Source organism: Acanthaster planci, linkage group LG01 (genome assembly GCF_054643075.1).
Source record: "Acanthaster planci isolate LZ-2023a linkage group LG01, COTS_SCS, whole genome shotgun sequence".
In the NCBI taxonomy this organism is placed as follows: Eukaryota; Metazoa; Echinodermata; class Asteroidea; order Valvatida; family Acanthasteridae; genus Acanthaster; species Acanthaster planci.
In genome coordinates, this window is record NC_141777.1 from 18,367,875 (window position 1) to 18,489,770 (window position 121,896).

The 121,896-nt window shown below is 40.4% G+C and overlaps 6 protein-coding genes across 13 annotated transcripts; 4 read left to right on the forward strand and 2 right to left on the reverse strand.

Moving 5' to 3' along the window:
- Positions 1-7,559: 7,559 nt before the first annotated feature.
- LOC110978208 (uncharacterized) lies at positions 7,560-40,537 on the forward strand. The gene is made up of 10 exons (XM_022233013.2): positions 7,560-8,582; positions 27,247-29,295; positions 31,195-31,263; positions 31,790-32,014; positions 32,365-32,610; positions 32,772-32,917; positions 33,402-33,569; positions 33,901-34,036; positions 34,197-34,383; positions 35,781-40,537. The coding sequence occupies exons 1-10, from the start codon at positions 7,817-7,819 to the stop codon at positions 36,046-36,048; spliced, it is 4,260 nt and encodes a 1,419-aa protein (XP_022088705.2). The 5' UTR covers positions 7,560-7,816; the 3' UTR covers positions 36,049-40,537.
- A 696-nt stretch (positions 40,538-41,233) lies between these two features.
- On the reverse strand, positions 41,234-52,932 carry LOC110978209 (uncharacterized). Its single transcript, XM_022233014.2, has 5 exons — positions 52,129-52,932; positions 50,937-51,071; positions 47,782-49,068; positions 44,061-44,318; positions 41,234-43,832 (listed from the first exon to the last, which is right to left on the reverse strand). The coding sequence occupies exons 1-5, from the start codon at positions 52,748-52,750 to the stop codon at positions 43,480-43,482; spliced, it is 2,655 nt and encodes an 884-aa protein (XP_022088706.2). The 5' UTR covers positions 52,751-52,932; the 3' UTR covers positions 41,234-43,479.
- Positions 46,482-95,026, forward strand: LOC110978206 (uncharacterized). Of its 5 annotated transcripts, none has more exons than XM_087138247.1 (47): positions 46,482-46,541; positions 66,476-66,533; positions 67,653-67,737; positions 69,561-69,625; positions 69,799-69,954; positions 70,307-70,444; positions 70,908-71,021; positions 71,411-71,596; positions 72,381-72,551; positions 72,951-73,139; positions 73,794-73,952; positions 74,558-74,698; positions 75,112-75,261; positions 75,944-76,090; positions 76,303-76,443; positions 76,626-76,766; positions 76,922-77,065; positions 77,726-77,911; positions 78,472-78,642; positions 79,048-79,236; positions 79,868-80,026; positions 80,663-80,818; positions 81,284-81,436; positions 81,972-82,112; positions 82,729-82,878; positions 83,562-83,708; positions 83,921-84,061; positions 84,244-84,384; positions 84,540-84,683; positions 85,343-85,528; positions 86,089-86,259; positions 86,665-86,853; positions 87,485-87,643; positions 88,259-88,414; positions 88,880-89,032; positions 89,568-89,708; positions 90,325-90,474; positions 91,158-91,304; positions 91,515-91,655; positions 91,838-91,978; positions 92,134-92,277; positions 92,723-92,857; positions 93,162-93,302; positions 93,468-93,608; positions 93,818-93,973; positions 94,542-94,629; positions 94,807-95,026. In XM_087138247.1, exons 2-47 carry the CDS (start codon positions 66,500-66,502, stop codon positions 94,877-94,879), a joined length of 6,651 nt encoding a protein of 2,216 aa, XP_086994373.1. In that variant the 5' UTR covers positions 46,482-46,541; positions 66,476-66,499; the 3' UTR covers positions 94,880-95,026. The 5 variants fall into 5 exon arrangements, with proteins under 5 accessions (XP_086994373.1, XP_086994369.1, XP_086994366.1 ...); XM_087138243.1 differs by having other exon boundaries at positions 46,524-46,541; positions 66,472-66,533; XM_087138240.1 differs by lacking the exon at positions 46,482-46,541 and adding an exon at positions 59,111-59,270 and having other exon boundaries at positions 66,472-66,533.
- A 69-nt stretch (positions 95,027-95,095) lies between these two features.
- LOC110978210 (uncharacterized) lies at positions 95,096-99,536 on the forward strand. The gene is made up of 7 exons (XM_022233016.2): positions 95,096-95,145; positions 95,437-95,511; positions 95,966-96,029; positions 96,687-96,776; positions 96,954-97,145; positions 97,587-97,619; positions 97,803-99,536. The coding sequence occupies exons 1-7, from the start codon at positions 95,111-95,113 to the stop codon at positions 97,872-97,874; spliced, it is 561 nt and encodes a 186-aa protein (XP_022088708.1). The 5' UTR covers positions 95,096-95,110; the 3' UTR covers positions 97,875-99,536.
- A 4,448-nt stretch (positions 99,537-103,984) lies between these two features.
- On the forward strand, positions 103,985-107,104 carry LOC110978187 (uncharacterized). Its single transcript, XM_022232967.2, has 2 exons — positions 103,985-104,156; positions 104,776-107,104. The coding sequence occupies exons 1-2, from the start codon at positions 104,118-104,120 to the stop codon at positions 106,783-106,785; spliced, it is 2,049 nt and encodes a 682-aa protein (XP_022088659.2). The 5' UTR covers positions 103,985-104,117; the 3' UTR covers positions 106,786-107,104.
- A 1,506-nt stretch (positions 107,105-108,610) lies between these two features.
- On the reverse strand, positions 108,611-119,730 carry LOC110978188 (uncharacterized). 4 transcript variants are annotated; one of them, XM_022232968.2, is made up of 8 exons: positions 119,436-119,730; positions 116,449-116,455; positions 115,641-115,709; positions 114,165-114,228; positions 111,603-111,704; positions 110,748-110,927; positions 110,479-110,610; positions 108,611-109,915 (listed from the first exon to the last, which is right to left on the reverse strand). In XM_022232968.2, exons 1-8 carry the CDS (start codon positions 119,509-119,511, stop codon positions 109,793-109,795), a joined length of 753 nt encoding a protein of 250 aa, XP_022088660.2. In that variant the 5' UTR covers positions 119,512-119,730; the 3' UTR covers positions 108,611-109,792. The 4 variants fall into 4 exon arrangements, with proteins under 4 accessions (XP_022088660.2, XP_086994428.1, XP_086994435.1 ...); XM_087138302.1 differs by having other exon boundaries at positions 116,399-116,455; XM_087138309.1 differs by lacking the exons at positions 116,449-116,455; positions 119,436-119,730 and adding an exon at positions 116,395-116,444.
- Between the last annotated feature and the right edge of the window lie 2,166 nt (positions 119,731-121,896).

The window sequence follows — 121,896 nt, forward strand, 5'->3', positions numbered from 1 at the left end:
ACCCGGTGACCAAACAGACAACCCCGCAAACAATGGATTGGAAAGAGAGATTTGAGAGACACTGTGGGATGAGTTGCGTTTTGCCGTGATTCTGAGGGAATATTAATCGCCAGGAAACAGTTTTGTTCGTGCAGCTCCAGGTACGTAAAATGTTTTACTTTATCGAAGAGAACACATACATTGAGGGAACAATTTCTGTCCTCTCCTTGTTAAGCACTTTTTTCATTTGATCGTTGCGAATGCGTTGGGCATTCTTTCCAATTATGAATTTAGAACTCAGTCTTGGAAAGCACATTTTTCTGCGCATGTGCTACACATAATTATAAGCTTAATGTAGGTTTTCTCGGTCAAATTTCGCATTCATACGATATTCTTTCGATTGCACCAGAATTCGGCTCTTGATACTCAGTTTGTTTTCGTTATAAGGCCGTATGATCACTCAGGGAGTAATACCATATTTAGACGGGCCACTGCATCACTCAGAACTCATTCTGATACATGGTTCTGGCTCTATATTTTGGTCTGGCAGCAATTGAGCTTCATGTTTTTTTCAAAACTCCATGCTTGTGCTGTGTTTTTTGCGTGCTCACAAATCTTAAAATGGGCAAAGTCAGTCAAGCCTGGTATGAAGTAGGGCAAAATACCACAATATTTCGTCAACTTGAATGAATTTCTTATCGCACTGGTAGAAGTGCAGATTAGAACATAAAAATGATGCCGGTACTGCCAGTTTCTCTTCAATGAAACTGGTAACTAGTCACTTCGGCACCTTGCCAAATTGGCACCTGCAAATTCGGCACCTTGCCGACTCGGTACCAACTAATTCGGCACCTTGCCAACTCGGTTCCCACCAACTCGGCACCTGTGCAAAAACCAACTTGGCACCTTTCCAACTCGGCAGCTGTACGAGATATTTAGGCAAGGTTTCTAGCTGACTATCGTACTCGCACTGTGACTCTTTCGGGCAGCTAGCAAAAATCACGGAAGGCCATGAATCGATGGAAAATATTCGGGGCAGTGCTTTTACAGCTTCACTCACAACATGATAACATTGCAAATTGAAATATGCTTTTCATACTCTACAGTCATCAAGATTCTTGAATCAAATGACCATCGAATCAAACCAAATTTAAGAGTCTCCATTAGTTACAAATTCGTTAAGGACTAAACGTACATTTTCCTCGTTTATGTACTTCTGGCCGGGATCGCGCGTGTAAACTACACACCCTGTCACTAACTACTTCTACAGTACTTATCACACTCGTGATTCGGAAACTTTGGAAATTTGTCACACTGACTGAATTTCTATAAATTATGTTTCATTGGAAAATCTGCTTGTTTTGGTGGGTTTGGCTGAAACAAACATGATTTTCTCGCGTGAGTATCAAATTTGTTTTATGCGCAAAGTTTTTGACCCCATCTGAAATTGGAGGAAGCAATCTGGAACTAGGAAATGTTTCGTCGGAGCTTGGTAGCCGCTCGACTTGTGGGTCGACATTCATGAAATTTTTGCTACGGAACATTTCAGTTAGTGTTCTTTTGTTTCATGTACTCCACCCCTTAAGAAAAGCACACCATGCCATAGAAACACACACAATCCATTGCAGGATGCTAGAAGAGTCAGAATGTGATACGTGCATGATGTAATGGCCTGCCTAAATATGGTAATACTCGTGACTTGATTCCGTATTCTTTAAGGGTGGGATGGATCATTTGCCGCTTTGTATGATTTTTGTTGAAATCGATAAATACGCTCAAAATCATATTTTGAATTGCAACCATCCAACAGCAACTTAGAGTGCAAATGCCTTTTTAACCTGCCTGCACCTGCCTACATTTCCAATTATCTTATTTTACAGGCCGGATCGGACACCAATTTGTGCAAAAAATGTGCGAACAAAATTCTGACTAAAAGAACCAAAAAACTCATGCTCCATACGGATGTGAGGGTAAGAGGAGTTGTGCATTGTAACATATGAATGCAGACCTTAATAATGTAGTCATGCGTCCCATTTCAATTCCCATTCCTTGTCTGTACGCATTACGAGATTGATAGTGGTCTTAGGAGTCGTGATCCGGCCGGGGTGAAACATCAACGCGGAGTACAAGCGCAATGGAAGTTCAAGATAGGCCTAGTTGATGACCGCTACTCTAAACATGCCGCAGACGACCAGATGCATGCATCCATGCTAGGTATGGTTGTGTAAAATTAAACCGTGGAGTAACTATATGTAAATAACCTGGGGCTAATCTGTCTGTCATATCGCTGTCGTCACACCCACGTAGACTTTACTTGTGACCCTTGACATGTTGCTCCATGATCTTTTTATATCCATGGTGATACCTGACCTAGGATTTTATCAACAGTCGTCAGGGAATATTTGGTCAGGGATCCAGACTAAGGAAGAAAAACAACTGTGGGTAGATAATTTCAAGACAATGGACAAGAGAGGGCGGAAACACGCAAACAGTGCCGTGGTCGATTTTCAATTGTTATGAAGTTGGTCCAGTCGAGTCCACCCGAGTACGCTTTTGGTTTTTTCACAAGCCTTCTGGGGCAAGCACTGAGTATACAGTGTTGTAATACACGTCGAGCAGGGCAAAAATCCAAAATTAATTAACATCTCCCCGGCAAAAAAATCCATCCTTGGAAATAATTAATCCGGTCGATGCAGGAAGTTTACCGGGCTAGATTTCTTAAGCGATGCATCCTTTGAGCTGACCAATGTTTCCTTGTCCCATACGGTTTTACAAATTTAAGTAAAGCAGAGCGTCACTGTGAGCGTATTGATCCTTACATGGTTAGAGATTAATATTGAAACTTAAATGATCACGTTAATTACGGAGCAAATGTTAATATGGATCGTCAACTTAAAAAGAAGACTATATCTTTACTGATTGCCATACCTCTGTTTTGGATACTCTCCGTTTATTGGCCAAGAGCTATCACATGACAGGGTGACATATCCACCTCATAAATATTCATGAGTAAATCGGAGGGCGTCATTGGCCGATTCCACCTCGCGTCTGGGAATTAAGTAGAAATAATACGCTACTAGGTGACGTCATAGCGGTGAGTATCCAACCACCTCGCTGGCGTGCGTTAGTTTACGTCTGTTACGTTAATTGTACAGTTTTACAGTAGGCCCATCGTCTTCTGAAATACAGAGCTTGTTTCTTTGGACAAATTCCTCAAGACAGAGGTATGACAAAACAATTGTTGACCGCTGTGGTGTGGGATATGACGTCGTCGAGGGCGCTATGCGTGGCCAAGGGTATTCAAAGCGTCATATCCCACACCACAACGGTCAACAAAGTTTTGTCATACCTCCGTCTTGGATACTGTCCGTTTATTGACCCAGAACGATCACACGACAGGGCGATATATCCGCATATCACACTCACCGTGAGATATCCGTTTCTGCCGATAGTGCGAGCACGCGCACGCGCGCGAGACAGAAGAGCTTCGGGAAGCTCGAGTGCGAACATTACCGCACCTTTAGCCACTTTTGCGTGGTACCCATGATAGTTTTGTGCTTATGCTACCAGGAAATTCGATCAATGATCGCGCTCTTGTAACAGACTCGTTCCACGTCCACGCAGCGTATATACGGTAATACGGGAACCGCTAATGTACTCATTGGTACCTGCACTAGTTTCACATTAAAGTTTACGCAATTAAAGGAAGTGAGGGAACAATGAATTTGCAGACGATCATCGTTTACTTCTGTTTAATTTAACAAAGCACTTGGGCATGGCTCTATTCAAGGCTTTGTCTACTTTATTTAGGCCTAGCGTTTCCTCGGGATTGTCCATATCTTCCTGCCAGTTTCATTATCCCCCAGATGTAGGTATCTTGTTTGTCTTATCCCAGGTTTCATCTTCACCATACCCTCGTTGGTGTACTTGTCATATTTCTCTAGTCTTACCTAAATAATCTTGGTAGGTCACATGGACGTAAATCCCAGGGGATGGGGGTATATCCCCCACCTTTTTTTGGGGGGGTGGGGTCTTGAATCCTCCCCACCTTTTGTTGTTGAGCAAAAAATTAAAGCTGAATGTGGAGAATTGACGGACTTCCCAACGACTAAAATGCATTCAATATCACTCGAAAAGGTCAGCTACTAAAACGCTATAAAAATGTCGTTCTGATATAAGATTCTGCATGAATGTAACTCAACTTAAAGATGTACATCTGTTTCATGAACATCGCCCCTGTAGTGTCATATAGCGCTAAACTCCCTTTACAAATTAGATTCCACTTTTCACCATTTACCTTGCTCTCATGCCTCTGCAGATTAAATTTCCGTTCAAAAAGCTGCACTTGTGACAAGCGTGATGTTTGACTGCAAAATATTATTCGTGATCTTTGAAGGTTCTCTGAATGAGCAGGATTGGACAGGTCAAATAATAAAATAGCAAACAGGAGCACCGGAACAACAAAAAGAGCCAAGAGGGGCCTCACTCTCTCATTAAGGCCGTAAAAGGTTAGGTGAAGAATTTCCACGTGTTTGCCCCCTCCCCCAAGCCAACTTTGGCCTGTAGGCCCACAGCGTCAAAATTTAATACCATTTCATTCTTTTTCTTGGGGCTGTAATTTTCATCACTTCGCAATTTTAATCACTTTGCCTGCCGGCATCAGCTCACCTTGAAACACATTTAGCATGTATTTAATAATAATAATAATAATAATAATAAAGCATTTATAAGGCGCACTATATCTGCAAAGCATTCAGAGGCGCCGGTCTAGGTGGAAAATGAAAAACTCAATTGTGCATTCATAGTGAAAAAGCTTGTGAGAAGAAGAATGTTTTGAGATGATGCTGAAATTGCTTGATGTCATGTTCTTGTCTTAGATGATCCGGGAGTGAGTTCCATAAGCGTGGTGCAATTGTAGAAAAAGCCCTGTCTCCGGCACTGGCCAGCCGAGTCCGGGGAACAACTAGGGTATTACTTGTTGACCTCAGACCCGGCCTGACAGAGCGGAGTTGCAGCACTTTAACACTTCTGTGGTTAAAAGCCTTTTGGTAAAATTGTAATTTTGTTGAAAAGGGTTAAAAAGCAAAAATTGCTTTACAAGGGCAAGTTGCAAACAAACCGGTTGGTTGGACATTACTAGTTATAGATCCTAAAAGTTGACCCAGGTTGGCGCGTTCCGGGACCCTTGGACGGGAAAAATAGCGTGAAAAGTTTTAGAAAGTGGAATTTTTTTTTGCTCGTTTACTTCTTAAAAACTCCTCAGACAAGACCTGGTTAAGATATTTTCCGGCATATTAATTCATGCATAGAAACTAAAAGTTCACCTGACTTAAAAGAGAAACATCCCACCAAAATGACCTAGCCCTTCCCAAAAGTCTAACATGCACGAAGGCAAGTGTAATCCGGCTTTCCCGTAGGAAGATGATCAATTTTCATCATGAAATTGTATTCTCTGGTATAGTCTTATGCTAAAACCTTCAAGTCAAAACAGATTAAAATATTTTAAGCATTTTAAAATTATATGGAAATAAACTTCAAGGAATAATTTGCAAACTGACAGGAACTGCAGCGTCAGATCAACTCGACTGAATCTAGAACCAATGGACTACCGGAAGGTAAATCTTTGCTGCATTGTCCATTGTAGAATCTTGTTTTCACGTAAGTGAAAACAAACGTTCATGAACAGGTAGATCTAGGAACGATAATGCTGACAGTGAAAGATCTTTAATATAATTCGGTTTTTTACCCATCTCCGGGTAACTTTTCCAACAAGTACTTCAGAATTACATTTAATTGTATCTTATTCTCAATATCAATGTTCTTATATATTTATCAAGATTTTTCTGTGTTCAGAATGAGCATAGACCATTTCACATCTTTCTGCGATTATTGTTATTATTCATTATTATTTTCTTTTTCCTGGGATGGATCTAGGTGATTGTATGTGGGGCTTGGGCCTGTTGTTTCAGATGTAGGGTTTTTTCGATTCTCTGTAAAGATGTGACGTGGTGTGTGGCCATTGTTGTTTTTACTCTATTTTTCTGGTTGTACACATTTTAATAGATCCTGTATTTTAACCGTTTTTGTAGCATGGTAACATTTGGAGAGCTAGTCGATTGTGATTAAGTTCGTATTTGGCAATCCATCAAGGCTGTTGCCATTGCAGTTGTGTATTGTTCTCTCGTACGTTTTGTATTTGTTTATGCCTTGAGAAATAATAAATGAAATGAAATTAAATACAATGGTAAAATTCCAATATGAATGTCTCTTGGGTTGGTTTCCGTTAGGAAATTATTGAATGTGTTATAGCACAACCCCATGTAAAATCCCCATAGCGGACTGCGCAAGGGTTCCGGAAGCTTCCTGAAGGAACCGGAAGGAACCAATAACTTGGCTTAGAAATTTCATGCATTAAAAATAGATGCATCTTTCTTTGTCAATTTCAATTTATATTTTGGATATTTTGGCTTACCAACCATTCACTCTAAATCCATGGCTAGACAAACTTCTTGTATGCCCAAACAATCCTAATCGTCTACTCCAGATTGTAAATAAATAAGAAAATATTATTGTCTTTCTCTTTTACTTTCATCCCTTTTCCAACTTTTTCAGTACACGTATAATACAATGCTATATTATTAAGACGAGGGTGCTGTTGTTGTGTGTCACTCTAAGCCTCCGGGCACTTCAAAGTTTGCAGATTGTTTCTTCAATTCGGAACCCGCTCTAATTGTGGCAGTGTTAGTTTACCAACTGGCTGTCATTTAGGCTACCATGCTATAAAGGGAACAACAAAAACATTAAATTTAACGCAATTAACGACAATTCAAGTTGAACGTTTTGTCGTTATCGAAACTTGGAACAAAATTTTAAAAAAAATATTCCAATTATTTTATTCCATAAATGTGAACATGTACAAATAATTCTGGGAAGCTAGGTGCCACAACTCATGAATTGTGTAATCTGCAATCCTTCTGGTCCTTGAAGCATACCAGATACACAACTGTGATCATCCGTCAAAAGGGTAGAAAGATTCGCTGATAGATTTCCAACAAAACGCTTCGTATGCGTTCCCGTGAGATTGGGAACTGTATGGTATCTGCTAACCAAATCGTCTGCTGCTTTGCGAAAAACAAAGACTTTAGCTTCTACGAAATGTTGCAATCACGTCTAAAAAGGGAATGTACTCAGTTTTCTGCAATAGAATTTTACAAGTTCCTAACCTAGGAAAAGGGTATTTTAAGACGAAACAGCTTGAAGAATTACTCCTTTAAGTCAATCAAGCTATCAAACAGAGGTGGGGTTATTGGTTTGCCTCTCTTGAAGCTGGTTTGAAGCGAATGTCTTTCGTCTGTTTTCATTACTCACATCATGAAAAAGGAAACAAGACGAGATGGCCCCTGACTAAGCAATATGTCACAAAACAAAAACTCCATCGTGAATCTGACTATGCACCGCAAATGCCATCTGCACCCGAGACCTCGCCTGCTCGTCGTGTCAACATTGCTCGCCTCCGTGTCATTGGTGGCTAAATATAGCTCAAGCAGGGGGAGTATACCATACCACGCATTGCATTGGTTGCATTCAGTTCACTTGCTTACGTACTGAGGATCGGATCACTCTGAACCTTTTGATTTTTTGTGCACATCCCCCATCAATTAACAGGGACGTCGGGCGGCTTTGGAGGTAAACCGGGGCAGAAGGAGAGTAGCATATCGAGGCACTGTGCGTTCACGCTTTAGAGACTATATCGCGGCGTCTTTCACGCACCAGTGCGATATGCTGTTCGCAACTTCATCTTGACAACACTTTGGACAATTCCGCGCCCTCCACCAAGATGGTTGTATCCATATTTCTTTACCCTGTACTGTACGGCTTGGAGCTGTTCCTTGCTTCGGCACTGATAACGCAGATTGCAGTGTCTCTTGCTGCTGTGGTCGTCTCCACCGTGACGATTTATTTCTGTAAGAAGCAACTGGTCTACTGGCACCAGGAGAGAGTTTTAAAGAGACGAGGTAGATGGCAGAGCGATGTCACTGTCAAGTCATATAAGAGGCAGCGGCATGCAGACAACTCAGAATCCTCTGAAGGTGAATTGAGCGACTCTTCTCTGCTGCGCAGATTACGAGCCGGTCTCCGGAGCAGATCCCATGAGCGTGTCAAAACGAAAGGTGGCCGTGAAAGCAGCGACAAGAGGAGCTCGAAGCTATCTCCGCAGGTACCGGAAGAAGCCAAAAAGGACACTGCGGACTCTGGTAGTGTCCGACCAAAGCTGACTAAGCAGGTGGGAGCAATGCATCGCTCTCACTGGGTTGCCAAACCACAACAAAGCCTCCCGACCGTCCACCAAAGGAGCTCTGAGAGTGACACTGAGCTACGGGGAGGGGGCTGTGCACCTTCACCAGATTGCAGCATACAGGAAGAGCCGATCATCTCCGTAGCCACTGCACTAATGATGGGTCAGACGGGAAGTAAGACACAGAAGAGGTCTCGAGCCACAGCCCACATGACCCTTAAGAAACATCCTCGATTTTCTTCCTCGGACTCGTCCTCTTCAGCATCACCAGCTTCATCTTCGGCCGAATCTGATGACCTCGTGCATGGTACGTTAGACCTTTCTTAATTATACCGTACCCATTTTTGCAACATCAATTTTAGCTTTTTTGGCTTTTTAAATTTGATTTCATGGGTAGCAAACTCTTGCTGTGCTAAAGGTATCCACAGCTTCTGAATGAGTACAGATTCGACTCCCTCCATGGATGCCACCTGCACAGAATAATTATTGTATAGCAATAAAGGAAGGATAATTTTCGTTCTTAAGGTTTCCATAATTGGTCTTTTATACATGTTAAAATGTTCCAACGAAAATCTCGCCAGTGGGAATTTGGTTGGAAGGAAGCATGGTAAATATAACGAATTAATAACTAAGTGAATTTCTTTTAGCTTCTTTGGTTGCCACGGGTAAATCGTCTAGCGGCTTTACTGTTTACCTTTATAATGATGAAATATTATTTACGAAAATGAATAGACCAAGATGGTAACTTAATGTGTCAGGAATACACCGAATACAGCCAATCCCAGTAACGCGTGGGTGCCCAGTAGTAATCGGTAGTGCTGTTTGAAATCCTGTGTTCAATGCTAGCATTCTGCCTTGTCCCCTACAATTGTTTTGTCGGAAAATCTGAACAAAACAATAGGTAAAAAGGAAAAAGTTCTCTTGCATCATTGCCAAGTTGTTTCACAGAAATGATGACAGTTCAGCTGGCCGGTTTGACAGGACTTCTTAGTGTGTGCTTCTTAACATGCGTATTTTCTCACGGATATTGTATTGATTTTCTTACTTGGAAAAGACGACAAGCAAAGGCCGGTTCATACTTCGTGCGAAAGCGAACGTGAATTTGTGAGGGCAGATCAAATATTCACGTTGCGAATTCGTAAAAGTTGAACACATTTCAACTCAAGCGAAAGTCCGCCGCAAAATTGTCGTGACGTCAAATTTGTTTCGCTTTCGAACGGTATTCGCCTGCAGTATGAACCAGCCTTAAGGCCGTATTTTTGAGTTATTTTTCCTAAAAATGTCCTTTAACACGTAAAAAAGAAACATTGACGTAAAGTTTGGACTGATGCTGGCTTATTAGCTATTGTATTCAAAGTTAAAGCAAAACCAATTCAGGTGTGGGGAACAGATTCCACAGCAGGTACCAAAAGTGGCCATGTTTCATACAAGACCAAATTTCACCTGAAATTAGCAGTGACAATGCTTGCATCGATTCCTGTAAGTTATTTGCTTTAATTAGTCTTTCCCTTCACATAAAATATGCGTTAGTATAGAAATTAAAACAGCATTGCCTTTAATTCCTTCAAACGAAGCTGTATTTGGAAAATGAAAAAAGTCTCCCCCTCAGCTAATTCGTATGTACCAATTATGACTACGTACGAGTTATACTCGCACATAAATAAGAGTGATATGCCAATGTCTTATCAATCATGTCCGTACATGTGAGATGAACGCCGAAAGACGTAGGCTACGTATACGAGTTGTGGTTTATAAAGTCAGAGGTATAAGTCGTACACGTACGTATTAATCATACATACGACATATTATGACATATAACTCTTACGCACGAGATATACGTCGCTCGTACGTCTTATAAGATAATACGTACGAGTTAGCTCAAGGAGGAGAAAAATTTTTTAAAAACCATTTCCGTAATTACAGCTGTGAACCTCTATTTGTATAGTATGCGGCACCCTTTAAACATGCTTTGGCAAATTTGCCCAATAATTTATGGGGCTGGGATACACAGGTGTAATCACTGCCCCGTCTTCGCTGTAAAACCGAGGTTAGTGAATAGTGTACACACCCCCCGACGCACCGCGGGCATCTTGGCCAGCATTGTGGGGGATCCCGGCATTGCAATGCTGTGCCTACGTCAATTGTAACCGATCTCCTGTCTGCGCTGGATGTGGTACCCTCTAGGGGTTACTACTATGTCACTTCGGGTAGCTGGCGATAGCTGATGGCATGCAGGCCAGCCAGACAGCTAATGAAGTATTTTGAATAGGCACGCGCGGCCGAGTTAGACACGTGCCGTACTGTATTGTATTACTATGAGGTGAGAGGATTACAGGACTTCCCGTTCCCATTTTATGTAAACACAGACTAGTCAGTATACCTGGGTGCATGATCGCTTGTGCTAGTCTTTATTTTTCCATTGCTTTACAAAGAATTTGCAATCATGTCAAGCTTTGTGAGTCACTGAAACGGAGAAAGTACAAATTCATTAAATACATGTACTTTTATCCCGTGCTAATGTACCTCTTAGATCGTCATACATTTTCCTTCCACGTCAAAGAAACTAACAGGAATGTGAAGTGACTGCTGCAGGTCAAAGCGAAGTTTTCACATTTCTACCGTCATCTTGTGCTTCTTACAATAAACTCATGCATAAGATATACTGTAACTCGCTCTGTGAGAGTTTATCATTTCATCGATCAGAAAAATACGGTTGATTGCCGCTGCTAATCGAAGCCAAAACGGCAATAGTCGCTCTTTGGATGGACTGTTTGACGTGGTTAAAAGACTCATTAATATGAAAAAAAAATGTGCGCTACGCTTCACTTGTCCCATAAATCAATTTTAATTCACACGACTCAGGAAAGACTTTTTGTTTACATAAAAGATGAACATACAACTTGCATAATAAAACGATGGCCGTAACTAACTAAATTGTCTTGGCTTGTATGGCAGGTATACCGAATGCTATATGCATTGTTTATTATTTTCATGTATCATGGATGACTCAAAAGAAGTGGTGCAAACCTAGAAAAACCGCCCGGTTCTTTTGCGTTGATCCATATCACACATTAAACACGGTGTGTGTGTTTTGTTTGCTTCTTCGTGTGTTTTGTGTTTTACGCTTTTGTGGTTTGTTTTATTTTTTGTTGTTCATGTCTTTTTGTCTGAACGAGTGACTTACTTTTCAGTTGCAATTGAGTAGATACGTACAGTCCAGGGTTTGATTTTACGCTCAGCAGGAACGGCATATGAGATGTGCAAAAAGAGACGAGGTAAAAAAATCTAAAGCAGCTCTGGAGGAAAATGATGTTATCAAACTACAGCTGTTTTATCATTTACCCGTGACGTGTTTCAGGCAGATGCACGCGTGACGTCTGCGTTGATCTTTCTGCAGTGATCGTCCGTTAATTTTGTGGCCTTGCTCTTTCCAGCAACATCAGAAGTTTAGCATATCGGCCGGGAGGTGATGCCAAAAACTTGTCAGTTGGGAAATCCGAGCAAGGCGACTCAGCGTCTGGGTCCTTCAGGCACAAGTCCTCTGTATCGGGCAAATTGTTTCTTTGAAAACATTGAACTCGCAATCACGTCAGTGAGGTTATCTGGAAGCTTAACATCTGCTTTCTTTCTTTTTTTTATTTGGTTTGCATTTTCTTTGTGAGTGTTCTGTGGCATGAACGCCTGGCCTAGAGTTCAATAATGTCTTCATACTCAAACACGATCTTACCACGTTTTCAAAAACTCGGGATAGCGTGACCAATCGTGGTGAGAACATCTTATTGAAAATTGATAGCAACGCGGTAGGGTCTTCATGGGCAGGAAGATTGTGCCAAATTATTTGGGCATGCTCAAAATTTACGTAGCAGTGTCGTATGACTTCACATCGCAGTGACAGCGTATGAACAACCGAGTAAAGACGGCATACGTAGTCTTGGCTTATCAGCATCGCAGCAGGATCTTTCTAGACGGGTTGCAAGCGCAGCTCGATAGGGAAGAATTTTATGCCGTTCCAACAGAACTGATGGAGTGCAGCGTTTCAGCCAATATATATTGGAAATGCTTGGGTACGTGACGGCCGCGCTTGCTACAAGCGTACTGCACCTGCTGTACTCACAGCAATCAACATATTACCATCGTACCGTGATCTTTCAGGTCGTAGTACAATCGAATTTATGTCAAGGCTTTTATATCGTGGAACGATTTGATTGCATCTTAGCAGAGTTGACGCTCACGCTAGCTCAGTTTAATTGTGTCAAGAACGTAATGCGAACTTCATACACGTGCCGGCAACGTAGTAACAACCAAGTACAATTTTCAAAGAACATTTTTTGGCCCAATTTTTCTTGTTTCATCCAGTTCTAGCCAAGTTTTAATGAAATTATACTACGAAGGGGGCCTATGGGGTCTTTCTGGTCGTCGTCAGAGTGTGTGCCCCCATACAATCTGATTTACTCAATTGAAATGAAGTGGCACATCGACACTAGAAGTATGATTCAGATGGATTTCACTTTGGGAAAGCGGTACATAGCATTTAAGCTACTACTGAGTAAATATCAAACTATTGGGAGTATAAGCTGCTTCATGGGGGGTGGCGTCATTTTTAGACTCTGCTTATATCATATAAGCACCGTAAGATGAAAAGGGGGACGTTTAATCCTAACAGTCCTTAATCCTCCTATTTTAATATGATTTTACATACACCATAATATGGGGACGTTGATAGAGACTTCCACCTCAAGGAGCGAAAACCTTGTGGTATCTCTCCCTAACGCGCTCACTTTGCCATGCGTTTATAGAGACTTCCACCTCAAGGAGCGAAAACCTTGTGGTATCTCTCCCTAACGCGCTCACTTTGCCATGCGTTTATAGAGACTTCCACCTCAAGGAGCGAAAACCTTGTGGTATCTCTCCCTAACGCGCTCACTTTGCCATGCGCAAAGAAGCGATGGATTGCTTCTTGTTTAGGATCTCGTTGCGCTACTTTGTTGTTTTGTATATTTAACATGTACTCTGCACAGAAACACAGGGAACAATGCCAGCGCACATTCAAACTTTATAACCCCAAGTCTCGTAGATTCGTGCCTCCAACACTAATTACTGGGTTACAAATAAACAAAAACCAACACTGTTAAGCTAATTCAAATTTCCCAAATTGTATATCATTATGAGTTCATGTTATGATGTGAGTAAACAAACTAAACAGGGGTTAAATTCTACACCATTTCTACAAGGGAAATGATGTGCTGATCAAAAAGAGATAAAAAGAATAGATGAAAGATTTAAAAACTCTGCAATAAACTGTAAAGTTTTGTGACAATAGGCTCCACCCCCCGGGCGTGCATGAAACCGGCGTCTTGCTAGCTGCGACCACAGACCGACGATTTTACGAACGTATAGTTGTGTATGCTTCCAAAAGGTCTGGTCTACTTTGAATCTGGTATAAAAGTGCTCCAATTCGACCCCAAAAAGACCCCTCGAACAGACTAAGAGCTAAAACCAGATTGCAAACTGGGTTAATTTCCAGAACACCTCTCTCTCTCTCTCTCTCTCTCTCTCTTAAAAACTTAACTCAATTAGCATTGAGAAATATTCTCTGAAAATTCAAGAGGACTAAGTCATGACTTTTCAAAGTGTCCTTGTAAACCCTCTGATCATATAACTTTTTGTTTGGAGCATTTTGAGATTGAGACTAGGAGTTAAGCTCAACGATGTTCGGGGACTAAATTCAAGCATCTTTCTGGGGAATTCTTATGATGTAGGAGGTTGAAATGAATAGGGAAACCTAGTAGCAATGTTGTAGTCGAGAACGTTTAGAGTACCAAGCTTCTCTGCCAAATATTAAACTGGGTAAGATGGAATTAAGATGGAGTACACAGACATTTGATAGTAAATGCACAAAAGTAAGATTACAAACTAAATTTAAGACACTCCAGTTTTATAAAGCTTAGGCTTAAGAAGAAAAGTACTCGGAAAGTACGCGGCTGAGTTCTCTTCGAGTACTTTTGTTACATAGACTTGATGGTGTGAAGTCATCATTTTAGTTTGTAATCTTACCTTTGTGCATGTACCATCAAATGCCTGTGTTGAACAGCTTTAGTCCTTCCAAACTAGGTCCATATTTGGCAGAGAACTCGGTACTCAAAAAGTACTGGACCACAACACTGCCTAGTAGTAACAGCTGGTCTGATCATTCCTCAAATGCAAAAGCAATGTTTGTGCTATTGTATTCACTTGTAAAAAATGCAAAAATCCCACTTAGCACGAATGACAACATATGCCATCAACTGACAAAGGCACTAATGAATTCATTGCGTTTGGGTTTCTTGCGGTCCGTTCCGGATGCATCCGTTTACCACCTTTCTATATGCTGTTTCCAGTACGTCTCGAGTCCACATGCGTAAGTTGCAAAGATTGAAATTGTACAGGAGTGAAACGTGTTAAAATGGAAAATGTGGATGCAGATACGGAATAGGTCAAAAAAATGTTGTGGAAGGCGGCCAAAATGAACACCGTCCCCAGCTTACAAGAATTTTAATGCGTATAAAATAAAAATCCATCTTTATTTTAAAACAGTATATATAACCTGGGACTAAATACTGGTTGGTTTAAATAAAAACCGCATGATAAAATAAAAGTAAAAACAGCTACGCGAACGATTCAGACGATGTTTACCAATAGCATCGGCCCATACCTTAACAGCCGTCCAGCTGGATCCTGTGGTTTCTCCCCATTCTGTAGTTTAGTTTTGTTTAATTCACTGAATGCAGGCCATAAACGTCCCATATTTTCTCGTGATTTTACAGCCTAGTCCCTTTTGAAAACGTTGTTTTGAAAACATTTATACTTAAGTATTTTGTGGACATGCATGTAGTATTTTGTAGGTAGTAATATATCTATGTTTGAACGCGTGAGAAAATGACCAAACCAGTCTTCGCTTTACGGTCGGCGGAAGTTCGACTAGAGCTCGTTGTATGATCCACCATGGCCGGAACGCTGACTCTACGACAGAAGTGGGCAAACTTTGTTGGAAGGGGAAGTACACAGATGGTGCAGATAAAGAAGAGAGAGCTCTTCATAAATGAAAATAACCCTTTTCGATGTCTGAGTTTGAGGAGTGAATGTATTCTGCATGAGGGACACAATATCAGAATTCCCAAGCGCCCTCTGTTTGAGACAATGTCAAGTTGGATTGATAGCCAGCGGATAGTTACTTAGCGATCATCCTATATTCATGCAAATTTCCGGAAGCTACATGTTTATTGTCCCCATGTTAGTGTTTATAATGGAAGCATAACGTGAATAGTAAGACTAGTGCTCTGACAATAGTATAGTAAAACGAGTTGGACACGTCACATCCCTTTCATAAAGTCATAACACACCAGTCGTGAAATGTTATTGGAATCTACGTCGGTCTATACCTACATTCCTTCCGAAGATGTTTTGTCCATACATGTCGGCTAGCCTGTCACTCCTTTGTCAGCTGTTTTCACGGAATCGTCCGCAGATCTGTAAACAAACTACTGCTGGTAAGCCTGGACGGGATGTATTTTTAGCGGTGACCGCCAAGCTATCTCTCCCTTCCGACTCACTGTCATGGTCGATGCAAAGTCTGACGGGGGAATCCATTAACGAACGGGACAAGTGCAGCCGATCCAGCCCGCGTTGATGCGCTGACCGGGCTCAGGGAACACATGTGTCCGTCAGCAGCCCCAATGTCGAGGGGATGGCACTTTATTTATAGCTCCCAAATCTAAATCGGTCCATCTGGGAACTATGGTCCCAATGCACAAGCATAAAGAAAGGATGACCCCTACACGATGCAGTGATGAGAAATTCTGAGGATACCAGCGGTGGTACGGAGACACGATCTCATATGTTTTAAAATCACTTGAGATAAATTTGGACAACCATGTCCCAAACGGGAATGAATTTTTTGATGCCAACGTTAATGCCCAGAAGTCGTTAAGTACCCTATGATCTATGGGTAGTTATATCTCTTGGGTTGTGATGCTACGTTTGGATAGAAAGATGTATCTAGGGATGTAAAAAAAAGTAAGGCCTGCAGTTATTGAAATTTTTTTACTGCTTGGTCTGCACTAAGCCAATGGCCGTTATTGCATACAACAGCATGCAAAAGGATTTTATACTAAAAACCACGAGGTTTAATTTCTTTGTCTTTACCTGATGGTGCCAATAGAACTGAAGAATGTGTCTTACCATCATTTAATTTCTTTCATAGCTCTGCAGTCATTAAAATGTTATATACACATTTGTACACTTATGTGTCCTTTTCCAATAGTCGAAATTTATGTAGTAACTCCGGTATGCAGGCATAGTAGTTTACTATGCAATCAGCCTTTTTGTCACAGTTTTTCATAAAAGGGGACAAAATTTGATCTGTTTTAAGCTAACGCTTTTAGCATATGTACACAATGAAAGATAACGATACTCATCGAAAACTGAACATTGGAATTCCTTTTATTTATTAGACCATTTTGACCAATCTCCCAAAGAAAAAAAAAAAACTAATTCAGTCTGACCTCCAGCTTGATTTTGAATCTTTGAACCTGTCAGTCGTCAAAACTCCCTTGATTACCCTCATCAGCGAGCGATTCCTACTCTTCAAACGTGCTGGGGGTCAGCTGGCCTTGTGGACCGGAGCTTGGACCGATATTAGATCAGCCGTCATTTGTTAAGAATGCCAGTCAAGTCCATCGGCATTCCTGGTGTCTCTGACCTAAAGAGTTCAAGAGCAAGCAAGGCAAGAATTACTGTGTGAAAAGAAATACTATCATTTATGATACTGGGGACCGAAAAGGTTATGATTTTCCTAATACAATTGGCATTTATGTAGTTTCACCTGCTACCGTTTTTCTTTTCTGAAATTTGTGAAATCACTCCAATACGGGAGGATTTATCGTGCGTGATGCTTGTTGAGCTGGTGGGAAACCAGTTGAGACAACATTTGGGGCCAACCTTAGACGTTGGAGTGTAGGTCTACTTGTTGAAAGAAATAAAAAGAGGAAAAAGAAAAAAAGAATTGTTTAAAAATTGTCCACTAGGAGATCTTTGGAAAATTGGTGCAGTGGAGCTGTTCATTGTGCATGATCACAACTTTTATGCATTTTTTACGTCCACAGAAAAGAGTACAAAAAGCGCAGAGAGTGCATCCTTGCAATGAATGCTCACAGTAGTTGAAATGGACGGAAAAATCTCGTGCCAAATTAGAGTGACAATATTTCAGGAACGTGGAAACGACAGCAACTTATCAACAGAGGCAGATGTCAAGGAGTTCAAACCCCAGAAAAGAAGCAAACAGAAATAATCATGGAGGACAAGGACAAACCAGAGACACGTTCACACATGTGCATGGCAGCTGTATAGGCTTAGAACACATGGCTCTCTAATTTGGCAATCTACAGCGCCACTCCATTGCTATACGAGCCGCCTCTCTTGTAGGATTTTGTGACTTTTTTAAGCACAAATTTTCTGCCTAAAATCAACCATCCTGAGCTGTCTCTCCCTAGAGCCAAAAAGAAGAATCAACCTTTTCATGCTGAAGACAAGGGAATAACAGTCAAGTAAACTAATGAAATTAAAATCACCTATGGAAACCGAAATCAATCCAGTTCGCCGTGACAAAATATACACCATGCTAGACTTTTCTTGAAATTCTGGCCTCTAGGAATGCCAAGGGATGGTTCCCGTGCTTTTATGATGTACTCTTGCTCTCCTGTCTGGTTTGAGGCATGATTATATGATACTCGTATCATCAGCATACCGCTTGTCATGCACAAATTCTTGGTGTCGCTCCATGCGCATGAGTCATGCACTAAGTTATCGTCAAGCCATCAGCATAAAGGTCTCAGATCTGTGGTAGTCAGTTGTTGGACAATACGCCGCAATGTGGGACTTTAAAGGTACAGCTACGCTAAGGTCATAGTCAATTAGACAGCTGCATTTAAAAACCGTTGCCTAATTTGGTTAGTTTCCCCCTTACAAAGGTTCGGCTTTACGTTACAAGCGTATGATGAGTTCCTTACCTCCAGTTGATAGAATAAAGAACTGTGAAGTATATGGATCTACAGTAATCTTTAGAGCCTTAACAACGTATTACGTTTTTACGTTTGCAAAGTGTTGGCGTTTATGTAAACGGTTGTACATTTCCAGTTTTCGAGAGAAAATTGCTTCCATGTAGGCCTACTAAGGCGAGTTTAAAAAAAGTCATGTTTTGTGTCCCTTCCTATTGCCTTTATGGAAGTAGCTTTGATTGTTTTTAAATTTCAAAAAGAATAATCAGGTGAAAAGGCATTAATATTAACTTATTCATGGGAAAATGAAGTTTTTATGTGAGACGGAATTTGTTAACTTCATATGAAACTAGAGGTTGTGTGTCTGTCTCATAGACAGAACACGGGACTTTTTCGCATTTCCGAGGTTTGAAGAAACTTTTCTTTCTGCATATTACCAATTGGTTTTAAACACCCAGATTTAAACACTTGGTAAAGCCTGTCTTCCCTCTCAACCTTCTGCTAGGTTTCAAATCAATCGGACATGTACTTCAGACGATATAGAGCGTTAAAGGGTGTACCTTGATTGTCACTTGACGTCTCACCTTTTTTCAATTTTTGTCTATGACAATTCCTTTTCCAGCTATTCGCAAGTTTAAAGCCCAATCGGATATGTATCTTTGGAGATATACTGCTTTAAATGATGAATCTTTGATGTCATGTGACTCGTTCCCTGATGGCGTCATCATCACATGATGTCAATTTTTGTTTTTAACACTTCGCTTCCTAGCTATCTGCAGGGCTTCAACCCAATCAGACATGTACTTCAGGAGATGTGGTGATTTATAAGGTTCACCTTTTAGGGGTGTGCCTTTGCGGGTATTTTTAGAACCGGGTACCCATTTTTTGTTAATATCGGATACCCGGGTACCTGGAAAAGAGATCGCCTGATAACAAATGGCATTGCGCAGGACCCGGTGGATCATGTGCCCGAAACACGGTTCTATTTGGTACATAGGAAGCAACTAGAACATTGTTCTAAATGTCGGAGTTAATCTCTCCTACCTTTTTATCAAACGAAATTGTTACCTTCAGTTTGCAAATTTTTTGTGGGTGTATGAAGCAGAAAAACAAATCTTCACGGCGAACGTCAGAAAAGAGAACAGAGCTGCAAACATGACACACGCACCTGCAAACGCTCAAAGGAAATGTCCCGGATACTGCATGACCACGTACACGCGGAACGCACGTGGAGTGCACAAATGGTGAGCGATGGTCGTGTCACGTGCGGACCCGATCACGTCACGGGTTAAAAGGCTTAAAGTTTTATGTACAAAAATACCACCGTAACTCGAACAATGCCCACACCATTACATCCACTTATTTTGAATTTTCAGATTCAAAAAACCACTACCAAAATGCTTCAAACGGCGTTGAAAGTATCGGAGGTCTATATAGGGTTACGAGTCATCGCAAGTTCATTTCTTTTCTGACGAGGACCAGCACGTAGCATAAATCAACGTAGCTGCAACTGCGTAATCCTGGCTTTCAAGACGCTGAAACTAACCTGATTGCAACGCGGGCCCAATTGTAGTCCCCTTCAAGCAGTCCAATCGCTGACACTGCAGCGGCCATGTGATCGTAAAAAGAAAGGTCATGTGACCACACATAGGGAAGCCCTAGTGAAAAAAATAGCAGCGCTTCACGTTGTTAAATGACTAAGCGATACGAAAGTTTTGCCACACGAAGGTACGTACCACGATGAAGTGGTTTAGTTTAATAGATACTTTTTCAGGATAACTCCATTCCCCTGTGGTTCAGTTGTCAAGATTTTAATGTATAAGTACTTCGACAAGTGACATTTGATTGGCCGACTGTATTATGACTTGCACCTGTCAACATTTCCTTTTTTTTCGAATGAAAAAATACTTGGATTTGAAATGCTTTGGTACATACAGAAAGCATCATTCCTGCTTTTTTGGTCGATTCCTCATCCACAGTTCCGCTGAATCACTGAGGAAATTCAAGTTGCTTTAATTTAAAAATAATTTTGAAACGGAATATTTCTACGTATAAAATTTAACTAAACTGGTTCTCTGACTCTTTGGGTTTGCAGCGCACATTTAGTGCTTTGATTATAAAAAGAGGCCGATCAACCGCGCAATTTGTGCGTGATCACTACTTACCGCACGCCGTGTTGAGTCCCAGTACCGCTGGAATATTACACAGTCCGCTCTCGCTTCGTCGTCAATCCCGACATAAAGTAATTTTCATTCATATTGTTTTATTTGACAAAAATACTCTTAATTCAAACAGTAAGCACTACTTATTCCGCACAAAAGTCATTTAGGCCGACAGGGTTTGATAGTTACAAATACAGTCATGCAAGTGTACATCAACAGCGCTTCCCCCTCATAAGACAAAACTCCTTCGGTCTCTTGTTCATATGGGTTTGGTACAGTCATTTTCCTAGTTCCGGATCGCGAAAATTATTCAGTAAGACTGCAGCTAAAAAATCCTCAAATTCGAGTGAAATATGGTCAAAAGTCAATTTTGGTTTGGATATACTTCAGTTTTTTTTTCAAAACCGAAGCTTTCATATTTGGACTCACAGGATCGATCGACGAAAGTGACGATGACACCTTTCCTAGTTCTGGATCGGTTTAGGATCGAGACAAAAACGTCTTCACAAATAAAAGTAACCATACGAAAAATCCATTTTTAGCCAAAACCATTGTAAAAAATTGCTTTTCTAATAGAGAATCTTTTAATTTTGAGAAAATTAGATGAAAAATAAGAATTCCAATGAATTAAAAAGGTAGAAATTGCGTAAAGTTTGACTCGACTTTTCAACTGTACAGTGAGCTATCAATGTTACCCTCCTCCCCGCACCGCACAGTTGACGAACCCATTACGTCACATACATTTCTGCTGCGCCCGTGTAGTTGAGTTCGCAACGACTTTGCGTGGTAACGCTGCGCGATCCGAGAGCGTTGGAAAAGCTTGCAGTTTTCGGTAAATTAACAAAAACGGAAACTCTAAAAAGTCATTTTGATTAAGCAGACATTAGATGCAAAGGTTTATATGATTATTCAATTTAAAGAAATATTCAAAATCACACGTAGCGAGTGACCTATCGCCCGTGAATTTTAGTTGTTGTTTTTTTTCGCTCTTGTGAACTAGGAAATTCAGGAACTAGGAAAACGACTTGCGGTACAATGGGCGGAGTGGGTAACAAAATTAGCTGTCGATCTCCACATTCAAGTTTCATGTATGACCGCAGGACCTGGTTTTCATCGGCACGGTGGTTTTCCATGAAGTCTGTCCTTCAGTAAGAAATTTCACAGGCATTTTATGCATGAATGTTTGTTCCTAATTTATTTACTTTTTTGCGGGTACCCGGCCCGGAAAAATGGAACCGGGTTTTGAAATCGATGGGCGGGTATCCGGGTACCCGGGTACCCAGCACAGGCCTATCACCTTTAATGCCACCTGACTCGTCCCCTGATGATGTCGAGTTTCGTCTATAAAACTTCTCTTCCTAGCTATCTGCAAGGTTTCAACCCAATCGGACATGTACTTCAGGAGATACGTGGTGATTTAAAAGGGGCACTTTTAATGTCAAGTGGCTTTATGTAATTCAGAATATATAAAGCTTTGAAGTCTGCATCTTTAATTCCGTGTCACGTGGCACCCGTTGACGTCATTATGACGATTTTATCCTTAGACCCTCTCTAGCTGTCGGACTAAGAGTGTGCACTTAATATAAAGTCAGTTAGAGAATGATAACAGTGCCTAAGTCTGGCTGTTGAGAAAAATGTACAAAACCCATGAAGAGAAGACGGCACCTTTAATCTCATGTCACATGACCCCCTGATGACGTCAGATTTCTTCTAGGACCATCCATGGATGATTGTCTAAAGGTCTACCAAGAAAGAAGTTAACCAGATTTATAAACCTAACTAAAATGCGCCTTGAAATCTGTGTACACAGGCAGTGGGGAAAAAATAAACCATTAAAAGGATGTCATTGGGACGTCATTACTTTGGTATCTTTTCTGCATAGGTCTTTGGTTAGTGTAACCTTGCTAAAATGTCAATGGGTTGAAAAATAAGTGATAAATAGCGTCATCGTGGCATCATTGTTCTAGGATCATCTACGCATTGTTGAAAATGCATGATTGTGAAGTGACCAAAGTGCTGCGAAGAAAACTGTATACAAAGTAAATGGGCTTTTGGTTGGAACTTGTTAAGAAGAAGAAGCAATAAAAATTACAAGAAAACGAATGACCTTGTGGCCAAATTGCAAAAAGCCAACTTTCAGTTTCCACGTCATGCAGTTGACCGTACGATCCTCAAACCTTATTTTTGACATTACTTTGGGTGTGACTGAGGGTAAAGAAAACGGTTCGGGATTTTATCCTTTGATAACGAAAGCCAACTTCTGATGTACAATAAAGAATGTGATTCACGTCGAGTCTGCATTTGTAATTGCTCCCTGCGTTTAAACGATGCAAATCAATAATATCACATTTTAACGATTCGTTTTATTAAGCCTGTCGGGGTATACCAGAATCCAACCAAAATAGGGGTTTTTGCAATCAATCACGGGCTTATATCGAACAGAAATTATCCCTTTAAAATCGTGATGCAAAATGTACAGTATATGTCGGCTATCTCCCGCCGGATTTATCACCTAGTTATCATTCCAAGATTCCAGGCCTGTTTCCGGTTGTGGTTTCTCCACGATAGGTACTGCAAGTATTGCTCTTACAAAGGCCCTCCACACCGCTATTTGTATCTGAAATTTCCGCTTGTTAATTAAACGCATGTCAAGCCGACAAGTGTTTAGTTGATATTAGTCGAAGGCCAGGCCATCCAGTCATATTCCACATGCAGCAAGCAGGGCTGCCACTTCGCTCTGTGGCACAATTCACCCGTGCGAGCTAGCTGTGGAGTCGCACTTACTCTACATCTGTGCATCCTAATTGACGAAAGAGCCCTACAGTTGGATGAAGTCTGAACCGTTCCCATGACGTCATGGCATTCTTTGATGGCCTGTAGATCTTCCTTCACGAGATAAGATCCCCATCTGCGTTTGGTAGTTTCTGGTATCACTATTCTGTCCTTGTGGTGATACCCCTCGGGCGCATGTTTTCCAAATGATAAAAAAGGTTGTCACATCTCCACTCGTCGCAATTTAAAACTCAGAGTTCACTTTGCAGCTATAGCAGCGCATGTTGCATTCATCGACAGCCTATGACGTATTTCATCCTGCTGGGAAGCGAGGTTAAGATTGCATCCGAATCCATCCATTATTGCCAATAATCATTGCCGTTAGCTCCTGTCGAGAGATGGACGCACGTTCACCATGACCAGAAACACCAGGTCGTTCTAGGTATGAAATTGATCGCAGATGTTAACATCAACAGACTTCTCTCAATGTTTAAAGCGGTTGTAGATAAGTAGTACGGGCCCTTCTTTTAACACGAGTATAAATAAGATAACGAAATGTATATTCAAACCAAAAGGGTAGTTTCATATCTCCGTGTTTCTCCAAACATGCATACCAAGCTATTCAAACAGAAGTGAACATGGTACTCTAACGCGGCCGAATAGCTTCTTTTGTGATAAGCGTCGTACCGTTGGCATTTTCTTTTTTCTTAATTTGCAGGTCTCATTACTGTCTATTTTATCCCCAGCATCAACCGTCCTCACTATAATGTGGCATGTTCACCTCAACATGGACTACCATTCCATAATACCTTTTGTCTTTCAACAACATAATACTTGGTTCCCGAAAGATCCTTATTATAACAAACGGAATACTCCGAGGGGTGCTTGTGCAATGGGTGCTTAAATTTGCAAGATAAAATCGTCACTGTCATAACTGAACTGTACTGTATACAGTTCCACTTAACTTATTATGGAGTGATGCTAAAAATGTTATTCATGCAATTTGTAAATTTAACAGTTCCCGTACCGGACAACCCATCCATAAGAGAAATCGAAATACCTGAGATGTTTGGTCCAACCTCAAACATCTCAAACTATTCAATAACAGCCAAAGCCAACTTGACAATGTGCATACCGTCTGCCAGGCATGAGGAAGGGCTGCCCCTAGCCGGGGTTTGTGATGACGTCAACGAAGCTGGAAAGGATACGGGCTGCGCTGTTATCAGTGTCAAGTTGTTAAACGATCATCGTTGCTATTTAGAAAATGCGTGTTCTTCTGTTTTAAATTGTAGAGCACGAAGTGCTGTATTCTGGAACGGAAACAGTGAGACTTATCCTGTCAATTCGGCTATAGCCTCGTTGAAATATGTGTCTTTTGCAAGCCTCCAATTGCATTCACGCGTTATCCACATGTTTTTGTTATTCCACGATTAGAGGAAATTAAATCACTCACGGTCTCTTTGTAATACCCAACCTTTTTGTGAATACCAATAGCATATCCCCATTGGACTTTTGTGTGTAGGCGTGGCAGACATAGTGTGGACCTCTGCACAAAAGAAGTCCACATAATGTAGGGTGCCATGGCGTTGTGTCTGGGTGTGAGAGTTTGTTTCTGCATGTCTGCGTGTGTGGGATTCATGGCCGGGATGATCTGGGGTGAAGGGGTGCAATTCTCTTAATACTGTATTAATGATTATCTTAAGCTCATTTCCGGTGGAAGGAAGTCATCAATTATTAGTTACATACATTGTATCTCGATGGTTTGTCACGTACCTCCCCCGCTACCAAACAGAATGGAAGATGTGTTTTTCTTCCGATCAGCTTTTGAATTGTGGCATTAAGCCTTTCCAAGACATTTCGTAAAAATCACGAGTGTTCTGAGATGCTACACTCGTTAAGGGTTTTTCATCAATAATGACGACTTTCTTATTTTTGTCAATCTGTGAGTGCAGAGGTTAAACATGGGGGAAAGGTTACAACTACATCAGTAATGTTCATTCAGGTGAAACGTTTTGGCAACGTTAAAACATCTGAATTATGCTATACTAATTATACTAATACTGAATTATAATAGCGATTGGTTCTAATCGCTATTATAATCATCTCAGTATGTTCGTCTCGAGCTGAAGTGCACCCTGATCTGCAAGAAGAGGCAGGCTACGGGGCTCGTGCGCAAGCCTAGCAGACACTGGTCTGTGTTCGTGTTGTGCGCGTTTTCCCAGCCTGCGCACAATGGCAGTGTATTATCCACCGATAGAGGGCAGTTACATACACAGAGTCTCGATCCCAAACAATACAGATTATGTAATAGTAAAGCTAGAGGTCCGAGGCCTATTTTTTCTTACGCAAATTTGGCCCCATAACAGGGCGACTTGTTATTTGATTACGCTGCATTGTTCACGCGCACACAATTACGCGCACACGCGGTTTAGTCCGTGGTCTTCTGCGCGCTTAAAGCTTTTTAAACTTTTCTAAGATCATTGAGATGTGCGTCGTCTCATCAGTGCACTTGTGAGCGTTTCACACGACCGCGTAGGCGTCCGCGGGGTTTCAAGTTGCTTGTGCGTCTTTAGACAATTTTACGTATCCCGTACCCCCTCTAGTTCATGATTTCTATGTCCCGAACACAGTCGAGTCCATTTGCTCAACTTCTATGGAAATTTTCTGGGGGAACTGTATTCCTCCCACACGCTGCTAAAGTTGTAATGATTGGTACACATACGCTGAGCACTGTGCGGGTGTCACGTATCATGCGAAATGCATTTGTTTAACCGGATACGGTATACATAGCACCTGCTCTATAGCGCCCACATGTTGCGTACGTAATTTACTTGACGCAAAATGCGTTTCAGTTTCAAAACGTGAGCGTAAAATGCAAAACGAGCGTTGCTTGCTTGAATGGAACACGTTAGACAACGCGAATGCGTGTTTGGACATTTCATGTTGGCTTTGCCCGAGTGGCAATTGCACTATTTGCTGCACCCTGAATTGAATACGTGTTTTCACGAATGTACAAAAAGAAATAGAAAAACTTGTTCATGTGTAACCTCACTGATTATGAAAGATTGTCAACGAACTCATTTGTAAGGTTGGCCACTTGAACGTATACGTTTAAGTTGATGGGTAACTATCATTGCCTACTGCGTGCAAAGTTGACATTTAATCCCTAAACAGTTTTCTAGGCGTGCAAAGTCAGAGATATTCTATTTCTAATAGAAATATCTCTATTAAACATAAAGATATCTCTATTAGAAAGAGGTAGAAATATCTCTGTTTCGGGACAAATGTCAATTTGTACGCCAGCATTGCCCACAAATATCACACTGCGTGTCCTAGCCATAGAGCTATGGTCTGAGCTGATCAGAAAATTCTGGAATTATTACATACGTGATAAGCATTACATTACGCGCAGACAAACATACGTATTCATATTAACTAATTAATTTTGACCTTCGACGATCGTTGTTTGTTCGAGATGTGCACTCTCGTCATTCCATGTATACACACGTACATGTAGGTGTATGAAGTTTTGCATAGAGTGGTGAAAGAAACGAAAAACTACGGCCAGAATCTGGACTACGCGCACAAGTGCTGATCGTACATTATACCACAGAATAATTCTGAAGAGGATTTTCAATCACGTTATTTTTGAGGGTCAGCATTCAATTCAACACAGATGTACGCGGAAACGCGCACGCCTTCGAAGGCTCTCAACATTCTGACGTACATGAAATCGTCGATAGAAATACACAGATTCGAAAAGGCAAGCGTCTCCACGGATATGGTGCGCTTCCTGAATGTCTTTGCCCATCATATTACGTCACGTGAAAAACCTCTATAACAATGATTCATGAGCCTGTGCACGCAAGTGGTGAATTCACACGAAAGGATCCTCGATGTGATGGAAAATACGCCGTCGCTTGTTCAAGCTCGGTCCAAATACAAAAACTGCGTTATCATTAACCAAGAATTTTTCTGACTTACAGTATAAATTAATTTGTCTTAGGTGAACTGGCAGACAAGACCGAACCTCATACGGAAACTTTACTCCCAACGAGACGAGTGCCTTCCATCCAAGTCGAACCTATTGTTGAAGAGAGAATCATTCCTATCGGACCTTACGCTCCATCTCAGCCTCCCCCAAGCAAGTTGAAGGAATCGACGAGCAAAGAAATATCCAGGCTTGAGTTCTCCTTAGCAGTAGTTGGATCAGACTCCCATTGGCATCCTATTGATGCAGCTTGTCAGTCAAACACCGTTATGATATCACAAGATGAGCCCTCACCAGCCGAAAGTGGTGCTGTTGCCAAAGAACAAGCAATTAACGACAGTCCAGACATTTCGAACGTGCCATCAATATCTACAACTGAAGTTTTACCGAATGATAAAGTAACTACGGAGAAGCAAGACTCTTCTGCTCTGCAGGGGTTGCAACGACATCGAAGGCATAGCCTTGGTGTTCCTCCAGTAATTGCAGGAGAAGAGGCTTATCCGGAAGGTGTTGCAGATTCAAGCGGCGATCGCCATACCCCGTTCGTTTGGGTAAGTGAAATGGCTGTTGGCAGTTCTGATAGGCCTCTGATATTAGGGCCGAGCGAGGGTTTGAGTGTGACCAGTGGAGCACATTCTTTGCTGGCTGGAGATGAATCGGGAGTTGCGTCATGCCAAGTGTCTACTCCGCCATCTCTGCCATCCACGGCTGGAGATAAAATGGATGACATTCAAGGCAAGAGAATGCACAGTTTGGATGTCCCTTCTACTATTACAGGCGAGGTTTGCTTTCCACCATTAATGCTCAGTGGCTCTGAAGAACAAATAGCTGACGAAGACCACAAAAATAATGGGCAAACTGCTTGTATCCGAAAAATCATCAAAATCAGACCAAAGAGTCTGGACATCCCCCCTATACTTCCTGCCCCGTGCTCAAAGAGCTCACAGAGTGCCCCACCCTCTCCACCTTGTAGTGCCGGCCACGGTGTCAAAAGAAAGCACACTGGTGCCAAATCAATCCTAAAGCGAAGCGGAAGCATGGAAAGACCAGGCCGGAAGAAATCAGTTTCGTTTTCCCCCGAGGTATCTCCTCGTGAATTCGAAGTGGAGAGGTGCTACGACCTCGATCACGAGCGCATGAACGCGCCTAAGAGACCTCGAGTGTTTCGCCACTTCAGCATGGACATTCCCGATGCAAGAATGGTGACCGAGGATGACATCTCGCTGTCCACTCCACGTCGAGCCTGGTCAGAAGGGGATGCAGAGGACAGTGACTCTCCTGACTCGTCTTCCCCTGCCGCTGTCGACAGTGGTGACCTCTTAAGAGCTGAGGGGTGGGTTCATCCGTCCCCTCTTGAACCTATGCAGATAGAGGGATCTGACGCAAGGATGGCTTTTGTACCTATCTCAGCACTGGAGTCTGAAAGTGGGAGAAAGAGTGCCAAGGAGCGTTTCCTTGAAGCAGGAGGCGCCAAAGCTGTTTTGTCTGTGCTATGTACCCAAGATTCAAGTGATTCAAACGGCAACAAATACTCATCGGTCACGGCATCAGCTCCAAATACCGGTACTGATTCATCGGTAAACGACGGGTCTGAAGAGGATTCAATGGAAACAATGCCGGATGTAGATCAGTCGCTGTCGGTGACAGCTGAAGGCGACGACGAGCCTTCACATGACCACAGCGCAGACCTGTCAGAAGAGGCCACAGTCCAGGAACTTCCAGACTTTAAAGGTATCAAATCACGCTTCTTAGAGTACGAAGAGGACAGTGCAGATATACACACGTCAAGATTATTCGTGCAGACAGTCCGAAGCTCTGTGGAGTCGGACTCATCAGATGAACAAGACAGGTCACATTGTCAACAACTGGAGACAAAAGTTGACGGCAAGCTAGATTGTACATGTGAGGATCAGAAAAATCAGGCCACCAGCGCCAAGAGTCGCTTCTTACAATCCTGTCAGCATGCAGATGGCGACAGTAAGGTCCAAAATGGCTCCCGTTTTGTGGTTTCTGTGGTCCGGCCTTACAACTCCGGCTGTCACAAACAGGATTCTCCTTCGAATGGTAAGAACCTCGGAGAATGCTCTTTCATAGTAAGACAGGTAACCTTGTGTCCTTTACTGAAAGGGTGTGTGATCTAATACGGGTGATTCGAATTACTGTGCGCCACCAAGAGGTTGCCACGAAGAGGCAGTTTTTCGCGGTGTGGGAAATGGTCTGCAAATTCTGTTCGCTGGCTGCGAGAGGGAAACTTGAAATGTTCCTAAAGTCTCTCAGGAAAGAAGATTCGTGAGTGTGTTTCGAGTAGCAATTTTAATGAATTCTTTCTTCTTTCTGCGGCGCCAATCTTATTGCGACAGTTGATTTGAAAAATAACCTCTCAGTGGCAACCTCTTGGTGGAGCACTGTATTTTGAATCGCCCCAATCAGGGGCACAAGGTATATAATTTATTTGGGGTAAATATAAAATCTGCTTTGAGCGCCATACTCGAAAGAACATTAATTGTTTTCATTTGATACAACCAACCTGTAAACGTTATATTCTAATAAACGTGGGACAAGTGTTAATTTAGAAAGGGTTACTCATGGAAAATGCACAGATATATACTACCTAAGTGATGCATGTGCTGTTCACCCGTTTTGCCTAATTTGACATTGAAAGTAGGATGGCCTTTGGGAAGTTTACAAGTACATCACTTGCGACAAATGTGGACTTTTTCTTTCAAAAAGTGGCTCAATCCTCGTCCATGTAATTCCTCTAAATATGGCTAGGGTTGGTTGGTACGTGCTGCTAGTATTTGTTTTACGAAGTGGAGCTTCAGAATGAATAACAAGATGTTCTCTCCACTGAGGTACCCCTTTTCCCTGCTAGATATGCCAGTAAACAGTTACCCCAGTGCCACATATCATGAAATTACTCATGAAACCTCATGAAACAACATCCCCAGAGGAAAAAAACCTCATCAATAAACTCACAATGGTAATGATAGTAAAACTTTCTTTTTCTGTTGGCTTTCTCCAGAGCCGTTTACAAATTATGCCCTCATTGTAGTTTTCACATTCTTTGATTGAACCCCCCCCCCAGTTCTTTAAAGATGTTTCCTTGCCAATACTTCATGGTATATAAAGTTGATTATCGCAACACGCTTTACCATTTGCCCGCTTGTGGTCATAACATTTTCTGCAAGTTAAAACTGGTAAATCACTATTTCGACATCATTATTTGATCATTGAATGAAAATAAGTAAAGAAAATTGTACTTTGGAAAAAGAAGCACAAATGTTAAAAACTTTCCCACACTGTCAAAGGGTTACTTCACCTCCCATCCTGAAAAAATTGATTGGGTAAACGATCGATAAAAATCCTGTATGAAAAAGTGTGATTTGCACCGCAAACACCTACACTGTGCACGATGTGCACTGAAGGAATCACTGATAACGTGGCGAGTAAAAAAAAAGTTGTAGCGTAATCTTGCCTTCTTTTTTCTTGTATCGATCAAGTCCAGTTGGTTATCACTTCATTAATTTTATATTAGGGTGTTTTCATACACCGTCTGACCTTTTTTCATATTTTTTAAAAGAGCACAATCTGAAAATCTGAAAATCCTTATTTAAATTAATGGCAAAAACAGTATAAAATCATGCAAACAAATGGACTTTTCATAACCTTTTTAATAAGACTATAAAATTGGGCAGTGTGAACCTTTAGTTTATGATCACACATACGTCTCAATATGGTGGTTTTAAAAATATCACCTTAATTATCTCGAAACCAAGCAGCTCTCTTACGTCATTCGTCTCATCTAGCCTTTCGAAGAAAAGATATTTTTCAATCCTAGTATGATACTGCAAAATACATGGCCAGAAAGCTTGTTGATATTAACATTTCATAAATAAAATAAACAATCAACTGTCACGAATATGCTTACGTTTGACGACGTGTATGAATTCTTTTCAATGTGAGATTGTGGAGAAAGCAAAGAAGCCGATGTGAAGCAAACGTGGAACCGAGAAGTGCCTGACAGCGGCAATGGTAATTTTTGCACATTTTAAAATACTTCAAATGTTTGGTTAACATTTTATGTTATTTTAAATTTTGGTTTGGTTTAATGTTTTTGTTTGCAAATACTGTATTTTGGGAGGCGTTAAAGCAACTTGCAAATTGTCTTTGTAAGGTCAGACGATGATGACATTGCAAATATATCATTCGGTGCACAAAGTAATATATTTCTATCATTATAGTTCAACAGGAAGTTATATTTTCATTTAAATCCTGCATGTTTATATTTTCCTATTGATCCTTGGTAAAACCATACATTGAAAAGTAGTAATCCAATGTGACCGCAGAAAAATATCTGCAAAGATATTGCATTTTAAGAAATCACAAAATCAAAAGTGTAATTTTGAGAATCAGAACCGATAGGACCATGTCCCTATTTTAAATCTAAGTGAAGTCAGTCAAGTTGTAGTAAAGGTCTTATTCCTAGCAATGGCGAAACTTGTGAGTCTCATAGACTACTATCCCAATGCACCTGCCTCTCATGTTATGTTTGATACAGCAAACACATGGCGCAGTCTCTTAGCACACGAGCTTAGTGAAGACATTGAGTTCTATGAGATGGAACCAAAGACGTCCAGGGATGACAAACCCATGAGTGTCTCGGGAACCGATGATCTATCCTTACAACAAAGCGGAATAAAGCCCTCCGACTCTATTGAGGTAGTCCATGGCACTGGGCGGACTGTCAAACAATCTGAACGTCAACACAGTGACTCTTACTCAGGTAAAAAAAAAAAACAAGCTGACTTCAAATGTTCCACACGTTGACTGTCTATACCTACAGTTCCGTATGCCGATCAAGTATGTTACCGCTTTGTGACTGTGGTAGAGAAGACGTACTTTAAGCTTTGTGCTGATCCCGTTGTCTTACTCTCTGATCTGGGTGTTTTTTCCCACTCCCTTTTGATTCCTGCATCGTTAATCCGATCTATAACCTTCATTCATGCTTTTTAACCTAATGAAAATTATTTCCTGTTTGTTCTTGTCTCCTTTTTTCCTTGATCTGAAATATATCAATATATCTTTATATCTTTTCTTTCAATATATCTTTTGATCCATATCGCTCTCAAACAGCCGGAACGTCGCTACAATATTCGCCCACTTACAGTGAAAATGCGGCCGTCGTCATAGACAACGGATCGGAAGTGCTTAAAGTCGGCTTTAGTGGCGACATTGAGCCAAGATACACCATCCCGTCGGTCGTTGGGAGGTACGCTGGAGGCGATGTGACAAATCCAGCCGATTTGTGCAGAGCTTCGTACGTCGGCCACGATGCAACGAGACGGGCTGGTTTAATGTCCTTTTACTATCCATTAACGGGTGAGTCCATTTTTTCTTCATAAAAGGTGCTTCTTCATTGAAGGTTGGTTGGGAAAAACCCAGTTACTAAATCAAATGATTTCCTGTTAAATTCGGCTTCGGTTCAGTCAGCATGGAGGCCCTGCATGTCTAATGATTGGAATCGTTCTTTTGCCACGCAGAGGGTATTGTTCACAACTGGGAGGACTTGGAGCAAATCTGGAATTATGTGTTTACGTCACTCTTGAATGTTGCACCTCAAGAACATCCCATACTCCTCAGTGAGTATGCATCCACGACCAAGAGGCAGCGAGAGAAGTTGGTTGAGGTAATTATACAACGAGATAGCTGGACTGAGAACTATGCAAACTCTGCCCTATACAACTAAAGTACTGCATTTTTTTCTGGTCGTTTTCTGAATGCAGTTTGTATCGTGATCAGACTACATTAGACTACGCTCAACAGAAACCAATTTAGTTTCAATTTTTCAGACATTCGGACAAAGAAAAGCATTTCCTTGTCAAATTTGGTTTTCTAAAAATGAATGTTATTCAGGGATTCATAAACGAAATATTGTGATGTTGGTCCGGGTAACGATACTGATAATAAGCATTAATTAGTTTTGGTCTGTCAAAAATTTTGCTTTTATTTTAGCTTCAACTGTCATTGTAAAACGTTAGAAAAAAAATGACAAGCACTTATCAGTGTAAGGACTTAAGTAATACTTTTCCGTACTACTTTTAGGCAGAGTCTGGCAGCATTTTTCGAACTTGCTTTTGGATTTTATTCAAATTATTTCTCCCGTTTATAAGATATTATTTGAAAAACTACAAGTGCCTTCGCTGTGCCTGGTCAACCAAGGTGCCTTAGCTCTTCATGCCCAGGGGGACACCTCGGGCATCGTGCTGAGTAGCGGAGGAGGTCTGACCGAAGTAGTCCCCGTGCTGGATGGTTACACCATGCATTATGCTGTCACAACGGTACGCTTGAAAAGGTTTCTCTGAAAGATTTCCTTCGATAAATCTTTTGAAATTCCCATGGGATATTTGTTGGATATCTAGAACGAATTTCTAGCTTTTTTCAACAAAACAAAAGTGCCAAATCAGAAACAAACGATTGCTCATTGTATCTATTTAAATGTTAGTCTAATGCGGAATATGTTTGATCTATAATTAAACATTATAATGATATCATTATTCCGTAAGCAATGAACAGTAGGAAACAGTGCATTTGCCATGCAGTTCAGTGATTTCGGTTGACAAAAGGTTACCCCAACTCATTGGGCATTGTGTTTAATATGCTCCATATCAGCTGAAAGTCGCCGGCAGCCAAGTTACCAACTATCTTGGCCGTTTACTCCAACCGGACAGTGACTACAATCTGACGTCACCCTCTCAACTGGACATCCTCAAAAATATCAAAGAAACTATGGCGTACGTCTGCATGGGTAAGAAAAAACAGAAAGAAGAAAAAAATGAAAAATAACAAGGCAAATGTAGTTTGATCTCAGTCCTTGTCGTGGTTGGAATGGGAGCAAATAATGAGATACGATATGCGTTCTCTCATCTTCTCTATTGTTTTCTTCACTCCCTTTAACTGTCCTTCAGACTATGAAAGAGAGATGGAACGAATCAGCCATCTTGATTCATCAGAGTACAAGCTACCTGACGGTAGTTCCCTTACGGTAAAATGCAAACATCTCTTCCGATGCACTGAACAACTCTTCAAACCAGATTTTAGTGGCTTGGAGCAACAGGCGGGTATACACGACATGATTCAGGAAACACTGAAAAGGTACATTCAACCTTGTGGAAATAATTATAATTGATTCAAACAATAGTTAATAAACCTTGCGACTTGCTGGTTAATTTGGAATTTACAAATGTTGATGGATCATCGTAAATCGTTGCACGCATCCGTTTGCTTAAATAATGACAAGAGACCAGTCCAAGACTCAAGATCATGCACGGTAGAGTTACAGGAACCAGGAAAAAGAAATATTTTTATAAATTTTACCAAAAACCCTTGAAATTGCTTCTTTGGGTTTCAATCAACCTCATTTTAAAATTTTTGTTTTGCAATTTTAACCTATATTTTGGTTTTTATGCTTATGCATATTTGCATATTCATGAGCAAAATATGATGTCATCCAAGGCACCAAATCTCATTGTTGCACTGATTTATGCACAGAAAATTTCTATATTTCTTTAACCACTGCCACGGCAAATTTCATTTTCTTTTGCAATTTATTGCTGTGTAAGTATAACGCAATAATTCAGCAAAAAACCTTTTCACAGAAATGTTCCCAGATAGCAAATTTGGAGTTCACAATTTGAACAAGAAAACATGCAACATGAACCATGTCTTCCTGGATTTACATAAAAGCAAAAGCGCCCTCACTTGTCCAGAAATGCTTGGTCAATGTTTAATGTTTGAAATAGTGCACGGTTCAGTTCGTGTAACTCAAAAAAGATGTCAAACAGTCTTCATACATGGAAGAAGAGTACAGAGATACACAAAAAGTGATTCCAAGAAAAATCATTTCCTGGATCCTTTAAGAAGCCAGAAGCATTGTGCTAACTATTTTATTCGGATTTGGTAGTGTTTGTTCAGTAGTTCACTCATTGATTTCGCCATTTCGTTTTGCTTTCTGGTGTGCTTTGTTTTCTCGTATTAGCATTGGTATAATCTGGCGCTGAAATGCGAGCAAAGTGCATGGTCACTTGCCTTTTGTACAGAATCATAAAATACAGAATCATTAGTTAATAATAACACAAGTATTAATGAGACAGCGGTAACCGCATTTGCATTTAAAGTAATCGGAATAAGTTTTAACACCGTTAAGTTTTAACTCGGACAAAAATCTTGTTGTTTCCTACGTTTCCATACTGACACATTTTTAACGATGCTTGTATTTGCAAAGATGCACTAGCTAATGGGCGTGAGAATTAATGCCCTGCCAGCACTCAAAACGTTGATATTGTTCACCTGTCGTTATCGGTGAAAGAATATTTTATGACGATACAGGCTAAGAGTTCGGTGACTAGGACCACATAAAATCTCAGTAACGGTTGATTTATAAGGTAAGACGTATATCTCTGATGGACTCATTCACTTTGTTGTGTTGTCAACACAAATATGGGCCTATCAGAAAATCATCTGACAATTTTCCTGTGACATGTCATCCTCAGGTGCGATCCAACAGTCTTGGCTGGCATCGGCAAATCTCTCCTTCTTTCAGGAGGAAACACACAACTCAAAGGCTTCGGTGATCGCGTGCAGCTAGAGCTAGCTTCAGCCCACATGCCCTGGTCCGTGTCCATGCCTCAGGAGCGAACCAACAGTGTCTGGATCGGTGGTTCGGTCGTGGCAACACACGACGGCTTTTGGGGGCGGTGTGTCTCCGCCAGGGATTATGCTGAACACGGAGCAGCTGTGATCCATCCTAAGTGCTTTTAAAAAACCTTGAAGTACATATCGGATGCTTGGGTCGGACAAAGTGGAAAAACTCTTTTAGAAATAGGGCGATCTAGCCCCTGTCGTGGTCAGCATCGTCTGACGTACACGCATTTCCATAATTTGCCCTCTCCCAATGGAGCCTTACCTGAATTGAAATTTGTTGAAACAGCAAGCAGATATCCCTTTTTCGAACCGATGCAGAGGCATCCGTTGGTAACATGCTTCTCAGTTTATTAGTGGTACTTATGAACAGATCAAAGCTCTTCGTGTGCCTTTTATAGTAGAGCAGTTTCACAGATGTCACAAATTTCCTGCAAACGTCTCGGATCTTGAAATTTGGCGTAAGCTGTTCCCGACACAGACAAGGTAAAAGTGGAACAGTAACCATAAGATTCAGACGCGGCATAATATCAAAGATGGCGGACTGTACACTACTGAGAGTGATGTGACGAAGGAGTTATTGTCATTATTATACGTAGGCCTTGTTTTAGTGATGAATGCCTGATTTCTTTTGGCATTTGAAATTCTGTGAATCGTAACCAAACTAGTAATAACATCAGGCGAAATCTGGCAAGAAGTTCATGAAACTGTACCGACAATAAGCCAGTTCGTAATTACGAACTGTGCATACGCGAATGAAATTTTGCAAAGGTCATTTGTGCATAAACGAAATCATTTACGTATAGCTTGTGTGTGCGCAAATGGGTTGCATTTGATACGGACGATCGCCGTTTAAGAAGATGCTGAAATAGGGAGGATGCTGACGACGAAGTAGGGAGGAACCAAGAACAATATGAACATTCTGTTAATCTACAATCCCATACGGTCATTTAAAAAACTAACACTGAATAGTGTCCCAAAATAAACTTTTCTGTAACTTTTATGGAAAGGAGATGAGTAAGATTTCTATACAAATGTCACCAGTTTTCCCCTGTAGTGCCTTATTAGTCCTCAGAAAGTAATTACATATCCTAAAAAGTCACATTTAGCTGTGAGAAAATCAATAATTTTTTGGAAAACAGAATTTTTCAGAGCAGTCTCATAAGGGTTGTGCACATATCTTTAAGATACGATAAAATTAAGTGAAAATGGAAGAAAACAAATTTTAAATACGTACGAGTTTAAACTGTCAGGTAATTTCATACAAAGTTTGGTGACGTGTTAATTAATCCAAGTATAGCATGTGGAATATGTTGTTGTTAAAGAATCTTTCAATCAGGCCAAGGCCAGAGACAAATTTCATCAATTGAAATATTTTGCTTACTTTCATCCATGGTAAAAAAAAAATTAATCAAAGAATTGATCAAAATCGAAGCTCTGGCTGAATCGCGCACCCAACAATCACTACACTAACCAGCGAATGTCACAAGAGGGCGCCCGCTCAGGACTCACGGTGAAGCGATTTGTTTTACGTACAAATGACCCTTGCCCTACTTTCCATTGTAAAGTACATGCAGTAAATACAAACTGGCTTATTCTAAAAGCTGGTCTGTTGAAACGAATCTATTTTGTACGCACTAGTATGAATGTTTCAAAGATTCAAGGATACCGGCTCAGCAGGATCAATATTGTAAATAACAGAAACTACTTTTTAGAAAACTGGGAGTCTGAATTTTTAAGTGTATTTAATAGTTTGGGTGTAAAGCTGTAATAGAAAAATACAAAAACGCTTTGTCGCAAAGACGAAGATTGGCAGGCTCCAACATAGCCAGGCAAAGTGACTGATATATCTATAAATAATTGAAGTATGTATCTAGTCAAAAATTGAAATCAAAACCGTAGTTTATACATAATCAGGGCTCAATACTATTTATGGTCACTGTACAGAACCCGCGTGCCTTCTTTCCTAATACCTGCAGTGTGTGGACATTGTACTTTCCATTTTTCAAAATATAACTAAAAATAGAAGTAGTCAAGGCACCGAAAGTGGCTTGGGTTGGCACCATTGAATGTTCAGAATTCTACAAGGGATCTGAAGCGTTGCTAAGGCGCAGAGTGACAGAATGCAGTGAGTTCAGTTGAAGAAGTTAAAAGCGATATCTCTACGCTGGTGGAAGCAAGATGTTGGGACGGTAAAAGCGTTGGATTGTAAATGCAAAGTTGGGGCGGTGAAAATAGATCATAAAAGCAAAACTTGAATTGTGATAATCAGTGGCAGAACCACAGCGAACAATATGTTACAAAAGTTTCCCAAATTATAGCAAATTGTAGCTGTTACGTTCAAACGTAAGTTTGTAATTGAACCTGAATGGAACGAGGATTCTATTTTGTCATAGACAAACAACCCTCTTGAGGACTTTCTCCAAGACGCCACTGCTTTGAGTGTTGTGTTATAGTGAAAGAGATAATCATAAGTCTTGTAAAATAAATGTCCCTTTGCAAACCCAAATTAAACGAGTCATTCCCAAATCTACATAATATGTTTGTGACTTTAAGTTTAACAATTTCCCAGTGCCTAAAAGTCAAAAACGAGTGCCTGAAATTTTGGTATTTAAAAAAAATCGTTTTGTCCTTTTTAGGGCCTATATCGCAATACCTAAGGACCTCTTTACTTTTTCAGCATCTATATTTTCTAAAGACGTTTACAAATCATAGAAGTTTTATCGTATTTTTGATATGCGTCTACCACACAATGATCCATTATTGAGGAATGTTCACTGTTTTGGCGTGATAATTATCTTATAATCTTCGTAAGGTTTCTATGCAGTGGCTAGGGGGAGGGGGTTACCCGCTCTCTCCGTGACACTTTGCCGGTTTTGTGCGCTAACCTTACATACCTAGTATGGACTCGTGAAGAAAATTACAGGTGTACACACGATGCCGGAAGAAAAGACGTTCGAGTAGACTTACCCATGTCCACAGGACGTTTGTCCTTTTGTAAAAAGGGGTTTAGAGGCATTTGGGGGCTATGTTAATCCGTCGTAAAGGGAGGAGGACATTTTTGAAAAGATTCGGCTGAAGTTCAAAGAAAAATTGAGTATTTTCACCGAGTTTTCTTAACTGCACGAGCACAGTAGGTATGGGAGGTAAACGTGTATTTGTGTGCGTTTTATTTTGTTTTTAAAATGCTATCAATTTAGAAATGGTATAACCAGCTCTCCCAGGGGATTATTTCACGGATGACAACAAATATGGACCATTGGTCTTGGAAAATACGCAACACTTTAAGACGCCACTTTTTCTGCAGCATGTCTATCCCCTATTCCATTTCTAATCTAGAACTTTACCGTGAGTGATGGATCCGTGTCGTGATGGCTAAAAAAAGTTATGTATACAGGGCAAAGACAACCAAGGTGCATAATTACAACATTATGAGAGTGGTGAAACACCATCCATCTGTAAGTCATGACCATTGTGTTATTACAAGCTTTATTGCTCGAGATGGTGAAGGGGTGAAATTCAGGAATGTCACGCTGACCAAAATGCTGTAGCTAATTATAGCCTGTCCAATGTACATTCGTCTTCAAAATTCCAAACTGTTGTCCATTAATTTTTACAAACGCTCATGCCGGAAGTTTATGTTTGTGTTCTTCATGTAACGTTTTGGGAAATTACCAGGAGCTTTACTGGCTTACGCTTACTTACATCATAATGCATTTACGGCAGAACGAGAGTGTATAACTGCGCCAAGATTTGCTTACCTACAGCCGATGAGTTCTAGATTCAGTCGGGATGGCCTCATACAACTCTTGTCCGTCAACAACGATAGGCATTAGAATTTTTCGTAAATGCTCTCCCTTCAAATTTATTTCTAAAAATTATAAATCATGCAACTTAATTTTGATCTCGTGTTCTGTTACCAAATTACAACAAAATAGTTTGAGATGTTAGTTTTTGGCACTAGTCCTCTTACAGTCTGGCATTTGTTCACTTTCAGTAAATAACAAAACAGTAATTTACAGGGGTGATCGGTGCTTTTGGCAGTGATATTTTAAAGAAGCAAATGAGTTAAAAACTGATTACAAATTCTTAACTGTTTTCACATTATTTTTCCTAATCAAGGGTTCCGGGAGCGTGTCACCTGGCATTAGTTTTCAGGCTCTGTTTCTACCTCTTCTAATAAAGTTTTTTTTTTTTTTAATGGAAGAACTTGGTTTGAAGGCAAGGGGTCTTTGTCAAAAATGAAAAACACCGATGTCTCCCTTTAATGGTCTGGTCTTACGATCGTTCGGAGAACCACATTTTTAATCAGACAATGCACTGTTCCCAGCAATAAAGGAAGGGTAATCCACAAAATACAATCTTTTTCGATTTGATTGCAATCATTTATTTCAAACCTTTCATGATTATTATGGAATCCACGTTACACAAAGTCCAACTTATGGTACTTTTTACTTGGCAAGTTGGTGTGTTAAAAATAGCTTTTCAGCACAGTAGCATTTATTCTATCCCACCTTTGTAAATGTGTATGCATATTTTGTAGGATGTTCAATCAACCTGTATTTATAGGTGTGTGAAATGCAATAAAGGTGTTCACATTTATGGCTCATATTGTTTGTTTGTTTGTTTGTTTGTTTGTTGGTGTGTTTGGTGTATTTTTACCAGTGTATATTGCACTCTCAGAACTTAGGTATGATGACTACGTTGACAATTCCCTTGTCTGTGATTGGTCACATTGCGCATTGTTGCAAACTCTTAGAGGTGAACTATTGTGAAACGCCCGTATTGGCATGTGATGAACTTCTTTGACATTACAGCGAATCGCCCGTATTCCTTTAAATTTTTTTGATCCGTAAAATATACTGCGGCCAGAAATTTGTTTCACAATTCTTGAGCAGATAGGTTTTGAACCTCTTCAACAAACTCAAAACAAGAAAACCAAATCTCAAACATTCGTGACGGTATTTTTCTATTCTTTTAACAGCTCTAAACTTCCCCACACCGATTATAATTATTATCCCAATAATTTCTTTCATTATAAGAAAGAAGTACTTTTTTGGCTCAGGAACCAAGACTAAGATGGCTTGTTCTTGAAACTTCGGGCGAATGATATGCAAACACAGGTTGTGTACTGGAGAAATGAAAACAAAACAAACAAAAACAAACCAAACCAAACTGAAACAAACAAACAAACAACCCAAAACAAACCCAAAACAACAAAACAAACACTACGAACCCACCAAACGAAACCAAAGAACAAAAATAAAGAGAAACAAAAATCTTGTTCCACAGTAATACACAGATCTTTGGTGAGATGGATGTTTATTCGTCCATGCGCTGTGATCCAAGCATATAAATGTACAAATATAGGATGCACAGTTACCTATAACAACTTTTTTTTCCATTCTTTAAGTCGTTCTTATCCGCACAATAAACAAATACATCATGACAAGAAGCACGGTGAACTATATATATGCTTAATTACATGTATAAAAACATGACTTTGATTACAATATGGACCAACAAGACCAACCACCAAAGGTGGGTACTGAATGTTTTTCAAGAAGGAAGTGCAATTACGTATTTCCAATCCTGGTGTGAAACCTGAATACATTTAGAAAAAGCATACACGTGGCAAAGAACTTTCCATCATTTACCCAAGTCTTCATGCATCAATAACAAGAATTGGTAATAGGTTCGATATGTATGTAACACATGTACGTATCGAACCTATTACCAATTCTTGTTATTATTAAAAATGACATGTATGTAACACATGTACGTGTCATTTTTGTCTGAAGATACATGTACCGTTTGAATGACAACTTCTTGTCAACACATAATATACATGTGTAGGCACAAGGTAAAGGTTTACAGTAATACAAACGAGTGAAGAATGCTAAAAGACAACATTAACCGGTACAATCTCCAGTGTAGTGTTTTTGGTATCCACGAGAAATACAAGCCGACAACTACATGTATGCTAGCCTACGTGACCAATTTGTACACATCATGCAGTATCAAACTACTAAAACAGTACTGTATTATAATGGGACTCACACAAAGTTTCATTTCATTACCAGAATGCAAAATTTTCCATAATTTATCAGACACAAGACATTCAAAATATAAAGTTCCATGACACAGACCAACGTTTGTGGAAACTGGAACCAACATTCAGAGAGCAATAAATAAAGCTAAAATAAAGATTCTGGGAATACAATCAATGCTGAATTTCAGTAGAACTTCAGTACTTTTCAGGAATAAAAATTGCTCCATTTCTTTCAGGGAGAACAGAAAGTACAATCGATGAAGGAATAAGTAAACCTTATATTTAAATTACACGTAACACCCTTTTAAAACATGAATACAACAACTTATATACATGCATACAGCCATCACTTAGAGTACTCTACGATAAACTTGATCATCAAATACAATGTATAACTGTGGACTCATGCATGAACACATTCGTACATGTACATGGCAGATTCATTAATAACTTCTTGAAGCATGCATGTATGCCTTGATGGATGCTTACGTCTATGTATTTGTGCAGTGCAAAATAAATACCATAATGCAGGCCTAAATTTCATAGTTCCCATTGGAAAGTACAAACGTACATTTTGTCACAGCAGAAAAAGCCCATAACACTAGTCTATATTTATACCAATAAGAATGCCACATACTGTATAGCAACAAGTCCATTTGCAGCAGCAACTTCTTCACCTCACTGAATGAACTATAAAGTCAAGCTTGTCTCACAGTTTGGAACTCTACACTGGCTTCACTTAATTCATCGGTTGCATCACAAACTACTGTATTGTGACTAGTTGCTCTACAACAAACTCTTGTATCGAGTGTACAAAGTCTATGGATGGTATGTCACTTCGTGGTGCAACAAAACTATACTATACATGTACGTCACTTTGTGATGAAACCGAGTATTAGAAAAAACCATGTTTCTTGCAACTGGAAATCGCTTCAGTGGAATGTGACTATTTTCTTACAAGTACATGTACGTAATGGTACTAGCAATATATAACATTGCTAAGGGTCTATAGGGGCTTCCTTAAATTCATACCAGTGCCAATGTTAGTATTTCTGAGCAGACAGCGATCCAAGGGGAGGAGGGTTGGGTGGGTCAAAAAAAGAAAGACAAATCTAGTACTCTGACACAAAAAAACAAAAAGGTTTTTTATGGGCAAAAAATAAAAACAGTGGTGGACCAAGGTTCTGCTATTAACTGCTATTAACCATTGTAAACAATGTTTTTCATGTAATGATTCATCATCGTTTCTGCTTGTCCGCAAAAATGAGACATTAAAAACACATCTCTGGCTTGACCCCCACTGAAAAGTTCCTGGATCCCCCCCCAAACAATGTCATCTGAGGCAGAATGGTAAGACAACTTGCCACTTTTATTTTTTAATTGAATCTCAGAACATTGCCTGGATATCACAGCTCAAAGTGAATCTTCAGAGAATTGATTTGAACAATTATTTTCTGGGTAAATGGTGGTTAGTTTCACTTACTGCAACTGAAATATGTTTACAAGTACATGCCATTGATGAGATAGTCTGCATCGTGGGCGTGCGTCTTCAGTCGTCCATAGCGCAACCTCCTATTCATATACCTCAGCCTACAACTCAACATCATCAGAAGCAGCAGGGTGATAATCAGGCCCACTGCCAAGGGGAGGATGGCACTGGTGGCAGGGTGGCTGCCAAATGGCTCCACCTTGTTACTGCTGTCTTGATCTGACTGCTCGTTATGATCTGTCCTGGTGGTGGTGACCACTGATGACTGACGTCCATCAGTGTGGAAGCTGTTGGATTCTGCTGTGGCAGGCGGGTGGGGCTGAGCTGTTGGCACTGATGGGACAGTTGGTAACTCATCATGCTCTGTGGCAGATACAGATCATGTATACATGTTAGTAGAATGACAATACAAAGCACTGAAGACCTAGGATCATAAGACCTAACTGTCATAGGTACAATGTACACATATGGAATATATTTAACGTGAGATCAATTACATGTATTTCACAACAGGTTGTTTCACTTCAATACAAAAATGTTTCTGCCAATGAGGATTCTGTGCCAATGTACATGTACATGTAAGTGTTGTACCTTTAGCTACAGTGGCTATATACACCTCATCATCATCTTCTGTAGTTTCTTTGTCCCCTTCAACTTTAGTGTTACTTCCATAGTCCACAAAGTCCTCTGAAGTCTGCTCCCCGCCCCTGGCTCCCCCACTGTCTGCCTCATCGGGTCTGTATTCTACTTTGCCATCTCTGCCATTGTGGTTGTAACCATCTTGGATTCTAGGCTGGTATGTATTACCATCGTCCCCATGATTGTAGTCATTCCAATGTCTCCAAGTACCTATTGGGCACAGCAAAAAGTGTCCATGAACGCACATGTATGAATGCACCTTAAGAAACTGACATTGATTACGACACAAACAATCATCACGATTGGGGCGCATGTACACATACACTGGACAGCAAAAGAACCTTACCACTTCTGTCTGTTACATTCTGTAACTTTTGATACAGTAACCAAGTTGTTGTGCATGTCAATTTCTACTTTGTTATAAATATAATCACTTGCTTTGGGGCATGTGATTAGTAAGGGGTATTGAAACATACCTGTGTACAAAAATTGTTTATTTCTATGGAGTGCATTTTTATGTGTGGCCTTTGACAGAAGTGGCAAGTTTCTTTTGCTGTCCAGTTTACATTTTGATGTGTTACAGAGTACTGAAGTGTGACATCATTGAGAGCCAGGAAGTGCACTTCAAACAAATGGAGCATGTGCATGTGATGGTTCACGCACTGGTTCTTGCCCTAAGGCCTTTTACACACATAATTGTGCGCATGACATTTCACTTCAATACTCAATGGGGGTGGGGTTAAGGATTGCTTGCAGTGTAACTGATTCTAAATCATATGCTGTCTAGAGGATCGCTCAATCTCCACACTTTCCAACCCCACCAGTGATATGGTTGTTTGAATAAAGTATTTTGTCCATTTACTGTTGCCTGGAACTGACATGACCAGATGGCAATCATGGCTTACATGTTCAGTCATGTGTATACAAAATTCAATGTGGTATGTACATGTACACGCTCATGTACATTCACACATTCTAGCCTGTATGAACTTCAGCTTCAACAGCAGTACAAACATTAAATGTTAACATGTACAGATTCCAGAAATGTACATGTATAGCACCATGTGCACATCACTAAACACTGTACAATGCATGGTAGGCCTAATGTACATTACACTGTAAGTTTCTACAAATCAAATCCAATGATTAATTATACAACACAGCTTCATAAAATCACACACTCATATACGTGTACTACTGGCTCCCATGTTGTGCCTGTTCTCAGGAAATATTTCATGGACCTGGTACATGTACATGTACATTCACTTCATACAAATGCATACCACATGTTTAACACTGAAAACTCAGTACCATGTACATGTACACATAAAACATACATGTACTTACATGTACATGTAAATTGTACATGTATGTACACTATGATTTCAAACCAAGGAAATGCTATAAAATACATGTAACATTTACACATGCCACCGTAAAATGCTGCATTGTACATGCACATGTATGCTGTACTTGTATGTAAATGTATGTACATGTACATATAGCTAATCCCAGGCCTATATGAACATGCAATGAAAACACTGATTCAACATAATCATAATGGTATTCTTGAACATGTACAAGTCAATATACATGTACTGTATCATATACATGTACATTGAAAATAGGGAACATGGCTGCCACTGTCACCATTACATACCACTGAGGGTGTACACTTGTTAAATGTACATAAATGTGTAGGAAAAACTGGGAAAAAAGTACAGGGGCAATGTACCGTAGCTTGGAATTTCATATGCCTATACATGCAAAATGAAATACACAACATGGTATTTAGGGCCACCAGTAATATTGGCATTTCCCCTTGGGGCCACAATGCTACATGTAGCTGTATTCAATTTGCCCTAAGCATGTGGCATCTGGCTATAAATTAGAGTCACAGTGAAACCATCCAATGCATGTACTGTACATGTACATGCACGGAGTTTCAGTCCATTCTTATTCCCGTCTGTCACAGATGGACAGATGAAGAGTTTTCTTCCACCTCTCATTACTGGAAATGAAGGTTGATTTCAATATTTAAGAACAACCAAAAAACAGGAGCGAGTGACAGATTGAGAAAGAGAAGCACTGAGTGGATTTGTTAATGTGCTTCAGAAACTCATCATGCTCATGTGCAGCAAGGTCAGGCTTGTCTTTGTTGCTCTTATTTGTTAGCCAAACCTTGCGGATCAAGTTCTCTTGCACTTTCAGTCACTAACTACAAGGATAGTACAATGTACAATATACATGTTGGTGTACAGTTGTGATTGTGTCTGTGAGCTGACGCCATGTTTACATAGAGTTTGCTGTGACTGGTGCAGCAATACATCTGGTGGGCATGTACATGTTTCTACAGGGTGGATAGACAGGAGTTATACTCTAGGAAAAGTGGCTCTGACAAATTGATCTTCAGTGACAGCATCAACACAAAGTGTAAGTTTGCCTGGAATGCATTCACACCTTACTAGGGTTTGGCTATGGGAGGCCCATGTGTTCATTACGCTACATGTACATGTATCATACCTTCCAAAGGCAGATTTGACTTGCACATGTATACACATGATTCATTTGAATTTTAAAATCAAGACAATCACATTTTGATATTGGCGTAGCATCTGCTTGGGCACTAAAGTGTGGATACTCAATGAGCACTACAAGAAGCAGGCAATCCATGTGGTTTCAGACTTCCAGATTTTCAGTTTCAATTAATATATGGAAACATATGATTGTGACATTGTACATTGCACTTTACCTGTTGGTAATACAGAAATCATTGGCACTTTTTTCTTGAAATACAAACACCGTATACATGTACATCCATGTGCATAGGTACAACACATACAACGTGTACAGTACATGTACCTGCACATACATGTACATACGACACCCACATGGTACACAAAGCATGTGGGTGTGTGTGTATGCAGGGGTAGGCATTAATTCACCACATTCAGGGGACAAGTTCTTTTGTTAGGGAAATTTGAACCGAGTTGTGGGGACATTTCTGAGTCCCCACAACCTTTGTGGTCCCCACAAAATAGGTGAAATGTTGAGTGTACAGTGTATGTTCCCGTTGCGGGGACATGTATATCTGCATACACACATTGTGTGAATCTATTATGCACCGGTACATGTACATGCATAAATACATATATACAGACGTAATGTATATGGGTTCACCGTAGTCACTTAACATTATAATCATTTTTATGTGACCAATGAAGCCCTGCTGAATCAATCTCAGACATGCAGTTTCTATTGGAAGTTTTTGATTTAATATTTTTCAAGCACACTTTGATCTAGTAGAACTTACAGTAATTTCTCTGCAGAGGGTACGTTTCACATGTCCTAACAACTGGATACAGACATGTACAGGTAAGTAAGCCTCAACGGGCTTCTTAATTAAAGAAAAATCCAGGACAGAACAATTAATGTTTACATGTTGGTAATAATATTGAACCTGTTGTCCTGTACAAGTATGCAAAATGAGATTCACATGTACATATGATAAACATAAAAGAAAACTCCGAACACAGTGCACTGAAATTACACCTGGCATGCATGCACTATTCACAATATCCAGACATTCTAAGCACATGCACACAAGGCATCCATCAATCATCTACATGTACATGTACATAAAACACATTTCATGCTCTACAACACTTGGTACCAGGGCTGTTCTGCTGCCTGTCATTCGCAGTACCATCATCAGGTCCAGGCCTATCCTGGTAAGGCCTTCCACTGACACGTGGCACACTCCCTCTGCCTACATCACTCCTCATGCCACTGTTGCCTCCTCTTTGCTGCCAATTATCGGGGCCCCCATTGTAGGGATGCTGCCTTGGAGGAACATCCTTGTTCCCTTGCACGCCATATTTACTGTTGAGTCGGTCACGCCGATGATAGTTGATCTGATCAGGATCATACCCAGTCTCCTGGAGATCAGGGTACAGGGGGTCGTCATCATACAGATCTGGATAGTTCTGACCAGGATTAGTAAGGTCCTTGAATATCTCATTTGGGTAGTTGTAATCTGGTGGGTTGGCAAATGGCTTGTTACGGTAAACACCGTAGTTGTCACCATAAAAATACGGGATACCATCGCCATCATCACTGTCGTGATCTGAGAATCCTAGGCTGTTGTCAGCATCAGTTCTGGACGGATTGCCATTTCCCCGTGGATTATACCCAGGGTTTTGAACTGCATGGCCTGGTTTCATGGACTGGTAACTATTTCCAAGACCTCTCGGAGTCTGATCAAGTATCTTGGAGGTATCATCATACCTACTGCCTTGGTTGTCACTATCCTGGGACCTTGTCTCTGATCCCTGGTCCTGTCCTTGACTGTTACGAGGGTTGGTTGGTCGGGATAACAGAGGCTTGTCAGGGTCTCCTAGCTGCTCAGTCTTCTCATTCATCTGACCATTTCTGTCCCCTGGATCTTTGTCACCCGACTTCCTCTGTTCAACATCTCCCTGACTGAACCCATCGTGCTCTTTTGCAGTGCCTAGTGGTAGGGGGCGCAAGGGTGTGCTCACCATTCTCTGATCAGGGGCTTCAGGGCGTGGCCTGCTGTCAGACTGTGAATCATGAACACTGGAAGGAACCTCTCCTGGTTTGTCACTGGTGTTCACCACACTACCTGCATCAAGGTTGTACTGAGCATATTGTGGACCAGCATTTGTATTTTCCCCAAAGCCATTGTCCTTCACACTGCTCTTGCTCTCTCCATCAACTGGATTCAAGCTCGTATCCTTATTTTGCGGCTCTGATGACACCTGCTTCTCTTGTGTTACCTGCCCATGCAGCTCATTTGCCAGGTTGCTCCTGACTTCCCCCAAGTCCAATTTCTCAGGTATCTTTAGATCATCATCATTTTGGACTGAGATTTGAGCTGTGGGACCTACTTTAGGCGGGCTAGTGGCATGGGAGGAGTGTGCAGGGGGAGTATTTGTGTCTGAGTAGGCAGGAGAAGTGAATGAAAAAAAAGAACAAACCCAGTTAGAATAGAGCTTGAATGGAAACAGTTTGCTGCTTTCATTTGTGGCTGCAAATAGAAGATAAATGAGCAAACATGAAGACAGAATTCAGACAGCATGATAAATGGTAAATATCTGAGCCACAGGCTTGAATTGCAGACAGAACGTTAAGAAAGGTTTCGTCATTTCTGCGTCGTGTGCAAGACAAATATGCAAAACTGAAGAGAGAATTCTGATAGCATGATAATTAGTTAAATAGAAAATATCTCAACCACAGGCTTGAATTTGTGCTCTTTTGTAGCAGACAGAAAGTTAAGCCAAAAGGTTTGAGCATTTGTACATGCTGTACATGTATACATGCACTCCTGTACCAAGTGTGCTAGAAAATTCTGACTGAAACGAGGAAGAAAACAACTTTCCAACAACATCCACAGTTCAAGTAAATACATTGTAACTCCGTATATATTATAAGTACTTATGCTGGTGCAAGTTGTACACATGTACATATCTATTGAGAACAGTACTAATTTTCAATGTATGCATACATACATGTATATGTAGTTACAGTATGTACATGTACATGTATTTGGGATTTTGGAACCATTAGAAATGCTACAATACAAGAGACATACAAGTACATGCACTGGTGTGCATGTCAGGAAAATCTTGGCTGTTACATAGCTGCATAAATGTACATCACCATTTTACTGCAGGGTTCCAGTTTAGAAGGTTTGCATATAGGTACATGTACCTGTAATACCCAAGCTTTCATCTACCTGCAATGCGTGTTGTTTTAGGGTTTTTTTTAGCTGCTTACCTTTCTTACCTGTCATTGCAGTTGCTGGGGCCAACAGTGTCTTTGTGGTTTGAGGTTTCCATGAAGTATATGTGTGGCCTAAATGCAGTAATGCATGCAGGGCTAAACACACGGTGCATTGACTTCCCTATGTGCATGTACAGTACATCGTTTGGAGCTTATCGCGATAATTTTTGGCATATCGATTTGCACGATATCCCGATATGTGTTTTTACGAACGATACGATATCAATGTTTCATTGCAAGCGGAAAGGTCCAATGAAATTTCTATTTCCAATAGCATAGCCCAATCCAAAAACTGTAACTTTCTGTCAAGAGTCTCTGGCAAAAAGTAGCAGATAATTTGCCATGTTGTCCCAGGAATGTGTCAAGCCCAGATTTTCATTCAACAAAACGGTGGCCATGTGGAAGACAGACATTGTGAAATACATGTATGGATGAACTTTCCACAAATGTTTTAACTGAGCATACAATTTTAAAAAAGGAAGTTCTTGTTTGTCTCTTTTTGATCCAGCCTTGTGTGGTTGATTTCACCTAAACCCATCAAAGTGTCTTCTTTCCAGTCATGCATGAAACCTAACGCTGTGTACATGTAGCTATCACCAAAAGAAGCAGGGAGAATTGCTCTAAAAACTTTGTAGATGTACATATGTAAAAAGTCTTGTAAACAATGCTACAAAATAAAACAGAAGGCAGTTTGAAAAGCGTCCAGTTTTTGGACTCATACTGCATGCACAATGCATCAACAGACTCCATGGACTCAGACGAACTGCTTAAATACCAACCGTACAGGGCACCTGTCTAGGAAAGTCACAATTCAACCCCCAGTCACAGGTTTGAAGATGGGGGATAGTTTCTGATTGATTGACAATGACAATTATCTGTATAATCCTGACCCTTCTAAAGGAAGGCGATAATCTACATGTACATATTAATTATCTTTTCTAAAATGTTGACACTTTTAACATGACCCTGGGGAGGGACTAGTCTCCCCTCCCCCTGGATGACATCACTGGCCAGTCATCTCACCATATTTGCATCCCATCTCGTCTGAGCCATCGGTGCAATCATCTACGCCATTGCAGATATAACGAACCACAATACATTCACCACTGGCACACTGGATCTGTCCAGTGCCACACTCAGCATCATCCTCTGTGTGTCCTGAATAATAAAACAAAGAAAGCCATGAAATTTGTCCCCACATAAAATGACAAATTGCCCGGATGTGTACTCAATCCCTCTGAGACTGGTCTGAAAAAATCTAAGTGTTTTAAACATGATTACATGTACATTTTTGTATCCTGTTAATTTGACTTTTGACATGAAGGTGATGTATTATTGCTTTCAGATGGCTAATGCTAATAGGCTGTAGAGGTTCACATCACAACTCAGAGACTGTCCCTAAACTCAGAGAAGTCCCTTTATACGGAGAAAAAAAAATCAGTTTTCCATAAAAGAGAATGTCCCTCTAAATGGGGACAACCAGTGACCTGGGGATCCTTCTAATGCCATAATTGGATTCAGCAGAAGAAAACACCCGAGGCTGCCGTTTAAAAATTCTACCATTTAATTCCAGGATTACAAGTAGGAGTCTGCACTTGACGGGACATAAATAGTAGGAAAAGACTGCATCAAAGCAACCCCTTACATATAGTTCATAAAAACAGCTTAAATACATGTAACCTATGTGCGTATATGAATGGAAAATACGGGATAAAAAATTGGCAATTAGCATGTGGATATTTTGATCAAAGTCCCTTTGGGAATAAATGGCCCCTTTTAATGAGACACATCTCTCTTTCAAAAGGACTGGTTTTTGTCTCCAACTAAACTTCCTCCGAATTTAGAAACAGTTTTGGAGTTGTGATGTACGCCGACATTGACAGGCCTACTAGGCCTATGGGGCAGCACGGACATCCAGGTGTTTCACAAAATTACGGGTAGCAACCACACAGCGCCGATGAAAACAACTGCAATGAGTGCTCGCATACGTACTGATCAAAGAAAACATTGTGTAACTCAGAATGGCTGGTGTGTGCGTCGCCAGTTTCACCGGCACAGTACCTGCCACTTTGTGAGAATCCCGGATGTCCGTGCTGCCCCATAGGGCCATACTATATGTACTGTACATGTATGATGTAGGGAAAAGGCATTCATATATAAAATTCTTTCTGAATTGTGCAATCATGTCACAAAACATGAATACTGATTACTGTACCCTTGGGCTCGTCAGGATTCATAGCATCCTGTGATTGAAGATTTTCCACACTGTGATGAAAGTCTTCATCTCCTGTCAAAGCTGGGTCATCTTCACTAACAACTTGACTTGTTGGGGGTAAATCATCAAACCCCCCTATTATCGCACTCACATATCCCCAGTGACTGGAAAACAGGCATTTTAGAGTCCCTTCGTGCCAGCACCTGAACAAGAAGCAGTTTTTACTCTTGGACTCATCCTCAACAAAGATGGCTGTGTCACAACTCCCCTCTTTCTGGCAGCACCGCCAGCGACATTCTGCCGCCCCATCCACCTTCGTGTCGCCCACGAACTCTGCCCCGTTATTCAAGGAGTCTTTGGTGCGTATAATAGAGGAGTTTTTCAGCTCATATCTACTGTCGCACTCATTCAGACCGCGGAAACTAGACACTCCGCTGTGGCTGCCGATATCGCGTTCATCTGCCGCGTAACGGCTGTAGTCCATGGGGGACTTTTTGGCTGTGTGCCCGTTGTCCATGAAACCTGGTGCCGCTCTGTACGACGTACCTGCCACATTTTGACGAACAAACGACAAAACTGCCAGGCCTACCACCAGCTGTAGCACCAAAAGTGTATGATCCATCTTGATTACCTCGTTCAATCGACTCTAACACAAATCTGCATGTTATCCCGTATCACATCATGAACATCATTTTGTCGGTGACAGCTTTAATTTAGCTGATGTTCTAGGTATGGTATATGGTAAGGTAGGTAATCACAGCTTCGTCCTCACACAGTCCACCATTTTATGCCCATAAGTATGTACGCAAGAAAGAAAGTAAATGCAATATGAGCACAAGAGGGCGCCCTTTCCGATTTTTCTAGCTGTAAATTATACAATGTGGTAAATGCAAGCCGCTGCCCCGCTCCCCGTGCGCTAGACGTACATGTAGGCTACCATGTTAATACACGAAGGTGGGCCTTAATAAAAATGTGTGTTGTGTTTTTAGAAATGTTTTTAGACCTCGATTCATTTAATCATTTTTAAGAGCTTGTTTTATTCCCCTCTCCCAAAGCAAAACCTCCTTTCTGGTGCGTGCGTATTCTGATCTAATTTCCCATCCCCTAGCTCGACAATTCAGACTTGATCATCAGCTCCCTCCCCCCAAAAGTATGCGCAATACCGTTCTGTTGATGATCAATTTTACAGAATGTTTGCCGTCAGGAATCATTTCTATGTGACAGCACTTATCAATTAGGGATTTCAACTGCTAATATTTTATTCTTCGTATATAGTGCCCTAGTCCTTAATGAAATTTCCATCATCATTACCAAAGATTAAGTTTCAGTTTTCACAACGAAAATGTATGTTCGCCACAGGAGAGGTAGTTATTATTTTGTTGATTTGCTGGCTTCATGCAGCATCCAGCATATTTCCAAGAGCCTACTCATCAGCTTAATCATATCCTCGACCTCTTCATCACACGAGTAGCTGATTCCTTGCATTCTCATCTCTCAAGGTGACACTTGCCTCTCATATAATTATACCTTGCCGACCTACAAGAATGATTTCCACTAGTTTTGTGCCGTTAATTGATTCGGAACAGTTTCGAGGTGACGCTGACGCACAAATTAGGGATTGATATAAAGGGTTTGAAATTTAATTCAGACAAACACGTTTGAGTGCATCCTATCTGCAATCCTGGTCGTACACACTAAATATCTATAGCTAGCCGATACAACGAACGTACAGTGTCGCCACCTAGCCCTCGAGCGGATGTACAGGGCACCTCATCCCTCCAGACTGATCACCAGCTAAAAGACGCATACTACACCCTACAAACTGAGTATTTTCTGGGAATAAAAAAACTACTTCGCTCGTAAATCGTATTTCAAATCGATTTCTTTGCAGGACTGAGGTGCCTCATTTACTTGTTTCACGGCTGCGTGAGTGTTGTTGGTGATCGCTTCAGTGTCGAAATCTTCTATCACCCAGGTTTCTCTCCAACTCCCCACCATCTTTGAATGAAAGGCAAAATTTGTGCCATCGACCTTTGAAACTTTCCTTTTGGCTTTTCTAGACTGAAGGAAGTCTAACCATATTCAGAGACCCATCGATATCTTTTGATCTCGACCCGACTCCAAAATGGCTTTCTGAAAAGATTAATCCATCAGTGAGTCAGGTTGGTGTAGTGGTTCTTTCCTCGCCTTCCACCTCTGCTGTCTGGGTTCGATTTCCGGCTCGGTCTACAGGTGGATTGGGTTTGCAGTCCCTACCTGATTCCGTTGGTTTTACCCAGAATATTTTCTCTGGGGTTTTAATTTCTTTCCACCTCTAAAACTGTAACTGCTTCTCATTGTCTCCTCTCTACAGGTTTCTTCAGGCTTGCGAGCTGCAGTGCCTAGGGCGCTTTGGGGGAATCCTTGTTGTCATTGCCAATGACTGTCAAAAATAATAATACAAAGTTTAGAAAGCAGAGTCGTTCAGAGTTTGTCTAAAACATGCTCATTTGCCGACCACTTCTTTAAAAAGCCAGTACCATGGACACAACTGAACTTCCGTCCTGTATTCAAACCTACCATATTATGTAACATAACATGGGCATCCTTCAGTCTCGGAACTTGAAGATAATGGTGTTGCCCTCTGAATGATGGAGCAGCGTCTGGTGTAGCTGGAAAGGCCATTTCGGAAGTGACAGTCCTTTCCACAATGATTTTCGTGCGTTACAGTTTCTTTGCCTCCAGTTTCACTCTACTGCACACTAGGGAATGGTCGGTATCGCAGTCCGAGCTCTGATAAGTGTGTGTAATCTTGATGTTGGGAAGGCTGGAGCGTCTGGTGAGGATAAGGTCGAGCTGGTGCAAGTGCTTTGATCTTGGGGTGTCTCCAGGAGACTCTGTGTTGAGGCTTCGTATTGAAGACGAAGGTGTTGCTAATACAGAGATCGTCATGACAGCAGAATTCGAGCAAGCGTTGGCCGATTTCATTGAACTTTCCAGTGCCGACTGTGCTAGGCATGTTGGCAATGAACTATGATCAGCACCGACTCTGGCGTTGAAGTCACCGAGGATGAACGATGATTCCTTTTCAGGGATTCTCTCGATAGCGAGTATCAGGTCCTCGTAGAATTTGTCCCTAGCCTGTGCAATGGACGTCAGGGTTGGAGCATATGCACTGATATGTTACAGTGACTGGTCCCACGGATGAGTGAAGCTTTAAGGACAGGATTCTTTCGTTACCTTCTGTTGGTGGGGAGATTAGTTTCAGCAGAGTGTTCCTTACTGCAAAACCGACGCCATGTTCCCTGGTCTCGTCTGATGGTTTTCCATGCCAGAAAAAAAGAGAACCTTTTCTCCTTAACAGATCCTGAATCTGACAGTCTCGTCTCCTGGAGAGCAACGATGTCCATCTGCAGTCTACTCAGTTCCATATCGATGACTGCTGTTTTGCGTGCGTCATCTACTTCTTGGAGGTTGTTGGAAAAGCTGGACATCATTGTCTTGACGTTCCAAGTGCCCAGTTACATGTAAAGGGCTGGAGTTTTCTTCTTTCTGTTGCCTGGTACACAGTTTATCAATCCACTTTTTGGTTTTCATCCTAAACCCCACGCACCCCGTGAGGTTAACGGACCGTGACGGGTCAGCATCCAACTGGCTGGGGGTACCCAACTTGAGGCGGGCGGTAGCCGCCCACTGAGATGTGATGATCTCTCCCACCGTCGGAAGCAGCCCCTATACCGTCATGCTCTACGCCAATTGAACAGGAGACTTATAACTGGTAAACTGTAGCTGGGGGAAGGGGCAGGGGGGAGGCACGTGCCCCCACCACGGAGGCCCGTGCCCCGCGAGTGCCCCCCCCCATTTGAAATTTTGAAATGGACATTTACGTCCATTTATGTAGGAAGGCGTTTAGACAGGCACCCAGTTCAATTATTTTCAGTGCCCCTGAAAAAAAATTGTGAAACCCAGGTGTCCCCTAAGCTGTAGCACCCTAGTTACGCCACTGGTTGTCAGAGGCTATTTGAGTCGCACACCATATGGGAACACTTTATAGACAGTGGGAGCTTAAGCCATTATCCCCTCTGGCTTTGACAAACTTTGAACCATTATATGCCTATTGTATATTCAAGATTTTGGAAGGCATTGTGTTTTTGAAAATTATCTACAGTTTTAAGGGCTTATGAGTTACAGACTAAAATCAAAAAGATATTCATATAATTATAAGAACGATGATATCCTAAACATAATTCTTTGCCTCTTGTCCCACTTGTCAAAGAGTGCAACCATCAATATTCGTCACAATAACGATGATATCTTAAACATAATTCTTTGCCTCTTGTCCCACTAGTCAAAGAGTGCAACCATCAATATTCGTCACAATAACGATGATATCCTAAACATAATTCTTTGCCTCTTGTCCCACTAGTCAAAGAGTGCAACCATCAATATTCGTCACAATAACGATGATATCCTAAACATAATTCTTTGCCTCTTGTCCCACTAGTCAAAGAGTGCAACCATCAATATTCGTCACAATAACGATGATATCCTAAACATAATTCTTTGCCTCTTGTCCCACTAGTCAAAGAGTGCAACCATCAATATTCGTCACAATAACGATGATATCCTAAACATAATTCTTTGCCTCTTGTCCCACTAGTCAAAGAGTGCAACCATCAATATTCGTCACAATAACGATGATATCCTAAACATAATTCTTTGCCTCTTGTCCCACTAGTCAAAGAGTGCAACCATCAATATTCGTCACAATAACGATGATATCCTAAACATAATTCTTTGCCTCTTGTCCCACTAGTCAAAGAGTGCAACCATCAATATTCGTCACAATAACGATGATATCCTAAACATAATTCTTTGCCTCTTGTCCCACTAGTCAAAGAGTGCAACCATCAATATTCGTCACAATAACCTAAGTCTATCAGACTACGTTTATACTTTTTTGTGATGAGAAACTTACCGACAGTAAAACTACGACGGGTTGGTGGGTAGTTTCGCGTGCTCGTCCTTGTTCATTCCAGGCGTATTCTGTTCGTGTATAAATCATGCGTGATAGGATCCAGTGAGGTGGTATGAAATTTTGTTCTCAACCATTCTGGTTGCTTGTCGGCCGGGAACATGGGTATCGCCAGTGGGTGCTTCCTCCCCCCCCCAAAAAAATGAATATATAAAAGAAAAAAATGAGGGGGGTGCAAAATATAGAGATAATAGGGACAAAAATCACCGATTTATATGGGGAAAAACCCCAAACTTGGATTTAATTTGTAACTGTCTGATAGATATACATTTTCATTAGATTATATTAAAAATAATTAGAATAAAATGATTAATTATTCATTACATAAAAGCTTTTTGAAATCAACGTGCACTCTAACAACAAGGATAGCGGGCGATTTCCGTGCCCCTGGAGTACCATGACGGTTGACAGTCTTTGACGTCATTCAACTTGCCGTTGTTGCGGTTGATTATCTACGAATCTACGGAAGCGTATAAGGGCCACTTGCAAAAAAATATTTCGAAATACTATCTCGCCGCAGCGACTTACTATCTCGCCGTGGCGAGATAGTAATCTCACCGCGGCGAGTCATTATCTCGCAGCGGCGAGTTAGCTAAAATTAGTTTAACTCGCTGCATATTAAAACTCAGTCTGGCTACCAGACCCAATGATTCCGACAACTCTTCTTATCAAGGGTCCTGTATCACCCAACGCCCACGTGACCAACACTCCCCTAGATTTCCGGGAATAGTCGAACCATTTCGAACTTTTTCTGTCCATATTAAAATCAGTTGAACGTCAACACTTTTTCTTTAATGCTCCTCAAAACTGTAAAAATTGTTACAAAGATTACAATTGAAAGGGGAGAGGAAAAAGACCATTCAGATGGTATCGTTAATGTTCGGGCATTTCCGGCCCCAGCTGTTATACCAAGAATTTTGTGAACTGTCTGTGGTATACCGGTCGGAGTACGCCATCCACTACAAAGTAGAATTAGGGTCGAGAAATTGGGACGTGTTTTTGTTAAATTGAATCCATTTTAGATTTTTAATTTATTGCGTTTTAAGCGAATGTCATTTTTAAAAAGCTCGTATACATTTTTCAAAAACCGAACAAAATCTTAAGGATGTCATTTCTTTTTTAGATTCCGAATCGAGTGAATTTTTAAAGAGCAAATTAATTTTTATATACGCAACGTAATCTATAGGATGGAATGAATTTTTATGGTTCGAAATTCTTTAAAACTAGAACAAAACTTTACAACGTAGACATTTTTGTCAAAATTTAGACATGTTGTACAACGCAATGGCTTATCGTACGGAAATCTCATTTTATCCGAATTAAGAAATCATCTGAATTGAGAAATTATCTGATCTGAGAAAGCATCTGAATCAAGAGCGCACTCAAAGCCACGTATACAGAGTATTACACCACTCCTTACTCTCAATGATAATATATGACATGGATATCATTCTCTGTAAGTCATTGCAACATTTTTTCGCAAAGAAACTTGGTTTTATTTTGGGAATCAATTCTTAATAATTTTCACTCGAGTCGAATCTTTTGATGGTGACTCGAGTACAACTCTATTGACTCGAGTTATTACACCGCTACTGTTCTGATTTGGCTTCTTTAATTAAGCGTCAGGACTGTTACAGTACTTTGAAAATTTTTATTTGGTAGTGAACTTTCGCTTTGTAATCTCGTATAACTACGCTGGTGGATGCACGTGAAAATTCACTGTTATCGTGGAGCGGTTACAAGCTGGTACGGCGCATCTCTGTTGTGTAATTATGAAAAGCCTGGTTGCGTGTGAACTAAGCAGGAATTGTATACGTGCCCCTGGGTCTGGAACGTTTAGCAACCTTGGCCCAAGGTAACACCTTTGTTGGTATGAATGGAGTGCTTTGAAAGGACTCGTTGCAGTGCGCAATTCATATTTTTGTTGGGCTAATGTTCATATTCGCTGGCCTTCCGAATATCTTAACAAGTGAATTGCTTGAACAGAGTTAGATCTGACTTAGGTTCTGAGGGCAGCACACGCTACGTCAGAAATCCAGTTCATGTGTAGGAGCAACCATTGTTTGTCCTTCGACTTCTGACGGAGTTGTATCGGCTGCCTGTGTCGTCAGACCTGCTGTATCATCAGGTAAGTATTGTCCCATGTTACAGTTGGATTTTCCCTAGGGCAATAGTACGAATCTAGACACTTTTTAAGTCAGGGGCTTACCCAGCATGGGAAAGGTATTTTGTCTAAAGTTACCGAGGTAACTTTCCCTTGCCGACCTCCGGCAACATCCACGCCTATGAGGTCAAGTAACGATTGTTCTAGAGATTTACAATTACAGAAGCGCATGTCGCTTCACTTCACATGATCAGCTTTTCCTCGCCTATTTCACTTCAAAAAGAAAGTCCTTCCATATAGCCGTTTCATTTTTGCATTAAGATCATAATAAATGCTTTTTACAGAATGCTTGGTTTATGAATCAATATGCGTTTTCTTTTTAGCATTTCGAGATGAAATCGGAACACTCAATACCGGTATGCTCTTTCGCTTTTGCGTATCGTGTCATTATGCATCAAACAATCAAATTGTGTTTCTTTTTTATAAGTCAACAATCAACTGAGCAAAACAAACAGAAGACAAGGGTAGAAGGTAAACTGAATTATAAGTTGTTTATGAAATAATATTAAGTTTGCGCATATTTTTGCCTAACATTATGCAGACGAAACGAGTAACATCTTACTTGTTGTGAAATAACAAGGCCCCCAGTCACCGCAGAGTGCCTTAAAAACGGCTTTGTAACTTTCATTGATTTTATCCATTCGATTTATTTGCACCTTTTGGTGCTTGTAGACACTGTAAGATTTAGCAACGAATTTTAATCGACAAGTTTCAAAAGTTCCATTCACAATCTTTCTGAAGTTTATCTCCATTGTGAAGTTTGTCTAAATGACCTTTATGTAGAAAATCCTGTTTGTTAGCGCTGGAGATGAACAATTGTATCTAGAGTCAGTAAGTTGGAAATAGTCTTTAATTTTTGGGTTCATCAACAAGACATATAAGTTAACATTTATTGTTCTCGTATGATTAATGTACTGTAAACAAATTCACTAAAATCATGAGCCTACGCACGTATAGGCTGATGCTAATAGGATATCGAATGAAGAGTAAGACACCTTTTCTGTTCAGCAATACTTATGATGCATCGGTTTTAGAATCTGCAGGCGAAGCTATAGCTGCCATTTTGAATGAATAAAACGTTATTTGTTTGAATGTGCACCAAACTGCATGTGTAACCTAGATCGGCTGAGAAAGAATTTAAAAAATTGTGTTCTTTCTATTAAAGTGTGCCCTATTAGCCACTGATTGTGTTTTGAACTAGGGTAATTGCGCCTGCTTGAATGATTTTTCCTGACTTAGTTCAATGCTATTTTAATTTGTATTGGTTTTTCCTGGTCTGAATTATTATTGCATTGTTGATGGCCCGTCTCAGCAATAAGTTTGCGACCGCAATTGTCCCTCCAAACTTCCTCTTTGTTTGATATTGTCGCTATTTGATGACAATTTTTTAAAATCAATATTCTGTATCAAGTACTCGTTTTCCGTGCAATTTGTGTAATTTTGTCATGTGAATTTAAGTGATTTTATCGTTTAAATTCTGTTTGCTGGCCGGGTACCCTTGAGAGGCAGCTATTGCACTGGAATTTTTCCCCGGGATGAAGTTAAAACTAATTGTTTTAGTTTGAACGAGTATGATCTGAGTGATAAAGTTTCCGAAATGAATGAACTCTGCGCGAACTAGTCGCGTAAAACACATCAGGCCCTGTCTCAGGTATCACGTTAATGCACATTGAGCAAAGTTATACGGCCTCACCAGTAATAAAGCAAAGGTTGGGTCTACTGCATGGCTGTATTCCTTCTTCCCTTCAGAGTTTTCTGCCCGCCATCTCAAAATATATGTATGCCATTGAGGGCAGGGAATTAAGTTGACATGTAGTGAAGAGATTCAGGTTCATTCGTCATACTACACATAAAAAGTATACCGAGATAAAAATTACTGTAATAGCAAAATTTCTTTATATATGGGAAAGAGAAATATATCTCGAGAAAGGGCAGAATGCCCTCTTTGCAATAGTATACAGCTTGTGATGTTATTGACACAGATGAGTGAACAAACTAGACCGATGTTAAGGGTACTGAAATCGGCACTGTGACAGGTTTCAATATGTGATTAATTACAAGGCTAGACCAGGCAAGTGTGCAGAATACCAAATGCCTTTGCTATAAGAACTGTGAGAAGTTGCATATTGATAACAAAAGTCAATGTGGGGTGAAGGCGATTTCTTTTCATGGCGTCACCTTCAGAACCAAATTTTCACTACACCCTCCGCTTATGTTCAGGATTTATTGTGCAAGAATAATGGAAGAAGTTAATAATCTCCGTAGACTTTGAAATGATCAGACGAGCAGTAAGGTACATGTTATGAAGATGTCAGATGTTCATTGACAGGAATGGTGGCTATGTGGAGGGCTTAGCACATTAAACTGATGAGGTAAGTAGCGAAAACAAAGCAGATAAGATTGATTTAGGTACATTCCTTGTTTTCAAGAATGCGTTCTTAAAGTCCTAAAGGCATTTGGTATTCTGCACACTTGCATGGTCTAGCCTCGTTAATCACATATGTAAACTTGTCACAGTGCCAATTTCAGTACCCTTAACATCGGTCTAGTTTACTACATGTAGTTTTTAGTAGAATGGGGACGTCAGACAAGAAGCCGAAACTTGTGCTAGGTCTCCCTTCCCCCGCGAAATGAATATAGTTTATACAGATCCTAATAAAGTGAAACGAATAATAATAAGAGCTGACAATTTTGGAGAAAATGCTCTCTATTCGATCACGTATAGAGTCTATGAGACGAATTAAGGTGCGTGGGAAAGACAAGCAACAATCCAAAAATTATGAAGGACTTGCAGTAAAAATATACAAGCGCTAGAAACAGTTCTTTAAGTATGGTATATGTTAAATGTTCAAAAAGGAACGTCTATAGTCTAGAGTACCGTGTTTCAGTCTTCACTTAACTGAAAATTCGAAATCTTCAGGTTTACAGAAGAAAACAGATTTCTTTCCAGTTCTCTAGAACAATGTCCAAATTTGACTAAAAAACAATATTCGAAACAACATCGTTTGCAAAAACGATTTGATCAAGCATCGAAAGGTTTTCACACGTCAGAAGTGGATTTGGAATCATTTGAGAACGCACGTATTTCGCTCATGCTACGAATGCCTTTGTTGTTATTTATCTTCATTGCGTTGAATTTCGTTAACATTTGTTGAATTAAATAGCATTCGATCGCCATTTGGTTTGGGGCATCCTCATTGGATGAAGTTTTTCCTTAAAATTGTTAACTTTCCTTTAGGTCTATATGCAATCAGTGTTATGTATAATTATATACATGCACAGTAAATGTACAAAGCAGTTTAAGCGACGATTAAAATCCTTAACATGGACTGTTACACTTTTCGTTTACAGTTTTAAGTTTTAGCTCTATCTTTGAACGTGTCATTGTTTCTAGGGAGAAATTTTATTAAAACATTCACTTACAGCCCTTTCGCCCTTAGAGTAATGTTATGTAGATATCTCCTTGGAATTGCATTACAAAAATTCTTTCAATTTTCCTTAACTGTTTTGACTGTGATTTTTGTATACTTGCTCTTCAGGAACGTATTTGAGTGTCAGTTCATAAATGTCGAAAATGTTTTTCCTATGCGATAATTGATTTGATCATAATGCTCTTGACTCAGGCTGGGGCGAGTTTGAAAGCTGTTTGCTTGTAACTCTGAAGTTCTTTTCAAATTCGATTGCTGCCCATTTCGGAAACTGGAAAGTTAGCCAAAGTTGATAAACCGCTTAAATTAAGCACAAAAAGTGGGCATGTCATAGTTGGGATGAAACATCCTCCAAATCTGTATTGTAATATTCGAGGGTTGCCCCTGTGGCGTATCCCGAGTGGAGAGGGAGTAGATGGAGGGGCATGATACCGCCAGCGTTCTTGCTTGCATGGTGTGGGGATTCTGTCAGTTATGAACAAATTTGGACAGTCTTTTTTTTTTCAAGAAAAAAGTCCCATCCCTGCCTGGACCTTAAAGGTAAGGCACTTGTCAGTCCTGGCTTCAGATCAGGGAAAAAAAAACGACAGTGTGTTGCTCTAAAACAGGATTCTAAACAGTGAGGATGAATCTAGCGCGTACATCCTAGGGATAGTCCTAGCTACTGTCGTATCCAGTCGTATGTACCCCTGTTTGGTTTTCGTGTTGTGGCATCGACATGACAAGGTATCGTATTGGAATTGTGTCATAAGTAATTCTGTGATGGACATAATATCAAGTCACCTCTGTTTTCCAAAGATTTTATACATTATCCACTGATTCAAATTTGTTTAGAAAATTGGATCTTCTTTGCGTGACATGCTCAAAGTGTAATTGTTTGGACAAGGAGACAGTCTCACAAGTGTTATTAGATATTTGCATCGTTAACAAACTCAAGGAGTAAGTTTCAGACGCAATAGCAGGCAAGATAGTTAGCAATAATTATTTACCACAGCTCTCCTGCCTATTTATCGCCAGACAAAAGTTCAAATCAAGCAGGCATTAGTGTTCCCCTAACAGCGTGGTAGTCAAGATTAAAAAAGCTTCCAGTGCATAGATTTTTTTAGCTTGCTTTGAATGATATAACAAAAGATTGCTTGAAAGCACTCGTGGCATTCAACAATCTTCGTTCAGTTGCCCCCATTGTCCTGTCGAGGTCTCACAGGTGTACTTGGCACTGCCTTGTACCCACCAGTACTCTATCGCAATCACCGAACCGTACGATTCAATTTAGGATATTGAGAAATTATACCTCTCAAGAATTTCCACACAGAATTTAGGCAAGACTGTATTCAGAATCCAATATAGGTGCGGTTCCGGGGAGGGGGGATTGGGTATCAACCCCCCCCCATTCCTTGCCATTTTTGTCCTGAGCGCCCACGTCTAATTATTGTAACGCCCCCCCCAAAAAAACCCCATAAACCCTGTAGTCAAAATAAATAGATTTAAAGGCTTCAACAACGGCGGAAAATACAACACCTCCAGCAAAAATATTCGAACCGCAGTGGAAATAAGCTATTTCTAGCTTTTTTGTGCTATCCTCGACAAAGCCCTGGATTTATATGTAGGCCTAGTTCTTTTTATTTTGTTTGATCATTTTGTAATCTTTCGGGTCTTGTCAAATAAAAAACAAACAAACCCCGAATAAAAAAAAACCTATATCCGCCCCTACAAAGGCACGTTTGACAATAAATTATGTTTGGCCCTGAGTGTTATGAGAAATTCATCTTCTGAACTACATATCACCACGACAATTATGCTTGTTCACGCTCAACTAAGCTGTCAAAAACAGGCGTCCTTGAATAGCCAACAGTCAAAAGTGGGACAGCCTGAATACTTGTGTTTTTTTTCTGCGCCAACGCACTTGCGTTTAAAATCTCTGAAAGAGGTGTGTGTCGAGGTGCATGGAGGACACACTATTCCACCTACTCTGCAGTACAAACTTATTTCTGTTTTACCCTGCAGAACGCCTTGGAAACGCCCGAAATTCAGAGTTTTAAATTGTTTCGCCTGCTTATTCTAAGGGATGGTCGAAAGGAAACCAACCCAATGTCTAACATGCACGAAGAAATGATACATGTAAACAGAGTTTATTTACAACTGAAGCGGTAGCCATGAAGCGTACAGGCAATTTCCAGTACATGTATAATGAATACAGGCCATCGAACTATGAGTATGGTTGCCCTCACCAGTGACTTGGACTAGTCGCAGTTTGTCTTTTCAAGGACCTTACAATAGGCTTTTTTTTGGGGGGGGGTGCGAATTTTCTTACCTCCATGGTGTATTGGAGTTCTCTTGGTTTGCAAAGATGAACGCGGGAATTCGAATGTGTTTGAAATTTTCAGCGAATCTTGCCATTCCAGGTTTCCCTCCAGATTGCCTCAAAATAGTGTCCAACCCTTTGTAAGTGTCAACGGGCACCAAACCATTTCAAAAATGTCGCCAACTTTCACCAACTGAAAACAACAACCCAACACATTTGAGAAGATTTTTAGAAGTTGGAATCATTCTGGTGCACGTTTCGAGACTATTTGCGAACCTTTGGAGAATTTCTGTGGGACGCCAGGAAAAGTAGATATTATTCAGACAAATGCTGCCCTCAGTTTTGCTGGGAGGTTTTATACTAGCTGGTTTGTGAACACGAAATATGATTCCAGCCCGTTACGCAATGGTTGCATGATGCTTGAGAGGCGCAGTGGTCTCCAAAGTTGCCTTTCCTTCGCGTGTGTTCGCCGAAGGCACCAAACCCTCTCAAAACCGTCACACACACACGTCTTGAGAAAGTAGGACGACTGTCCTGCGACTTTCACCAAAATTGCCACACAAAATAGACCACTAGTGGACCAAAATCGCCATGAATTCCACACGACCGTCGTACGACATTCGCACGAACGTTGCAAAACAATCGCAGACAATTTTAAACAAGAAGTCGCGGCTTTTCCTCTAACGAAACCTAGTTTGCTACGCTCGCAAAAGTCGCCAACTCTAGTATGAGGCCACCTCACCATTTGTCTTGGACTTGAATAGTATCCAGTGAATGACTTCAGCTTTCATGAATGTACGTGTGCAACTCAACAACGTCCAGAAATGTGTTCCATTTTGTACCATACTACGTAAGACCTGTACAGAAGTTGTACACACCGCTGTGCTGGTGTCGTGGCCAGTCAAATAGCTATGTACCAGATATTTTAACTCATTCGCTCAGTTAAGACATCAAAGCGACAAACAAACACACGTTCATGTGAATGTCTTTGTGGTAACATACTTTTAGGAAAATGGAATTACGACTTGATCACTAACTGGTCGATTTTCGGGAGTCAAACTTGAACACTTGACCCTTAAAATCCCCTTTCTGGACGATCACACAAAAACTGAACGTTTGACGGTTTGACGGAACAAGTCTACTCTACTTTATGAACTTCCAAAATATTATCAAGTTCTTATAGGTATCGCTTTTCATCGCCCCAAAAGGGGTAATCCAGAACGGTTTATACCTTCAAAGATGCAAGTTGCATAAAATTGTTTGAATTGGTTTAATTTGCATAAATTTGGCTGAATAAGGAGCCCAACGAACAACAACCGCAGCATATGACCACAATTGGTTTTCATGAGGGTCCTGTTTCTGACAAACTGACAATTTCACCACTCTTTTGAAACGTGCAAAACTTATATCTAACAATAACTTTTAATATTTTCAGGCAGTCCGCTTTTGTCGGCCTAAGAACGATGAAGTTGCTGGTAACCTTGTGTGTTTTGGCCGGTAAGTGGTACAGTTCAGTTGGATAAAAATGATAAATTGGAGTTTTCCCTCAGTCTTGGAGCAATATGTATGTGTGGCATTATTGCTGCGTTGGTCCTTTCTTGGAAGATCTTTTTTACTGGCTTGTGCCAGGACTTTGTCAACAATGGTGAAATTTAATAATTGGTAGAATCTGGACGCCTGTAACATTAACATTTGTTTCTAAAAGGTAAAAATGTGAACTGGAGCTTGATTCCCTAGAAATTGCTTGCGGCAAGGGTCTTTATACTAATGCTGTCGAGAGTCACACATTTTTGCTTGTCTGTGGAAATGTGAGTGTGTGTGTCTAAAATGACTCTTTTAAGGTTTCATACGACAACCTTAATAAGAATAGTTGCTCCTTTTCTGTACTAAACAGTTTATACCCTGAAAAGCTGAGTATGGGAATTGGCCACAGGGGTGTGTTTTCCAGTCATTATCGGTCAGCAGCGGCGCTCGGAAATATATGATAACGTCAGCTCTTTAGTTCGTATTCCTGACCTTTAGTCTTTCTTACAGAATTATCCAGAGTGTGATATCGGTCTCAACTTATTTGTGTAATGAACAGACCTCGCATATTTTTCAATAAATCCACCTACTGTCATGTGGGGTGATTGTGGAAAAGACTTTAATTTTCTGGCAAGGGGGTTGGGGAAATGACATTGTGTAATTCTTTCTGAAATCATTTTATAAGATATCACGGTAACTTCAAGCCTTTTCGATTTAAGGATCGAAAATTGAAAAAAAACCCGCTTCATAAAGCCGAGTTAAGCCCATTGGAGGTTAACATGCAAATACAAGGTCAACAAGCACCGTGACCCAGTGAAGAGCTGTATAGTGATTCATCATTATACTCAAGACACAGAATTCACAAAGGCTGTCAATCAACGACAAATCCAATGCAGTCTGCCCAACTTTTCAAGATAGGCGCGATATGCTCTGTGTGACGAATCTTTTCACTCCGAAATGGCTGTGAATGAATTTAAAATATCAACAAAGAAAACCTACCCATCTCAATATGGATGTGCAGCGTCAATGACAAGCAGTGGTTGAATTTAGCATTCAACTGTTTGCCGTTCTTCTCGTTTTAATTACCTTCAGGATTTGGTACATTTACTGTCCAAGGCACGGACCCCTTATGTAACGAGCTCGGAGACATTACTAACCCGGATCCATGTGCAAACTGGTAAGTTGAAAACGTATTTCATGTGCGTTAGATGGTTTCACGCGAATTGATTTGCCATTAAATTTTTGCTCGATGGAATTTAAATCTTTGCTTTATAATTTGTTCTGAAATTTACTCGTTTCCTATTTCGACAAATCATCTCAGGGATAGAGGGTGCTCTCTTTCAGATTTGATTCACTGGAAAGTCTATACACAATTTTGACCAGACATTTGTTACCAAATATTGGATTTACTTTCATTCATTAGCAAACTGATTATACTTATTTTAAAAAGGAAAACCACTTCCCTGGTGGAAAGATGATGTTATTTAGAGCAAGATTCCTAGACTTTAGATAGAGTTCTCATTTTACCATACGGCAGATATAAATGTGCATTTAGTGTTATTACCTGTAGGTGACTAGATTTGACTTGGATATAATTATATTTGTATGGTTAGGCGTGGCTGAAGCATCACGCATTCCTTGGCATTTTCGTTATTTTTCTCAGCCAAGCTCAGTTGAATGACTTACAAATTCAGAGGGCTAGCTCCCTAGGACGGTGTATCTCCCAATATCAGAAGTAACCCTCCGCTTTAATACTTGTAGGTTCCAATCTGTACATCAATTTTCTACATTCCCTTAATAGCTGGTACTTGTGACATCACAGTGCCCGTAAAAATAAAATTTGTCGACACTCTTGTGCACCTGATCCGACTACTCATCACTGTTAACAAACGAGACTTTTACAGAGACATGCCCCTATTGCTTGAAACAGGGCCGAACAACATGGATATAAATCCCAGGGGATGGGGGTATATATATCCCCCTACTTGTTTTGTTTTTTGGGGGGGCTATTAAATCATCCACCCCTCACTTGTTTGTGGGGGGAAAAATTTTAAGCGGATTTTGAAGAATTTTTCAGACTTTCAATAACTAAAATGCGTTCAATAGCACGCAAACAAAGGAGAACAATTTAAAAAGCCATGTGTCATTCTGAATACATATTACAGATGTACATCATCTATATAAAGTCATGTTGTCAACACCACCTCCCTCGCTTTTCAAATATTTATGGCCGGGTAAGTCATCCCCAACATTTCCCTATCCTCCATCCTCTATCTCCCAATTTACGCCACTGCTGAAATATGTTACGGTATTGCCAGATAACGTCTCCCCCGTCATTGTGTGGGGTTGTGGACCAAAAGGAAGGACATAAAATGAAAAGGATTCAGGACAAGGATCAGTGTTGAGGGTGTTCTTACTTCGAATCCCAGGGGATTTTGACAGGTTCTTTCGTGTTGGAAAGATAATTTTGAAAGGTTATGATTATTTAATTTCTGGTAGTAAAACCACGGATTCCTCAACTGAGCGCCCTTGGCTCTGTAGATTGTAGAGAGGAGACGATGAGAAGCAGTTTACTGTTTTAGAGGTGGGTGGAGAACCCCAGAGGAATATTCTTGGTAAAACCCACTGAGTCAGGTAGGGACTGAAAACCCAATCCACATGTGGACCGAGCCGACAATCTAACCCGAGACGCAGAGGTGGAAAGGCGAGGGAAAGAACCACTACGCTAACCCGACTCCACACCATTGCATTGCATTCCATTCTATCTATTTACTGCCCAAATAATGCAGCCTTGGGTTTTATTTTATTTCAGGACAAAAGATCTCTCCCTTACGTTGATTTCAATCCTGCTCCGAACAGCGACATTTCTCTGTCAAAGCCTCCTTTGATGGTCGGATCGGTTGCTTTGGTACACACTGCTGCATTGCCTAAAGCTTTTGTCATCGTATTCAGTTAACTGATTTAAATGCCAGAATTATTTCTTAATGCCATTTAATACAGCACGTGCGTGATGAATCCGACCGATCCAAGCACTGGGCGATGGTTGTGTGTGCAGACGTGTCCAGGTGAGTCGTGGATGAGTTTGTAACGGACATGTCTCTCCTTAAATACCCCTCTATCATTTTGGTCTTATGTCTATAGCCTTCTCGCAGATCTTTAAATTTAGTAGAAATGAAACCACAGTTGGTTGCAATAACTAATGTAAAAGTTCTGGTTTTGTTCCCTTATCATTTGAAAGTTTGCCCCACGAGTGTGTTGTCAACGGTATGCCTTTTAAATTTCTGTACCTTGGGGCCCTCCTGCGAGCTTCATCCAGATGCCACCTGTAAGATATCTGACTGTAATGACTGCGATTCCTTTGCTTGGTACAAAGATGGGAACTTGGTCAACTGCAGTAAGAAACATCTTGATACTTTTTCAGCCAAACAATATAGTAATTAACATGCAGCAATAACGCCTGCAGTGCTTAAATATACATAAGCAACGAATGACCGACGAAACAACACACTTATTTTTTAGTAAAGAAAAAAAAACACTTATGTAAGAACAAACCGAGATATACACAAACTGAGCGAACAACCAACAAACCGTGCATCAAACAATGCTACTAATCAAGAAACTTGCATCTGTCATTCATCAAACACGAAAGGATGGGTGATAAGGAAGTATGAATATACATCAAACTTCGAAGGAGCTTTGTAGAATGATCCTCACTGTATTGTGTACCGGTATCATTTTTTCCATAGCGCATAAGCCAGGCATGTGTCCAGTACCTGAAGGACTTGGGCCTTGTGTGAATATGTGTGTCAAGGACATGGATTGCCCAGATAGTCAAAAATGTTGCAGTAATGGCTGTGGGAAAGTGTGCTCTCATCCTTTAAATGGTACGTCACGTCTTACTAGATCGAGCAAATTAAACGTTATGCGCAGCAGCCACCATGACCGTGGCCTAACACATGTATCCAGGACCGTCAACACTGATTTCTTGACACATACATTTTGTTTTTATTATTCGGTCCAACCGCAAATCATACAACCATAAACAAAGACAGCACAGAAAATATATAAGATTATGGACGAAAATCCGAACAAGGGGCTCCAAGACAGGGGACGGCAGGCGCTGATCAGAAGTGGGGTGTGGGGTTCACACATCAGTTGCTATTTGTTGTTGTCGGGGGTTTTTGGGCTTTGTGGAAAGGTTTGAGGACCCACAAAGCATAACCCGTGGGTCTTCCTATTGTTTGATAGGATAAATCTTGAATTAAAGCCGTCACGGCCATAGGGATCCTATGGAGGTAGGCAGATTGTGACACCTGTCATTGTCTCGTTCTCCTATTGTTCACACAGCCTGTGCTAGTAGCCCTTGTGCAAACGGTGGTGTTTGCTACACAGCAGCCAGCAATCCATCCGCGTATGTCTGCAGCTGTCAGGATGGGTTTACTGGCAATGACTGTGAAACAGGTATAAAAACCGTAAACATGCTTTTTGCTTTTGGATATAACAATTATCCTCCTGGAAGGGTGCTGACTGCTGTTAATTGCAATCTGTGCTATTCTTACGTTCTGGTGAAAAATCTTTGCAAACAAAAAACCAATCATATTCCATAATTGATGTTATTATAATTGATATTTTTACTAACAAAGGGCATTGTGAAGAGAATAGATAAAAATATCGGATTGCGTCGTTTGTATAGCTGATATACAAAAGTTACCAATGCCATCATAATACTAGAATACTTCAAAATTACTTGCGCTTGTTAAAGTGACTTTTACCCCGCAGGTTTAACTCCAAAGATGCCCAGCGTAAAAATGTTCATATTACAATATCTTATAACACCGTTCTTTGGACAGACTTGCGGATGCCTAGAGACCCATGCCCTGCCGACCAACCTTTCATGAACTGCACCTATGAAGACGTTTGCTCGTCATTATGCTCTGCTGCACCGAGTGCCCGCTGTTTGGTGGATCATTGTGGGGGATGTAGACCTGTGTACATTGGTCCTCTCGGTAACCATGTAAACTGTACCTCTGGACAAGGTGAGCATCTGCCAAAGTCTCATTCTTGAAACTGTTCAGTCTTGACATATTCATATGAGGACATAATGAGCAAAGCATGGATAACTTTATCAGGAGTATGTAAGGGCGGAAAGTCGTTTTCTAAAGTCATGTAATAATATACTTTCCCAATACGTTGTGACTGATTAAAGAATTATTTCCTTTTTAGTCGAGTCACATTGGGTTTTTTTAAATAAAGGAACAGGAAATATAGCATGTTTTTTGCATGGTGTTGTAATTATGCTTGATTTTAAATATGGCTGGATTTACTTGCATCACTACTCAAACGTGTAATTTAAATTGACAGAAAAATATTAACAATGTCACAGACCGAATAATGATGATATTGGCCAACATTTATCATAATTATATATAATTTGATTCACTTGCTTCGATACTTATATAAGTAATTGAAATCGACCTAAAAACCCTGCGTCTAAGACCGAATAATGGTTGTACCGGTGATGATGGGACTTCACTGATTCGGTCATTTCGAACCTGAAATCAGTGCTTTTAGTACCGGTGTTGATGGGACTTCACCAATTCGGTCATTTTGAACCTGAAATCAATGCTTTTAGTACTGGTGATGATGGGACTTCACCGATGCGGTCATTTTGAACCTTAAATCAGTGCTTTTAGTAATAAGGTTGTTGGTTTGAAGTTTGTTTTATTAGGTTTTCAGTGTTAAGCTGAACATCTAATTCACTCAACATCTATTGAAATCGCTGATATCCGTTTGTTTGTACTGATTTTTTTGTTCCTGAAGTGTCGGATTGTCCTCCTGGTGTGGAAATGGTGAACTGTCTGGTCGACCCTTGCGATACCGCTCAATGTCCTGCTGATCCAATGGCTCGGTGTGTTAGCGTGTACTGTGGCAAGTGTAAGGCGGTCTTCGTCAACGACCAGGGCTATCATGTTAACTGTACGAGTGGTGAAGGTACGCGTAACACAGTAGCAGGTGCTTAGAATAACAAGTGGGGAAGAAGAAATCTATCAGTAACGTTTACGGTAGAACCTCCAATGAAAATAGAGTCAGCACATTGGTGTTTAATAATTTTGACTTTGAAATATCTAGCAATGGGTGAGGAAATGCTTCTATGAATAGTGTTTAAAAATTAATGTAATAAAAGTGGCAATTACAATACAAATACGGCCGAACCACGTGACTCCTGCCCAACAGGCGTATCTTCCTTAATTATTTTTCTTTCTACCTCTAAAGGATGACAGCCTCTAAGTAAAAGGACAATTATCCAGAGAAAACTTGAAGCGATTACCGACTTCGATCACTTTTTAAAATGAATTTTCAACCTCTTGCTGTCATTGGATTCTTATCCAGCGTCGGTCTGCCCGCCTGGCATGGTTGAAAATCCAGTAAATACACCTGAAGCATGCATGATGGCTACTTGCCCCGCCCATCCGCGAGCCCAGTGTCTTGCTAAGAAGTGTCTGTGGCCAAATGTTATCTCCATTGAGTGCCCGTATCAGTTTTTCGATGCTCGTGCACGGCCTGTGATGTGCGAGAGAGGTAACTATTGAAAAACAGAGGAACTCGATAATACATTCACCAAGAATTATAAGAGTATTAATTAACAACGAACCTGTAATTTGTTTGCAAAGCGAGTGGAATTAAATAAATTAACTCGGAATTTGCTGTCCAAAGTATGGGGAAAGCCTTTTTCGGGGCGAAAAATTGAAAGGACATGCTAAGAAATGTTTTAAGAATACTTGTATCAGACACATCAATAGTGCGCAGGAGTAAACGCTTTCTGAGACACAAGGGTACTTTTTTTCTCAGTGTCAAAGGAAATACAAGGTGAAGGATACCAAATAACCGAAAAATTTTACGAGATTCCAAAATAATAACAAATTCACTGTGTATTTTTGTGAAATTATCATTGTGTAATTGCTGATAGTATTTTAAAAGTGTGTAAGATTAGACACCTTCTAAAACACTGAATTAAGAGCCCATTATCAATTTCAAATATGATATTGTGCCGCTTAAACACAGTTCAGCCTTGATTATCTAAAATTGTGCAAAAATATGTAAGAAAGTTTAAAATTTAATTTATGTACAATTTGAAACCTCATCGAGGTTAATATATCTTAATACTGTGCAGCAGGTTTTCATTATATTTAGGTTTTTCGTGGTTTGCGTAATTTTTATTTTAAAATCGTACAGTGAAGCAGGGTCGGTGCCCTCGAGTCGAATTTTCGGAGGTGGTCGTGGGAATATGTCTGAATGAGTGTATGGACGATACAGACTGCGAAGGAAACAAAAAATGCTGCATGAACGCATGCGGAGGGAGAGTTTGCCGAGACCCCGAAATGGATATGGAAGGTAAATCTAACCCACCTAAGTCATCACTGCCTCAATCTCTTTGAACCTCTTTTTTTTAATAAAAAATGATGCGACGCAAATTCTCATGATTTCCCAAATACAAGATGTGGCTGAGCAGTACACGTGCGGAATTGGCATTGAAGGATTGGCGGCCGTTAAGGTTAAGGTCTCTCATTCCCAACTTTTATGCCCATTGTCATACATCCAGATTTGTCAGCAGGATAAACATGGCGGGTTAATGCACATGCCTCCTTGGTCCCGACCTGAGCCTTTTCTTTAGCCCCACCTTTTCTTGGGGTTCGGGGACTTCCAAAGGATACTAATTACTTTTCGGTTGAACCAGCCAGCCGACACCGGCAAGCTCGGTAGTTAAGACGTCTTCACAAGTGAGCAGGAGGTCGTGGGTTCGAGTCCCACCCGAGTACTCTTGTGGTTTCCCACAAGCCTTCGGGGGCATACACTTAGTATACTGTGTTATAATTTTGCCCCTCCTTTGGACTGTATCGGACGATGATATCATAACTTTTTCTTGGGCCTTGGGCCTACCTTGTTTTATCCTGCCTAACGCTGCTGATGTTCTTTCTTGATGAATTTGCACATTGTAGGCGGAAAGCCAGGAACGTGTCCAATGCCGCCGATGGATTCCTTTGGTATTTGCGTTGATTCTTGCATGAGTGATGATGACTGTGAAGGCAGAGCCAAGTGTTGTAGCAATGGGTGTGGCCACACTTGTGTGGACCCTGAAGGTAGCGTTCGTCCCTCAATCTTCCAAATCGTTTCAGATAATCTACCAAGAACCCACTAACGCTTGACCACACGTTCAAATAAACATGCATGTTAAGAAGAAAAACTCAGTGTCACACAATACAAGTGTGTCCAAATTCCCATTTTGCTGTTTCCGTGCAAGAGCAGATTAAAAGACTATTACCTAGGAATTCAGAAGAATTTTAAGAGCACGTGGTACTGAAGTTCATAACAAACTCCACAAATGTTTTAAATCACTCGAAAAACTTCATCAAAGCATGTAAGAGAGAGAAATCTCATATTGCAACCGTAAAATAAGTTGAAATATTGCAACTGAAACATTATTTGAATAAATTGAAGACAGATTAATCTGTCACCTGTACTTTTGTTTTGTTTAATAAAATGTTGTGAGCAGAGCAACCAGGTGAATGCCCTGCGCGGCCCGACCACATGATGCTACTTGCGTCTCCTCAGCATGCATGTAGCAACGACAGTGACTGCAGCGGGCATCGCAGCAAGTGTTGTGCTTACGGCTGTGGGCAGATCTGTGTGGAACCTGTGACAGGTATATTAGTGGATCATTGAGGTGCAGGTGGATGAAAGTAAGGGGCCTTGAAACCTGCAGTGGCTATAAAGAAATCCAACAGCCCACTCCTCGAAAATCCCCGTTCAAATTTTCAGAAATTTAACATTGGAAACTTTTCCAACTGTCTGCCTGTATTTTCTTGATAAATCATTTCCTATTTTTAACTTCTTTTATTCCCTAAATTAAAGGGAAAGTATACAAAATATTACAAAGATAAAGAATAAGGTCATTTAAAATTAATCGTTTCAAATCCTTCTAAGACACCACTGTCAAAAATTGTCGTGATAAATTCGTTGGTCATTCATTTTATCAGTAGCCTAATTTAGGTAATCAAAAGACAACATTTATACTGTCATTCAAGTCGGGCGGGTAGATATTAATTACGGACAAAAGTGGCCGTGTTGGTACGTTAAATCAGATCGGGTGGAATGATACCCATCAGCCCAACGGGTTTTGCTTTTTCGAAAAACGCAACAGTTTTAGAATTACGGTACCGCCCTAGGAAGAACGCCATAGCCCTGGTAAAATCAGGGCTCATATGAATGGAATAAAATCTTTTCAAAATCTATTCTGTAATCGACTCAGAATGCAGCAGACACAATTAGAGATTCCAAGCTCACGCCTAAATATGAAACATTGACAACGGTGTGTCTTTCCACAGTTGTGAAGCCAGGCATGTGTCCCATGCCGGATCCAGATGCACCCGCTGGCATTTGTTCGGAGTTGTGTAGTGGAGATGTCAACTGCACTGGAAGCCAAAAGTGTTGCAGCAACGGTTGTGGACACACTTGTCAGGAACCTGCTTTCTGTATGTCTACAATTTAACCTCTCTCGGTGTTATTTTTGTAACTTTATTTATTTATCTTTTGGTTCAAATATGCACCATCAGCAAGTTGGGGGAAATTGTTCACAGGTAAAGCTCAATATCGAACTTTTTCGATGCAGTATTTCAGGTTGAATACTACCGTAACGGTAATCCAGTGGCTCCAACTAATCTGTTTTTATTGTCCCTTGTCATAGATAAAAAACCGGGCATGTGTCCCATGGTCCGGGAAGGCGTTTCGGGAATTTGTATGGAGATGTGCAGTGAAGATCGAAACTGTTCAGGCGTGCAGAAATGCTGTAGCAATGGTTGTGGACACACCTGTCAGGAACCTGTCTGTACGTTCAAATTGATTTCTTCTTGGCCTTCGGTACAAAAGAAGTTGAATTCGTTTGTAGAGTGGGCTGTTGTAGATCTTCAGTGATTTTCCCTTTAATAATCCTAAACACTGAAATATTTTGTGTGTTTTATGCAAGTTTAATGAATCGAGATCGATGATTATTTTTTCCCCGTTTTATAGATGACAAGCCCGGTATGTGTCCCATGCCACAGCCAGGCGTCAGTGGGCTTTGTGTGGAGATGTGCAGTTTAGATAGAAATTGTAGCGGAAGCAAAAAGTGCTGCAGCAATGGTTGTGGACACACGTGTCAGGAACCTGTCTGTAAGTCATTTTGTCAATTGCTTTTTGTACTGGTCGTCAAGTTGTAGGTTGCTGAAGATCTCCAGTTTTTCTCCTGTCAAAGTCCAGTATTTTTGTTTGATGCAATGTTGAATGTGGACCATATGAATTTGGATGTGTCGCTCGATTTTCAACAGATAACAAGCCGGGCATGTGTCCTGTACCAGAGCCAGGCATGATTGGGATTTGTGTTGAGTTGTGCCATGGTGACGGGTACTGTCCAGGAAGGAAGAAGTGTTGTAGCAATGGTTGTGGACACACTTGTCAGGAACCTGCTGATGGTGAGTTTATAAACACATTTAAACTGTTATTGCAGCAATACTCTTATCTGGTTTTATGAGGAATAGAATTTCACGAGTGGTATGACCTTTGACCAACAGAGTGGAGTGTTACTAGAATTCTGATGTTTTGTTTCGTTCCCTAAGCTTGTCTTTTCATGCTAGACGTCCAGTGATGGTATACTGCTATTTATCTTTGTTTACTGCTGACATCTCTCGGTCCAATCTCTTTGCAATATCTAAACAAAACGTATCAATGCTCTTGACGGAAGAGAGCAACCAAACAGATACGACGTATGTCAGATAATTCTCATATTTTTGGAGGAGAACAAAATCGTATTAAACTTGTTTCTAAGTAAAATTTGCATCATCATTGTTCAAATCGCTTGTAATTCGATAGTTCCACATACATTGTTTCTAATGGTAGCTGTGGGGACTTCCTTGCTTTCTTCGATTTGGTTTAAGTTTTGGTTAAGTTTAAAATTATTAGTGTTCGAAGTACAAACATTGCAAAATCCACAGTATGCACGGTAGCCTAAATCTTTAATTTTATGGTCTTCGGCAGAAAAAGTTTAATACTGCGCGTTTAACCCAGGAGTATATATATCCAAAAATGAGATCATGGTCATTAAAAAAAGTCTCATAATACCGTCTGTTGGACAGAATTGCCGATGCCTAGAGACCCATGCCCTGCCGACCAACCTTTCATGAACTGCACCTATGAAGACGTCTGCTCGTCATTATGCTCTGCTGCACCGAGTGCCCGCTGTTTGGTGGATCATTGTGGGGGATGTAGACCTGTGTACATTGGTTCTCTCGGTAACCATGTAAACTGTACCACTGGACAAGGTGAGCAGCTACCAAAGTCTCATTCTTGAAACTATTCAATATTGAAATACTCATTATCATTTGCAAACTGATGAGGACATACAGCATGGAGAATTTTTCTCAGGAGTATATAAGGGCGCAAAGCTGTCATACAATTGTATGCTTTTTCACTAAGTTGTGATTGGGTGAATTATTTCCATTTGTGTGGAGTCTCTGTGTTTTTAAATGAACGAGCGGGGAATAAAGCCTCCTTTTTGGAGTGGTGTCGTTATTATGCTTGATTTTAAATATGCCTGGATTTACTTGCACCACAGGTAATTGAAATCAACCGAAGAACTTTAACGGTATCACTGACCGAATGTTGTGAATAATGATGATTTTGATTGGAATTTATCAGTTCAGTCATATCAAATATGAAATCAGTGGATAAATGTACCCGTAGCAGGTTATTGGATTGAGTTTGCTTAATTCAGTTTTCAGTGTTTAGCGGAACAACTCGCTCTGTATCAAGTTTATGCATTTAAAAATAAGTTTTTGGTTTATTTGTTTGTATTTGTTTTGTTTTGGTTTTTATCCTGAAGTACTGAATTGCCCTCCTGGTGTGGAAATGGTGAACTGTTTGGTCGACCCTTGCGATAACGCCCAATGTCCTGCTGATCCAATGGCTCGGTGTGTTAGCGTGTACTGTGGCAAGTGTAAGGCGGTCTTCGTCAACGACCAGGGCTATCATGTTAACTGTACGAGTGGTGAAGGTACGCGTAACACAGTAGCAGGTGCTTAGAATAACAAGTGGGGAAGAAGAAATCTATCAGTAGGCCTAACGTTTACGGTAGGACCTCCAATGAAAATAGAGTCAGCACATTGGTGTTTAATAATTTTGACTTTGAAATATCTAGCAATGGGTGAGGAAATACTTCTATGAATAGTGTTTAAAAATTAATGTAATAAAAGTGGCAATTACAATACAAATACGGCCGAACCACGTGACTCCTGCCCAACAGGCGTATCTTCCTCAATTATTTTTCTTTCTGCCTCTAAAGGATGACAGCCTCTACGTAAAAGGACAATTATCCAGAGAAAACTTGAAGCGATTACCGACTTCGATTACTTTTTAAAATGAATTTTCAACTTCTTGCTGTCATTGGATTCTTATCCAGCGTCGTTCTGCCCGCCTGGCATGGTTGAAAATCCAGTAAATACACCTGAAGCATGCATGATGGCTACTTGCCCCGCCCACCCGCGAGCCCAGTGTCTTGCTAAGAAGTGTCTGTGGCCAAATGTTATCTCCATTGAGTGCCCGTATCAGTTTTTCGATGCTCGTGCACGGCCTGTGATGTGCGAGAGAGGTAACTATTGAAACGTCAAGGTACTCCAAACTACGAATCTCAGTTAACAACGAACCTATTAAGTACAATTTTTGTAACGCCTGGGGATCAAAGACGATTACCTTGGAAGTCGTTTGCCAAATTGTGGAGAAGTCTTACTCAAACCGAAAATTCAAAAAATTCCATAAGATTTTTCACAAGTATGTTAGCATTTAGAATATGTATCAAAATTGTCCTTTTTAAACATGACGGTTCTTAAGGAATATTCACTGATCGAGATCTTAAATCGCATGAGGAGGACAAGCGTATACAATTAAACAATATGAAAAACTTACAGTAAATGTTTTGTGAAATCGTTATCATTATAAAATATAAATCTGTGTTCGAAAATGGTGCCAGATCGGACACGTTATGAAGCACTTTGGCGTGTACGCCGCACATTGACTACTGCATTCAGTGCCTCATTTGTAGATTCGACTTTGATGTTTTACTGCTGAGACACCCGTCAGCCTTGATTAAGCAAATAATTGAACGGCAATATGTAAGAATCCAAAAAATTCATCGACAGTGCCTCAAATTTTCCTGCACTAAGTTTTTATTGTATTTACGGCTTCTTCCTGGTTTGAATTATTTTAATTTCTTTATCAAACAGTGAAACAGGGTCGGTGCCCTCGAATTGAATCTTCGGAGAGTAGCTTAGGGATATGCCTAAGTGAGTGTATGGACGATGTTGACTGTGAGGGAAATGCGAAATGCTGCATGAACGCATGCGGTGGGAGAGTTTGCCGAGACCCCGAAATGGATATGGAAGGTAAATCTAATCCACACACAAGGATAAATATGGATTTAATTAAAATAAACTCGTGAGATTTTTTTTGATGCCTCAATCTCTATGAGTCTATTTTTCTAAATAAGAAATGATGCTGCGTAAATTCTCATGATTTCCCAACCACAAATGTATATAATATTAGCATTGGTAGATTGGCGGCCAAAAAAGTTAATGGCTCCAGGGTACCTTTACTAATTAATAATTCCATTGAGTCAGACATTATATTCAGGCCTTAAAGTGTCTAAGACTTAATTTTGCTGGCAGTGTATGCGGACTGAAGCACATGCCTGCTTGGTCCCGACCTGGGCCTTTTTGAGCTCCACCTTTTCGGGGGAGAGGGTTACTTCCGATGGATACCAATTATTTTTCTGTCCTTGCACTAAAATAGTATGAGGACTGGAGGAAACGTGTACTATTTGCCCCTCCTTTGAAATCATTTACCCTTGGTCAGTATCATTACTTTTTGTCGGACCTGGGGGCCTCCTGTGGCCTTATCCTGCCCATGCAGTGCTACTTGTTCCGAAACCACCAGCTTATGTCTTGAGTGTGCATGTATTTTAAAAGCAGCAGACAATTAACATAATCTCAAAATCACGGTCATATTATTAATTAATACAGAGACAATGAACAAGCCAGGTACTTGTCCTCAACCAACCATGGGGAGTGTCGGAATCTGTGTGGATGAATGTAATCCGCACTACGGTGATGCTGGCTGCCCACAACACTGGAAGTGCTGCAACAACGGCTGTGGACACGTCTGCACTGCTCCAAGAGGTACACTTATCTTATATCTCTGGGTACAATACCGAATGGCTATTGCAACCAATGAGGGGGAAATCCTGCTTGTGTCGAGTGGACAGCACAGCTGAACTTCCACGTTTTCTGGGGAAACATATCGATGTTGATCACGTCACATGGGCCAATTCTGTTGCCTAAAATAGCCCATACCGTCTTGCGGGTTTTGCACTACACTGTTAATGGAAACGGATTGTGAAAAATAGGTGCTTGAGGGGAAGGACAAAAACGTTCCTTACCTCGTGTATTATAAACTTATTATAGCAGTAATTTTGTGAACTGTATCAAATACACTCCTCCATTCACTAGCATTCAAGTATTGGTGAACTTAATGATGGGTTTACTTCCCAGTTCTCCAAAGACTTCAAGAAAATACGCTACATAGCTAAAGCTCATTAAAAGCAGAAGGTAATTGAGTAAATTGTTTGACTGACTATAACACAGAGATGCCTGGTCAGTGCCCCATGGTTTCCGTAGAGGCAGGAGAAGATAATTGTGAAGAGGAATGTACATCAGACATGGACTGCTACATGGAAGAACCTGGCACCAAATGCTGCAGTTATGGTTGTGGTACCAGATGCATGAGACCAGTCACAGGTAGGCTGAAATGTTTTAATTAAAGAAAGATTGATGATGGGTGTAATTATAATGCAGGGAACTAACGACCATGGTTCCGAACTTATTTGAGTGTGAACGATCTAAGGATGACACAAATCAGCTTGAAGTTCTCAATGGTTTGAGTTTTTAAATGTTCTTGATGAAGCCTACCTGTTACACAAGTGACATTGCCTCAGAGCGATTTCCACGAAGAACTGTTAGCTTAAGGGTCATAATTTGCCGAACAGTTAATAGTCATTCCTATATTTATACGCCGTGAAAGATTACTGCTTATCGTTTTTCGTTCATGAAAACTTAAAAACAAAACGGCCTTTTCCTCTGATGCTCGCAACGTGTTTTTTGTTGAACTATTCTCACGTGAAAAATCCTAATGCCGCAGTGGGCACTAAGAAATTTCGAAGTACAAGAAACTTCTGCGGTGCTTCCTGATATATTTGATAGGTTTGCCCACGAAATCGTAGCCATACAGTTCATTTGATGACTTCTTCGTTCTTGCTGAATTTGCACACTGCAGGCAGGAAGCCAGGAACGTGTCCAATGCCACCGATGGATTCCTTTGGTATATGCGTTGATTCTTGCATGAGTGATGATGACTGTGAAGGCAGAGCCAAGTGTTGTAGCAATGGGTGTGGCCACGCTTGTGTGGACCCTGAAGGTAGCGTTCGTCCCTCAACTTTCAAAATCTTTCCCGATTAACATCCAGGAACCCACTTACTGTACACTTGACCACAGGTTCAAATATGCATCAATGCTATGACTAAAAACTGGTTGTCACATTACAATGTGTCCAAATTGCCGTCGTTCAATCTTGCGGTAAGAGCAGATTAAAGCCCACCAATAATTCAAACAAATTTGTAAGTGCTAAAGGTACCGAACCTCTAAGCAAGCTCAAGAAATATTCCTTTTGAAGTTTTGCATAATGAATACATGTATTTATTACTTGTAATAGCGTCATTATCATGTATCATCTTTTCCTTATCAATGTTGGTAGATTCCTAAGTCAAATGTTAAAAATATCATTATGTAAAAGTATTATCTGATATTTTTGTTTTGCTGATACCCTACTTGTATGACAAATCTTTTGAAACTTCAAACAGATTTCTGATTTTTAAATTCTACATACTTACTTAAAACTAAGATAAAATCTTACATCAGAAGTGCAAAATCATCTGGTAAAATGCTAATTTTTAAATACAAACAATAAAAATAACTCATAAATCAATTAAGCCGACAATTACACCTTTGTTTTTTATTTAATAAAATGTGAGCAGAGCAACCAGGTGAATGCCCTGCACGGCCCGACCACATGATGCTACTTGCGTCTCCTCAGCATGCATGTAGCAACGACAGTGACTGCAGCGGGCATCGCAGCAAGTGTTGTGCTTACAGCTGTGGGCAGATCTGTGTGGAACCTGTGACAGGTATATTAGTGGATCATTGAGGTGCAGGTGGATGAAAGTAAGGGGCCTTGAAACCTGCAGTGGCTATAAAGAAATCCAACAGCCCACTCCTCGAAAATCCCCGTTCAAATTTTCAGAAATTTAACATTGGAAACTTTTCCAACTGTCTGCCTGTATTTTCTTGATAAATCATTTCCTGTTTTTTAACTTCTTTTATTCCCTAAATTAAAGGGAAAGTATACAAAATATTACAAAGATAAAGAATAAGGTCATTTAAAATTAATCGTTTCAAATCCTTCTAAGACACCACTGTCAAAAATTGTCTTGATAAATTCGTTGGTCATTCATTTTATCAGTAGCCTAATTTAGGTAATCAAAAGACAACATTTATACTGTCTTTCAAGTCGGGCGGGTAGATATTAATTACGGACAAAAGTGGCCGTGTTGGTACGTTAAATCAGATCGGGTGGAATGATACCCCTCAGCCCAACGGGTTTTGCTTTTTCGATAAACGCAACAGTTTTAGAATTACGGTACCGCCATAGGAAGAACGCCATAGCCCTGGTAAAATCAGGGCTCATATGAATGGAATAAAATCTTTTCAAAATCTATTCTGTAATCGACTCAGAATGCAGCAGACACAATTAGAGATTCCAAGCTCACGCGTAAATATGAAACATTGACAACGGTGTGTCTTTCCGCAGTTGTGAAGCCAGGCATGTGTCCCATGCCGGATCCAGATGCACCCGCTGGCATTTGTTCGGAGTTGTGTAGTGGAGATATCAACTGCACTGGAAGCCAAAAGTGTTGCAGCAACGGTTGTGGACACACTTGTCAGGAACCTGCTTTCTGTATGTCTACAATTTAACCTCTCTCGGTGTTATTTTTGTAACTTTATTTATTTATCTTTTGGTTCAAATATGCACCATCAGCAAGTTGGGGGAAATTGTTCACAGGTAAAGCTCAATATCGAACTTTTTCGATGCAGTATTTCAGGTTGAATACTACCGTAACGGTAATCCAATGGCTCCAACTAATCTGTTTTTATTGTCCCTTGTCATAGATAAAAAACCGGGCATGTGTCCCATGGTCCGGGAAGGCGTTTCGGGAATTTGTATGGAGATGTGCAGTGAAGATCGAAACTGTTCAGGCGTGCAGAAATGCTGTAGCAATGGTTGTGGACACACCTGTCAGGAACCTGTCTGTACGTCCAAATTGATTTCTTCTTGGCCTTCGGTACAAAAGAAGTTGAATTCGTTTGTAGAGTGGGCTGTTGTAGATCTTCAGTGATTTTCCCGTTAATAATCCTAAACACTGAAATATTTTGTGTGTTTTATGCAAGTTTAATGAATCGAGATCGATGATTATTTTTTCCCCGTTTTATAGATGACAAGCCCGGTATGTGTCCCATGCCACAGCCAGGCGTCAGTGGGCTTTGTGTGGAGATGTGCAGTTTAGATAGAAATTGTAGCGGAAGCAAAAAGTGCTGCAGCAATGGTTGTGGACACACGTGTCAGGAACCTGTCTGTAAGTCATTTTGTCAATTGCTTTTTGTACTGGTCGTCAAGTTGTAGGTTGCTGAAGATCTCCAGTTTTTCTCCTGTCAAAGTCCAGTATTTTTGTTTGATGCAATGTTGAATGCGGACCATATGAATTTGGATGTGTCGCTCGATTTTCAACAGATAACAAGCCGGGCATGTGTCCTGTACCGGAGCCAGGCATGATTGGGATTTGTGTTGAGTTGTGCCATGGTGACGGGTACTGTCCAGGAAGGAAGAAGTGTTGTAGCAATGGTTGTGGACACACTTGTCAGGAACCTGCTGATGGTGAGTTTATAAACACATTTAAACTGTTATTGCAGCAATACTCTTATCTGGTTTTATGAGGAATAGAATTTCACGAGTGGTATGACCTTTGACCAACAGATTGGAGTGTTACTAGAATTCTGATGTTTTGTTTCGTTCCCTAAGCTTGTCTTTTCATGCTAGACGTCCAGTGATGGTATACTGCTATTTATCTTTGTTTACTGCTGACATCTCTCGGTCCAATCTCTTTGCAATATCTAAACAAAACGTATCAATGCTCTTGACGGAAGAGAGCAACCAAACAGATACGACGTATGTCAGCTAATTCTCATATTTTTTGGAGGAGAACAAAATCGTATTAAACTTGTTTCTAAGTAAAATTTGCATCATCATTGTTCAAATCGCTTGTAATTCGATAGTTCCACATACATTGTTTCTAATTGTAGCTGTGGGACTTCTTTGCTTTCTTCGATTTGGTTTAAGTTTTGGTTAAGTTTAAAATTATTAGTGTTCGAAGTACAAACATTGCAAAATCCACAGTATGCACGGTAGCCTAATTCTTTAATTTTATGGTCTTCGGCAGAAAAAGTTTAATACTGCGCGTTTAACCCAGGAGTATATATATCCAAAAATGAGATCATGGTCATTAAAAAAGTCTCATAATACCGTCTGTTGGACAGAATTGCCGATGCCTAGAGACCCATGCCCTGCCGACCAACCTTTCATGAACTGCACCTATGAAGACGTCTGCTCGTCATTATGCTCTGCTGCGCCGAGTGCCCGCTGTTTGGTGGATCATTGTGGGGGATGTAGACCTGTGTACATTGGTTCTCTCGGTAACCATGTAAACTGTACCACTGGACAAGGTGAGCAGCTACCAAAGTCTCATTCTTGAAACTATTCAATATTGAAATACTCATTATCATTTGCAAACTGATGAGGACATACAGCATGGAGAATTTTTCTCAGGAGTATATAAGGGCGCAAAGCTGTCATACAATTGTATGCTTTCTCACTAAGTTGTGATTGGGTGAATTATTTCCATTTGTGTGGAGTCTCTGTGTTTTTAAATGAACGAGCGGGGAATAAAGCCTCCTTTTTGGAGTGGTGTCGTTATTATGCTTGATTTTAAATATGCCTGGATTTACTTGCACCACAGGTAATTGAAATCAACCGAAGAACTTTAACGGTATCACTGACCGAATGTTGTGAATAATGATGATTTTGATTGGAATTTATCAGTTCAGTCATATCAAATATGAAATCAGTGGATAAATGTACCCGTAGCAGGTTATTGGATTGAGTTTGCTTAATTCAGTTTTCAGTGTTTAGGGGAACAACTCGCTCTGTATCAAGTTTATGCATTTAAAAATAAGTTTTTGGTTTATTTGTTTGTATTTGTTTTGTTTTGGTTTTTATCCTGAAGTACTGAATTGTCCTCCTGGTGTGGAAATGGTGAACTGTTTGGTCGACCCTTGCGATAACGCCCAATGTCCTGCTGATCCAATGGCTCGGTGTGTTAGCGTGTACTGTGGCAAGTGTAAGGCGGTCTTCGTCAACGACCAGGGCTATCATGTTAACTGTACGAGTGGTGAAGGTACGCGTAACACAGTAGCAGGTGCTTAGAATAACAAGTGGGGAAGAAGAAATCTATCAGTAGGCCTAACGTTTACGGTAGGACCTCCAATGAAAATAGAGTCAGCACATTGGTGTTTAATAATTTTGACTTTGAAATATCTAGCAATGGGTGAGGAAATACTTCTATGAATAGTGTTTAAAAATTAATGTAATAAAAGTGGCAATTACAATACAAATACGGCCGAACCACGTGACTCCTGCCCAACAGGCGTATCTTCCTCTATTATTTTTCTTTCTGCCTTTAAAGGATGACAGCCTCTACGTAAAAGGACAATTATCCAGAGAAAACTTGAAGCGATTACCGACTTCGATTACTTTTTAAAATGAATTTTCAACTTCTTGCTGTCATTGGATTCTTATCCAGCGTCGTTCTGCCCGCCTGGCATGGTTGAAAATCCAGTAAATACACCTGAAGCATGCATGATGGCTACTTGCCCCGCCCACCCGCGAGCCCAGTGTCTTGCTAAGAAGTGTCTGTGGCCAAATGTTATCTCCATTGAGTGCCCGTATCAGTTTTTCGATGCTCGTGCACGGCCTGTGATGTGCGAGAGAGGTAACTATTGAAACGTCAAGGTACTCCAAACTACGAATCTCAGTTAACAACGAACCTATTAAGTACAATTTTTGTAACGCCTGGGGATCAAAGACGATTACCTTGGAAGTCGTTTGCCAAATTGTGGAGAAGTCTTACTCAAACCAAAAATTCAAAAAATCCCATAAGATTTTTCACAAGTATGTTAGCATTTAGAATATGTATCAAAATTGTCCTTTTTAAACATGACGGTTCTTAAGGAATATTCACTGATCGAGATCTTAAATCGCATGAGGAGGACAAGCGTATACAATCAAACAATATGAAAAACTTACAGTAAATGTTTTGTGAAATCGTTATCATTATAAAATATAAATCTGTGTTCGAAAATGGTGCCAGATCGGACACGTTATGAAGCACTTTGGCGTGTACGCCGCACATTGACTACTGCATTCAGTGCCTCATTTGTAGATTCGACTTTGATGTTTTACTGCTGAGACACCCGTCAGCCTTGATTAAGCAAATAATTGAACGGCAATATGTAAGAATCCAAAAAATTCATCGACAGTGCCTCAAATTTTCCTGCACTAAGTTTTTATTGTATTTACGGCTTCTTCCTGGTTTGAATTATTTTAATTTCTTTATCAAACAGTGAAACAGGGTCGGTGCCCTCGAATTGAATCTTCGGAGAGTAGCTTAGGGATATGCCTAAGTGAGTGTATGGACGATGTTGACTGTGAGGGAAATGCGAAATGCTGCATGAACGCATGCGGTGGGAGAGTTTGCCGAGACCCCGAAATGGATATGGAAGGTAAATCTAATCCACACACAAGGATAAATATGGATTTAATTAAAATAAACTCGTGAGATTTTTTTTGATGCCTCAATCTCTATGAGTCTATTTTTCTAAATAAGAAATGATGCTGCGTAAATTCTCATGATTTCCCAACCACAAATGTATATAATATTAGCATTGGTAGATTGGCGGCCATAAAAGTTAATGGCTCCAGGGTACCTTTACTAATTAATAATTCCATTGAGTCAGACATTATATTCAGGCCTTAAAGTGTCTAAGACTTAATTTTGCTGGCAGTGTATGCGGACTGAAGCACATGCCTGCTTGGTCCCGACCTGGGCCTTTTTTGAGCTCCACCTTTTCGGGGGAGAGGGTTACTTCCGATGGATACCTATTATTTTTCTGTCCTTGCACTAAAATAGTACTATTTGCCCCTCCTTTGAAATCATTTACCCTTGGTCAGTATCATTACTTTTTGTCGGACCTGGGGGCCTCCTGTGGCCTTATCCTGCCCATGCAGTGCTACTTGTTCCGAAACCACCAGCTTATGTCTTGAGTGTACATGTATTTTAAAAGCAGCAGACAATTAACATAATCTCAAAATCACGGTCATATTATTAATTAATACAGAGTCAATGGACAAGCCAGGTACTTGTCCTCAACCAACCATGGGGAGTGTCGGAATCTGTGTGGATGAATGTAATCCGCACTACGGTGATGCTGGCTGCCCACAACACTGGAAGTGCTGCAACAACGGCTGTGGACACGTCTGCACTGCTCCAAGAGGTACACTTATCTTATATCTCTAGGTACAATACCGAATGGCTATTGCAACCAATGAGGGGGAAATCCTGCTTGTGTCGAGTGGATGGCACAGCTGAACTTCCACGTTTTCTGGGGAAACATATCGATGTTGACCACGTCACATGGGCCAATTCTGTTGCCTAAAATAGCCCATACCGTCCTGCGGGTTTTGCACTACACTGTTAATGGAAACGGATTGTGAAAAATAGGTGCTTGAGGGGAAGGACAAAAACGTTCCTTACCTCGTGTATTATAGACTCATTATAGCAGTAATTTTGTGAACTGTATCAAATACATTCCTCCATTCACTAGCATTCAAGTATTGGTGAACTTAATGATGGGTTTACTTCCCAGTTCTCCAAAGACTTCAAGAAAATACGCTACATAGCTAAAGCTCATTAAAAGCAGAAGGTAATTGAGTAAATTGTTTGACTGACTATAACACAGAGATGCCTGGTCAGTGCCCCATGGTTTCCGTAGAGGCAGGAGAAGATAATTGTGAAGAGGAATGTACATCAGACATGGACTGCTACATGGAAGAACCTGGCACCAAATGCTGCAGTTATGGTTGTGGTACCAGATGCATGAGACCAGTCACAGGTAGGCTGAAATGTTTTAATTAAAGAAAGATTGATGATGGGTGTAATTATAATGCAGGGAACTAACGACCATGGTTCCGAACTTATTTGAGTGTGAACGATCTAAGGATGACACAAATCAGCTTGAAGTTCTCAATGGTTTGAGTTTTTAAATGTTCTTGATGAAGCCTACCTGTTACACAAGTGACATTGCCTCAGAGCGATTTCCACGAAGAACTGTTAGCTTAAGGGTCATAATTTGCCGAACAGTTAATAGTCATTCCTATATTTATACGCCGTGAAAGATTACTGCTTATCGTTTTTCGTTCATGAAAACTTAAAAACAAAACGGCCTTTTCCTCTGATGCTCGCAACGTGTTTTTTGTTGAACTATTCTCACGTGAAAAATCCTAATGCCGCAGTGGGCACTAAGAAATTTCGAAGTACAAGAAACTTCTGCGGTGCTTCCTGATATATTTGATAGGTTTGCCCACGAAATCGTAGCCATACAGTTCATTTGATGACTTCTTCGTTCTTGCTGAATTTGCACACTGCAGGCAGGAAGCCAGGAACGTGTCCAATGCCACCGATGGATTCCTTTGGTATTTGCGTTGATTCTTGCATGAGTGATGATGACTGTGAAGGCAGAGCCAAATGTTGTAGCAATGGGTGTGGCCACGCTTGTGTGGACCCTGAAGGTAGCGTTCGTCCCTCAACTTTCAAAATCTTTCCCGATTAACATCCAGGAACCCACTTACTGTACACTTGACCACAGGTTCAAATATGCATCAATGCTATGACTAAAAACTGGTTGTCACATTACAATGTGTCCAAATTGCCGTCGTTCAATCTTGCGGTAAGAGCAGATTAAAGCCCACCAATAATTCAAACAAATTTGTAAGTGCTAAAGGTACCGAACCTCTAAGCAAGCTCAAGAAATATTCCTTTTGAAGTTTTGCATAATGAATACATGTATTTATTACTTGTAATAGCGTCATTATCATGTATCATCTTTTCCTTATCAATGTTGGTAGATTCCTAAGTCAAATGTTAAAAATATCATTATGTAAAAGTATTATCTGATATTTTTGTTTTGCTGATACCCTACTTGTATGACAAATCTTTTGAAACTTCAAACAGATTTCTGATTTTTAAATTCTACATACTTACTTAAAACTAAGATAAAATCTTACATCAGAAGTGCAAAATCATTTGGTAAAATGCTAATTTTTAAATACAAACAATAAAAATAACTCATAAATCAATTAAGCCGACAATTACACCTTTGTTTTTTATTTAATAAAATGTGAGCAGAGCAACCAGGTGAATGCCCTGCACGGCCCGACCACATGATGCTACTTGCGTCTCCTCAGCATGCATGTAGCAACGACAGTGACTGCAGCGGGCATCGCAGCAAGTGCTGTGCTTACGGCTGTGGGCAGATCTGTGTGGAACCTGTGACAGGTATATCAGTGGATCATTGAGGTGCAGTTAAAGTAAGGGTCTTGAAACCTACGAAGTATCTGCCAAGAAAAACTAACGACCCACTTCTTTGAAATTTCCCTTTCAACTTTTCACAGTTTTAACATTTCAAAGGTGAATTTTTTCATAGATCATCTCCAACCTTTTATTTTCTTCTATTTCTGAAATTAAGGAAGAGATATACAAACGAAATACACAGATTTAATCAGTATTTATAATATTAATCATTTCAAATCTGTTTAAAACCCCATCTTCAAAAAATGGCTCTGATAAATTCGCTAGTCAACTTAATAAGTATAGATTTATTCGTGCAATCAACAATGACAACATTTTCTGCTCACTTTGCAATCGGACGGGTGGATATTAATTATGAACAAGTCTTGTTGGTATATATTAAACCGACTCGGGTGGAATTTCCTGGTAAAAGGCGCGGGATTGCACCCCTCGGCTACTGGGAATTACACTTCTTTGAAAAGGCGGAGTTTTAAGAATGACGGGTACTGGTCAAAATAAAAATTACAACCCTGATGAAGTTTGGCTAACATGAATCAAATAAAACGTTTCAAAATGTATGCTGTAATCAACTCAGAATGCAGCAGACACTATTAGAGTTTCTAAGGTCACGCCTTAATATGAAACATTGACAACGGTGTGTCTTTCCACAGTTGTGAAGCCAGGCATGTGTCCCATGCCGGATCCAGATGCACCCGCTGGCATTTGTTCGGAGTTGTGTAGTGGAGATGTCAACTGCACTGGAAGCCAAAAGTGTTGCAGCAACGGTTGTGGACACACTTGTCAGGAACCTGCTTTCTGTATGTCTACAATTTAACCTCTCTAAGGGTTATTTTTGTGAATTTATTTATTTATCTTTTGGTTCAAATATGCACCATCAGCAAGGGGGGGGGTTGTTTACCGGTAAAGCTCAATATCGAACTTTTTCGATGCAGTATTTCAGGTTGAATACTACCGTAACGGTAATCCAATGGCTCCAACTAATCTGTTTTTATTGTCCCTTGTCATAGATAAAAAACCGGGCATGTGTCCCATGGTCCGGGAAGGCGTTTCGGGAATTTGTATGGAGATGTGCAGTGAAGATCGAAACTGTTCAGGCGTGCAGAAATGCTGTAGCAATGGTTGTGGACACACCTGTCAGGAACCTGTCTGTACGTTCAAATTGATTTCTTCTTGGCCTTCGGTACAAAAGAAGTTGAATTCGTTTGTAGAGTGGGCTGTTGTAGATCTTCAGTGATTTTCCCGTTAATAATCCTAAACACTGAAATATTTTGTGTGTTTTATGCAAGTTTAATGAATCCAGATCGATGATTATTTTTTCCCCGTTTTATAGATGACAAGCCCGGTATGTGTCCCATGCCACAGCCAGGCGTCAGTGGGCTTTGTGTGGAGATGTGCAGTTTAGATAGAAATTGTAGCGGAAGCAAAAAGTGCTGCAGCAATGGTTGTGGACACACGTGCCAGGAACCTGTCTGTAAGTCATTTTGTCAATTGCTTTTTGTACTGGTCGTCAAGTTGTAGGTTGCTGAAGATCTCCAGTTTTTCTCCTGTCAAAGTCCAGTATTTTTGTTTGATGCAAAGTTGAACGCGGACCATATGAATTTGGATGTGTCGCTCGATTTTCAACAGATAACAAGCCGGGCATGTGTCCTGTACCGGAGCCAGGCATGATCGGGATTTGTGTTGAGTTGTGCCATGGTGACGGGTACTGTCCAGGAAGGAAGAAGTGTTGTAGCAATGGTTGTGGACACGCTTGTCAGGAACCTGCTGATGGTGAGTGTATACTCGAAGTATTGCTACGGATATTCTAAGGTAGATAGCTCTTACGGCATGGTATTGTGACTGGCACTTAGCCCACGAATTTTAAAGGATTTTTCAACGTAAGGTTTGATTTGACTGCACATTTTAAAAAGCTTATTTTTCGGAGCATCTCGCAGTCGGAAAGGGACTCCATCTCCCCCTAAGAAGTCGAAACTTGGTACACATGCATCTTCAATAAAGCTAAGAATGTGCTTTCGCAGATCATGTTTATTTCAGCCAGCCTTACAGAAAACTTTGTATTTCAGATATGTGTTGTTTAGAAATGAAAATAGGCAGTGAAAGGTTTTTGAAAAGTGTGTTTTGATCGGTAGTTATCTGTACTTGTTCGTCCCCAAAATGTTTAAGACAAAAATTGATTGCGACCCTGTCACATCGATACTGGTTATGGTCTTAACAGTTGAACTCGTGTGCCCCATGCCTACCCCGGGGGTGACTGGGATATGCCTAGAGGCGTGTAGCGGAGACGAGGACTGTCCGGCTCATAAGATGTGCTGTAGCAATGGTTGTGGACACACATGTGTTGAGCCAGTCCGTAAGTCCAGTGTACTTACTTTTTGTCTTTTGCTTGTTGGAAAATGCTGTATGTCCTTGTAAAAACTCAGGTATTCACTCGCTGTTTCTTAGAAGTCCTCTAATTGAGGAATTTGTAATGTTAACAACCAACCCCAAAAGTACACTTAAGCACATGGGCATGAGAAGTACCCGAAGAATTGTCACAATCGTACTTTAAATCAATAGATGTTTTTAAAGTACCATACAAATGACAAGAAAATGGTCAGTGACAACTCCAATTACGTCCTTACGTAAACCTCACAAAATTTATCACTTTACAACAGATGAAAAGCCAGGCATGTGCCCTATGATGGAGCCAGGTGTTAGCGGGATTTGTGTAGAGATGTGCCGTGAAGACAGAAACTGTTCAGGATGGAAAAAGTGTTGCAGTAATGGTTGTGGACACACCTGTCAGGAACCTATTTGTAAGTCGATTTTTTTAATTTTTGGCGTGTCAATGAGAAATGCAATTTTAACTTTAACAAACCTCCCAGAAGTCGTATTTTGTTTCATGCAAGGGTTGAACGCATGCACATTAAAAAGTGATTACAAGTTAAGTTATCTTGAGATACTTTACCTGTATACACCAGATGAAAAGCCCGGTATGTGTCCCATGCCCGGCCAAGACTTTGTTGGGATTTGTACAGAGATGTGTAACGGAGATAGAAGCTGTCCAGGAGGGAAAAAGTGCTGCAGCAATGGTTGTGGACACACTTGCCAGGAGCCTGTCGGTGAGTCAAGATTTTAGGGCATTGCAGATGATATAATGAAATTTCTGATGGTGTTACTTCGATCCACCAACATCAGAAACATTACCGGCTAAGTGTTAAGCAATTAAATGCAAACACAAGATCGTAGCGTGATAACACAATAAAAATGATAACAGCGTTTCAATATTTCCATGTATGTAATAATGATTACTCGTGTCAAAATCATTCAGTTCTTTGCGAGGATGGTGAGCTGGCTGAAGTCTGTGAGTTCAATCCCTGTCAGTTTGCTACCTGCCCTTCAATGCCAAGTGCCATCTGCATACATGACAAGTGCGGACAGTGCCGACCCAAGTTTTTCCTGGGCATGGAGGAAGTCAACTGTGCAGGTACGTTGTCTTAACAGGCCTGTCGGTTGATAACGTTTATTTTTATCAGTAGCGTAATTTTGTGATGGAAATGGGGGGGATACTTCAGAATCCTTTTTCCCCACCACAAAAAGTGTGTGTCCGTGAGGGAAGGTGATTTAATAGATCCCACCTCAAAAATGGGATACCCCCCTGGGATTTACACCAATGATTTTTATAGTACACACAGTCCCCCAACCAACCGTATCTTGTCAACACCATATTGCACTGTAAGTTAAATTAGTAATTAATCTTTAACCCTAACCCTCCTCAATCCTCCAACAGGTGAAGGATTGAGGTGGGTTAGGGTTAAGCATTTCGTTCTTGGCATTTAAAACTCATCGCATGAAATCTAATTCACACATGCCGGGAGGTATCTTGGAACTGGTCACAGCTGTTCTCACTGTTTAACTTTGTTGAGGCGGAGGGATGTTTTAATATAATTTAATTTGCTTGGGTTAGGAATTTTGTTCATTTTTTCAAAGTTGTTTTTTCACCAGTGATTTGAGTGGCTCTAAAGTTGAGTTTTTGTGCTTTATGTCTCTCAAAGGAAACACATATTGTGATGGATTGGGCGATGATAATGAACTTTATGAAACCGGAGCAATCGTCGATTCCTCGAATGGATGTGATCAATGGTAACTTATCACGACTTCCTCCAAACATACCCGGCTTTAAATTGTTAATGGTGTCACTGAAAAAAAGTTTTTTGTGTGTTTTAATTTGAAACTGGCAGAGTAACTTCTGCAGGCTGTACATGACAACGCCAAAAAAGTGGTTAATTACTGCTAAAACTTGCTCTTTTTGTCTGATAGTGTATGCACTGAGCAGAAACTTTGGAAATGTTCCAACAGGCGTTGTGGTAAGTTATACTCAATTTATGCTTAACCGTATAAGAGCTGGAGGGAAATCTGCCCCCGGCTGTGAGATGGTCCAAAATAAGCCGGCCCCTTTAGCGTTTAACTGGCAGTAAAGCCACTGCGTTTATACATCAGATAAAAATAATGTGCACCACTAATTTGCTTAGCATATACACTTTTATTACACAAAAGCCACCCATTATATTCAGTGTTTAAAGTTAATCCTTTTATAATTTGGTTATCATTTCCTTTCTGTTTCATGTCTGTTATCTTGGCTGACTGCCAAATTAAAGAGTAAGTAACCACTTCCTTTGACGCCACATCATTTGATAGTTTAACAGTGTTTTGATCATCACATGACAGTTGTGGTTGAAAATGAATATATTTTAAGAGTAAAATTAAAATCACTGCAATAATCCCAGTGGTAAGTTTGCTAAAATTCTCTGACAAAGTAATATCATTTGATTATTTCCTGCATTCAAAGACCTGTTCCGTAGTTGTAGGGACATGCACACGATATTTTACCTATTTTGTGGGAACCAAAAGTGTAAACAACTATAATGTTTTTTTTCGCGTTCTCTGCAGTAAGGTGATCCAGGTTTCGCTGACTTTAAATGCGACATTTGATCGCATCATGCAGAACAGGGAGAGGTTTACTGGGTAAGTCTATCGAATCGGAGAAGGCACCTTATATAGAAATATTTCAGTCTCAAAATTCTCTGTTATCACGCTAATTTTGAATAGGCAGACAAAACCTTGAAGCTTTAATGTATCTGAGTAGATTCATTATAATTCTATTGAAACTTTAAAGGCAATGACATTTGCAAAGCTTAATTTATTATAAAAATGTTAAGAATATTAAATTATAAACCCGTTTATCATTATACCAAAAGTATGACACTTAAAGGGTCAAGACGGCGTCGATTTTTTTTGTTGCACGATTGATGCTTGAATTTTAATCTTAACTGTATTTTAAATTAAGAAAATATTGGTCATTTGACACTTAAACCTCGCTTAAATTTTTGTTATCCGCTTCGAATGAAAAAAGGAACATACTTTCAACCAAGGTAGTTTTTCATTTGTAAATGCTTTCAAAATATCGATATTTTTTCAGCAAACTGAAGCATTTCTTGGCGATGAAATTTGGGCTTTCAGCAAATGCCATGAGGGATTTCAAGGTTAGTTGTTTATTCGTTTTTTTGAAATTTTGTATCTATTTGACCGGGGCAAGATTGTTGACAAGCGTGGAATATACCAAATTTCAAACTGAATCTCACTTCTGATCTAATCCTAAATCCCAGTGCTTTCAGAGAGCAGTGTTGAAGCATTGCTTTATATCGGGCATGTAGCCGGGGTTATTTTGTCCCTTATCAAATACATGTAGAATTTCCCCTCGTTGAGGTTCAATTACACAATCAAGCTGTAAAGACGATACCAGTAAGATACCATAGTTGTTTTTTGTAACGCAGTATTCAATTTTGTAGTGGTACATTTTCATCATCCCAGTTATGATCAATTTTCGCGGTCCCCATTTCACATCTATTCCCCGTCCTGGTTTGGCTTCTGTCGGCGTCCTGACTTTGCACTACTTTGGCAAAGCTATTGACGAATTTCTCATGTTTCTGTGTGCTCCATTCTTTGCTACTTACATTTCATCCAAACGTAATCGGTTTTATAGATTAGCCTATTAGAAAAGGCGGGCACAATAGGAGGGCGCTATTTGATGTTTTGTGCTTGCTCAAAATTTACCCACCTGAAATAACACTGTCATTTTGTGTCCGTCATATTTTAACTAGGCTAATTACCCAGTTTTCGATTTGTTTAATTTTCCACAGTTCCGAAAAGGAAGCGTCATTGTCGAATTCAAGGTATCCAGCGATGGCGTAACTGATATTGATGAAGCGGTCAACATGATGGAAACTGAAGTAAATCATTTTGAGTTTTGTTTCCAAATAATTAATACACAAAGGGAAAACAACATGGAATAAAAATGGGTAGTTTGTTTTACATATAAGTTTCGAAAATAATTTCCAGTTCATACAACCCCATATTTCTGTGAGTTAACTCTATTCCTCTGCCTTTTATTCCCCTCCGAATTTCAGGTTGCTGCGGGTGGATTCAGCTTTGAATTTGACGGCGAGAACCTCCAGGCAGCGCACGATTCCTTCAAGTCTAATCCTTACGAAGTTTCACCCCCTACCACTAAACCACCAAGAAACGACCTGGTTGTGTACATTGTTATTGGTGTCGTTCTCGCCATAGTGGTCATCATAATCTTTGTCTCCCTGATATACGTAAGTGTACCCTCAGACAAATATGGCTTTTGAGGTCAGACCAAGGCCTAAAAACTATTGACCTGGAATAGGAAACAGCTGGTAAAAGCACTCACACGAAAACATGTGTCAGTTGAAGACAATTAGATTTGAAGTTGAGAACTGGGATGTCGGTCAGTCAGTTAGTCCTTGCTGTACAATCGCTATAGAAAATAAGAAGAAACGGGGTTGGTAAATTTCAGAGTTCATTTAAAAATTTGTTTCAGAATTCATTTCTGCCATAAGTTAACCGAATCTGCGAGGATTATTTTAGTTTTCAAAAATTTATACAACAGTTCCCTGAACACTTGTTTTCAGAAAACAATTTTATGAACTTCAGTTATCAGATTACTGCATTTACGTGCAGTTGCTAGAGGTCAGTTATCAAGACAATTGTTTCGTCCGCATTTTCTTTTATTTCAGTGCGTGTCCAAGAGCAAGAAAGAGGCAGCGAAGGTGGGTGCAGCATAGCCCTTTTGTTAATGAACTTATCGATTTATTAGCTTACATGTCATCTCGCATCAATTCACATGTAGTTTTTCTTCTCGGCCTATTTGTAATCAACCTCTACCCTTTACACGCCTATAGCATCCGAGTCATTTCCTGAGAGGTTTTCCCATTTTCTCTCTCCCAAAGCAGAAGCAGAAATCAGAGAATCTGGAATTCCGTGACTACGATGGTGGTTACGACAACAAGAATTACAAGGCCTAAATACACTGACTTCTGGAGGACAAAGTGACCTATGTTTACATACATGGTGATTGCCATCCACTATCAACATGCACAAACACTACCTGTCTACGTAGTATAGCATGAATGATACTTAAAATAAAATTAACCCATCAAGCTCTACATTCCATGTAAAAATAAATTCCATGTTCAAATAAACGTATCTATAAATGAATGATGCAAGCACCTTTGTTGACAGAAAAAAGCATGTATCAATAAAAACTAGCAGCAACATGGCTCCTTGTATGAAATGGTAAACTTTAATTTGTCGTCGTTTTTGCGAAGATCAGACAGCTGATATATGGCAGCTGCATGCTATGATATTGTAGACAGTGGAAATTATATGTAACCTTAAGAAAATTGATTTATTGGTTATTTAGTACATATATCTGTAAGCATAGGTTGTGGGAAATGCATGGATAGTTTAATATTCTTATTTTAGGAAGCTTGCTATTGATGTAACATTATGAAAAGCTATATCACACTTGCTATTAAGAAGGTATAAAATTTAGAAAGACAAGGCATTAGCAATGCTTTGAAATAATGGAGCTATTGTATTATTACAACACTGTCATTGTTGGACTGCATGTTTTCACCATTTTAAACAGATTTGGCATAGGCCTATACATTTTCTTGAATGCGTCTGTATGTTGGTTCTTCACGTACCAATGTGTGACGCAGTTTGACCGAAACACACGTAGTCGCTTCAGGAGGCTCATGGGCTAAGGCAGACCTGTGATACCCGGGGTGTACAGAGAGTAGACTTTTAGGGAAATTTGAGGAAATATTCAAGAAGAAAATTGTTCACAATTGTCCCGACTTTTATCAGGCACATAATTTTGGAAAATTAGGCTTTAATGAAACAAGGACCCCGAATGTCATCCGCAATACCAGGCAGAGGGTGCAACAAAGATTCAACTATAAGTACATATCTGCAAATGAGAACTGTTCTCCGAAGTCCTTGGGTTCCAAAACACTTCCTCCTTGGAATTTGTTACCTGAGACATTGTGCCCCGACTTTACAACATTTCAAGGATCGCATACTGGAGATCGAGCTGGCTGATCTGCTGAGATGTAGCAAATAATTAGTTTGCACCGAGTCCTTGCGTTGCACAAACTGTACGGTATAGCGGATGCAGAGAAAGATTTTTAATAAAGACTGGTCCTGATCCCTATATGGAGCACGCGGAGTACTCCATCGACGCGGCTGCCGCCCAAAGCAACAAAGCTTATACCTCTTGTAATCACCATTCACGTTCGAAATTCGTTGTTCATAAATGCACGTCATAACGAGTGATCTGTCAGTGTATTGGTATTTCAATATAACAATTCGTCAACAATGTATTTAGGGAAGACGTTATTTTTTTGGCAGATAATGAACTTTATGGATAGAGTTTATTAGTTTTTTTTATCTTGTTTGAAAGAAATTAATTTTGTGCGACAAACGTTTTTTCCAAAATACATATACTATTAAACGTTTATATAAGCTTGCTGAATACTATTATCCTTTTAATGCACTTGAAGACATAGCTTGCATGTAAGAGTTACAATAATATGCTAATGTTTAATTCTAGGTTTGCGTTTTGTTACGTGTTAGACAGCAATAAAATTTGGAGCAATTTCAAAAGCAAAACGTTGTCAAAATCACGTATTACCGTGGACGTCAATGTCGTTGATGATTTGCCAACGTAAATTTTAGAATATGTTCAAGTACACAATGCTCAAACGCATTTGGCATGGGGTATCCGCTCCAAGCGGGAACAAAAGAGGGCGCTTTCTTTAAAGGAAATTGATAGTCCTTTAGTACGAACCATGGAGATTATAAGTAGGACTAAAGGTGACACGGGGCGCGTGAATTGTCCCATAAAAATAACGCACGAACAACCTGGAACCTCGCGGGCGCCTACGCGTACCGTGATCTCGTAAGCGCGTGCGCTTGTTACATGGTTGAATAATAGAACATTTTACTACACATCATAAATATTTACGAGCAAATCGGAGCGCGTCATTGGCCGATTCAACCTTGCGTCTGAGAAGTAGAAATGATACGCGACCAGGTGACGTCATAGCAGTGAGTATCCACGTCGCTGCCATGCGGTAGATTTTTCTGGTAGCATCAAAAACTCCCTCTGGAACCCGCTGCGTAAATATGTAGTCTGTATCATCTAATCTTTATGGAACCAGTCTGGATTTGTATCCTTATAACTATTACACTAAAGACCCAAAACGTATGTCAGCACCAGATTATTGAAGCCCGTTTGTATTGTGGCGGGACAACTGACTCCTTTTTGTGGCGGACCAGCAGACTGGCCTGATTGGAGATAGAATTGACCTGGCCTAACCCCACAAATATATTTATTTAACCTTACGTAAGAATGAGCGGCTATCCAAACGCAAGGGTTGATATCAGTTAACGAACGGTGGACTATGCCTCAGGGGCTGTTCGTTTGGTGGAAATTTACCACCGCTCGGTGATTAGGTAATTGATCCCAAAGTCGATAAAGATTACAATTAGTGTCAATACAAGTGATACAGGACTGACTGAATCTCACGGTGACCAGTGATTTCTAAGGCAATTATATGATCGGTTTATTCAATGTCAGTGCTCAGTTATCCTTTATATACAACAGCAATTGACTATATACAAAATTATCATATACCATGCTAATCAATGAATGAAGGCGACGGAATTAATGTCGAGGCTATGACTTACTAAATGTGATCAAGCTTCTTCTTCACCTGAGGGCACTCTGTATTTGAGGCACCGCCAATCGGAGGAAGACCTCCGGAGGCGGACTGGATGGTGAGGCGCCTCGATGAAGGACCTCGCGGAGGCGCCTCGCACTCCACTAAGATTTGTGAGGAAAGCCCATTGTACAATGATTAGAAAGCACCTCAAACGGAAATGAACAACTGCGGCGATTCCCCGAGCTAATAGCAGTTTTAGTCAAACAGCCGAGAATGGGTTTTCTTTCCTTATCCTCGTGTCAATTTTTTTGGGCGGCAGCGGCAGCAATCTGACAAGTCCGAGTCCGAACAATAATAACAAATCAAGACTTGAAGTTCAGCGTACCTGGCAACAAATTAAATTTCGCGCTACCTAATTGGGCTACAAAGAACTCCTAAAGGTGCACTAAGCATAGGCGAAAAATACTCGCACGCCCAAGACCTAGATAAAGCGCGCCCAACAACTAATCGCTAAAAAACGCACCGACGTGCGTTTACTGCTTGCACCGCAATGCCTGCACAGCGGGGGAGCCCAGCTTGAAGATTATAAAAGCAAACAACATGGCGCAGAGCTCGCATGCGCACTTGCAGTTTCTTCGTAGTAACAACGGAAGTAAATTAATTAAGTCGGCAGATACGGGAAGTAAACTAATTTTCGCTACACAGCCCCATTCGAGGCCTGAACAGTCCCTGTTCAAAATTGGCCGAAATAATCGTATGAAATTAGTTTACTATAACAATAACAACATTTCAATAACTCATTACATGTGCTGCTGAAACTTAAGTGGGAAACAAACACCGAAAAAAAGTGTCCTAAGTTCATTGGCAAGGAACTCAACCGTGGATGATTAAGAATTGCTTAGGATAAGAGAAATTTAACCCACGCTTGACGTATTCCAAACAGATTTACTTGAAATAAACAAACGAATGTTCAGTATCCGTTTGGTGGAGGGCTACCGCATGATCACTTCTGGATGACGTACACTCATACACGTTGCACGCTCTTCAGGCTTCCTGTCCGGTAGACCTCAGTGACGGTCTCCGTCACCTTGGCGACTCTTTCTTCCAAGGCTAGCTGAAGGAAGCTCTTCTTGACGATCTTGGCTGCCGCCGGTTATATCCGTCTTGGAGCTGTTGGATCAACTGCAGCACCGTCTTCTACCGGGCTTTCATCTTTTGAGGACGATGACGACGATGGCTGTTGCGCCTGCTGGTCCCTCAACAGAGCTAGGGGTTTGCTCCCATGCAGTGATGGTGGTGCAGCCGGGGCTGATGGGCCGGTTGAGCTTGCCTGGTACTTTGAGTCGCCAGGTGCGGTTTGGTCTGCGTGTCTTCCAGGAACAACTTCATCGAAGCAGTGGGGGAAAGGCTCAGCACCTCCTCCCCGATAGCAGGGATCTCCTGATCAAAACCGAGAGACGCATGATGAGCTGCCATCTCCCCAGGAGCGGGCCCAACTGCTTAATGTGACCCCTCAGCAAGTGCCGCCATCTCCACTGAAGGCTGCTGCTCCGAGGTCGCTGTAGTCGCAGGAGTCGGTACATGTACTAGGGGCACGAGACCTTGTTGGCCTGCCCCATTTGCGTGCTGCTCGACGGCTTGACGCTCAGAGGCCTCAGTCCCGAAGGTCATCATTATTCTGCTTAGATCATCCAAGTAAGATGGATCGATGAGCAGTGCACGTGTGCAGTGGGCTTGGTTTAAACTGAAATGACGTCACACTTATGAACCGGATAGAGTACCGAAGTGTTACGTCATTCAGAACCAGTAAATTCCGTACAAACGAATGAAATACGCGCGCGCGTTGGTTCACGCGCTGGTTCTGACACACATGCCTTTTACACACAAGATTGGGCATGTTATATAGTCACTTCGGTACTCTGTACCCAGATGTCCACGTTTTCCAAGCCCTCACTGTACGTAAACATATGTGTGTCCTACATATAGTCTTTAAAGGTTGCACTACACCAAAAACGCGCCCATAGAAAACAGTGCAAAATCGGACCGAAATAGCGCCGCCTGTTGACTCTCGTGAAGAGGTTGGCCTCCGTTTTTTTTACTGGAAATTCAAGATTATGGCTAGACGATCACTTTCCATTTCAATTTCATGGGGGTTAGCCACAAAAATCTTTTTTTATTCGTCTTTCAAGAAAGATGCCCCCAAAACAGCAGTAAAACTGAGCGCTCATTTCCTAATGTACCCGCCCGCCTCTGTCCAAAATAGGCCCGCAGTTTGGGGCTTTTGGTGAAAGAAATACCCCGAACTGGAAACTATCAGTCCCAAATTCAAGATTTATAGAGATATTTCTATGATGCCTCCTGATTATGGCCTGTCTTATTGCGCAGAAACACAAGCATTTGGTGACATAGAATTCACCCTTTAATATACGGGAAATCTTCATTCACGTAACTGATACTTTAATATATGTGAAAACTTCGGAACTGTATCAATTAAATTACTTTCCGGATAAATATTTTACAATAATTCAATTGAATGAATTTCCTGACTATATGTGCAATCCGAGTAGCTCACATAAAAGTTTAAAACGTTAATGGAATAAGTTGAGGAAATTAATTTCAAACCTATTGGCGAATATCATTTGCAAATAACACATGCGTTTCATGACCATCAAAGGAGCCTTGGTTTCCAAAAGAATTGCGCCATTTATTGGTCCCACATGGGCGGATATAATTTGATTTGCAAATAATTTGCACAGAAGTAAATTAAGAAAAGCAGTGTGAAGTGTCAGTATTTGAAAACTGTGAAAGGACAGTTTTCAAGATTTATTCTCATCTGTTGAGTTGCTGGCAAAAACTAATTTTAACAAAATTCAGTGTCGTATTATGTAATAATTATGACTTTTTAACAAACAAATAAACTTACAAATGAAAGGCAATTCAAGCCGCAAAGTGGCAGAGGTCAGACTATGGGTATCCAATGGATGCACACGTTAGAACCATTTTCAATAATTGCCACAAAAAATGATCTAAAAAAATGGACAAGACATTCCTCCGCCGGACTAATTTAGTGACGAGCGGCATACCACGATAGCGTGCCGTTCTAGTGTGACGAACGCGTCACGTTTCAAAACGTTCAAACCCTCACTGATGAAATTCGTGCTCACACAAGATAAAGGACACCGTGTCCTATCCAATTTTCAAATAGAAATCAATGTTTTCTCTGAATTTCCACAGACTTGTAGACAAACGTGTATGCAACCAGCAGGCTTCACTTTACACATCGAGTTACCACTCTTTCTAGCGATACCTTTATGTCCCGGAAGCATAATGTGCCTGGTAACGGACATGATCCACTGTGACGTCACACAGAGCTAGAATAATCACAATACACTGCGTCGCGCACACGTTGTCCCTTTGCTCTGCGCGTGGATACATACTGCGTGCTCTCGAACAAAAATAAAGCAGCAGTGTTGAAAATGTAAGGCTAATGTAGACCTGCTGGTCAGTGGGCCAAAAAAGCCTCTTTGATGGACAACAATGGATGGACAAAGTAACTCAGCAAATTGCAAGAAAAAGGTAAGACCATTTATCTTCGTACTTTCAACAGGGAACAACAATTTCATCTGTTAGTAATTCTTCGAAAAATGCACACGATATACATGTAACCTTAACGGTTAGGTCAAAGCAATATGGCGTTTATCACTGCACTCTGACTTACGTACAGAGAATGGATCTGGGGTTGAACACTAACAATGCCCCTTGTAGTACCAACAAGAATGCGATCAATTCGATCATGGAAAAACAGGAATGCCTAAATCTCTCTTTCTAATCTTTCATGATACTTGCACTAACCTAGTTTATTGGTGTCAAAAATTTGACCCCGACGCCGGTTCATGTGACATGTGTAGTTTGAGGGTTTTTCTTAAAATAAACCTGCATCTATGAAAATGGAATCGATGCCTCAAGTGCTCGTCTGTAATAAAAATTCACACCCACGTATTTAATCATTGCACCCAGTTTTTTTCTGTCGAAGTATAGATGAAATAATAAGTATGACTTTGTAGAATTAAAATGCCAGCATTCCCAACAAGATCGCTAGTAAGAGATACTTGATTCTGTACATATCAAAATCATGCTCACTCAACCAGTTTCAGCAAACTTTTAAACACCCTTCTTATTTTTCTCTTTCATCCAGCCATTGCAGGGATACAAGAAACTGATGCGGAGCCAGGTACAACGTCTACGCCACAAAGCCACGCAGCAAGTGAAACTAAATTCCTCCTCGACGTCAGACGAACGTCTGGGAAGGAATTTCGAGAGATATCCTTCTCCGACAGTACCGGATATTCCAGACGGTCTGAAGCAGGAAAGCAGAGAGAAACCCCAGGAAACGCAAACTGTTCTTAATTGTGATGAAAAAAAGATGAGCAATTTGAGTGATCCGTCTGTTGGCCATTACAACAAAGCAACAGAAGGATTAGTCGAAAAACAAAAGCAGCTCCAAGGCGTCAGCGGTGTGCATGTATCTGTAGACTCTGAGGACCTTGGGAGTAATGTCACTGGACGCCAAGCACCACATGCTGAGAGGAAAAGAGTAGAGGAACCCCCTAGAGAAAGGGACCTGCCACTAGCAGCCTGGTCACAACAACGTGAAGAAATGCAGAGGTGTATAGCGAACCAAACCTCTCCAAACACCGCGGCGTATCATTTCTCGTGGGGCACTTCCGAAGGCAGGAAAGTTCACTTTTCCAAACAGCTGAAGTTTCAACAAGAAGATAGAGATGTAGATCATCCACCTGCAAGTCAAGTCAAGGCAGGGGATGAATGGTCTCAGGCAATGGGAAAGCCACGTGAAATGCAACAAGTGCAAAGGCGTGGGACGCTAAATGATATGAATAATGATGTTTCGGTCGAGATCGAAGATCCGATAACGACGGGCCTTCTTTTGGCAGAGCAAGGGGAATTTTTTCACAACACCAAAGCTAAAACGCCCCAGTTATCTTGTAGCCGTCAAGAGAAGAAGGAAGAGCATCGTGATACTGATCAGGCGATGATATCCACCTCACAGCAAGTGAAGGTGGCTGTCTGTAAACAATCTGTCGCCGAAATTTCCACCAATACAATGATAGCAGTCAGGGGAAACTTACAACCAGCAAGCATAACGTGTCCTCCTGTGCACGCCAGCTTCAGTGTGTCACCAAATATCAACAGAAATCGCCCCTTAAAGAGGGTCCAGTTTGCTGATGAGGTGTGCAGGGCACTCCGATCAGATTCCGCGGCCGTGCCTACCAAAGCGGCCACCAACAGCAGTCTTTCCAGGATTGGTCAAATGGTACCTAGAGGCAGGGATCAGACATCCTATGAGCTGGTTAGAAAAGGGTCTCTGCATGAAGAGGCCCAAGAAAGAAAGGCCAAAGAAAGGCCCCTGTCAAGGCTTACTCCACGGCTTACTGAGGTCACAGTACCTTCGATGGACACTGGTCGAAAACATGACCCCCCAAAGAAAGTTGAGCATGCAAAAAGAGATGAAACCGTCCAAAGAACATCTGATGTTTGGGTAGAAATGAATTCTAAAGAGAGGTATGAAGACAAACAAACGCAGCCTACGTCAACGGTCTCATTACTCTCGAAGGAGAAACCATCACCCGCCTCTGGCTTCGTCGATTTCGATGAAAAGCAAAGCCAGGATGTCACTTCACCTAGCAGCGAGGTCGCAGAAAATCGCGTAACTACACGAGGGTCTTCGTTTTGTACAAGTCGACAGTTACTGGTGAAATCACGCTCACTTAGTCATGTGGACTTAGTTAAGCCCAGTTACTCCCGAGAAGATAACATTGAAAGAAATAGGAAGAGTTTGCCCTCAATCACAACCCAAACGTCCATGTTATCAGTGCAAAGTGACAGCGCCACCAGTTCTACCCAAATTGAGCAGCGCACGGGCAGGGAAAGGGTGCAATCGAAGCGAACGCGGAGCAGATTCATTTGCAGGTTAATCAGGGTGTGTGTGGTGGTTTTTGTCCTATTGGCTACTGCGCAGGTACTAGCCCTCTGCTTAGCCCTTGGCTTTGCCACAGAGTGTGATAAGTACAACATTTTATTCTCACCATTCTGGGGTTTTCCTTGGGTTCAGGTAGACATGTCTCCAGTGGCCATGTTTCTCAGGCAAAACCTTCGCCTTATCCATTTCAAACCAACCCCAACGTAATATCAAAAATCTGCACGTTGTGGCATACATGACACGTAAAGTACACGTACCCCTTTTATAAAGTTCAGCAGAAGCGGACGAAAATATCGAAATAGGGAACTCACTGCAGAAGGTCGCTGGAATCAATCACTTACAATCGAACTCGACCCTTCGCCCTTTTCGATTTCAAGGACGTCCTCAAATAGTTTGAGATCTCGCGCTGTGAATGTGTGAATACACGTACATGCTTATATTTTCCTAAGCACAATCACTGAACCCCCCCAAAAAAACTTACGTCAGCCCTGTTTTCAGAATCTTAATACACGTATTTTGTATTTGCTTTGTTTTCTTCTTGTGTTCGCTTTTCGTGTTTTGTGTGTTTGTTTTTATTGCTTTGAAATATCAGGTTTGATATTGACTCATGAAGACTCCATTCCGACTCCGTTAGGTTTGTGCCAGAGAGGACACATCCGTGGCAATCTATCAAGTGTAAGGCCAAACCAAAAAAACCCAAAAAACTCCGGTTTCTGGTCACCGCGCGCGTCGCCGTAGATCTGCGCGTCGGCAAAATAAAGAATTTTTTTTATTTTGCATAAACGATTGGAAGGAATTCTGCTACTGTGCAATTTTAAGGTTTTTTTTGATGGGTGGAATGATGAGTAATTTATATATAACTATGATGAGTAATTTGTACGGTTAAGGGATCCCCGTCCTAGGCCTCCACACATTTCAGTCGGGCACTCTTATCAGAGGACGTCATTCGTGTGTCATTACACAAAGGCCGTGTCCGAATCAGTTGGCTGCGGCTTGATATCATGCATGATTAGGGAACTAGCCGTGGATGCTGCCAAATACTGGGTGTAATTTGCGGCCGTAACCAATTCTTTCGGACCCGGGCCCACGTATATACGTCTGTGAACCTGACAAACGAAGTGGTCTTATGTCCTATGTAAGTATACAAATCGAAAACGCGTTTGAGCAACAACTGTGAGGGGCCAGTTTATTTCAGTGTCGGCGAAGCAGTGGCGGTAACATACGCATGCAGTGGCGATGGACATCGTGTTATGACAATATGTGTAACAACTCATGCATTGTCACTTGACAAGAACAAAGGTACATTAGAGTGACAGGAGATTTTACTTTCTAGGCTGAATTTTTTCCCCAGTGTGTTAAATGCTGCTAGTTTTTTATAAGCTAAAACAGAAAACAATGCGCACAGTATATCATGAGATTTTATTTTCATTTTGACTCTTGAGCTGAACTGTTTTTAATTTTTTTTCATTGACTATTTGACGTGCAACTTGTTTCCTCTCAGCTAAAGCAAAAAACAGTGTGCAAAGAATGTCATGTACTGCTACCTCATGAGGATTTTATTTAAAACTGGAAACTGGAGCTGAACATTTGTTTTTCACATATGATTTTTCCATGGTTGTGCTACTGTATTTTAACAAGCTCAGTCTTGCCAAGAATAGAAGCGTCTTGTTTGAATGAGATGAATGATCCATTGCCTCTCGTCAGATTTTATGGTCTTTTAATTAATGCTAATTAATGTTAATTCACAACATTAAGTAACAAGGCCATGCGCCCTGAATCATGTGCACGTACATCACTTCTAAGGAAAAAAGAGGAGGGGGAAAAACCCGCGTGACCGCACCACTTTTGGATAAAGCCCATGACCAGAAACCGGAGTCTTTTTCTTTGGCCTAACCCAACATTTTTTTTTTCATTACATGAGGATAAAAGACCTCGGCTGAACTACGATTATGTTTGGTACAAAATAGGATCATGACATGAAAAAAGGACTCAAAAATTCATAAAAAGGAAGAGATGGCTCTTTAAATCAACATTAGAGGCAGATGAAAAATAGGCATTTATTATTTTTGCACATTTTAAATAATTGCATGTACTATTTTTTTCACTATATATAAACTATACTGACATTATTGCCATTTTGATCAGATAAAGTAAAGAAAGCTGGTTTCCATATCCACGTAAAAAGACGCAGAGGCATCATCGATCAGTGTTTGACGATATGCAATCAAATGAAAGTGGTGACACGGATAGGGGAAAAGGTGAACTTGGTTCAACTTTGCCGACTGTCTGCATTAAGTCGCCAGAGTAGGTCTATACAAACACGGATGCTGGCATGACAAGCGTACGATGACTCATTTCCCGAGAATAAAATTCATTTTCCCACAGATGTTTTCTTATTACTAACATATGACGACCCAACCATCAACAATTAGCGGACCATAAACAAAATACCTCAAACTGCAGTGTCACTACCTAAACAGGAAAAAAAGATTTCGAGTTTCGGACGCCATTTTGTTCTACGGGGGTGTGAGTGTGGGTGAGTGTACGTCTTTCCAGCGACTACGAGCGTCTTGACATCTTGCGTGCTGTCGGCGCTCGTTACGACCATATGGACACTAGGCTCAAGAGATAGTAACTTGGATTAATAACTGTAGTGTGCAGAGCATCGTTCAACGTCAGTGAAATCATACATTTTTGATATGGTAAGCTTAATCGACACTTGACAAAGTATAGTTTTAATAGCTTCTTGGGCCTACTGATTTCGTAGTGCTAAAGAAAATCAAACTAAGAACACAACTAGCGCGTGCGCGCCTGGTAGACAGAAAAAAATCAGCTAACACGCAAGAACGGACCAATGAGATTTCAGCTATCAGACACTGATATTTGTAAGGTATGGTAACATCAACTATCAACCCTGAAAGCATGTTATATTTGTATTTGTGAATGCCTAAAATAAAAATATTTTTCATCGTCACTTTTATTCATTGCAGTCTGTTCCCATAGTGTTAGTTCATTACCTTAGACCAAAAAAGAAGAAAATGTGTACATATACATTCATGGAAAACAAAGCATATTTGTCGGATATTTGCCGTAGGCTTAATATGAATAAAAATCAAGCAATCAGTAACAAACAATTTAGACGTTTTCGACAGAAAAGAATGTCCAAAGCACGATCAGACAATTATTTTTATATGAGTTGTATAGTTCAGCTGTCCTACAGAAAACTGTACATGTGTTTTGGCGGGACTTCGTAGTATGCATAAATGAGCTTGTCGTATAGCGTGTCTCGATCGTTGAAGAACCGCGTCGAGCCAATGCTTGACTTCGGCGTGTGTACCTGAAATAAAACGAAAAGTCTCTCTTTAATACATTAATGGAGTCACTTCTGTAGGTTGGCTCGAATCCTTGTCACGATTCTCATTTGGTCTCTCTCCCAAGAAATTTGAGGGTGTTGCTTCAGTTGGCTTCGAATGTATTGGTTAGCCATCAAGTATGCCTACACACACTACAGGATTATAGGCCTACTTCAAAAATGACAATTTGCCTGCACTAACGAGAATAGTGGAAACTATGCGAAAACGTTTGGCCAAACCAAAACACTGCTCTTGGTCACGCGGCAAGGACAACGCGCTGTTCACACTGAGAAGAAACTCAAAAAGTATTAAGCAAGTCTATCGTCGGAGTACCTTATGGTATCACTTAAACTGCAGAGGCAAATCTTAGTCAACTAATCCATATTTCTATGTCGAGTATTAAGAAATCTTTACAAAGACAACTGCCATCTTAGAGATATATACAAATAGTGACATTTTGAAATTGCACGAAATATCCATGGAAAGCCACCAGAAAGGAACATGAGCACATGCCTCTATGATGTATTTTTAGATCCAAAATTCTTACTCTTTGTCCGCCGTTGATGTCTTCCATCACGAAGCCCCCGTTGATTTGTCCAAGGGAATTGGCGCTGTAGGATTGGGGAAGTGATCTCCGCGGGGTGTGTTTCTCGATCTTTTCATGTTTTCGGTTCATACACTGATTAAAATAAATGACGACAACAGCATAATTTCAAAGTGTATTCTGCAGACTTAGATGTACTTATTTTCTGCCATGGCACAATTCATTTAGCATTCTGCGAAGTTTAATTAAGACTCACTGGCAAATTCACTTACAAGAAGGTAAATAGACGAGACAAATATTGCCAGCGCCGCCAGGCCACAGATAATTGCAATAGTGATTTCCGGAGCGTACTGGTGCCAGTTATCTCGGAAGCTGGTTGCCATCCACACCGTTGAACCGTCCACAGTGAAAATTGTGTTGTTAAAGACGCACTCATAGTCTTCCATCCGAAGCTATATTAAAAGAAGTCAAATTACAATATTAAAATAGTTTCTCAATTTAGATGTAGAATAAAATCCAGCCGGCGAGTACCAGCGGATGGCTACACATTACGGTACACCCAATCAGGTGGTGAGTTGGTGTCAAGAATGATTATGTGTCCCAGTATGAGCAAGAATGATGCTGCTTAATACTGCCTCAGAATTTTATTATTAAGTTTTGACTTTTAATATTACTTGGGGTAACAGTGTGACTGTTTTCATAGGGAATTTTTAATGGTAAACTTTCCCAATCTATTGATGATAAATGTTCGACTGATAATTTGTTCCATTCACCCACTTTTCGACTCTTTAACACACTTTATCTCTCAATCCGTTTACAGCGGTAGATCTTAGTTATGAAGGATTTCTTTGGAACACACGGACATGTTCCTTCACACAATTACTTGTATCAGCTATGTGGAAAAAAAAGAAGTGTACGTTATATGGATGAATCGCGCACCAAACCAAGCCATTAGCTCATACGGATTCAGGGGACTTGAATACATTTCACCAGTAATGGATTGTTTTAGTGGCTTTTAATTTTCTGAGTTTTTTATTTCTTATGTATCATTCTTCTACAAATAATAATTTCAATTTGGAAATAATGCTGTACATATGTATCCCCAAACCACGACATCCATGACTTACACTCTTCTCCAGCCTACTCCTGGCCTGTAGCTTTTCCTTTAGTGTTGTGTCGATGTTGAGAATAAAGTTAACTTCAATCCTCCCATCTGCACCTTTAGTTACCTAGGAAACAATGTCAACACGTATACATGTACATGTGTACTAACAGAATCAACAGTAATTGAAAACAGCGTCTGTCTCTATCCGTCGTCAGTATATGAAAACACGAGTCTTTGGTGTCTTTGAGTTGAAGTTTCTTCGGACTGGGGAGTGAATGGAATTTTAATAAAAAATTTTTTTGAAAAGTCTGCTTTCCAGAAAAAAAATTGGACATATTTTCGACTCATTAATATTGGCAAGTTGTACAGATGTATTAAATTCTAAATCAAAAGAAGATCTGGAAATGTTGGGAAATTTGAGACAAATGCGTAGCTTAATTACAAAAGCTCAGGAAACTGTATCCCATCACCTTCCTCTTAAGGAGAATGGAGCGGATTTAGGATCTGAAGTTCTTCCCCGCTTCTGTCGTACGGTTCAAGATAAAGGATACCATGGGCCTATATCGTGATTTGTCACATTTTCCAAAGTAAACTTGAGGCTTTCATACTCTTGCTCGATTTTCCGTGGATCATACAGGAAGGACACGGGAGTTGCAACTCTGACATTTCAAAGTACTCGATGATCGTTGCCATTGCTAATAAACGCTTTTATTTTTATGTACATGTATTGTTCCATTATCCATCCAAAATTTGTAGTTTTATTCGTCCCCTCCAATATACCAGTTTTCATAGACTTGGTACGAATTTGACAAAGGCTGGCCAAGAAAATGTTGACCACTATTGGAAGCTGAGTTCATGAGAAAAAATTTCATCATAAGGAGTGATCATGCATGAGATCTACTAAAACACACTTTTGTATAAATGGCGTATTAAAAATGATCCAAATAAAACACAAACTCTTGTAAGCATACCAGAATATAGCATTCATTTAGGGCAATAACTGCAAATGTATATTCAGGGCATGCGGCGTAAATCAAGCAATACTCCAGTATGCCACACCGAAACACGGCGAGTCTTGGGGTTACAAACTACCTGGTGGTGGCAATCATTGTGTACAAAGAACGTCTAGGGTCTTCAAAACTGGGGCTGGTAACCGCGCCTTGTCTATGGAGCCGACCGGAGTGGTTAATCAGATTACGGTCTGTAGGACTTCGTTCTAACTCCTTGTGTTTGATAGCTCCATGGTTGACAGAGCCCTTTAAACTTGGTCGAACACAGATCTGTTGCTTTGCATGGATTGAAGAATCTTAATGTATTAGATATAGGCACATAGGCTCACATGCACTGCCCTAGATAGCTGTCACACTTCCTGGTGGATGTTATACGTTTTGCACTCGGCCCAACTCTTTTCTCATAGTTAGAAGAATGCTGTAAAATCTGCACTGCCTTGTGTGGTTATATTCATGGTCCCAGAAAGCTGCCACAGACCCCCACAAATCTGAACCAGTTTGCATTCAATCTTCCCCCTTTTCTTGCAGTTATGGCAGCTTGAAAATTGAAGGCTTCACAAAAGGTGGATTCTGGAGAGGATTCTATAACTAATTATTCATAAAGCGGGCCAATCAGAGTTACTCTGCACTAACTGGTAGCCAATCACAGTCCATTGTTCTAGCCAATCAGGCAAGGGGTCAGACTACTTCTATCAGGCAGTGCTAGTTTAGAAGGGAAATTCTCATGTGAGGATCATTCTGTCACAGCTTGTTGGGCATGCTGGGTCAATTTGCCCACCACCACCCCCAGCACCTGCCTTTTAAAGGATATTTGTTTTTAGAGGCGTTTTTAACAGGATTCGAAGATAGCCACTTCCTAAGATGTGACATGTATTTTTACTGTTAAGGTACAGGGTACCAATGAAATTATTGTTGACATTGATGTTTTCCATGTTACACTGTAATTTGTAAGGGGTCAGCCACACCTCTTATGTACCCAAGGGGGTGGGGTTGCTGCATGTTCCATAGCACAACCAGCGCTGACCCTAAAATGTTGGATGGATTATTCTATTATTTCATGATTATTATATGATTGGTCTGTAAGCCGAATGACAATACATGTACATCGGACCTGGGAGCCCTTTGTTTGTTTGATGTACGTTTTGGGGCCTACCAGCCCATATGACTGATACCAGCTTGCCCAAAACAGATTCGGTATCTGGCAAAATAATAAATAATAGAAGCTGTGGCAAGAAAAAGGAAAATAATTTGTCTGGAAGTTTGTTCATTCGTTAATCAGAGTATAATTGACCAGATGTTATAGCCCAGGCAGTTCAAACTCCTTCCGTGTCCTTCCTCTATGCGTGGACATATTGGGTCTTGTAAGGCCTACATGTACTCTTTTCAGATTGACATTGAAAAGGGTCACACACTGGAACTACGATCATAATCGTGTTGGCTTTCGACGTAAAATGAGATAAAGTGCGTTTCGGATATTTTTTTAACAGGCTGATATATTTTAAGGGAAATTTGTGATATTCATCTTTTTAGGAATTAAACAAAAATATATATTGTTAGCTTTTAGAAATACTAACCGTTCTGGATTTCACTTCAGTATTGTTGAAGTTGAAGAGATCAATAACATCAGTAAACAGTTTACTGCAGAATGACAAGGAGTAAAAAGAAATGTTATCACAACTTCTTAAAAAGTGTACGGCATGTTGTATGATTTTATAAATTTATCGTTTGAAAATGTTGGAAGGTGAGCTGTTAGTTTCTTTAAACCCACAGGACAAAAGTAATATCATGTTGTACATGTAACATACAAAAAATACACAAAATTATACGATTTTTTTTCACATTGAACATGCAAGTCAAATTCAGCGTGCACGGAAGAACTGTTCACAACTGCAGACATTTTTGCCATTTCAAAACAATATTTAAATGAGAATTTGTTGTCCCCAAATATTTGGTTTGTGATTGACCAAAAAATGTGACCATCCAAGCAAAATATTTGCGACTGGAAATTCAAGCAGGTGAAGGCCACAGTGCACCTACATGTGTACAAAGGTACATGAAGGCGTTCAACCAAACTATGTGTTTCACTAACTGAATGCCTTTACTTCTACATGGTCAACCACAGTGTGGAAGCAACAAAAATATAGGAAGTCTTGCAGACTGCGCACATTGTGTGGCAATGCACATATACATAGGCCTGCTTGCGTGTAGACTAAAAACCATGAAGTCCCTTTCCAAATTACTCTTAAAAAGGATTACAGCTTATTTTAAAGCCCCTAAACTACTTGCTTTCCATTTAACCCCTCCAAATTTTACCAATCTTTATGTAGGAGTTAACTTTCTCATTGTGAGCCACTTAAGTTGGACAATTTTTTTCCATGCAGTTTTAGAGTAACAAGCAGTTTACTGAACGAGAGATAATGAAGACTTTGTTCTTACCAAAATTCACTAGTATTGAGTTTTCTGTCCTGTTTTTAAGCGTATAGGGCCTAAGCATAAAGACGCACGCACATGTAACTTTTTTTCATTATTTGAATTACCCTCACTGTTCGGTTTGAAATTTCTTGAAACCCTAAACGTTCACCGCACCCTTGTGCTTTCTTCCAATGCTAGGTACCGGTACTGTACTGACATTTGGGTGACTTTAAATCCTACATCATATAGAAGGGCAGAAGTTGGGTACATCCTTTCTTAATTCTGTCAAATCTGCCAAAAACCTTGTGGCTTTTGGAGGCCCTGGATCAGTTTGCGATAAAAAGATAAAAATGAATTTCAAAAGGGCCTTCCCTTCGAATTTATTCTAAGGCCTTTTTGGCACCATCTATGCGAATGTTCCTTTGTTTTGTGCTTTCATGTTACTGATGACATATTTTATGGGTTATAAAACGACGATTTTTATTTCAATCTGTTAAAAAACGTATCTTGTTAGTACAATAAAACTTGAAGTGAATCAATCAATAAAACTTGTAGTGAATCAATCAGTAAAACTTGAAGTGAAACAATCAATGAAACTTGAAGTTAAATAATCAATATCAGTTAATGAAAGCGCGTACCTTTTAAAGTTGTCAACATCGTTAGAGATCGCGGTAAAATTGTTCCTAAACTGGAACCCGACGTCCGTTCTGAAATGAAAGGAAAACCCTCACTTCTTAAGGGAGAGTGTTCGGAAAGGGAAAGCCACCCCAGTAAGATTCTTATAAGAATATTGCTTTTATCGGCAAAATGAATCGACCATAGGTTTTGAACAAGGACGATATATTTAATTTCATTAAAGTACATGATGGAAGCTGATAATTTGAGTTGAAACTTCTGGAGTGTAGACTACACAATTGAAGGGGTGCGCATTACATCGATATATAGGCCTATACATGTATACAAATTGAGGTATGTTGGTTTATATCTGTTCTGTGCAAGACATATAGGCCAACGTATAAGCTATTTACAGTCCTTGCTAGGATAAAAAGTGCGTTATCTCCCTATCAGGACAAAATGTACCAAATTGCTTTTGAAAATGACTACAGTAATGAAACTGACACACAAAGATTACTGGGACGTTGAGAATCTCACTTGTCGACGATCTTTGACCATTCATTTCACTTGCATATTCTTAACTGCACTCATATACAGACAGGTTCATTTTAATTTCAATAGGTATCCAAACATTTACAGAAAAAAAGAATGTACAGGTAAACGCATGTAATAGTGTTATTATGTCTTCCACTTCCCTCATCCCCTGCTGTGTCATCCCTTAAACGTATAACATTTTCGTTTCGGAAATTAATATGAAATCACTTTTACGGAGTTTACCTACACACATAAATGTAATTTTCCTGTAAAAACATTATGTTCTTTGTAACTTACTGGGCTTCTGCTTGAAGATACCGTTGTGTTGAAAACATGCAAGAAAAGGGAAAACAAAGATAGCAGAATAAAGAGTAAGTGAAAATAACCCAAGCCTGGCTTTTAATGCAGTTTTGTAATATTTCTTTAGGACTAAAATAATCCTTCAAGTTTATTATGGAGGTAATTATATTTCTAAAATTTACCCTAAGCATTTTTTTATTTGTTTGGTTTTGTTTTTAGGCTACCCCCTCTCAGTGAATCAGCACTCAAAATAGAGTAAAATTTATCCAGACAAATAACCTAAGATTTTAGTCGAGTTTCCACTGCAGGTGGTTTCCCCAAAATATTTTGACCATAATTTAGAATGACTTTCAATCTACATGCATATGTCTCAACGATTTCATCACTTAACAATGATGTTAGCTTAATCTTGGGCTTGTTGGGGGCTAAAAGAATGAAGCCACCTGAATTCGGTCTCTTGAACACCATATTTCGATTTAAAAATGTGTCATTACAGGTGTCCAAGGTGATTGAGCAATTATTTGTTGCAATTCGGCAAGGACCTCTATTTATGAAAGTTCGGAAATCTGACGAACATTTGACGGAAACCTGATGAAACCTGACGAAATTCTCTACAAATTTCAGCTGAGTAAAGTCGACGTACACGTAAATTCCCTCTATATTGATCGTTTCAGATCTTTTTCCCACAGTGAAAAACGTTTATTTAAAATTGATTCGGAAGAATAGATTCTAACCTTTCCGTATTTATAAAAAGCTGAACTATTTTGTGTGAAAGTGAAAGACTTGGGGGTCCATTTTTTAAAAAATACATTAACCTATCAGACAGGTGTTTACTCAAACAAACTGATTGTTGATCAGCGTCTTATCTCGTATTTTTCTTAAGCAACAAGCAACACAATATTTGAGAGGTACATGTACATTGTACCTTCGCCTTCATTTTGCTGGCACGCCATGGCAAGATTTCTTTGCTGAGAAAGACAGTGTTGGCTATGACAAAGCTTGGTCAGAGAAAATCTCAACTTAATTTCGACCGCAGAGTTTAGGGTCTATACACATTCTCATCAAATAACATTCACACTCTGAACACGAAAACCCTGTCCCTAGTTTGAAACTCCATGTTGGGTGATTTAAAGCTTCGAGCACTTACACTTCAAAGTTTAAGTATTCAGAATACCGTATAGGCCTATGCTAATTTTTTTTTCGCTGTCGTGATCTACATGACATAGGATTTAAACAGTCATATGTAACTTTGAAAATATCACTTTCCAAAACTTGGACTTTTTCAGACCAGTCTAATATAGGTACAGAAGCGTATAAGGGCCACTTGCAAAAATTTTTTCGAATTACCATCTCACCGCGCCGCCTAGGCAAGTTATTATATCACTGCGGCGAGTTAAATCGTTGAATGTGTATCTCGCCGTGGCAAGTTTAAGATCTTGCCGCGGCGTGAAATTGAAATCCCGCCGCTTCATGTACACTGTACTTCATTAGTATCATAAATCTTATTTAGCGTGTCGTCGTACTCAGATTTATAACCAGGGTGGGATCCAGTGAAATTGGGTTTCAGATTGCTTTATACAAAGCCTGATTCAACCAAGCTTGATTTCTAACACAAAAGAAAACAAAAGAAATCTCTTTTAGGGGTATGACTTTTCATATCCGGAAATGGGGTAGACTACTTTGGCTCCCTGGTAGACCGCCTGTTGAAAGGATTACTGTGCCTTTTTCATTTATACTTTAAATAATCCTATTTACATAAGCACCGCGAGGGGGTGCCCTGAAAAAGAAAAGAAAGCAACCAAAGAAATAGAGGGAAAAAAAGAAAATCGACCTCCCACAGTAAAATGTTATTGTTTTAACTAGACGGCTTGCCCCCCCCGCAGAAAAAAATTCTGGCGACGCCTGTGCATATTTTGTGTATGTGTGTGTCTTACCATTTTATACCAAACCTCGATGTTGCTGTCAATCTTACACTTAAATCTGCTTTGATTTAGTAGATTTCCACAGGCAAAAAGAAAAATGGTGAAAGGGAAACAAACACACACTTTTTCATGAACTGGATTGAAATCCTCAGTCTATTTGATATCAGATCAACGCGTTCACTCGTCACAAACCATCCATACACTGCAGGGTGCTGGGAAGGGCAAATACGTAACATTCTTGTCGAGAACTTATTGGATGGAGCCTACATTAACATTGTTTAACTGTTTTGATCTTAATTTGAAAGTCTGCTGGCTTCTATTTGTCACTTGGAAAATATTGGAAGGCATTAAAACAGTCTACTTCTCATCTAAATGTGGAAATTCACCACAAAATAAGTTTCTTTTTGTGTGCGTGTCGGAAAAAACAAACTTTGTTGAAATGCAACATCCCCTTTTGTACCAGTTACCAATCTAAAACGAAATCTCACTGTATTTCACTCTAAAGATACAGCTGAAAACGGCGCGCTGAATAAGACTTATTCTTAAGACTCTAGAATAAGACTTAACTCTTGAAATATTCGCTGCGGCGGGATATCAATTTGACGCCGCAACAAGATCCCGTCGCGGGCTCGCGGCGGGGTAGTAAATCGAATTTTGCAAAGGGAACTTATACGCTTTCGTAAATGAGGCCATGCACAAGGTGAAAAATGGTGTCTGGTATATGGAATTCTTTTCCACCATCTTTACTTGAATAAGGGAAAAGTCATCCTACAGATAAAACTAGTAAATTTATAACCGAATCGATCTATGTAAGAAGAATTATTTGTCGTATCCCTCTGCATATACTTTGGACTCTCTCCAGCTCCGCAGAATACAATTATCCTCCACTATTAATGATAATAATGACATGGCAGAAAGTCTGACATTTAAAACGGTATGATGAATGTCATCAACACATATTGTTGATTTTAGGCTTGTTACTTTCTCTGTGCAGTTGTGTATTAAAGAGGAAAGTTGTTTCTTTATAACCGGCAGGGTTAATGGCATAATTAACCAACTTACCCGATGAGATGGAACACAGTAAAACTACAAAATATACAATCCAGCTTCCAGAAACTATCGAGTGCAAACATCCCATAATGCAGCCGTAACCAGACTCACATGTTGATCACAAAGACTGGAAGCCTTTTGCCGCCAAGTAAAATAGGTGAAACTCAGTCGCAACTTTGGCAAGAAGGTAAATATCTCCGTGCTTCGCAAGTTATACACTAAATGCAATACTATGTACACGGCGTGTGTACGTATGTATGATCCGCAAAGCTATTCCATGTCGACCAAACGTGTTTTTCACAAAAGCGTTCAAGGTAAGGCTGCTATTGTGTGGAGTTGGCTCCATACGCCCTTTATTTTGCATGCATGACGGACTTTCCTTTGTGACTTTTCTTTGCATTCTTGTATGAGTGGGATGACTAACATAACAGGTCAAAAACACACCGCCTGCAACTACAGGCTAGGCAGGCCCACGCATAGCAATACGTCACAGCTAAGTATTTTTAGACAAGTGCCACAGAACAGTAATCGTTCGAAGTTAAGCCTTGACAGACATAGCATGATGAAGGACTGATATGGAAGGTTTGTCAGCTTCAAGGCCTGAATTTACCATTATATAAAGCAAAACCTTTCAGATGTCCATTCTAACACAATAGCTGCTGGAATGCAGCTGCAATTTTAAGATTCAACCTATAGAATTACAGATTTGGAAAAGAAACCATTCAAACGTCAGCTAACATGCGGCAAGTACACGGACAAGCGAAACAGACACATTTTCTGTTGAGTGGAAAGTAGATTTTTCTACGGAAGCGTATAAGGGCCAGTTGAAATTTGTTTTGGATAAGTATCTTACCAAGGCGAGTTGCCGCGGCGTGAAATTGAAATCCTGCCGCTTCAAGTACTTCAGAAGTTTCATATATCCTATTTAGCGCGTGTTCGCCGCTCTTATGTATAATCAGGGTGGAATGCAGTAAAATTGGGTTTCAGATTGCTTTATACAAAGCTTAATTGATTCAACTATAAGCTTGATTTCCAAGACAAAAGAAAACAAAAGAAATCTCTTTTGGGGTATAAATTTCCATATCCGGAAGTGAGATAGACGACTTTGACTCCCTGGTAGACTGCCTGTTGAAGGGATTACGATGCCTTTTCATTTATACTCAAACAAATAATTTTACATAAACGCGGCGAGGGGGGCCCTGAAAAGAACGAAAACACACACACTTTGTGCGTTCACTCGTCACAAACCACCATACATTGCAGGGCGCTGGGAAGGGCAAATACATAACGTATTTTTTGTCAAGAACTCATTGGATGGAGTCTATATCAACATCTGAACACGGGTCAACACTTCCGGCTCGGTGCGCATGGCACATGTGCACTTCATACTATTTTGGAGATTAGGGCACTAAGTATCCTTAAAATGCTTTGAGGCATTTCAGCATTGCATTTTCAAAAGTAGTGTTTTTGATCTTCATTTTATACATTTAGACTGATGAAAGTCCGTCCGTAGTTTTAGGACACTTTGAAGCTACGATATTAGACTTCATATTTGGCTCAATTGGCTATGCTTTGATTTGCGTTTGTTGTGGAGAGTCATGGCCAATCCCCTGGGATTTAGGCCTACACCCCTGACATTGCAGCACACAATACATCCAGACCCCTTATTTACAATGTGAAGAGCGATTAATTTTACATATGTAGTCATGTCAACAAACTTTTATGGAATAGGCACCGTAGTCAGGCTGTTGCTGAAGGCTGGACAATTAACTTTTGATGATGGACCAGGAAATTTATCCAGCAAATTATCAACACGGAGAAAGACGATGTAAGATGTAAGAGTCGGTTTCTGAGTATTGAAAAGTGACTCATGAAGCCGTCCACTCGTTTCGTGAAACAAATTGTGAGTTTAAGGTGCCGAAAGCACGCCTTACTGAGGGTTTCTCGGCCGTGCCTCGAGCTCGGAAGACATTTATGATTCTTATGATTTTTTTGAAATTTGAAGTGAAGCCAACATTTTGATTCATTGAAATAAGGCACAAATAAGGACAAAGATCTTACAAAAACCTAAATTTTGACCTTTTTAGTTAAAAACCACACCCATTTTTTGTGTACAAAATATTTCACAGTTTCCTCTGCAGTACACGTGTACATTCAAACAAAAGCACCCCACGTTAAATCGATTCTTCTTTGCTTTGCAGAGTCCGATGGAATCCAACTTGGTATCAAAATATTTCTTATGACATCCTCTTCAAAATAACTTCCAAAATAATAAGAAAAAAATTAAAAATATAGGGGCTGCATACAGAGGACAGGTTTTTGTTCCTGTGTGATATGCCTGAGTAGACCCTATACTGCTTCATCGTCACATAAATCTAAAATAACAAACATGTCCTCTGTGAGGGCGCTCCATGCAACCCCTCTATTGATTCTCTCTGTGGTAGACCCTGTTGGGTTGATGACAGACTGGCAG

Excerpts from the sequence above, each read along its gene's own strand:
- LOC110978208 (XM_022233013.2), top strand. The coding sequence starts at position 7,817 with ATGGTTGTATCCATATTTCTTTACCCTGTACTGTACGGCTTGGAGCTG. Across the intron at positions 8,583-27,246 it reads ATCTGATGACCTCGTGCATG|GTGAACTGGCAGACAAGACC; the intron begins GTACGTTAGACC and ends AATTTGTCTTAG. Across the intron at positions 31,264-31,789 it reads AGTGCCTGACAGCGGCAATG|CAAACACATGGCGCAGTCTC; the intron begins GTAATTTTTGCA and ends TGTTTGATACAG.
- LOC110978209 (XM_022233014.2), bottom strand. The coding sequence starts at position 52,750 with ATGGATCATACACTTTTGGTGCTACAGCTGGTGGTAGGCCTGGCAGTT. Across the intron at positions 49,069-50,936 it reads CGAGATGGGATGCAAATATG|ACACAAATACTCCCCCTGCA; the intron begins GTGAGATGACTG and ends CTGCCTACTCAG. Across the intron at positions 44,319-47,781 it reads CAGGCAGCAGAACAGCCCTG|GTACTTGGAGACATTGGAAT; the intron begins GTACCAAGTGTT and ends TGTGCCCAATAG.
- LOC110978206 (XM_087138247.1), top strand. The coding sequence starts at position 66,500 with ATGAAGTTGCTGGTAACCTTGTGTGTTTTGGCCG. Across the intron at positions 86,260-86,664 it reads TAACTGTACGAGTGGTGAAG|CGTCGTTCTGCCCGCCTGGC; the intron begins GTACGCGTAACA and ends ATTCTTATCCAG. Across the intron at positions 92,278-92,722 it reads TTGTCAGGAACCTGCTGATG|TTGAACTCGTGTGCCCCATG; the intron begins GTGAGTGTATAC and ends TGGTCTTAACAG.
- LOC110978210 (XM_022233016.2), top strand. The coding sequence starts at position 95,111 with ATGTCTGTTATCTTGGCTGACTGCCAAATTAAAGA. Across the intron at positions 95,146-95,436 it reads GCTGACTGCCAAATTAAAGA|TAAGGTGATCCAGGTTTCGC; the intron begins GTAAGTAACCAC and ends CGTTCTCTGCAG. Across the intron at positions 97,620-97,802 it reads GCAAGAAAGAGGCAGCGAAG|AAGCAGAAATCAGAGAATCT; the intron begins GTGGGTGCAGCA and ends CTCCCAAAGCAG.
- LOC110978187 (XM_022232967.2), top strand. The coding sequence starts at position 104,118 with ATGGATGGACAAAGTAACTCAGCAAATTGCAAGAAAAAG. Across the intron at positions 104,157-104,775 it reads CAGCAAATTGCAAGAAAAAG|CCATTGCAGGGATACAAGAA; the intron begins GTAAGACCATTT and ends TCTTTCATCCAG.
- LOC110978188 (XM_087138302.1), bottom strand. The coding sequence starts at position 119,506 with ATGTTTGCACTCGATAGTTTCTGGAAGCTGGATTGTATATTTTGTAGT. Across the intron at positions 116,456-119,435 it reads ACTGTGTTCCATCTCATCGG|AAGCCCAGTAAGTTACAAAG; the intron begins GTAAGTTGGTTA and ends ATCTTCAAGCAG. Across the intron at positions 109,916-110,478 it reads ACATCAACGGCGGACAAAGA|GTACACACGCCGAAGTCAAG; the intron begins GTAAGAATTTTG and ends GTTTTATTTCAG.